Source organism: Plutella xylostella, chromosome 5, assembly GCF_932276165.1.
Source record: "Plutella xylostella chromosome 5, ilPluXylo3.1, whole genome shotgun sequence".
Classification (NCBI taxonomy): Eukaryota; Metazoa; Arthropoda; class Insecta; order Lepidoptera; family Plutellidae; genus Plutella; species Plutella xylostella.
The window spans coordinates 1,772,177-1,875,936 of record NC_063985.1 but is presented as its reverse complement, the minus strand read 5'-3'; the positions used below and the strand labels follow the sequence as shown (position 1 = coordinate 1,875,936).

At 37.5% G+C, this 103,760-nt stretch overlaps 3 protein-coding genes and 1 long non-coding RNA gene across 7 annotated transcripts; 1 reads left to right on the top strand and 3 right to left on the bottom strand.

The window, feature by feature from the left end:
- Positions 1-2,612: 2,612 nt before the first annotated feature.
- On the bottom strand, positions 2,613-4,534 carry LOC105383842 (acireductone dioxygenase). The gene is made up of 4 exons (XM_048633356.1): positions 4,121-4,534; positions 3,654-3,808; positions 3,276-3,408; positions 2,613-2,761 (listed from the first exon to the last, which is right to left on the bottom strand). The coding sequence occupies exons 1-4, from the start codon at positions 4,241-4,243 to the stop codon at positions 2,627-2,629; spliced, it is 546 nt and encodes a 181-aa protein (XP_048489313.1). The 5' UTR covers positions 4,244-4,534; the 3' UTR covers positions 2,613-2,626.
- On the bottom strand, positions 3,051-86,287 carry LOC105390213. Of its 4 annotated transcripts, XM_048633351.1 has the most exons (6): positions 86,200-86,287; positions 67,572-67,637; positions 38,414-38,497; positions 14,594-15,318; positions 14,109-14,228; positions 3,051-3,061 (listed from the first exon to the last, which is right to left on the bottom strand). In XM_048633351.1, exons 3-5 carry the CDS (start codon positions 38,466-38,468, stop codon positions 14,118-14,120), a joined length of 891 nt encoding a protein of 296 aa, XP_048489308.1. In that variant the 5' UTR covers positions 38,469-38,497; positions 67,572-67,637; positions 86,200-86,287; the 3' UTR covers positions 3,051-3,061; positions 14,109-14,117. The 4 variants fall into 4 exon arrangements, with proteins under 4 accessions (XP_048489308.1, XP_048489306.1, XP_048489307.1 ...); XM_048633349.1 differs by lacking the exon at positions 3,051-3,061 and having other exon boundaries at positions 13,927-14,228; positions 86,200-86,286; XM_048633350.1 differs by lacking the exons at positions 3,051-3,061; positions 86,200-86,287 and adding an exon at positions 78,618-78,812 and having other exon boundaries at positions 13,927-14,228.
- A 4,071-nt stretch (positions 86,288-90,358) lies between these two features.
- Positions 90,359-90,651, bottom strand: LOC125491417. Its single transcript, XR_007268285.1, has 2 exons — positions 90,515-90,651; positions 90,359-90,455 (listed from the first exon to the last, which is right to left on the bottom strand). It is a non-coding gene; the product is annotated as an uncharacterized LOC125491417 (long non-coding RNA).
- On the top strand, positions 90,440-91,582 carry LOC105386028. The gene is made up of 2 exons (XM_011556511.3): positions 90,440-91,100; positions 91,207-91,582. The coding sequence occupies exons 1-2, from the start codon at positions 90,440-90,442 to the stop codon at positions 91,407-91,409; spliced, it is 864 nt and encodes a 287-aa protein (XP_011554813.3). The 3' UTR covers positions 91,410-91,582.
- The last annotated feature ends 12,178 nt before the right edge of the window (positions 91,583-103,760 follow it).

The window sequence follows — 103,760 nt, the reverse complement described above, 5'->3', positions numbered from 1 at the left end:
AGGCAACTAAATAATGTAAGTATCCCTAAGATACAGGCTCTTGCCTAGTTTAGGAGATACTCATGCTATTTTAAGTGTTCCTAATGATATTAAACGCCTTTACCTATGAAAATTGGGTTCCGCTCATCTCGCATAATCTTTATTGACCAAAACTCATTTCGCATAACTCGTATGGTCTAAACTTTTTTGGCCGAACCATCACTTTGCCAAGACTTATGTGGCATAAGGCTCGTTTCGTCTAAAACTCTTTAGGCACAATCTTTAAACACCTAAGTTTCGTTTGCTCAAATTTATGTTCGTCTATACCTATGTATAATCTTGTTTCTCGTAATGTTATCTTAATAAATAATATATGAAGTATGTAGTAAATGTACAAATTGTGGTATTTTTCTCCTACATCCCGAAAATCACGATATTGTATGATCAAAAAATCGAAAGTTAACGACCAATATAATTATTACAAACCCCATGAGATCGAAACCTAAAAATAGGTGCGACGACGAGCAAAGCGAGGAGGAGCGTGTTAGGTGCACATGTTCATCAAAACCAAAGCGGAGCGCAGCGAAGCGGAGCGGAGCGTTTTCCAAACAGCGGAAACAATACAATGCACCAGTTTGCGCTATGTAGGGAGACGCTCCGTCAAAGTTAAAGCCAAACGAATATTATTACTTTGTATAAACCTAATAAACCTATGCCATAGCATTATTAGGCTATTCAAGATTTGGCCATACTATTATTAGGCAAAACAATGTTATGCGAAACAACTTTTTACTAAACGAGATTTATGCCATACGATATTCGGCGAAACGAGACTTTGACCAAACGTTACTATGCAATACGAGATTAGGCAAATAAATCTTATGCCAAAAAAGGTAGAACCATGAAAATTACCTATGTAAGTGCGCTAATGTACCTACTTATTATTATTAATTTCAATTTTTTTTAAAAATCATATTTCAAATTAAATTAAAAGATTATTGTTATTAATGAATTTTATAGTTAAATGTATTTTAATTTTATAAGTTTTTATAGCCTTTATATTTTTGCTTAAATATAAAATGTATCTTTATAATAAGTTTTTATATGAATAAATTATTATTATGTTGTGTCGTTACCGTCTCGGGACCATGGGGTCCCGGGCATTTGGAAGGCGTGCATGGGGCCGAAGCCAACATGTAGAGGCCCGTTTGACAACATTAATCTATATGAAATGTGACATCAACCGGCGATTTTCCCTGTGTAAACTATAGAGTAAACCCAAGGAAAATCCCCGGTTAGTGCAGGACTATTGTAGGATATGGAGAAAACTAATACAGGGTTATGGAAGGGGGTGCTAAATGGACTGGGTAACTGGGACTATGGAAGGACTATGGCCCCTGCCTGACCTATATGTTTCACACACGGATAAAAAGGCAGGGGGTGACTCGCACACACATTAAATGGGCCCCCCAAAACAGTCGCTAGCACATTACAGTGACGTAGCAACAAGGGGGCAACATGGCATGAGGTGCTGAGGGTGGAGAGGTATACCAAGGCTCTCAGAGCAATCGCGGATGCCGGTCAAGACCCCTACAAGCACTTACTGGATATACATCCTTCCTCCGAGCATTACTGCTCTAGCGGTACACCACTCAAGCCAGACAATGAAGGCAAGCAAGAGGTGGGAGATCCTGTTCCTCGTCAGTGTTCACTCTGGACAACCAATAAAGGCAAGCCGGAGATGAGGTTATTATTATTATTATTATGTTGTGTCGTTACCATCTCGGGACCATGGGGTCCCGGGCATTTGGAAGGCGTGCATGGGGCCGAAGCCAACATGTAGAGGCCCTTTTGACAACATTAATCTATATGAAATGTGACACTAACCGACGATTTTCCCTGTGAAAACTATAGAAGTGAACCCAAGGAAAATCCCCGGTTAGTGCAGGACTATTGTAGGATATGGAGAAAACTAATACAGGGTTATGGAATGGGGTGCTAAATGGACTGGGTATCTGGGACTATGGAAGGACTATGGCCCCTGCCTGGACCTATATGTTTCACATACGGATAAAAAGGCAGGGGGTGACTCGCACACACATTAAATGGGCCCCCCAAAACAGTCGCTAGCACATTACAGTGACGTAGCAACAAGGGGGCAACATGGCATGAGGTGCTAAGGGTGGAGAGGTATACCAAGGCTCTCAGAGCAATCGCGGATGCCGGTCAAGACCCCTACAAGCACTTACTGGATATACTTCCTTCCTCCGAGCATTTCTGCTCTAGCGGTACACCACTCAAGCCAGACAATGAAGGCAAGCAAGAGGTGGGAGATCCTGTTCCTCGTCAGTGTTCACTCTGGACAACCAATAAAGGCAAGCCAGAGATGAGGAACAGGGGTTCTCCCCGGCATCGGGTGGGTGGGGTCGCTAATGCCCAACAGCTCGCCACAAGCTGCCCTGCCGCTTTATTATTATTATTATTAAATAAGTACTTAGCTAAGTACTTTTATTTTCATTTAAACGTTATTCAAAGTACTTAGCTACAAATAACTACCTACGTAGGTACTAAGGATATGTAAGTCGGTCTACTATAGTAGTTAACTTAAATTAAATTACTTAAATAGGTAGTAATGTTAAATAGTTGTCTAATTAGCTGCCTGCAAGAGCTCTTGTTGGACCGGGGTAGCGTGGGTCGGTCGGGAGTCGCCCTCGCCTGCAGACCTCAGGGTCGCCTTCCACACTGGGTCGTTCAGGAAGAACCGTTTCAGGTGGATGTATTCCTGAAAAATGTGCGGTTAGCTACAGTTTAGTTTCAGTACAGTAAGTCCCTAAATATTGAAACCTACTGGGTAGGCAGGTGATATAGTTACTATGTTAGTTTCTAAAGTAAAAGTTAGAGACTCAGAGCGGAGTGAACGATCATTTAAAGGTTGCCTGGAAGAGATCGCTTTTAGCGATAAGGCCGCCTATTGCGTTCTATCCACTTTATTATAAATTGTTATCTGTGTCCTGTTTAGTCAATAAAGTAGTAACTATTCTATTCTATTATTAAAGATAGCACTGGAAGTTTCACTGAAAGACTCCAGGCACTGCTTGTGTACTTACAGTAGACTGCAAAGAAACCTGATATCTCCCAGAGACGACCGTGCTTCAAGGTGCCAGCAGGTTACTTTGCAGTCCACCGTACATTCATGTCGACTCTCATTGGACTAGGCCATACACCCTTCCTTCATTGGAAGGAGACCCGTGCCCCAGCAGTAGGGACGTGATGGGTCGTGAATCGTGATGACTTACATTGTAATCGTGCGTGAAGCGATGGTAGCAGCCGCTGGGTATGACTACCATGTCTCCTGCAGTCACGAAGATACGGATCCATCGCTCCTGCTGGTCCCTCACGTCGAAGTACCCGCTACCAGCGTACACTAGTCTGTAAGGGCGTTACAAATGGCTTATCAGTTATGGACTGAGCTTTTGTGAAATGGTGGTAGACTCATAATCATAACAGTCAATAAAATAATAAATTATTTAAATTAACATGTCAACGACTTATTAAAAAAGGTTCTCCGTGCTGCCTAACATCAGAGCGTGTCGGTGATAGATAGATAGATAACTAGATGGTTAAGACCAAAAACGCAGGTAGGTAGATGGAATAGCAGGCACTTAGGTACTTACCTCATTTCTTCTTCAGCATGTTTATGCTCCTTGTAATAGGATTTAATGTTGTTAAAATTTTCCTTAGTGCATATTAGTTGGTCTTCATATTTGTAGCCTCTCTTTTTCTTTATTTCGGCGAGGATACAATCATTGTCGTATGTGCTAACATCTATCTGTAACACATAGAATTATGTGGTTACTTACAGGCCATGATAAATATATTTTGCCCTAGTTAACTACCTAATTACCAGGGGAATTAACTTGACACCGCCTACAATAATCATGTCATGCTAACTACCTCGGCGGCACCCGGCTCTGTCCCAACTGCACGGTACATTTATCGACGTAAATAAAAGACACTAGAATGGTCCTGGTCATTCGCCAGACTAGACTTATTCCCCCCATTACCTACCTATACCATTTTGTTATATGTAAATAGAATATATGAAATATGTAACATTGGACTAGTTAGCAGAGATACATACCCTGTAACATTCAACCCCAACGTTCGTAAACAATTCCTCCACAGACACATACTCGGGTGGGTCCTTCCGATGTTTTGAACGCCGGTCGCTGCCATCGTCATTGAAATACCACGCTCGCACCATTTTAACTTAGATTTTAATCGAACGAGAAAACCTAACCACGGGAAAAACTACTATAAATTACCCAAACTCTTAACGAAAATGATATGAGAAAACTGGTTTAGGAGACATTGTTAAATAGGTACCAAAGGCAATGAAGCGTGATGCGTATCTTATTATTTTTGCATTTTAAAGGCTCGGAAATAGACTGTAAGGATACGCTTCGCGTTATTACGATTGTTCATATTGTACAAATATTATTACTGACGCCTCCACCAAGAACTCCCAAAATAACAAAAACTGGTCAAGTACCAGTCGGACTCGCGCACGATGTGTTCCGTACAATAAGGTATCTAAATCTAAACTTAACCCTTAATCAAATGGATGATTTTTTTTGAGAAAAATGTAAACCATGTATGGTTTTTAGGTAAGTTGGGTCCGTAGATTACGAAAAAAATTATTTTAATTTTTTTTAGTGGGGGGAAAGGGGGGTTTTGCGATGGGAAATAATTTCCCACTATTCGTAATTGCAAAGCAAAATAATATCAAATGGGAAACTATTTCCCACTAACCGGTACAGATCACAAATTTTGATTAATATTTACTACAGTTTCTATACAAGCTAGTTGCCGCTACTTTGCTTGTTTTTTTATAAATTATTTTTTGTGTTAGAAAAAAAGCTATAAAATGATACAGAACAATATTTTAATAAGGAAATATGCAGTCGTCAAGTTGATTAAGGTAACTATCGGAAGGAGAATTAATACTGTTGGCATAGCATGAGTCGTCTTCCGAATCTGTGCCTGATAAATCAGAAATGTCAGCTATGTTTTCGACAGTTTCTTCTAAATTCTTCGTAGTAAGCGATCTTTTACGTTTCTTTTTGTCCATTTTTTCAAAATGCTGCAAATAAATAAGAAGAATCAGGAGTCATAAACCGCTTATGTAGGTACTTATCAAAACCCATATATATTATTTCGTTCAATAAAGTAACATTATTATTTTATGTATAGATAAATTTTGTATATTTTTACTGCAGAAACAAACAGTGGGAAAATATTTCCCACTTATTTGAACCTACGAAAAAGCAAGAAACACCAGTTTTACCGTGCCAATCACCATAAAATCCTAACTAATATTATGTAGTCTGAGCCTATCTGAAACCTAGTTAAACATTGTGAGATATGGCGTTTCGACTTTCTCCGTGTTCGGCATCATAAGGGTCACAGTGACAGTTAAATAAAGTCCATTTTTCTCTCCACCTTTAATTTGCAAGGTGCGGGTGCCTATATAAATAGAGTGAGTCGCCCGCGCGCCTCAGTTGGTTTTTGATTTTTGAAGTGAACACTTCGGCAAAATGGCTCAATGTAGCCACGGTTCTCGTCGGCTTCGCTCCGACGGGGAAAAATATAATATTGAATTTGCGGAGTCCTCGCTGCCGGGAGCTGTAGCGTGATGCGGACCAGGCGGCGCGGGGCCTGCCGGCTGCTGCGCACGCAGCCATTGCTGAGGATTTCGCAACGAAGGTTTGAGTTGATAAGCCGTGAGTAAAATGCTATTATTTACTGCTTTTAAAAGCTCGGCCACTGGTCATAATGCTCCGGCGCTTGGGGTTTTTATCCCACGCAGTAGGGTCCGATTCAATAGTCGTGGTGATGATTGATCACATATTCCGGTCCTACTAGTGGAGCTAGATACTTACATTAATGACCGCTTTAAGTAAAGCATATGTTAATTTTATACAGGAAAAAAAATAATAAAAAGATATTTTTCTACCCTCAATTTCTAATATTTTTAGAAAACAGTTGATAAAAACTTTGCTATTACAATAATGCACTTGATTATAGCTTAGTAAGGCTTTACAAACAGGAGCTTTCCAGGACCGTCATAGGATTTTTTACAGGAAGCACGTGGCTCCGAGTTTCAGTATGTTGGGACATTGTGGCATGTGCGGCGAGTAATGTGATCCGCCGGTACCTACCCGCTGAGGGTAGGCAGGCCGATTCGGTGAAATTGAAGTTTCGTGTAACCTGCACCCGGCCCTGTGCTCCTGCGCTGGCCGCCGTCTCGTGGCACCTGCATCGCAGCGTACACCCGGCCCTGCGCTCCTGCCCTGGCCACCGGTTCGTGCCACCTGCATCGCAGCATACACCCGGCCCTGTGCTCCTGCGCTGGCCGCCGTCTCGTGCCACCTGCATCGCAGCGTACACCTGGTCCTGGCCCTGGCCACCGGTTTGTGGTACCTGCATCGCTGCATAGACCCAGCCATGCACTCCTGCCCTGGCGGCTGTACACCCGGTCCTGGCCCTGGCCACCGTTTTGTGCCACCTGCATCGCAGCGTACACCCGGTCCTGGCCCTGGCCACCGGTTTGTGCTACCTGCATCGCTGCATAGACCCAGCCACTCCTGCCCTGGCGGCTGTGTTGTCCCACGTACATCGCTGCGCCCAACTGGCACTCCTGTTCTGGTTGCCAGATCCAAACGCCCCCTGTCTGGGAAGAGATTTTATGCTCAGCGGAACCGCCTGCACTATTGCTAGCACGGTCATCATCATCATCAGCCATCATTATGAGTGACTTATTTAGAAGGTATCGAGGAACGTGCGCTATTCATCAGTGATTTTGGCATATGCAGACGAACGTTTACTGCCAAGGTTGGTCATGTTAGCCATACAAGGGCACACCAACGAAGCCTGAGTAACCACCTGCAGTCGCCGTAGCCGCATGGGCATGGATGACAACAAATCGGGTAACGTGCACCGCTTCTAAAAGTGTTATAGCACTTCAATTTGATGCCTCCGCTGAGGTAAGGTATTCTATTAAAGCAGCTTTCTTCTGAACTGCCCAAAGTGACCTGTAGACTGCTCCTGGGGATAGTTGTGCAATCAATTTTTTATTTCGATGTCTCTGCTGAAGAAACTGTCTAATGCAGCTTTTGTTCTAAACTGGCTAAAGATCATTGGACTGCTCATGGGAATGGTGACGCACGGTAAGTACAGGAGCGTTACTCTATACTGATGAGAAACGAACGAACGAGAGCTGTCGTGCAATCGGCACGTTTAATACATACAAACAGATAGAGCGGCTCGCGCCGCAGTGCACTGAAAGTTCGTTTTTCGTCAAATAAAGTGACCCCCCCCAGACACTATCTTACGTGTCATGACACATCGGCAGATTCCAGCTTTGAGTCTTTTCTTTTCTCGGCTATGAGCAAAGTGAATCCCACCGGCGAGTGTTCAACCTAAAAGCACTGAGCTAATTCCTGATTTCGTGAAAGTCGCTGTTGCTATACCATACCGCTTCACAAGTTACCGAATTTATTATGATCCTACTGTCGGGTGATCATGATCGGAGTGTCATCGCGGTTTCTGACTGGCACCATATTAGCTGTCTTCCTTATGTCCCAGTGGATTGTGAGTGTGTATCCGAGCTCTTTGTTGAAAAATGCGTGAACCTCCTACGCAGCAGCTGTCTACTAGTTGTGTATCGAATAAATCGAGTAACGGTGCTCTTGCACGAGACGACTACCTTTTGGTAAAATTATAACTTCCACTATTCTGGGAACATGCATATACCTACTGTGTACTGTGTATCACATCACGTGTAGCCGTAGCCCTACTCAATGTACGGGGCTAGATAATAAACAATGGCAGTCGTCATTAAATTTCTATGAATTTTGAAGGTCATCATTTGGAGCACAATCCAAAGTGTGAAAGTACCTATTCATGCCTAAACGGCTTCTCTAATGAAAATGTATTTTTAATTCGATTCTGGCGCAAACGTTTCATAACTATTTTTCAACACTGTATCTGCTGAAACTACTTAGACTGACTGGTTAAGATGCAGACGTGCCGTTTTCACAATTCCATTTTGAGTAATCCTCAACTGTTTTATGGATCTTTCAGTGAGTTACGTAACTAGTTAACATTTCTTGGGTATAGCTAACTACCTAAGTTTACCTATAGATAGCCGCAAGCTATCTGCTGTTGGCGAACTGTCAGTTCTGATTGATAAGTCAGGCTCGAGGTGGCTCGTCCAACTGTCCATGTTCCCGCCACCATGATTGTTGCTTCCACAGATTAGAGAGTCTATGTTGGCTGTCGTTGCATCAGGTCTGATCAGGTACAACTAACATCTTTAGGTACCATCTTTATTTAATCGAGCTATTTTATTTTGTTTTATCTAGGTTGACTTAATGGTTTCAAAATCGAACCTACAACAATGTAAGTAGGTACCTACCTACGTACCTTTGAAGTTGCAACAAGGCGAAGCCTTAAGGTTTTGGCCGAGACCTGCCCTTAGTGTTGACGAACATACCTAAAGGTGACCTTGTTAATGTTTTTCATATGAAGTACTGAACATTTTACTTATCCTGGTGGCATGACTGATCATTTAGCCGGGTTTCATTTATCAACTATTATAATTGTTATTGTTGTGTTAATCAATCTTTATTAATTGATGTCATCTACCAAGGAATGCTGCCAGAGCTCATAATATTCACACATGATGATACAGAATGATAGTAGCCCACAAAATCAGTGCAAAGGCTTATAAAATAACTTTCCTTCCTAGTAGGACTGCACAGGAACTCGTTAACCGCCGAGTTAGTTAGAATACAAAATTAGACTGTGTGTTACTTGTCAATCTAGAATATGAATATAGTGACCTGCATCATGTTTTAAAAAACTGAATACTTAGTTATCCGCCAGTGTCACAGCCTTCATCTAATCTTTTCCAGTAGCTGATGAGGCTGAGATATTTAGTAAAATTATCTTCGTTTCAAGCACCACTCCTCGTTCCAAGGACTAGATGCCGCGCCAGGTGTTGCAGGCCGTGTCGTCGTACAGGGCTGACTGAGCAGGTCCTCGAGGCTCCATGGTCGGCTGCTGCATTTCTGAGGTCAGTCCAGAATTACATACCCTAGTCAGCATGTGCTGGCCTGAGCCCCAGCGGCCTGGATCGATATTCTATCTACATTTTACAGCTTTTAAATATTGTTGCAAAGTATTTCACTGGTTCCATCCATTGGCTAGTGTATGTTAAAAATATTGCCTTGACAATAACAAGATTTTGATCAATAATTACTTATAAGTATTGCTTTCGAAGAGGCACTGTGTGTATCCATATGTATAAATACCTACCTATATGTATAGGTACATACCTTCCATAACTTTCTGACAAGTGAGGAATAATAAGGAAGTACTTAAGTCTTATGTATACTTATACCTTTCTTTTTAGTATATCTATTACCTAGAAATCTATGCATTATAAATTTATAGATTCAAATATTTATCTACTGATATACTCATCAGTAGCTTATGGGTCACAGTTGGTTTTCTCTCCACCATGCGATAATAAACACATCTCACAATGTTTAACTAGGTTTCAGATAGGCTCAGACTACATAATAGACGCATTTTTCCTGAAATAAAAATGACATATTATGTATCTAGCCTATCTGAAACCTAGTCATTTCTGCATGGTGATATTACAACTGAGGCGCGCGGGCGACTCACTCTATTTATATAGGCACCCGCACCTTGCAAATTAAAGGTGGAGAGAAAAATGGACTTTATTTAACTGTCACTGTGACCCTTATGATGCCGAACACGGAGAAAGTCGAAACGCCATATCTCACAATGTTTAACTAGGTTTCAGATAGGCTAGATACATAATATGTCATTTTTATTTCAGGAAAAATGCGTCTATTATAAATGCGAAAGTAACTGTGTCTGTCTGTCTGTTACTCTTTCACGCCAAAACTACTGAACGGATTTGAATGAAATTTGGTATACATACGGTCTAGACCCTGGGAAAGAACATAGGCTACTTTTTATCCCGGAATTCCCACGGGAAAACTTTTTAAGGCGAAGCAAAGCGCGCGGGAACAGCTAGTCCATTTATAAAACAAGTTTAGTTTACAATAATATTGTAGTTAGGTACTTAGCAGATTTTTTTCTCCAAAAATTTTGAAATTACGTCACGAGAACCGGTTTTTGACACAGAAAAATTGAAATCGTGATTTTGACATTGACGTACGATGACAGCTTGCGGTTTTTTTTAAAGTGATGCAATTAATAAAATTTAAAACTTAATCAAGATTATTTTGTTTCTAATGTTGGTATTGATCAGAATTACCAGTAAAAAAATAAAAATATTTTTTTCGATTTAGACAAAGTGGGAAATAATTTCCCTATATTTGATTAAGGGTTAAATACTTAACAATTTTAGACCACCAAACACTAGGAGGGTTACTTAACTCTATACTGGCGAAATACGAACGAACAAGAGTTGTCGTGCATTCGGCGTTTAATACAAAGTGGTAGAGTCGTGGCTCGCACAGCAGCGTTCTGAAACATAGTTTTTTGAGATATAGAGTGACCCCACGCATTTGTTTCTTTACACGTCAGCATAAGAAAGCTAAAGATCGCATCCAGTGGCGTGCTTTGGGAGAGGCCTACGTCCAGCAGTGGACTGCTATAGGCTGATGATGACGTCAGCATAGAAGTTTTATTTTATCACAGCATCAAGAAACCATAAACTTGATGGGTATGGATATGGGTGTTCCTTCCAACTCGATATCTCAACGCGTTGCCGATTTTAAGGGCCTTGACAGAAGGACAACAAAATGATTCTGTACAGGTTCCGTTTTTATTATTAGAGGTAAAACCCCTAAACATTGAAACAGTATTTAGATACGCCTAGAGTAGGTATTTGGTTCCATTCCAACATTACATAAGGAACAATAATCGGGCAAAAATCCGCAACTTCTAATTTGCGTAAAATGTATTCTTACTGGCGCTATTGTGGATATATCGGTAGATTAAGCTATTGAAACTGGCATGAGAAGTAAACACGTTTATATAAAAAAAACAAAATGCAGTTGACAAGTAAAAATAGATTTAATTCCGTCAAATTAGCAATTAGGTATGTTTCACAAAGTATACTTACAAATTGCACTAGGCAATGGGGTTCCATATTAGTTACTCTTTCTACATAAAATATAATATTTCTCTAGCACCTGGCTCATTAAAAAACAACATTTAGTTATAATTTGATTCCTATGGCATACAGAATGAAAACTCTACAGTTGTCCAGAAGTATACTTTCACACAGGTGCTCTATCATCATCAAAATATATTTACATAAATTGGATTCTGTTTCACAAGAGTGTCGTTATAATTTTAAATGACCTAGCAGTAATTTCACAATATAAATTTTTAGGGACCCTATAATAGTGACCCTCTATAATGATTCGATAGTGTAATTTTACTTTCTTGAGTTCTTTTGAAATTTGCGAAACAGACTCCTAATGGTTTTGGTTACATAAATGTATCTATGTATTTGCACATAAGTAATATTAATTTACTAAAGTTTATCAGTAGAGATGGGCCGAAAGTTCGATAGAAACGACAAAAAAAATTAAAATAATTAAAATGATCATAAAGCGGTTTTTAATTGTACTTATAAGTTTACCCAGTGAAATACTATCTCACTGTCTATTTGTTCAGAATCAAAGAAATATAAACATATAAATAAATCCTTAATGCTGCCGAATAAGAGGTCAATAAATGTAATTTTTAACAAATGCCGTCCCATCCCTAGTCATAATTTTATTTTACATTTCGAATATGTAACTACCTTAATTAAAATCACATTTTAATACCTAGACACAGTAGTAGAAACATGCAATACTACGACACATTTATACTTTGATATGAACATTTGAGAAAATGTCAAAAGCTACTTACACACATATAATAATTATGATTCTATACTTACAAAGTTATTTAAATAGGCTTTAGTGTTGCAATCATGACTATCTGTCGTCACATATTCTCACTACCAAATTCTAGATGAAATATAATTAAGTATTATATTTCCATCTGATAATTAAGTATCCATATTTATATCATCTCTGCGTAGCAATATATATATTCAGTTAAGTATGCTTAATCAACGTTAAGTTTACGATAGTGTTATATTTTAATTATTATGTTTTTGTGAAAAGGTTTAAACTGTGTAAAGAAGGTGAAATAAGTAAGTCGTGTCAAGTAAATAGATGCGCCACACCGATTAGGTATTGTAGTTATACGTAGTAAAGTACCTATAAACTACAACTTTATAACCAAAATATTTATTAATTCAATTATATTTAAAATATTTTATTTATGTAGACAGACGAGACACGTGGCACCCTCTGGGCAATTTAGCATTTCGTGAGAATATCTAGATTAAAACAAGTTAAATTAAAAACAAAATAATAAGTAAATAAAATACATTAAATGCAACAAATTCAAATGAAACAACAAATGGACGGATATGTGAATTAGAATCACAGCTACAAATTAAAATAACACAATTTTAAATAACCAAAACATATTGGTAGAATGTCCGAAATTGATCTAAGATCAAATTGCAGAATTCGTTAGTAAGAGTTGGTATACATGAGGGTAAAGATTGTCGTGCACTAGGTATATATGTATGTATACTTATCTACCTATTATACTCCATAGGTACTTGAAGCAAATTGCAATATGCAAAACGGGTTATCGTGCTAAATTTAAAGTTTATAAATTTTACAATTACAAACATTTAAATTAATGATTGTGAGATCACTTCTATCAAAACTAAACTATGTATTTACACTAGTTGGTAGCAATATTTGAATAAATGTAGATAACTGGGGAACGGCGGAAGGTATATGTAAAACTAAAATTATTAATATCACAACGTGGAGACATTAATTAATAATGAAATTTATGAATACAGGTACAAATAATAGATTTTTAACTAATTAATAAAACATTCATCATTTTAAAATGTAGTTCAAATTAAATAAATCGTATGATTAATAAAAAATGTAGATACAGATGTAGCTCATTTTATAGTTAATGTATTTAAATAAGTTTCTGTATGGCCATTATTTATTGTAGTAATTATGAGGGCAGCTGGAAACAAGTATCACACTTTTAAAATATGAATGACTTTTTTATCATTGAACCCATTTTAAAAGTATATTTTTGTCTCCATATCTTATAATTACATTTTACTATCGGATATTATGGTGGTATAGATTTATTATCATGTAATACATACCAATTTTAAATCATATGGATCACGCGTTAATGATGAGAAGTTTACCATTAAAAAACCATGACATAATAATAAAAAAATCTTAAAATAAACGAAATCGATTTAATCTACGATCAAATCGTTTATTTCGACAACACATAATTATATCCTACGTAATAATACTTGATTTAGGCATTAGTAATATATAAAAAAAAAACATTGTGCTGACATTTCATTTAAAACCTATGATATTTTCACAGAAATACCATATACTTTCACGTGAAACGATTAGCAAGTTTAAGCTGGTTTTTTTTCGTCAATCCCAATAAAGTCATACTTAACAATCACAATACAACTGTATCTTAAGCTTTAGTTACAACACTCTTACATTGATAAAGAAGCCAATAGTTTTAATTTGCTGTTCATTTTGTGAACACCATTTTATTTTGTCAGTTCAAACTTAACACACAATCATTACATTTTCCTCTTCATTCCGTCACTGCAAGAAGTGACTGTTCCAGTTCACAGTTTGGTGTGTTTTAAAGTAAATAGTCATCCAATTTTCAACTTCACTCCGTCAAAGAATAGATGTGACTTGTCCAGGCAATGTAGCACGGGGCGCTATTAATTAAGACGTGACAAAAGTTCTCCGTCGCACTCGCTCTTGAGGCTGCAAGGTGTAAGTGAGCGTGATGCAAACGTCTTGTCGCGTCTTAAATGCGCCCTGTACTAGCCCTTCAGTTCACAGCTTGGTGTGTTTGATAGTGTCCTTCCAGTAAATTTTTCACTTCACTCGGTCACAGATAGATGCGACTTGTCCAGCTCACAGCTTGGTGTGTTTGACGGTGTCGGTCCAGTAGTTCTGGATGGTCATGGCCTCCAGCGAGTTGAGGAACGAGTCGTTGTCCAGGCTGTACATCTCCTCCGAGTTGTCCTGGAAATTCATTATACACAAATTAAAATTACAGGTTTATTCTCAAAGTATTATAATGCCTATGTTTACCTAACTTAGGTTCTGTCATCATCACTATGCCTAAAACCCTTCCTTCATTGGAAGGAGACCCGTGCCCCAGCAGTGGGGACGTAATAGGTCGTGATGATAGGTTCTGTAATGTTTATCAATTTGTTTGTGAGGCTTAATTGCATGGGTCTGGGATGACTAATGGGGCAGTCATCTATGAGACTATGGGCATGGACATTGCAGTAGGTTGTAAAAACAAAAAACAAGTTGGAATAAATCTAAATAAGTTGGAGTTTAGTGAGGTATCTAAGGATTCTAAATCTTAATATTCTACTTACTCGTATCGTGCTGTCATCCAAATACCCGCTGGAGTCGGGATTCGAGCATTTGTCATTCAAAGTCTGCGGTTTGTTCAGGTACCTCCGCCGGTACAGCACAAACGCTGTGCTGCCGGCTAAAGCAACCAATACCAGCGCCGCAAACGATATGCCGGCTATCTCCCCAGTGTCCATGCCACGCTCCGATTGGTCTATCACCCTTCTAGATGATTCCACATTCGGAGGTATTCTGGTTTGCAGAAACGCAGTTTCTAGGGACAGCGGTTTCTCAGTGACGATTCTGCTCTCAACCGCGCCTTCCAAGTTGGTTTCTATTTCCTTGACTTCTGGGTGTCGTGTTAAATTGTTCCGTTTCTTGTTTGGGGGGACGGTGGCGTTGTCTGCTACCGTATTGTTGGTTTTAGCTACTGTCATGGTCTTGGTATTATTATTAATTTGGTCCTCAGCGTCTGCGGTTTTATCCGGCACAAGGAAGGCCGGATGGACTATTTCTGTCGCGTTCGTTTCTTTTGTGTTATTAGTAGTAAGCGTAATGTTAGGTTTTTGGTCAAATGGCGGTGGTTGGTCGGTTATGTTTAAAGCTGGTGGTGGTTTGGTGGCGGGGGTCAGGGTGGTTTTCGCGAAGTACATGGCCCTGCCCTGCCGCCCCTCGTGCGGAGTCGGCGAGGCGTCTTGTATCATCTCAGGTGTCGGCTCACTTTGCGGGGCAGTCCATCCGCTGCTAACTGAAATAGAGGAAATATGCATACGGTTAGGAATTTTGTAATTATGTATTTTGAGGACGGTGGCGGTGTCTAATGAAAAACAAAAATGCGGCAGAGTAATGAGAATGTCCTTCCTGCAAGAATTACTTTTGATATTTATTTGAGAAAATGTCTTGAACATTGTTTGTTTGTTGGAGCTATGGCTGGCCTCGAGAACCCGGAATCGCAATGTAAATGTCATTGTTGTATCACAGTCACAAGCCCTTGCAAAGGGCAGACCTTTCCCTTTGTGATCAATGAAACATTAAAACAAATGACATCAATTATGCGTTGCCTGCCTATTTTTCACCATATCGATAGAAATAAAAGTGTATGGTGGCTGGCAACGCGAACGATGATGCTGATGAAGTAATAGACATTCTTATTTATAACACCTATAAAGATTGCAGAGCAGTTAAAATGTCGTTAGTTCTATATTATGTAATTTAATGAGGCCATTAATTTCTCGCAGCTAGTACCGTGGGAAGCCAAGGGTTTAATATTATAGTGCTTACTCGAACAGCCCGCACTAGCTAACAATGGTGAAGCTGTGTAACTGTGTACCTATTTATAATTTACGTCATAAGTTCATACCAAATAAATAATTAAATAAACATGAGGGGACATCTCACACACGGTCATCCGACCCCTAACTAGGCAGAGCTTGTAATATGGGTATCGGACAGACACTACACCATTCGATCGTCAAATCTAAGGCCTGGGTCTCCTATTTACGCCGTATTCCGCGTCCAGCGTCACGCCGTAGGCCGCGTCACGATGCTCACTATAGAAATGTACTGATGCGGTCTCCCTCACACGCCGACGTTGGCGCGTAGACCTAGTGCATCGTGACGCGGCCTACGGAGTGACGCTGGGCGCGACATACGTCGTAAATAGGAAACCCGGGCCTAAGCGACATGACATGTGTTGCTGACTGTAGACACCAAAAAACAACCGAACTGTACCTATAGGTATTGGAAAACATGTATGGATTATTTTCCATGTAGTGGCGACGATCGCCCGTTTATGAACTCACCTACGTGAGTATGACACGAAATGAGCCACCGCAGCTATATACGTACAGGGTGTTGCCAAAGTGGTATAGAACCTACAGTAGTACAAGGCAGAGAATTCTGACCCCTCTCAGAAGCATTGTTACTATGAGAGGAGGGTAAGGTTTCTCTGCACATGACCGTACTTATTCAAAAACGACTCGCTGAGTCACCCTCTTTCGGCTTAGTAACCAATTTAGCAAAACCCTGTCTACGTTAAAATCAGAATTATACTTCCAGACAATACTAAATCCACCCGGATCAATAATCTATTTTAAAATCATCTTTCTCCCACTCAATGATACTAATAGTCAAAGAACGACACGTTTTAGCCTTTATTTCTTCAATTTCCTAGTTCCAATTTCGACTGCTGCTCCCGTGAACTGCAAATATATTTTATTATAATGTAGAGCAAAATATTCATTTGGACCACTGAAATGTTATCCGTTTTCAGAGTATAATTTTACTGCGAGTTGCGGAGGCGAATTTCCCAATAAAACCAACGCAAGTTAACATTAAAACTATACTTGATATAAAATTCAAAAAGATCCTCAATATTCACGTGAAAAGCTCCACTGAACTTTCTTGTTTCGTGTATGTTTGTAAGGAATCACTCAAAAAGTACTGAATCGATATAAAAAAAACTTTCACTATGATAATGCTTCATTCTAGGCTCTGTATCCCCAAATTCGAGTAACCATTTTAGGACGAAAAGCAAATTATTTATACCTCCTTGGAAATAGGCCAATTATTCATGGTCATGTTAGCCTCAAAAGTTATGCGATGCTATTGTGTAAATTTCTAAGATATCGACGAGTAGCTGGAGAATTTTCGTCGGGCTGTTTAACAAAACACGCTTAAGGCTGTCACTAAAGCTGGAAGAAAATCAGAATCTGTCAAATCTAGTGAGGGGGGGTTGAAGTATGCGGGGCGTTCTACGGACAATGACATGAAATTTTAACATAGTAGGGGAGACCGGGGACAAAAGTAACAGTTTGTACTTTCTGTCTGATTTCTCGTTATTAATAACATTTACGATAAAATAAATATAGTCACATAAAACTTTCGTCTATAGTCTACAAATCTCCATTATTACTTTACTTAATGCATCTCGAATTTTAGCATTTTTGAAGCCTCAAAAAAAAAAGGGAAATCGTTACTTTCGACCCCATGGTCAGGACGAAAGTAACAAGGCATGGGTCGAAAGTAACGACCCATAAATTCTGCCCAATGTTATAAATACGATTCAAAAGAAAGAACAGAAAAAACAATCAAATTATTTAGTTTAGAAAACTTCTTAAAAAACTATCAAAACTAAAAAATTCTTATGACTTATTGACAAAACTAAAAAAACTTCTTAATATAAACTGTAAATGAGATCCATCATTTAATCTGACTAACTGATAAGAAGTTGTTTTATTTGTGCCATAATATACAATATTATGATACAAATATCTAATCAAAACAACAAAAAATAAAAATTTACAATGTGACATGGCAAACTTACGAAAGTAACACGTTACTTTTGCCCTGCCGCGAGCTGTTACTTTTGTACCCATCCCCATTTTTGAAATATCAGGCGACATAACTTTAAAACAGCCCGTGTTATTCGAAAACCATTTATGACATGCTACAGACAATCTTATAATGAATCAATGAAAAAATAGTCATATGGTTCTTGGCATCTTAATTCTACGTAAACACTTAATGAATAAACACCAAAAAACTTACTTTTGGTGTGTAAAATCACGAAATGCTCACTAAAACAACCTTGCACCGCGGCACGGGCGTGGAAAATGATATCAAGCACGGGGGGCATCGCATGCTGACAACCAGCGGTCGCTTGGGACGTTAAGGCTATTGGGGAAGTCCACAGAGTCTTTGTTACTTTCTACCCGCTGTTACTTTTGTCCCCGGTCTCCCCTACTCGAAAACATAAAAGTGAAGACATGCCACTTTGTTAAAAATATACTAAGTAAGTAATATTGTTTTGTGATACGAAAATATTTATTTTTATTTGAAAGTATTTTTAATATTTAATAATTAATTATATATAAAGTCGTACCCGTGCCGATATTTATACAGGTTGTTGCAAAAAGGGTTTAATACTATGCCGAAACCTACGTGTGCAGCATGTTATTGATGTTATTTCTAAGCCAGGAAATGAAATCAGAATGTAAAAAAATCGCGAAAATATTATCAGAGTTTAATAGTTCAGGGTGTTGTATTAAACTCTGCCCCCGTGTAATAAAAAAAGTATAGTTAGCCGAAAGGGCGTTACTCAGGCGTCACTCTGAAAAAATTTTATCCTACGTAATTTTTTATATTCATGAAAAAAACGCTTCTTCATATAATTTTTTTTTGGTCACGTGACCTTTTAGTTAGACGACCTGTTTTTTTTTTGGTGTTTCAAAAGCAGAACAGTAGTTTGCAGAACTCTGCATATACAGGGTGTCACAAAAGGTTACGTAGCTGGCAAAGGGATATGGGGAGGTCACCAGAAAAATAATAACATGTAAGTACCCCCGCAAGGGAGTACATTAGTACAAGGCGAGAGTGTGTATTTTTTTTTTAAAGTACTTATGTGTATTTGGGATATGATAGAAATAATATTTTTGTTTCTTAAAAACCAAAAAATTTACACCTTGCTGCGCTCTTTTGCTCACTGTAAGTACACCTACAAATATTGCTGTATTAAAAAAAACGGTTTTGTTATAACGATTATAAAAAAAAAGTTATTTTCATGTCAAGGAGTCATTTACCTAATTACGATTTCACTCAACAGCAGGTGAACTGAAAAAATAAGTTCTAGTTCTATCATCACTTTAGATCGCAAACATTGTAACTCCACTTTTCTCGGCGAAAAGTACTCTTTGGTGTCAATAGAAACGTTTTTTGAATTCACATGTTTTCCTCTTTATTCGAAAAAAAAAACTGTATTCCGCATTTTACCATTTGTTTTCCTCTAAACCCCAAACCGTGATTTTTAAACAAGAAAACATAGGCAGCGTTCCCACTACGCCGGACCGGCAGATCCGCCGCGCCGGTAAATCTGCCGGAAGAGCTAGTGGCTGTACAATTTATATGAAGCTATTCACATTATCCCGGGTCCGGCATTTTTGCCGAGCCCGGCATTTCTACCGAACGTTTTGTCACTACGGCAGCGTTCCCACTACGCCGGACCGGCAGATCTGCCGAAAACCGGACACCGGACAGAGTGTTCACATTACATCGGATCCCGGAAGAAATTCAGACAGTCCTCAGTTGAATTTGGACCTGCGCGCACAATGGACGACGAAATTGTTGTGTGGTGGTATCTTAATAGAAGGCAAAATAAAAGAAAACATTGGGTACACCCTATTTTACGGGAAAGATTTTCCATGCTTTTCATTTTACATCCAGGGGCGAGGGGAGCACGAGCGGGGCGAGCGGGGGACAGATACCGGCACAAACTCGTTCACATTACTCCGGGCCCGGTCGTTCTACCGGCAATTCGTAGTGACAAAACGTTCGGTAGAAATGCCGGGCTCGGCAAAAATGCCGGACCCGCGATAATGTGAATAGCTTCATATAAATTGTACAGCCACTAGCTCTTCCGGCAGATTTACCGGCGCGGCAGATCTGCCGGTCCGGCGTAGTGGGAACGCTGCCTTCGAATTGCCGGTAGAAAGACCGGGCCCGGAGTAATGTGAACGAGTTTGTGCCGGTATCTGTCCCCCGCTCGCCCCGCTCGTGCTCCCCTCACCCCGCCCGTGTTCCACTCACGTCATTCGGCTCGCATGTTCTGGTAAAAGTAGACATTTAGCATGGATATTCAAGCAGAAACTTTAATTACGCTTGTCCAAGAGAGACCTGTTCTGTGGAATAAGACCGAAGACGTCTATAAAGACAAAAACTTAAAGCATGGCGTGAAGTTTGTTTAATACTGAAAGCAAGCCACCACATATACCACCACAACACAACAATTTCGTCGTCCATTGTGCGCGCAGGTCCAAATTCAACTGAGGACTGTCTGAATTTCTTCCGGGATCCGATGTAATGTGAACACTCTGTCCGGTGTCCGGTTTTCGGCAGATCTGCCGGTCCGGCGTAGTGGGAACGCTGCCTTAGTAATTATACCCTTTATTCTCATATACAACGTGCGATGTAGGCGAACGTGAACGAAAACTATGCAATAAGCCTTTGTTTTTATTACTACTTTAGTAAATTACAATAACATATTCAACAATGTTAATTTTTTTTTGCAATGTTATGTTGTTAAATTAAGATCTAATATTTTATTAACATGAAGTTACTTTCAACTTTTTTTTGCATCTATGCGTCGAATCACAGCATGACGGCTGCTGCAGCTTCCTGCTGTCCTGTCCTCCAACCAATCCCACCAGTACTGCAGGTTGCGTCGAATACGAGCCATTCTCTTGAACTTGACAAGACAGGTGCTCCCGGAAGGATCATAGATCGCACGGAACCCGTACCGTATAGAGGCAACGGACTCCTTTGCAACAGCCCCCCAGATTCGGAAGTAGCCCATGCACTGCATGGCGAGCACAGCTGCAGCAATTTTTTCGTAATGAATCATTGGGATGTCATCCCCGAAGGAGGCTCTCAGCCTACCTCACGACCTGTGTGACATTAGAAAAATGCACTGTGCTAACGCCGTTTGCGAGCTTGATTTGCAGGACCGCGTTGTATGCCAAGTTCCACAGCAGAGGGGTCCAAGACCTACCGCTGTGGAACTCCGCAACTGAACTTCTTCAGTGAAAACAAACCCTCTCTTTTCGCATCCTTAATGTACTTGTTAGACACGTATGACCTCTGTCAATTTTCTGCAGATAAGAAGACAAGTGATGGTATACAAGAGCCGCCCTAAAGGTTCGCCCTCTAGGGGATAGAGTTGAACGCGGTTACTATTTTTAAGCAAACAGCCAGCGCAACAACTCGCCCGTGGTTCTTATCCTGCTCCGACAGTGAACGAACGCAATGTATTGTACCCACTATTCGAATCCGCATTTCGGATGCCAAACTGACTGTCCGAAAGGTCGAAACCGTACCACCACAGAGGTATGACTCGTTCGAAGAGCTTATCAGGCTCTTACAGCAATCAGATGTGTCGGTACACTGAAAGATAATCTACAGGCCTGCTTTATTTATTTAGGAGCACTAATGGCCTCCTTTCAGTCATTGAGTCACTGGCACTCAGGCTGCGGTTGAACAGGAAGATAGACTGTCTAAACAAATCATTTTTAGGCTAGTTAAAAAAAACTTTAGGTGGGTAGTATGCCAACTAGAACTACAAATAAAACAGTATTTTTGTCTCCTCTAAAATTTGGTCACGAGGAGTTACGATGATTACGATCTAAGGTGACGCTGACGATATTTTATACAAGGTATTGAAAAAAGGGTATAAAGCTTAGCCAAAAGTGGATTTAGGTGCCATTCTGATCCACTTTTCTTCTACAATTTTGAAAATTCACGTAACAAAACCTTTTACATAGAAACTTATTCCATCACGTGACTTTTTACTATAGAGACCGAATTTATTTTTCGAGAATTTCCAAAACTTGGAGAACAAAAGTTGTTCAGAATAACCCCTGAGTCAAACCCTTTCGGCACAGTATACCCTTTTTGCAACATCCTGTATAGGTAATATCAGGTTTATAAAAGACCTGGGCCTGTAGAGTGAGACTCGGCATGGGGAGTCATAATTTATAGATCTTTTAGGTTGCAGTGGCGAATGGGCACTGGTAGCCCTGCCCTTTTCTATAACTATAACTATAGGTAATTTTATGGCAATTTAAAAATGGTATAACGTTTATCTATTTGAAAAAATCATTAAAAATATACATTACCTATCACCCTAATTTAAAAAAAAAATTCAGCCCTTACTTTAAACTTATAACACCCCTCTATTTCCTTCAGGGGTTAAAAAACCTGTGTATTTAATATTTTCTTATGAGTTTTTTTTTTAAAACTAGGCTCTTACATAGTTGTACATAATATTATGCGGTATTTTATTCCACTTGTAACGCATAAAATTCATAGCTACAGTAAACATTTCATTTTTTTCATGGCGAGATACAGTCGCACTTAACCGCTTTTTTGCAAAGCTTGTTAAATAGATTTAAAAAATTATGTAAATTTTAGATCTTCATTTTTTAAAAATACTTACTTATTTTTAACAACCTGTAGTGTACAGACTACCACATCTTAAAATATATATATTTTTAATTAACTACGGTTTTTGGTTTCAAATAAAACAAATTATGAACTTACTTTTCAACACCCTGTATATTGTGTAGCTTACCTACCATACACAACCGTTAAAATAAAATAAATTACCCCTCAGAATATAAACAGGCTCGCGCTTTGGCATACTGCATTGACCGTATAGTTCTTATTCGGAGAATCTAATAAGTGTCATTATGTGCAATGTTTACCTTTATCTATGCATCTGTAACTCTATAGTAAAAAATGTAAACAAATCGAAAAGGCGAAATGTTTTCAAAGAATTTTCGGCTTTTCTGCATCTAAAATGATTAGAAAATTAACTTTCCATAGCAAATGCATATGTATTATAATACTTGTAGTCATAATTTGTTGATTTAATCAGTTTTTGTGAAATATTTGATAAAAAATAAAATGGCGTGGGTATCGCTCCTAACAGGCCGCCACCAGGGCGACGACTGAAGAAATCTGAAATCTGTCACGGTGTCATCATTTTTAAACCGGAATTTATTAGTTTTTTGCAAAAAAAGTTGACTTCTGGTCCATTAAATCCAACTCTTTAAGGGGCCGTCCATTAATCACGTGAGGTCGTTTTTCTCATTTTTTGACCCCCCCCCCCCTCCCCCCAGGTGATATTTGGTGAGGTTTGGGACCAACCCCCCCTCCCCCCCCCTGGATCACGTGTATTTTTTTGGAAGTCTATGTAAAGGCAATTTTTGACTAGAAAAAATATAGGTCATACTACAAATCGTTAAAATTTTTGCGCCGTCCAAAATATCGGTTCAGAAATACCTAATTTTTGACAAAAATTAATACACGTGATGTCTAACGAGAACCCCCCCTCCCCCTCGTGATGTTTCGTGAGGTTTTCAGTAACCCCTCCCCCCCCCCTTTGAGCCTCACGTGATTAATGGACGGCCCCTAAGGTAACTTTGTTAAGAATTTAATTACCTACACATACATATAAGATTCCATGAAAATGGGCCCTCTGATTTCGAGGGTTTTTTCATAATAAGTCAAAAAATGGCAAAAGACATGGTGTGTTTGCAATTTTTTTTAACATACTTATTATAATCCTGCACCAATTTATAAGCAACTAACATGTTCAGTATACCCTCTGCTACAAAATATATTTTTATCAATGTGATAGAAGCCACCGTATTTCCAATCTAATCAAGTATATCAAGCCGACTTTAGCATTTTAGCTTTAGGGATCCCCTTAAAAGTTCAAAATCTAGGTGTACTGCACACTCGTTATTATGTTTGGTTCGCTAGGCTAGTAATTTAGCCAAGTTGATATCAATTTAGCGACTAAACTAAATCACTTGCTATTGGCTAATTTAATAAGTAACTAAACGCTTACTGAGTAACCAATAGCAAGTGATTTAGCCTATAAATTACTTGACAAAATTACTAGAGTACACACACAAAGGCTTTAGAGACAGTCACTAATAAAATTTAACCCGAACTCTCCACGTGTGTCCCGCAAAAAGACTAAATAAATTCTCATCTAAGCTTTCGAGCGGGGACTAAGCCGTAATCTTTCATAGGTGGCGGCCGGTAATCCCGCATTAGTCGGTTCATCCCGGGATCCCGGAAAATACACTTGACTTGCCTTGGAGATATATTTATTTACTCGGCAATATATTGGGTAAGAAATAAGTCATATATAGTATATTATGTGCGTATATGTTGGCGTAGTGAACGGGTATTTATTTAGTAGGCAATAAGTACAAATGTTTGTTTCTAAAGCAATATATTGAAGATCCAATTGTCTAGCTACAGACAATCTGATCATCTGGTGTATCTGATGATCTGGTTTGCACTAGCACCAGGTTCTTCGGTTCTATTCCCGGTCAGATGAAATATTTATAAAACAGATAAGTACCTACATATCGGTTTTAAAACGCTAGTAGAGTCATACTAAATAGGATATCTGTATTCTGGTCTGTAACAAGTTATGATTCGGTAAGTTTATGATAACATAAACATTATCGTTAGTTTTCAACCACTGCCCACGCCAAACTAGAACTCTCAACACAATAAATAAAAGTTAACATTCACATTCCAAGAACCTATATTTCTGTTTGTTGTTTTACTCATAATTTCAAACTGTTGTTTCTTTTACGTAGTAAAATAGTCGTACAAATGTGTATGAAATCTTTCGGATTTTTTGAAATTGTTTGGTATTTAGACTATTTAGGCTTTACAAATAGCAATTTCAAGTATTCTTCTTACAAGTTACACAGAAATGTTAAAGCTATTGTTACTTAGGAAAGAGCGCAAAGTCACTGCTATAGCATTTTATAGGTGGTAGACGCATTATCTCTAGACAATCAACGAATTATTGGAAAAAATTTCATTGAATAAGGATGAATCTATAATTTAGGTATCTAATATTTATTTGTAGTGCTCTATCCGGTGCATGTCTACATTGTAAATCTTATTGTAATTGTATGGCTTTGGTTGGAATATCCGTTGAAAGATCAGTCATCTTCACTTTCATACAATTGCTGTCAATACCAATATTCATAAAAAAAACGTGTCGTAGTAAATTACTTTTTTAGAGACTGGGTTCGGATATTTATGCCTACAGAGTCTACAGACCCGTCGTCGCAGCAATAAAATCTGTCGGGTTCAAGAAAAACAAAAGAAAATAGACGTAAAGCCACGCTTTCAGGCCATAACCCCGCGTAATCAAATTCAGGCCATTAGGACGGTCGAGAGAACAAAACAATAGTAATCAAGTTTACTACAGAAAGTCTTTGCCCTCGACATTTTATTTATTGTTTATTTTTTATTGTTATGTGAGAAATGAGTTGTTGAGCACGGGCCAATTGGGTAGATAAATAAAATAAGTAATAAATGATTGTATAGATCATGTTCCTTAGACATTGAATAATAAACAGAATAGGTACATGGAGTTTGAATAACGTTAAAAAAAACTTAAAAGAAAATTCTATTTTCTTATCAATTTATGTGAAGGCCACCGGAAAAAGGCATTTAAATGTGAGCAACTTAAAGGTTGCAAAGGAAATAAAAAGATAAAGTATTATTAAACTGATCCTTTCGCCACGATGACAAAATGTTAGTACAATTCATGACACACTAAAAAGTGTTAAATTATAAAAAAAACGTAGAACAAATGTAGAATTTAGATTGACGAGCGGAGTCGCTAGGTTTTGGTTTATTATAGAATAGAATAGAATATATCTTTTTTGAACACCACAAATTAAAACATACAAAGATAACTTATAAACTAGGAACAATGCACAATAGGCGGCCTTAACGTTAAGAGCGATCTCTTGCAGATTATACTACTTTTGAAACGCCTTGAGTAGGTCTCGACCGGGTGGGTTGTTTTTATCTCCATACAATCACCATAGCAAGTTAGCAACCCGCCCTAAGCTATGACCTTTAAGTAATTTCACAAAGTTTCACGTTAAGTTGACCTAAGGACCTATGGTTGGATGAATAGAGAAACGTTTATTATGGGACCAACTCTGAATAAGTAAATATTGATCATAGTATGCAACAGTTGATTTTATTTCACGAAGACCTCTCTCAGGAAGCTTTTTAAATTACCAACTATTTTTTTAAACATCCTATGCCTATCCTCCGGGTTAATGTAACTTTTAACCGCCTAACCTTACGTTTATCTTCACACGTAACATTATCCGTATCGTAACATATAAATTACAACACCTAGTGACGTGGGACATTTACCAGGATTCCATCGATTAGAAGCCCTCCAAGTGACGGTGACTCAGGCCTACTGCAATACATATTTTGCGTAAACCGAGTTACAATATGGCTCAAGGTTAATGCTGCTACCCTGCGGCTTTATTCTGCTGACTAACAAATTTTCACAGAAAGGCAACTCTTTTTAACCGACTTCAAAAAAAGGAGGAGGTTCTCAATTCGACGGGATCTTTTTTTTTATGTATGTTCACCGATTACTCCGCCGTTTATGAACCGATTTTGAAAATCCTTTTTTTGTTGTATTGGGTTGAGCTCCCAGGTGGTCCCATTTTTTTTTCAGAATATTATCTCACCCCCAAGGGTGGGTAAAGGGGTAAAAACAGGGTATGAATTTCCATTTTGGGCACATATTAACCGATTCTAATGAAATTAAGAACGTAAATATAGTTCTTATAACAACAAATATGATGGTGACCTTGAGCTGATCTGATCATGGAAACGGAAGACAGAAGAAGACAGGGGAACTCCTCAACGGTATATAGCAACTACTTCGTGTTTAGGCTTGAATGATTCGTATTGATTAGTAGGACTTTTTGGTACTCGTATCATTTGCACCTTACTTTTGATTGAAAATTATTGCAAATAAACTAAAAACTATAAAATAAAATAATAATTAAAAAACCGACTTCAAAAAACCACTAAAATGTAAGAAATAATTTAAGGTTTACACAAATTCTACTCGTATATGACAGTACAAATATACCTAAGCAGGAACTGTTATTTTTTGAAGTTGGTGCCATATTTCTTCAGATTACTTTGTCACCGCACCAACATCAAAAAAGAACAGTTCCTGCTTAGGTATATTTGTACTGTCACATACGAGTAGAATTTGTGTAAACCTTAAATTATTTCTTAAATTTTAGTGGTTATTTGAAGTCGGTTTTTTAATTATTATTTTATTTTATAGTTTTTAGTTTATTTGCAATAATTTTCGGAGTACTAGTAATTTTCGAACATATTGGCGGAGTTTGCCTTAACAACATTAGCTATGCAGACGACATGGTACTGTTGAGCGCCTCAGCGGGCGGGGTGTCGGAGCTGCTTGGCATCTGCGAACAGTACGCGCTCGAACACGGCTTACTTTATAATGTAAAAAAAAGTGAATGCATGGTGTTTCAGGCCCGAGGTAACTATCTACATGACATACCAGCCATTAAACTTAACGGGTGTCCTCTAAATAGAGTGTTTAAGTTTAAATATCTTGGACATGTTGTAACCTCGGACCTGAAAGACGATGTAGACATAGAAAGGGAGCGTAGGGCGTTGTCTGTTCGTGCGAATATGATAGCCCGCAGATTTGCACGCTGTTCAAGAGACGTCAAAATCACTCTTTTCAGAGCATTTTGTACTTCGTTCTACACGAGCAGTCTGTGGGCGAGTTATACGCAGAAACAGTACAGCGCTCTACGGGTCCAATACAATAATGCGTTCAGGATGCTGTTGGGGCTGCCGCGCTTCTGCAGCGCGTCGGGCATGTTCGCGGAGGCGCGCGTGCAGTGCTTCCCCGCGACCATGCGCGCGCGCTGCACGTCACTGCTGCGCCGGGTGCGCGCCAGCCGCAACACTATCCTGAGCGCATTCGCGGAAAGGTTTGACTGCCAGTACCTAAACCACTGTAGCATGATACACAGGACTGCAGTCAAAATATTATTTTAATATCATTGATTATTTGTAGAAATTTATGTATATGTATTTTATTGTGTTTAAATTTGATTGTGAATATTAATTGTGTTATCTTATGGACTTTGAGTCTGAAATAAATGATTTGAATTTGAATTTGAATTTAGCTTAAGGTAAATTCTAGAATATACGTTTCCTAGAAGTTCTAGATGAATTTTCCAGGCTAACAGATCGGAATAACCGCACTATTGACTACCAGAATCAGTGTTTCGCTCATGTTGCGCCACACCATTGTGTTATGAAGACACACGACAGTCATGTGGATGTGTCATGAATAGGAAAAGCCGCTTTGTTTGCTTAAGGAAGTATTAATAGCTACCGTAAGTGCGTCAGACATCGAAGGAGATCACCTCTTCATGATTTTTAAAGTGTCGAAGTTTTAGGGTTTCAGTGTGAGAAAAAAGGACGTAACTTGGATTTTTTAGGATTTCTTGTAGGCACTTTACAACTCAAACGTGACTATATTCAGGCCACTGGATAGGACCTGATATAACCTTTTTTAGCACATATTTATTCGTCAATTAGAGCCATAACAGTGAAATGATTCGTCAATAGTCGAGTCTTGTCTTCTATCCATCCACGGTGCTACGGAAAAATTTAATTGTTATCCTCAAAAACAGGCACAACATTACACTCGCGGGCAATGAAAAGGTTCCACTGATAAATGCTCCAAATTACTCCTTATTAGAAAAGGCTAGCTTGACGCCTTCTGCAACATTGAAATACATTTAACAGAGCATCAGGATATTACTAACTTATAGTTTTTAGTTTATTTGCAATAATTTTCAATCAAAAGTAAGGTGCAAATGATACCAAAAAGTCCTACTAATCAATACGAATCATTCAAGCCTAAACACGAAGTAGTTGCTATATACCGTTGAGGAGTTCCTCTGACTGCCTTCCGTTTCCATCATCAGATCAGCTCAAGGTCACCATCATATTTTTGTTATAAGAACTATATTTATTATTATTATTATTATTATTTATTTATTATCAGACAAGGAGTCCATAGCAGTTAGTAATACAATGTTCTTACATCTAGTGTTAGTAGGCATATATATACAACAAGAATATGTTAATTGGTGTGTAACCGCATCCATCTCTGAGTCAATGGAGAGTCCCATCGATCAGCAAAGACACTGAGGATGCTGTTGGTACTGCAGCGGATGCGAGCCATCAGAGATGCACATCTGTTCCTAATGATGGCGGCAAAACAATTTATACTTGCTTCCATAAACATCCCCGAAGCACTACATCGCCACGGCAGCCCCAACAGAACCCTCAGTGCATTATTATACTGGACACGCAGTTACGTTCTTAATTTCATTAGAATCGGTTAATATGTGCCCAAAATGGAAATTCATACCCTGTTTTTACCCCTTTACCTACCCTTGGGGGTGAGGTAAAGTTCTGAAAAAAAATGGGACCACCTGGGAGCTCAACCCAATACAACAAAAAAAGTTTTTTTTAAATCGGTTCATAAACGGCGGAGTAATCGGTGAACATACATAAAAAATATTTATAAATATAAATATTTTATATATATATATATAAAATATTTACCCTGTATATATATATATATATACAGGGTGTCCCAAAAGTCAACGTCATCCCTTAAAGGGCTGATAGGTCAGCTCATGAGAGGCCAGAATATCACAATATGACCTTAGTAAAAACTCGATAATTTTGGAGATATTGACACTTTTATAAATTTGCTGAAAATCGACACCTTGGATCAGTTTTTTGCGTGCCGCCGGTACAAAAATCCATGTTGTTAGAATTTGTTTGGTGTTGAATCACCCTGTATAGCCCTGCTATTGATCTCAGTCAAAAAAAATATCGAATAAAGCTGTATGTTTAAAAAAAACATGGTTTTCAAAGTCATAAAAGGTAATCGTATTTTTTTATAAACAACTTTGACTCTACATACTGTAAAAAAAATATACCACGCAAACCTGGCACCTTATTTGAAAAGATTGCTCATTTAATGCAGTTTCCAAAATGGTATGAAACGTTGCTATTGTTTTAATTAACAAAAAAGTTATTGCTATTTTAGTACAAAACGACCTCGATGTAAAATTGTTTGAAGGATATTTATCTGACTGAATTTATTAAGGGTAAGTCATGTTGGAATGAGTAAAAGTAAAATAGGTGGTGGGGTCAGCCGTGACAACATAGATGACGCAAAAATAGTTAAGAAAAAACTTACCAAACTCTTATAAAAAATATTTTGCGTTTTTTACACCTTATTTAAAAAAAAACAAACATTTATTTACTTTTATTTTTATTTCTCTAAATTATAACACCACATTATTATATTAAGTACATAATCAGCAAAAAATAATACTCATTAATGGTCATAATCATAATTTTGAGAGTTTGGTTTTGTTTAACTCTCTCTCAGCCTTCCGTAGTCCACTGTTGGACATAGGCCTCTCCTAACGATCGCCACCCCAAACGGTCACCCGCCATCTGCATCCAGCGGCTTCCCGCTACCTTCCGCAGATCATCAGACCAACGGGTTGGGGGGCGACCGACACGCCGTTTGCCGACACGGGGTCTCCACTCCAGAACCTTTCTACTCCAGCGGTCGTCGGCTCTGCGGGCTACGTGGCCAGCCCATTGCCACTTCAGCGTGCTAATCCTTTTGGCTATGTCGGTAACTTTAGTTCTCCTGCGGATTTCTTCATTACGAATCCTATCTCGCAGGGACACGCCTAACATAGCCCTTTCCATAGCACGCTGAGCAACTCTGAGCTTATGGATAAGCCCTTTGGTGAAGCACCACGTCTCGGCTCCGTAAGTCATCACTGGCAACACGCACTGATTGAAAACTTTTGTTTTCAGACACTGAGGTATGTTTTCAGTGAAGATGTGTCGTAATTTCCCGAACGCTGCCCATCCGAGTTGGATTCTACGAGCTACCTCTTTATCGAAGTTGGATTTACCAATAATTTTGTTTAACAATAACTTTAAAATAAATAACAAGTAATTAGAGGTAATGTTAATGACAAACTGATCTGTCCCTTTTTTGGATACTGTGGGTGTACAATGTACATGTGTAAGCGTTTTACTTGTACAATATCACACATTAGCACTACTCAGGAATGTACGTTACCATGCGCTACATTTATGGGGAATGTGGAGTTGCTATAGTCCACTTTTTTCGAGAAAGATACTCAAAATGCGTTTTTTTTATTAACTGTGACAACGTTGTCTCTTTTCCCACTCCCAGCCACACCACCTATTTTACTTTTACTCATTCCAACATGACTTACCCTTAATAAATTCAGTCAGATAAATTTCCTTCAAACAATTTTACATCGAGGTCGTTTTGTACTAAAATAGCAATAACTTTTTTGTTAATTGAAACAATAGCAACGTTTCATACTATTTTGGAAACTGCATTAAATGAGCAATCTTTTTAAATAAGGTGCCAGGTTTGCGTGGTATATTTTTTTTACAGTATGTAGAGTCAAAGTTGTTTATAAAAAAGTACGATTACCTTTTATGACTTTGAAAACCGTGTTTTTTTTAAACATACAGCATTACTCGATATTTTTTTTGACTGCGATCAATAGCAGGGCTATACAGGTTGATACAACGCCAAACAAATTCTAACAATATGGATTTTTGTACCGGCGGCACGCAAAAAACTGATCCAAGGTGTCGATTTTCAGCAAATTTATAAAAGTGTCAATATCTCGAAAATTATCGAGTTTTTACTAAGGTCATATTTTGATATTCTGGCCTCTCATGAGCTGACCTATCAGCCTTTTAAGGGATGACGTTGACTTTTGGGACACCCTGTATATATATAAAAGATCCCGACGAATTGAGAACCTCCTGCTTTTTTTGAAGTCGGTTAAAAAATATGTTTAAATTTTAAAATAAATGTTTGAAAAAATTGGGGACGCTTGGTGTCGGCATTTTGTGAGTGGAAATTTTTTATTGCCCGTGAGTGTAGTAGCTGTCTGTGATATGTCTTTGCTGAAAATATGAACCTTGTAGACTGAATTTCCCATCTCCGGTGTCTGCAGCATGCGCTGATTTGATTTATAGCAGAATACTCTGGGGGCACGTCGGGGGCAGCTGACCGCAGCTTCCGAGTCTTTCAGCCGACGCTTTGCCGGAAAATTGCCGTCCGCTTTGAGAGTAAAATCGTATGCAGTGAAGAAAAATACTAAGAAGAGTAAAGCTGTGGTGGTTCTAGCAAAGGCTGGAGTTTGTCATACTTTTTATATGAAAATCTCCAAGGAAAATCTCTAATGAAAAAAAATATGCGCCGGTCTAATTCTATGAGGCACCAAATGTATTATTAACGCGATTGGAAGAGAATTTACACAAAAGTGCGGCATTTGTTTCCATAGCAAATTTACAAGTTATGTTAGGTAGGTATGCCTGAACAGGTTACGAGTACCAGCCGGTAATGCAACAAGTTTAGTTCCTAAACACGACGAAGTTGTAACAACATACGATTGATGCAAACCCGGACAGGCTAGGCACATTTTAGCTAGAAATTTTACCAAAGTTTTTAGTTAGCTTCCTTATAAGCGCCAAAAATACACTCACGGGCAATCAAAAGGTTCCACTGAGAAAAGCACCAAATTACTTCTAAACGGAAAGGCTATCTTAATGCCGTCTTTTGCAACATTGAAGTACATTTAACAGAGCATCAGGATATTACCAACTAAACTCGGTAATATTTTGTTCCAATTTTAAATTAAATCTTTGAAAAAATTAGGGTGGTTTGTTGTTGGTATTTTGTGAGTGGAACTTTTTCATTGCCCGGCAGTGTATTTACGGTTTTTAATACAATATTATTCTAGGCGCGAGAATTGAACTAATGGAATGAAATGGAATTGGAAACAATCTAAGTAAGTATTTATAAATTAATTTCACAAGATTAAAAAAGGTAACATTTATAAACATTTATACACCAAGCAGATATTGCCCAAAGTACAACTGTTGTCTTGCTATCTAAACAAGTAACCCAAATTGCTATCTTTAAAATTTACCATTACCTTGAGACATGTAGTGTCCAATAATCGCCTGATGATGTGGCTTCAAAAAGGTTCTTAATATGAGCCTCAAAATGCAGATAAACCGTTGTTCTTGACACCACTTTGCGTAATATAATTTGCATGCAAGTAGTAAATACTGAGTCACGAAAAGCCATGGGTTTGTTTGGAGTCTTGGACAAGGTGATAATACTAATGATTATTAGGTAGGTACATATGTGATTGACAAGTGCCAAGTCACTAAAAGGAAAAACTGTGAAGACTTACAGCAAGTATAATTATGATTCCTTGTTTGTTTGCTTATCATAACTAACCCTAGTCTTATGTCGCCCCTTTTTTTCATGGTTCAGGGGTAGAAATACACATTGAATGAGAAACGGAATTCTGTTTTTCCTTACTTTATAAAACACGGACTTATTGCAGATGACGTGTACGTTGTACTGAAAATAAAGTAAGTAAAATAAAATCTGTATTGTTTTCTCTTACATTATATTATGTAAATAACTTGGAAGTTCAATTTTCCCTCATGAATAATTTGTGTAAGTTCATTATATTTTCGAGTCGAGCACTTTCACGAAATAGAACACCAATATTTTTGTTCTACATTACATATTTTTTATCCTAATTTGCTTAGATAGATTCGTAAATCTGGGCAACTTTCGAATTCCCGCAAGATTTGTAAACACAAAATACGTAATTAAACAATAGACGTGGTTTTACCGTGGGAATACATATTTCATGTATACATGTTTCAGCAATTTACCTAATATGAGTTTTTAGAAGGAACAATTTTATTGACGCGGTCTACAGACCTACTCCTGTGCCTCTGATTTGGAAAGGCGTGGTCACACTGACGGCAGTGCTTGATAAATGTTCGTCAGCCGTTAACTGTCGCACAGTCATTTGTCTATTTGGCGTATTGTATAGCCACCGGCTTTTAGGGCTATCTAAAATATGGGTATGGCATAATGGCACTTTTATCAACAACATTGTTGTACGATTTTTTCTTAGAATAGAATAGAAATATTTATTTGCTGAATATGGGTTTACAATATTAGTTGTTTTACATTAATTCGGTTCCTACATATTCTGCCTGGTAAGGCTTGCAAATTACAATAAGTGGTATTACCAGTCTCAAAGCATGCAATACATTACATTTTATTATAAATGATTAAGATAAAATTACATTAAATTAATACATAACTTACTTTATAAATAGGTACCTAATTAAACTTTTATCAGTCACATCACATGCCACATTTAAATCGAATTATGTTAAAATTTATACTAAATAATAATTAAATGTCAAATAAATTAATGTCATGCCATCATATACTCGTCTAGAGAATAAAAACATTTATTTAAAAGCCACTTTGTTAATTCGCATTTAAATTTTTTATAAGGTAAGCTTTTGTACTCAATTGGCAGTTTATTATATATCCTAATACACATGGATCTTATCTACGTAGATAGCTATCTATAGGTTATTATCATCGATCATACCAATGATGTATATTGTGAATGACGCAATCACCATAGAGTCCATAATACAGATACATAAATACATAATATATGCACTCACGACTGTAATCTCCGAAGGGGTAGTCAGAGCTGGCTCACAAGCGATACCCACTTTTCGCAGCACATTTGTACTCACGTGATAGGTTGCGAACCATATCGCTCTCCTACAAGGTAGTAGGTAGGATCTAGTTAAGTACAATAAAACTATTTATTTCACAAAGCTGGTTCTTGAATGACAAAAGCCGCAGGTTCACACGAAGCCCGTCTCTCGAGGGATGTCGGGACAGAGTTGTGAACTAATTGCCTGGCGGGACCCAATTTAACTAGAAACGACGAATTAAAACTGCGTCAGGGATTTGGGGACTAACGCTATTACTTACTTACTTAGAAAAACCTTTTATATATTTTAGTTAAGTTAAAAATTGTTAATTTTATATAATTTTTTATTTTAAGTTGTCTTAGATAATTTACGAATGTTGTGTACACCTTTAATTGGCTTCTATAACGAAATCTTAATTTTAATATCTGTTTTAAAAATGTTAGTTGAAATAAATAAATAAATAAAAATTACGAAAACACACAAGAATACTTGCTTAGTTTAATCGGTTAGTGGATATAGGTACCTACATGAAGTTGCAAAAGTGGTAGGTTTATAGGTACTAAGCCGAAAGGGGGTGTCACAATTGGTTCAGAATGACCCCCTGAGTCACTCCCTTTCGGCGTAGTATACCACTTTTGCAACAAAGCAAAGCCTATGAATGTTTTTGTCAATACCAAAAAAGCTAAAGAGGAAAGTCTTAGGTCAGTCGTTGTATCAATCAGTGAAAAATTAAACACAAATAGAATATATTACGACAAGAACAATAGAAATAGAACAAAATGTGCGTGTTATTTCCCATCAGCATTGATTTCATAGCTACTTCACTATTAGTACTACACTCGCGAGCAACCAAATCGACTCAAGCCTTCACGGCGCACATATACATTGATTTTCCTAAAACGATAAATGGTAAATATAAAAGTGATATGTCATTCGAAAGCTGAAGAATTAGGCTTTCAATTAAGATCAATACCATAAAAAAAAACTAAGCGCAGATTTAATGACGCATTTTAATTGCCCGTCAGTGTTAATTACCTCATTAGGAATCCACGCCTTGCGCTACCTGATCCCGCTATAAAACCTTTCCACATCCGGTGTACCTTATCAGTCGCTTGTTGCAAGTTGACCGGTACACATCTCGTTGCATTGTATTCCTTGTTTTCGCAAACCCATGGATACCACACCAGAAGAAGCTGCTCAAGTTGTTGCCTTGCTGCAACAAGGGTTAAGTCAGCGAGCAGTCGCTGCCCAGCTCCACTTGAGCCAGTCTGCTGTATCCCGAGTATACAGACGGTTCCAAGAGACTGGTGCCTTCAATCGAAGACCAAGAACGGGCCGCCACCGCTGCACTTCAGAGAGAGACGACCGCTTCATTGTCTCAACCTCGCTGCGCAATCGACACCTTACGGGCGTTGATGTGCAGCAAGAACTGAGACGTGTACGACAAGTGGCTGTCAGCGAGTGGACAGTGAGAAGACGCTTGAAGGAAGCCAACTTGACACCAAAAAGACCTGCATCAGGCCCCAAATTGACTGCAGGCCACCGACAAGCGCGTCTTCAGTTTGCTCGAGAGCATCTCGATTGGAGCATTGCGCAATGGCGGTCGGTCCTGTTTACTGATGAGTGCAGAGTGTGTCTGCATGGCAGTGACAGGAGAGGCCGGGTCTACCGGCGTCCGGGGGAACGATTTGCCCAATGTTGTTTCGCTGAAACAGTAGCATATGGCGGCGGTTCCTGCATGATGTGGGCTGGTATTTCTCTAGAGGGAAAAACCGCACTTGTTTTCGTGCCTGGAGGCGGCCGAGGAGGCGGGTTAACAGCTGATCGGTACATCACCGACATTCTACTCGGTCATGTTGTGCCCTATGCAGAATTTGTCGGTGAAGACTTCGTGCTAATGCACGACAATGCCCGCTGCCACACGGCACGAGTCAGTCGGCAGTTTCTGAGAGAGAAGGAATTGCGCACGATGGACTGGCCTGCGCTCAGTCCTGACCTGAATCCCATCGAACACTTATGGGACGAGCTCAAAAGAAGAGTTCGGGCCAGGAATCCAGTCCCTGCAAGCGTGGACGAGCTGAAGACAGCTTTATTAGAGGAGTGGGACGGCATTCCTCAGGAAACTGTCAAAAAGTTGATAAGGTCTATGAGAAACAGGCTGCAGGCTGTAATTAGGGCAAGAGGGGGCAATACAAAGTATTGATTTAAATAAATAAATTTTTATCTTAACATTTTTTGTTTAATTTGTATAATACGATACCCATACCCTTTTTTCCTAAATTCCCGTTTTTCCTACAATTGCGTTCAGACATCATTTATTTCAAAAATGATGAATGGATTTCAATAATAATGATATCAAATTAAAGCTGACATCTTAAGCTTTTAAATGACATATCATTTTTATTATTTCTATTCATAATTTTACTTGTATTAATGTATGTTTGCGCCGTCAAGGCTTGAGTCGATTTGGTTGCTCGCGAGTGTATTACGTTACGTTATACAATAAAAAAATGTTTTTCTAGTTTTAGCTCGTAGTGCACGCAAGAATGTGCTATACTATTATTTTTACAATGTTTTAATGGATGTAAATTGCATTCTTTACATAATCATTGTGTTTCGTTTTTACGTGTTGCATGTTGTACAAGCTTTCCTAATGTAATTATGTATTTGCGACGACGCGACGTCAAATATACAATAACCTAACTAAATCTTCAATTTCAGATACTTACATTTTATAGCTTTTTATTAGTTTTTAATCATTGGCACCCATACTCGCTAAGCCTCACCTCCTAAGGCCAATAATGAACTTGGCTCTAAACTTCAAAAACCCTGTACCTGTACAGTGTACACTGTACTGGTAATGGTAAGGAGTAAGGGTATGTGTAAGTAACTAGAACCAAGAAGGATGCTTCGAGCAGCCATGTTAATATGATTAGAAACTCATTAGGGAACTTGTTTTCGGGAGGAAACTTTCAGAGTATTCGCAAATCTAATTAGACCTACGGTATACTTAATTACTGTTATTAGTTATTCTGGTCTAAAGTTGTACAGGTATTATGTGTGTACTTACACCGATGCGATGTAATAAGGCAATAATTTTTATTGACAATTTCGCCATAGTGGGTAGCATCATCATCATCATCATCATCATCATCATCATCATCATCATCATCATCATCATCATCAGCCAATAATCATCCACTGCTGGACATAGGCCTCTCCCAAGGAGCGCCACAACACTCGGCCCTCGGCCTTCCTCATCCAACCAATACCCGCCACCCGCCTAAGGTCGTCAGTCCAGCGGGCAGGAGGGCGTCCCACGCTGCGTTTGCCTGTTCGTGGTCTCCACTCGAGAACTTGTCTAGCCCAACGGTTATCGGTTCTTCGGCAGATATGACCAGCCCACTGCCACTTCAGCTTGCATATTTTGACAGCTATGTCGGTAACCTTAGTCCTCTGACGGATAACCTCATTTCTGATACGATCCATCAGAGAAACCCCAAGCATAGCTCTCTCCATAGCACGCTGAGCGACTTTAAATCGGTAGCATAGCCAGGGAGTATTTTTTGACAATTTAATATGGAGATGACGTATAATTGATGAACCAATCCCTGGTTACGATCTAACCGACTATGGTGAAATTGCAGATTATTGAAAGGAACATATTAACAGTAGTCAGGCGGCTGGCTAAAAGTGACGAGTGACAAGATACTCACACAGTGTGACAAGCAGCGTGACCCAGAACCAGTGCATCCACCAGTGCAGCGTCATGACGGCAGCGCGGCGCCCGCACCGCCGACCTGGGGGCAAAGGAAACGGTTATGAGCTTCAAAGTGAAATGTTTTTATTAATCGTATAAATGTAAAATTTTCTGATGAACGTCAATTTTTACAAACTACTATCCGTTCGGATAGGGGGCTCTTTCTGTCTTAGGAGAAGAACGGAGGCAAGAAACTCCTGATTGTTAACCCTTTCTTGTGTAGGTATTATTCCTGGAGGTACAGTTCAATGATTCTATAAGAGAGAGCTCATCGCAGGCTTATCACTACAAATCATATATATGTTAAAATATATGGAAAAGTCCTGTTCGGACACTAGTATTCACGACGCAGAAAATAACCATAGATAACTTACAATATGCTTGTATTTCGGCGCGGTGAAAACTACCTAGTCAATTACAACTTACAACGCTCTCAACATTAATAATACGAGTAATTTTCGTTCCATCCCATACTGCATAGTAGGTACATAATATATCAACTACACGACAAATAATATATTATCATGAACCTCCTTAAATAAATTTATTATGAATGAGGGAAAACTCATTAAAAACCTAGTAGGTAGATGCTGGCAGGACCCTGTGAGTTATGAACGCAATAACTACACCGGCTGATGTTTCCCCATTACTCTCATTAGTGCTGAAAATAAACACGGAAAATATTCACGTGAAATAATTAATGTTTGTATCTGAATTATTGCGGTGAAAAATATATTTTGGAATGAATATTATGATTTACAGTTGTATACATAGCCAACCTACGCGTTTGTTTGTTTCGTGTGGGTGGATTTTATGAAGCGAACAGCAGATATTAGGTTTTGAACGTATCGAGTTTTATAAAGGTTCGACGTATAAAAAGTCTGTCGACGTCATTGGATGGTTCGATGTGATGTGAATACAAAATACAATACGCTATAACATTATGATGTATTTAATCTGTATAAAGTTTTGGCAAAAGACTAGCAAATTGAAAAAACGGGTATAATTTTGCTATTGCACGTTTTCTTACAGTTAAATTATGGCAGGCACATTGTTCGCGACAAGAAATTCCATTCTCATAATGAAATTAAGCCTGCAGACATGTTTGAGATAAGTTTATGAATTATGAAGTTGCCAAGATCCTTTCAACTACATTATTTTTATACGTATACAAAGTACAAAAGTGTGGTTGAAAAAATAATAGAGATATAATTATAAACTGATCATACCTATATCATTTTCATTCATTTATTTCATATTTTTTATGGTTGTGATTATACCTACTTAGTTATATATTTCTTGAGAATTGAAATCAGGGCGTGTCTCTATTCTTTGTGTATTCTTGTTCATCATAAGAGCATGAAAGTGATGTGCGACTGATTGTTTTAGGTCTAGTTCGAGCGTAAACGATGTGATTTCACTTGACAATGTACTTTCATAAAGCATAATATTATGGGCAAATGGAGCTTATCATACTTAACGTGACCATAATTTTTTTTTGTCAAAGCGGGACACCTGCGGAATTTCATATCCCTTAAAAATACATATATTATCTTTCTTTCTTATCTTCTTATCTTTTTGCTCAGTTTGCTCAGTGCATCGATTGAAAGTTTAATCCCTACGATGAAAGAGTGAAATGTGAAAGAGATGCATGAATGGTGAATGACCATTTTTTATATTTATCTAATAATCTTGTAAAGTTGGAATATTTAGGATACCTAAGTACTTAATATGTTTTTATAAATGTACCAGACGGGTACACTACATACGAATTATTTTTTCACGAATATGAAAATAAAGATTTTTTTAATTATGAATTTCGTTTTTCTAGTAAATTTTAAATTTCCAGATAACGAAAAATACAAAAAGTTGATAAACGAAATTTTAAACAACAGATTTATTAAATTACCAAAGAAAAAATTTCGAATGTTATAATTTCGATGTTTTAAATGTACGATTTTTTATATCGAATGGTAATAAAATAACGAATCCCGAAGTTTTAATATTCCGAAAACACAAATCCCCGAATGTAACTTAGTTAACAATTTATTTTTTTTTGCTTCCCTCCGCTTCTCTGCGCTCCGCTTTGTTTATCGACATCTATGTGCACCTAAACGCTCCTCCTCGCTTTGCGTATCGTCGCACCTATCTTTAGGTTTAGGCCCTAAGGTTAAACACCGTTAAAATCCGAGCAATTGTTTTGCTTTGTTGTGTAACTTAACAACAAATACTACAAATAGTTTACTATTTAACAATATTTTTACTATATATTTGAAACGCTCCGCTTTGTTTTTCGATATCTATGTGCACTTAACACGCTCCTCCTTGCTTTGATCGTCGTCGCAACTATCTTTAGGTTTTAGTTCTAAAGTTTTGAGACGTTCATTTTATTTTTGACAAAATCACGAATTATCATATTTTCGGTCCGGGTTTGATATTTTCGATATTATAATAAATTTGTATTTAATTTTTCGTATACTAAAGTAATCGTATTTTTGAACGTTCGTGTATTTAACAATCGTAATAACAAACCTTCGTGATTAATACCTATTCGATTTTTATAAATCGATATTTAAAAATCGTTATTGCAATATTTTGTAAATTAGGTACATATTCGGTGTTTCAAATTCGGAAAAAAGTTTTTCGGAATTTTTGGGTGTTCTCATACTAGACGCTACAAAATTCTTAAACATCATACTTTGATTTTTAAATCATTTGAGTAGTTTAATTTAAAGTTCTTATCAATAGTGCATCTTATGTTATTTTCACATTCATAAAAGTTAATACAGATTACTTTTTTGAAAACATGTACTCCCACGAATTTCTTCTTTGTTAGGAGTCGGTAGGTGAGCGAGATAAATTTATATACACGATAGAGCAAGAGCGAGTCAATGATCGTCACTGAACAAAGTTACTCGCGGAGTCTCGGTGAAACTCGGACTCATATTACTCCCTATAGTCTATGTGAGTAAGTGATAAGAAGGTAAATATTTGTCTCAAGTGAAGAAAGAAAGGAAATATGGGATGAAGTTACAAAATGTAGGTAATTTAAATTATCGTTTGGCCTGTTTATGAAAGCGGGACATTTTTGCCCTCGCGGGGGACAGCGGGACGCACAGCTTGAAAGCGGGACTGTCCCGCCCAAAGCGGGACGTATGGTCACGTTAATCATACTGCCTCTATTTTGAAGTATGAGTGTCTGCAGCCTGGCTCTTATTTAAAATTAATGATTAGGTTTTAGCTCTCTAGACTATATAAGTAATGTACAGCCAACAAAGTTTTATAAAATTGTTTGTGTTGGGGTCGCATACATTACTTTTTTGCTGACTGATGTTTCAAATTTATTGCAGATCTATCTGAGTTATGTACCCACTTTTGTAAAGATATCATAATAATACAGCGGAACCTCGAGTGAAAGCTTTCATATCTTTCGCAAATAAATAAATAAATAAATGATCTTATTTTTAAACAACTTCGAAAAAAGGTAGGTTCACAATTTTTCTGTATTTTCTTTTGTACTTATGTCCAATTGTCCACCGATTATTTTTTGTTTTCAGCCGCACCAATTTCAAAATAGAATAGTAGGCACCCGCCTAGATATTTGGTATATGTTAGTAGTCAAAATTCGGCCTCTCTTAGTATAATATGCCTACATATAGTATACGGTGTAGCAAGGTCATATTGTTCGGTGCTTCAAGGGTTTATAGCTCCATTCAGCCCGGCGTAGGCGTCTACATCGGACAGAATATTACACACAGTTTTCAGGTTCGCAAAATTACATTTTCAACATTCTCGCTCAAGTAATAAAGGTGTTAACGACTTCCTAAGTCACCCAGAGGTTTTAAGTACATTATAAGCGTATAATCTGGAGGTTCTATAAGATTACAAGAGTTGTCTTTTCTCCTTTATCACACGCTAATTGAAAACTGTGTTTTCGTTTACCCAACTATAAAAGCTATGAATATATTACCTAAGCATCAATTATTGATTACAATATGAATACAAACATAATGTTTATCGTAACAATACGTTTACGGATGAGTAAGAACAAATAGTTGTGCATTGAGTAATGATGAAGTAAAATTGATAATTATCAATTGTTACGTACGGAATTCTTCAGCTGAAATTGCTGAGCGTCTTTGAGGCACTGTAGTACTAGACTAGTATCTCCGTAATCTTACTGACTGTACCTAAGAGGTATATTAGGTACATTCAGCAAAAGAGATATATGTGCCACATAAATATGGAGCAGAATTCTAAACACTACAATAACCTACAGAGCGGTTCATAGCGAGTTCGTGACGTGAACATTTCTATTCACAGGTTTTGCCTATCTCTGCGTCAGAGAGTTCATCTGCGGCTGTCTTAGATTAATGATAAACGAACAAGATGGTGCGTCACATACAAAAAGAAAGCAAAAAACTGTCCGCATTTTGTTAACTGTCAAATCTTTTAAGTTCAACCATTGTACCAATGAATAAAGTGACAAATCTTCTAAACTAACTAATTAAAAATAAAAGCTCAGTGTAGAAGCGGGTGTTATTTGTCACTTCGTTTCTTTTGCACTGACACTCCATCTATTCCGTATTAAAATATCGTTGGAGGCTTTCAAGGCGGCGGCCGCTGAGGCTTGCGAGCAAACAGGAGTGCGGCGCGCTAACAATGAGCAACTCCATCCCGAGATGACGGTAGGGCGACCACGGCTTTTGGTTTATTGAAAAAATCGTAAGCATTCTTTTAGGCTTTATTCTTTCGTTGGTAGGAAAATATTAGTTATACAGCAGGTTTTTTTTCTAATCTATAATTTTTTTTTTTTATATCCATCGTGTTATTATCGAAAGAAAGAATCATACAAGGACATACATAAGGTATAGTAATGGTTCCAAATATAACAAAAATATTATGTAAGTAAACTTATTACATTTTGGGAGATTAAAAAAGGCCGTTAATATTCTGCTATAATATAAATGTTTGAAACCTAGATGGTGACCCTACATTTCTCAAAGGAAAACGTAGTGTCTCCGACCCAACCCTGTCTTGAGTGAAGAGTGTGTTTTAAAAGAAGCCGAGCTATTTCTGGAGTCACTTTAACACTTTCAAGGATAACATACATAATTCATGTATGGAAAATCACTGTAAGCCACTCTCACATTAAATATTACGGCAACTTTTCTTTTTCTGAGTGCCTTTTGCATCTTTTTACGTTAAAATTTTATCCATTTGATTTTGTAGTAGAGACAGCTCAAGCCAGATTATATGTATAAGAGATCATTGACAATGATAATGTAAATCCATGTTCTATTTCTACAGGGTGATAAGTACTACAATTTCCAAAACTTGTAGATCAAAAGTTGTACAGAATGACCCCTTGAGTCACCCCCTTTCGGCTTAGTATACCCTTTTTGCAACACCCTCTAAATTTTTTTATATAACAGACTAGACTTTTATTCTACCAATTCTTCAATTTTAAATGAGAAACAGTCACCCTACTTCAGTTTTGTGGTCCTAGAGTCAACGTCGTCGGTACTGTTTGTATGAGATGAAAGAAGCCTAGGTATTTCTAGACCTTTTCAAGGATCACTGGTTCAATCTCGAGTCCAACGTCAAAGGCGGAACTAGCTGAAGGTTTCAAAACTCACTTCAAACGAGACATTAGGTACATACACACACGACGAAGAGGAAAACTACATACCTACTGTTTCCCCTCTATAGGTATACTAACATTCGCGAGCAATGAAGAATTTCAAGTAACTTAGAACCAAATACTCCTAGACAGAATATTAAAACTAAAAACGTAAAATTTTTGTTCAGATTTTAAATTAATGTTTGAAAAAAAATGGGGTCGTTTGCTGTCGGAATTTTGGAACTCTTTCATTGCTCGTGAGTGTATATTATACTGTGCACTTAATTATCTACATCCAGTGGGGGCAGTGGGGCAGTCAAATGAATTTACCCTTCATGTTCTGTACTAGTATTAGCGTTAGTACATACATTAGCAGTGTTGCAACCTTGTCACAGTTGCAAAATCCCGCTGGCATCCGCGCCTCTCTCATTAAATAGGTTAATGTGACAAAGTTCTCAGTAAATAGCAGAGCAACTCTACGATTTAGGGTGATTTGCACCAAATATTTAAACGTTTTTAAAGATATTGCTGTCTAGCACTGCCACTATATACTTTGAAAGCAAACGAGCAATATAATTAAATACGTTTAAATGTTTGGTGCAAGTCAAATTTACTATGTTAATATTTAGCTTAAAAAAACGCAGTTTAAGGCCGGACATAGGTATATATAGGCTTCAGAAGTCATCATTCACATAATAGAATCATCAGGGAATGAAACCCGAGACTCAGGCCAAGATAAATAGTCGTTGCTTAGCACTAGCTCAAACTAATGCTTAGCCAAGTACGACTTCACCTGAACTAAGTCGAGTTGCAATGAGTCTCTAAAATAGACACTACTTAGCGTTTGCTCGGCTAAGTCACTGGCTTAGAACCTGTTATGTCAAATCTGCGTCAAATGTATATTTATTTATCTGTGGTCATAGTTTCATTCCGTAGTTTTTTAGCAAATTTGGTATAAATGTGGTCTGTGGACAGCCTGAGAGCATAGAATAATAATTTCCTGAGAGTGTGGCAGATGTGACAACTTGGGTATGCTAAGCAAGGGCCAAGTCTTGACAAATGTGAACTCGAACTCGGCTAAGTCAGAGTGCGAACTTACTGGCATAGTCTGTGCTCAAGTAGTGTCTATTTTAGTGAATTCGTGTTCTTAGCATGTGCTTAAGCTAAGACTCCGTCTTAGTTTCGTCTATTTATCTTGGCCTCAGGCTTTGAGGCTCTACCATAACACCACACATGGTATATTGTTGCATAAAAATGTGTGGATACACCCACGCTCCTGTACATAATTGTATATGAAATGAAAGTTAATCCGTTCCGGGTAATGAAATATGGATAAGTATGCAAATATTATTCAGGGTGCGTATAGAAACACTCCAGAGCGTAGAAGTACTGAGCACCACACCCGAATATAAAGAGCTGGGTAAGGCCACGATATGATATTATACTTTATTGTGGAAATCCAGGGATAGAGACCGAATATGCTAAGTCCGACCTAAAGTAAGTATTCTATAGGGTGTTGCAAAATGGTACAATTCTTATGTTTTTAAATCCATTTTTTTTTCTAACGATTTCCTGAATCTCTTATTTTTGGCTCCCTACCAGTTTTCCAACAGCGTTTATAATGAAAAGCGCCTCAGAATCCTTCTTAATGATTCGGTGACAAACAGGAGGCACTGAGGGTTTGTCAGCGTGGTGAAAGGATTAGTCATTCAGAAGAGCGTCTGTCGCTTACTGCCCAGGGTAGGTAGTAGGTATATAAAGTACCTGTATACATGGACAGCATGTAATCAGTGGACAGATTATCTTAATTACATAGATCTACTTGATTGAGTACGGAATACGCGGGAAATTGGGTTTATGATAATAGGATCGCCCATCAAATGCTATATAGATTGCTTCCAGTAAGTAGAACAGACATAATAATCAGATTCTCAGAATAATCAGATAACTGCCAACATGGTTGCTTCATAGTTCGCTGACCAGAATCAAATTGAATAATCCTGAACCGTTTGACCTCTGCTGATATCCGAATGTCCACACTTTATAAGAGAAAAGAAGATCTTTGCAAATACTCGTTTTTCCTCTACTTTCAATAATACACTCACGATCAATTAAAAAGTTGCAGTGTCAATAGCACCTTATTGATCCTATCTAAACGGAAAAGGCTAGCTGAAGCTTAATGACGCCTTCCGTAATACTGAAGTTCATTTAACAGCGCCTCAGAATATTGCAACAAACAAAAACCGTAAATAGTTTGTTCTAATTTTAAATTAAATTGTTTAAAAAAATTGGGGTCATTCACTGCCGGCATTTTGTGAAAAGAAATATTTTCACTGCTCGTGAGTTTCCTACACTTCGTACACAACAAAAATGTTGTTAAAAATAAACGTTTCAAAATTTCTTGCGACAGATAAACTAGCACTAAGCTTTTATCATGTTTCAACACGTAAAGCAATTCCAGCTGAAAGTGATGATCTCGACGCGATGTTCGCATGTTTCAGGGAGGTTACTCTATACTGACGAAATACGAGAGCTGTCGTGCAATTGGCACGTTTAATACAACGATATAGAGTCATGGCTCGCGCGGCACCGCTCCGAAACTTTGTTTTTAGTCTTATAAAGTGATCCCACATAGAGGTGATAAATCTTATACATCTAGCGGCTTGGCCGACGGCCAGCGAGGAAGCAACGAACTAATACTACATTGCTATTGACCTACACATTTATTCTACTTACTATAATGAATTTTTATAAGATTTTGTAAGAACGCTTTATAGGTTCATGAAAAGGCGTTTTTGAAGCTAGTTTATACCGGTGTTAGGTAAATACATTAATAATAAAATGTATTAATATTAACCCAGTCCCTTTATAAATTAGCGATTATTTTGTTCATGGAGAAAAGGACAACTGTACGTAGGCTATGTGGCTAGTACCTAGTGTGAGCTGCACCTGACACACATTAAATGTGGCGGAATATCAGTGTTCCTTATTCTGAAACTCGGTGTTCACAAGTGCATTACATGGTGGTGAAGGCGCCGCGTATGTTTCAACGATCTTGGCCCGGCTCCAGGGGGGTTAACTCTATATGAAGAAAAACGAAGGTTCGGAGAGCCTGCTGAGCGACCCACCATCTCTATATCGTTGTATTAAACGTGCCCATTGTATGACAGCTCTGGCTTGTTCGTTTTTCGTCAGTATAGAGTGACGTCGAACCTCCGTTAACGTTGCGTATCGTCAACTGTCACTGTCAAAATATAAGGCAAAGTTAGTTCCAAAAGTGACATTTGTTTTTTCCATATGTTAGGTGGGATTTCACCAAACGCTAAACGTATTTAGTAGCCTGTCATACGTCTGTCAGTTAGTACAAAATGTATTTAAAATTTGATTTAAATACGTTTAGCGTTTGGTAAAAGTGACCCTTCGTGTAGATTCGAAAATAGTATCGAATCCTATGCTCGCGACACTGGAGAATGAAGAGAAGCAATGAACTATCAGTTATCAAGAAACTGTACCTACCTGCGAAGGCTTTTTCTTAGCGTGTCAAACTCCTATTCATCTTTTGATAGTCGAAGACAGGAGAAAACATAAACATTTTTCGATTTCGTAAAATGCGAAAAATATTACTCGAGGCTCAGAGCTGGACTAGTATTTTTATTAGCCAAGTAATATGATTAAAGAGAAGAACTGTGATTTAAGTGGGTTTACGAATCACCAAGTAAGATTACTCCTAAAAATGGAAATCATGGTTGAACAGTTAAATAAGATTTCTGGAGGTAGTTACGACACTGTAGTGTAGTGACTACTGGTTTCACATAAAAGGTATCATATGCAGTACTCTGAATATCATAATTTTCGTAGAATAGATCTATTCTGACCATTGACGCTTGGGGCTTCGACTAAGAAAGTAGTAAGCGACAAAAGATTCGTGAAGATGAAGACCGTGACGGTCTTATTCATAAAAAGTTACGGGAGACCTATAGGCCTGCTATAAGCAAATGTCCAAAAAACTTTATTCATAAACGATCAATAGCGCTAAAGAACTCTCCAACTGATTCGTAAAACCTTGATATGCTAAAGTTGGCTGGACCCTACTATACACCTTCCGTAAACCTCCTATTGTACAAAAACATGGCGGCCGGTCAACAGCTGTTCTGCTTTATTGACGATTTGACATTTGTTGTGAGTAAATATTTGCTGAAAATAAGTTGCCAAGGTAACGTAAAAATTTAATTATTTTTTTTGTGGGTTTTGGCTTGGCCACTGCGCCTTTAAGCCAACGTAAACTTTTTTAAGTGCCACGCCGTGGCTAACATAGATAATAGAGATTGATAAATGAATGAAAGTTTTCGCTATTTTTGTTTATGGTTTCGTCAGACCGGCAACTTAATAGGGTAAATGTCAAAATGTTTGGTCTGTGAAATCTATTAGCATCACTATAGTTATTGAAGGTTTACGGAACGATTATGAATAGAGATTTTTATGAAACCTCAAATAGGCTTAAAGTGTTCCGTAACTATTGAGCTCAGTAAACCTACTTTAAGGTTCTTTTATGAATAAGACCGTCAGACTGCAAGCTTTCCCAACCAGCACTTATATCGCATTTACAGAACTACCCGCACACACAACCAACGCACGAGAGTCCGTGAAAAATCCATCACAACAACACAAGTGCATTAGAAAGCCGTATGTTGTGAACTTGGAACTTGGCAGAGCCCCAGCGGGAGGCAATGAACTATCAGTTACGAGGAGGTTACTCTAGCTTCACAAAAATGGACGGATAAGTTCTGGCATGCAATAGGTTTGTTTATTGCAATGAAATAGAGTCGTGGTTAGCGCAGCGGCGATCCGAAAGTAAGTTTTTCGTATAATAGAGTGAACCCTTGCTGCGGATGGCAGGCTGGTGAAGATAAAAAGATTACCCGGCTAAGGACTTACAGTATAGTTAAAAGTTTAAAACACTGGGTACCTACGGTATGTTTCTTGAAACTAAATACGATATTTTAAATTGTTTTTTTCTAGTTTGATCATGGAGGAGAGTGTGACTCGTCTATTCTTCGAAGATACAATCCAGCTATGTTTCATGAAACATTCGAGCAATAATAGATGGTGAAATATTTTTACAAATCGGTTAAGCTGTGTTTTTTACAGTTAATCAGTTACAAATACGCAATCTTTCAACCGCACTTACCAGACCTCCACGCAATGTGGCGCCGCCCTAATACCGGTCTAAGCTACCACTATACCTAAGTGAATTATACATAATAATACAGTACTATAGACTGTAGTCTGTACTGTACCAACTACCAAGGACACGCGGCAGACAGCGATGTGTCTCGAGATTGTTTTGTCCGCCTCCAGCCAAGCTGAAAGCTTCATTTCATGAACTTACTTGAAGATTTATCCTTTAGAAAACTTGCTGAAAAATGCGTGTTTACGTGACTAGAGTTTTAAAATAGAGCTTTTCGAATTTGTGAGCATGAGACACTAGGTACATGAAATGTATGGTTACAAATGGTTTTAGTGTGTATAGTAGTGTGAGATGACAACAGCATAAGAATTTCCTTCGACTGTCCCTCGATTTACCGATCCATAATATTGTAAGTGAGTAAAGAAAATCACGAACAAGATCTAGCATTCTGGTTGGTCTGGAGTAAATATTTTCATTTACAGATGATGATTACCCCAGGGCTTACAGGATACTAGTATCAAAAAGACAATAGCCAGTCACGCTGAGTTGCATTGTATTGTATAGTTCATCGCCCCCGTACCAAGATGTGACGCGGGTGACGATATCTGTACACCTTGGTACAGGGGGGTCACTATACATTCTCTATTATGACGAAAAACTATGTTTCGGAGCGCTGCGCGAGCCACGACTCTATCTCGTTTTAGGGCTGATTTTTCAATGATCAGATAAGTGTTATCTGAAGAATAAAAATGTTGCTGTCGCATCTGAATGTTTGTATTAGACAGTGACAGAAACAAATGTATTCCTCAGATAACGTTAATCTGACCATTGAAAAATCAGCCCTTAATCATAAAGATTGCACGACAGCTCTCGTTCGATCGTTTTACGTCAGTATAGAGTAACCCCACAGGAACCATGCTCCGATGGACGGAGACATTGAGATGCGATGTGATATACTTGTGTCTTGTACACAGACTAATTTGCTATGTCTTGTAGCAAGCAGTTTAGGTTACTTTATCCTTATAGTCGGCTAGTACTGGTATTGCCATTGCCAATTTGAAACTTTTTCTTTTGTTTTAGTAATAGACTAGAGTTCTAAACATGAGATATACATTACGTATAGTTACAGCTACTGGTATCATACGATACGATGCCATATCTCACAGACATTTGGCGACGGTGCCCGCCAGCCCGAGACCCTGCGCTATATCATACTTACGTACTATGTATGCACATAATGTACGAGTACATAATCTAATTTATGGAAAAGGGAAATCGATGTATACATATATGTAGATTTTAATGTAGTTAAGTTATTTTTGTATGAAGAACAATAATAAAATACCTAATATATGAAAGGGCATCTAATTTAAATTATTGCTCCTCCAAACTTTCTAATTATTTATAAATAAACATGATGTCGGTACTAATGCGTAAACTGTACCTAAATAGTATAATAATTGTTGTTTAGCCTCTTTGATATACTTCGCGAAGTAAGTGTGTCGGGTCCCTGCCTACACGCATTACGCATGTGTACTTACTACTTTATGTACTATGTACATGTCAGTAATGTATTTACCTACATGAGTCACGTAGAACCTAGGTAGGTACGTTATGATTACATTAGGTAAAAAATATGAGTAAGGTATCAGACATCCTCATATTTTTTTTGACCACGTTAGCCCATTGACTCTAAGGGGTTTATTTGAAATACATATTTCAAAAGAAATCCACACAACAATTTACTCTTCAAAACTTTACATTGACGACTGGATTATGCTACTAAAAAAAACCGTGACCTATAAATTTTGTACGAGGAAACCCCTCTTTCGCAACTAAGTAACTTATATTATTTCCGTAAAGAATAAAAGGCTTTAATATTACAAAACACAGTAAAACTTACCGAAAACGATCGGCTGCCTAGTTTATCGATCCACCATTAGAAAAAAGTATCTTGATCACGGATAATCTGAAAATAAAAATATATATGCTATAGTTATTGGGAAACAAATTCATCAACAAGAACCATACGGTCATATCTTAATTAAAGACATAAAGTACCTACCTACTTGAAGCAGGGCTTATATGAAACTCATTAATTTTAATAGTGCTCTTAATTACAAAAAGAAGCGAACGATGGCTTTTAAAATTTCATGTTCTCTTTCGCAAAAAATCTTTCATTCATTATATTTGTGAAAGAAACCGCTTTTTTTTCTATTTATTGGTTGCGTCTTTGTAGCGTTAATTAAATAGCTTTTAAAATGTAATTAAAAGAGCAAATCTCATGATTTTCCGTCAGTTTCAAGTTTCACTTCAATGCTTTTTATAAGGTACACACGGCAACTCCAAATGGTTGGCAGGGCACACAAACGTAGTGTATGTGTGCACACTAACGTGGTCTATGTGTGCAATAAAGCAGAAATCGGTAAATACACCAGTAACAAACCACACACACACAACAGCACAAACGAGTTTGCGCGTAGGCAAACGCCCTTACACCAGCTGTGACATAAACATATCAACCGGTCGAGTAAGTGAAATAGTTATAAAATTGACTTGAAGCAAAATTTCACAGCTTGTAGCTATACTCTTCGTAGCTCATTGGTAGTATGTTAGACTTATGAAACATAGGTCGTGAGTTCGAGTCCACTGATGGGGTATATTTATTTTACTTTATTTAAATTTAGCGTTAATTTAAACGCTGTTGAGTATAAAATAAATTTATATGAAATTGACAAATGACTACAAGCTGCATAGCTGTCGACTATTTCTCTTCGCAAAAAATATATGATTCGTTCTTCATTTGAGAAGTAAAACCATTCTACCCTCATACAATATGAATAAACGAAATTAGTTTTTAGTTTTAGTGACAATTCACCTCTGCGTCTGCATAGTGATTCACTTTGTGATTTGTCAATTTATAATTAATTTATCTTCGCAGTCACTATGGAAAGTCATTTAACCATGTTCAAAAAGGCGGAGATAATTGTATTATATGAACAAAATATTACAATTAGTGAAATCGCAAGACGTTTAATGATATCGGTAAGTAACATAGAACTGCAAATATAATTTTATTTGACCGTTAGAATATTTGTATTTGTATATGCTAAGTATTTGTATTTTTTGTTTGCAGAGGAGAACTGTTCAATTATGGGTTCACCGATACGCAGATTTGGGACATGTAGACAGTAGTCGTCTATACGGATGCATCACCACGCCATCGAGAAATCGTAGCTGCACATAGCGCTGATCCGTTCTGCAGCACCTGTTCTACGGCCACAACACATAATCTATCCCTACGAACCGTACGGGTTCACTTGCGTGCTGCTGGGTTGCGGTGTCGGAGGCCGACGAAGAAAATTGCTCTAACCGATCAGCATCGTCGAAACAGAGTGCGTTTTGCGACTGACTATTTTAAACTTTGATTGGTGCAACAATGTGGTGATATTTAGTGATGAAAAGTCCTTTAAATCAGACAAGGATGGACGTAAGATATTATGGCGAAAAAGTGGTGAAAATTATAGTTATTGGGGTTAGCTCAGTAATTTTTATTTTTCCATTTGTATAAGACTTTAGTTATTTGGTTAAATACCTACTTATTATTATTTACAATTATCGGTAAGCCAATGTGTTAATGATGTTATTGTTACTGAGGTTGGAATAAGTTATCTTATTTCTAGCTAATTAACATGTTGTTTCATATAACTAATGACTTGCCTATTTACTTTAGTAAAACAGCCAGTCCATCCTTTTCTGATGTTTATTATTATTTAAAACTGCTAATTGAAAATTTTCCTTATTAATATAAACTACAACTATGTTTTAAAACGAAAAACAACAAAAACGTAACATCCTTAATGTTTATGTTACGGCAAGAATAAATTTGGTTATTTTAACACTTAATAACTTGTTTCATTTACTTTCTGTGTTGCTTTTATTCGTATATACTACAATACTATTATTAACCATCTTAAAAAATTAATTAAATCTATAAAAAAAACAAAAAAGGAATATTGTAAGTTCAGTGGGATTTGAACCACCATACCGATAATTGTAAGTCTTGTATCATACCAACTAAGCCATTTAATCTATAACAATGCCTTGCAAAATTTTGCTTCATATCATAAAAACAATGAATCATTGTCACTGGCACAACTACATGCTTACAATATCCATGTGTGGGTTGCCCAGAACTAAATAATTACGTCGACGTCGCCGACACACACATACACTACCTACGTTAGTGTGCCCTGCCAACCATTTAACGTTGCCGTGTGTACGTTTAGATTTTTTAGATATCTTCAGTACAAGATACCTTACTTTGAAAAAATCTGAATGCACCAAAGTACAAGAAACCCCGAAAAATTTCACAAGAAACCTTTGGTTACAAAAAAGTTTACTCAAAAAATGTCATCAGAATGTAATTAATTCACAATAGTGTTGTGCAAGTGTTGCTCTAGTGCTGCGCCGGGCCACCGCTGATTGGGCATCCGTGCCGCGCCCTTCAATCAGAAACAAGGGTCCTGCTTCCACTATACAGGTATAAAATGGGGCGGAATTATTAGTTAGGTATCTACATATTATTCATAATTGTTTTTTTATAATTTAATTACTTATGCGTTATTAGCTATGACAGTAATAGGCTAGGTGGGGTTACGACTTGCAAAAGGGATCTGGTGAATATTATATGCAGATGGCTGTGATAACGTAACGGTACGTTTAAATCAATTCAGCAAAAGTCCTTAGCCTTCCTCATGCGGTCACTACCGTCTACCTACCAAAAGCCTCCCAGAGTTCGTTCCAAGCTCAATTTTACCAGAACATGACCGTACATACAGTGTAGGGTCGTGTCGTAATTAATTGGGTTTCCACATCACTTGGCCATCAAGAGAGAAATATTCACATGGTGGGTAGAAGCTTTGTCTAAATATAGAGTTTTACGTAAACGAGCTTCCATTTTTCTATGCATAAATTTAGGTCATTAGTTGCCGCGTGACGCCAAGAAAAACACACATAATGCGAAAAAAACAAACCTCAAATCAAACAGTTGGGTATGTTGATACAAGCTATTATGTATCCTACAATAAACTACCTCTACAGAACTGGGATAGTAACATACCACCATCATTACAAGTAGCAAAATATGATGATGCATTCTGCGTTTTACTGGGCCACTGGGAAATTATGATTTATTGTATCAAGCTGGATATTGCTTAAGTATTTCATACTTATATCCTAACCTAAGGTGAACCCCACATTGATGTGAGACAATAAGCGTACTATCTTTTAAACCGCGATAAAGATAGAATAAAAAAAACTATATATACCTAACTTATAAATCATATTCAAGTTTCGTAGGTCCGTCATCGCCCACTGTTGGACACTGCTGTCAACACACTGTCTTCGGCCGTCCTCGTCAAAGGTCCAGCGGGCCTGAGGGCGTCCCACGATACTCTTGCCTGACACAAACACAAACATCAAAAATCCTCGACATAACCAACAGTATAACTGGCACGTTAAGCAGAATGTCGGACGGCGGTCACCCAGCTCATCTGCAATGTTAATTCGTCGTGGAGTCGAACGGCCAATAATCACAACTCATCAAGCCATTGAGACATTAGCAGGCTGATCACACCTGAACAGAGAATAATTACAATTACAACGATTACCTCGTTAGCTTCTGTGCAATGCTTGTAATTGTACTCAAATACTGTAACCTACCTATATACATACGTATTGGAAAAGTCGTATTGTCTAATGGCTAGCAGTTTATAACTTGTTGTATTTTATCTAGCTACGTTATACGAGGTATCACCGTTATTAATTTATCTTATACTCAAAATTTACTCTTCATCCTGGTAGTACATACAGTAATAACATAACGTACTCGATTACTAAATGATAAAAAGGCAACAAGACACTTGACTCAAAGTATAAATACCCAAGTGTTAGTATTTGCTAATACAGGTGGCAAAAAAGCAAACATTACGTCGTGACCGTTTGTAGTGTCACCCATTTAGGCAATACCTATTCGTTACTAATATAAGGCGGATCGTCATATTTTGTGCCGTTACTTTCAGCGTGTCTGGTTTATTTACCATTCCTATAGCTGCAAAAAAGTTGTGCGCGTGTATCGATTTATGCATCCGATGAATATTATCTTTCTTACGGTAATAATTCTCTTCGTGTACAATATTGTAGCTTCAGCAAAAAAACATTGCCTAAGAGCATCCTATGCTTTTACTTACTTACTTACTTATGCTGTGAGGCTCATGAAAAAAACTCACTCACTTTCATGCCTCTACCTCACTTTCCTTTCCATGTAATGTGTAAGTGTAATATTTGGAAATGGGTTCACTAATTACGATTATAAAAGGCGATGCGTTGGGCTTTTGTTTAAATATATTTTGCCCATATTGGAAGCGGAATCAGCGGACAGATCATCGACACAGGTAGCGGGCATGTGTTCAGGCAACTTACTGACTAATTTTGCTGCTATCGCTTTCAAACTGACAGCTAGTCTATGCTGCCTGGATTACCTACATTAGGATTTTTCAGGATTGTAGGAGGAATTACGAGTTATTTACTTCTTTGTTTCAGCACCGGGAAGCATTACACTTGCTCATTTTATTATTTAACTTTTTTAAATCTTTTATTTACTATTTTTTTGGGGTGTTTCTGTGTGCGTGAAATAAATGTACTTATTTTCTTTCTTTCTTCTATCTACTGTATCTATGGGGAACAAAAATGCACAAAAATTATCACTGCCAGATTCAAAGCCATAGAGATAGCAGGAAAAGCAGACAATAAGCCTCTGCATCCGTATAAGCAAGAGGCTGACTCAGAGTGTGTTGTCCGCAATGTGACTCATCTACATTGTCGAGAGGTTATAGGTATAGAGGTACGTATTGAACAATGTATCTTGGAGGTAGAAGGACACAGTTTTTGCCTTTTTACAATATACGTGACCGTGAAAAAACGCGGAAAACTTGGTTACAATCACGATCGATCGTAAATCCTTGATTCTAACAACAAACTGAGAAAGGGCCAGAACATACAAACAAACTATTACTTACAAAACTAAGTATTCAGCCCCTGCGTAGGTAAAACAGGCACAAGGCCTAGATCTAATCAGCCATTCCATTCTAATACCCTAACACATTAGCACATGGTAGATAGCGACAATGACTAACATTCTTATCTAAAACTTTTGAAGGCTCTATCCGACTAATGGCTGCACCACTTACACACATCGTTTTGGTGATGGTGACATGACATGTGCGTAAAACCACATGTAATATTAATCATCATCTTCCCAAAATGCTGACTCATATTATGTTGCGCACTGTCGTCGGTAGTTGGTCGCTCTAGCTTACGAAAAACTAAATTTCGAAACACCGGCACCGATTGGCTGAAAACGGCTCTATATCGTTGTAGTAGGCGTACCGATTGGATAAGAGTTGTTGTTGTTGTTGTTAGTTTTTTGTCATGATAGAGTAACCTTCCAGTAAGGAATGTTACCATTTCGTATTTTTTCATAAATTATTTAGTTTTCAAATGTCGAAAAAAAATTACGCCTCTAAATGTAGGTAAAACACATAAGTACTCTTAATATTTCTTACTATTACGGTGTTCAGAGGTACTGTATAAACTTGTGTCGATAATCCAGAGACCACAAGATCATTTCCACACTGACAACGTTCGATTTAGTATCGTGAGAGCAAAAACCGTAATCGGATACATTACAAGGCCCTACGCGGCGCCCTTGATATTTATTTAATTCGAATACTGAGTAACGAAAATTTCCAACAGAGCGGCACTTTTCCTGGCCTTAGGTAAAGGCTTGCGAAACGGCCGTGCGTGAAGGACCTATTTGATAACATTTACTTGGATGATCAAAGGAGTCATATAGGAGATCTCTCTCTAGTAGACCGAGACACAGAAAATTACATGTAACAGGCAGTAGATTCTCGACCTAATAACTGTAATTTACTTTTGATTTACTTTAAGGAATACATAGAAAGACACATATTATTTAAAGATTGAAAGAAAAAGAGATTTCGTATCCCGAAGCTACGTAAGTTAATAGCCTCAACATGGACGATTTAACCGTATCATCGGTCAACTAACCAAACACCGAACATCGAAATTTTAACACAATTATTCAGAAATCCGTATTAAGTTTTAGAAAACGACAATGTACCTGTGAGCCAATCTCCGGCCAAGGTCGACACTCTCTGAATGACGGAAGGTCGCTTGCTTGCGACACCCGCTGACCGACTGCTGTCGATTGTCCCATGGGTTAATATCATCATCATCATCATCATCTGGGCAATATTACTGTGATTACATCTAGCGAGTAGAGTGGAGATACAGCCGAGGATACTGCCCAGAAACTCTACCAATAATGTATTGCGGTGACAAAACTGAATCCTGCTCTTGTATAAATTTGTCACTGACGGCAACTGATGCTAATCTGACTGTGAAATTCATTCGCCACAGTGATAAAACTTAATCCAGGTCTTGTGTTGTCATTTATGTTCGTGACGGTAGGGCGACCACGGCTTTTGGTTTATTGAAAAAAATCGTAAGCATTCTTTTTCGGCTTTATTCTTTTGTTGGTAGGAAAATATTTAGTTAAACAGCAGGTGTTTTCTAATCTATAAATCACTTGGCTTACATTTTTTATATCTGTCGTGTTATCCTCGAAGAAAAAATCATACAAGGACATATCCCAGGTAGCACAAAATTGCTGCTTAAGCGCTGAACAAGTGCTGTATAAGAATACCAATGCTGCAATATAGTATTTAAATTGGCTGTATTATAGCTGTAGTGGCTCTGTTTCAGCCAAAAAGGGCCCCAAATTAACCAGCCTTTGGTATTATAATGGCTGAAAATTGGCTGTGGTTTACGTTAAAAAAGGCTTAATTAAAGCTGCAATAAACTCTTCCTAAACGTTTCATTCTGCTTAAGATTATTATATCCAGCCCTTGTGCAGCTTTTGACGTACGCGGTATCCAATTACAACTTTTTTTGCAGCTTTCCATATGAAAATATTTATTATTTTTAAAATATTTCCAAAGACGTCACGTCATAACAAGAAAAAGAAAGAAGTTGATATTATTTAACAGTGCATCCATTTTGAATAAAATATTGTGTTTGGAGTTACGGTAAGTTGAACCAGTGAATATAATAATAAGTTCAGATTCTGATTGCGAGTGCAACTTTATCGTGTAGTTTATACTAATTTATAACAAATAATTGATGCGCCCTTAGAAGTATTTAAATATATTGAAAGAAATGTGTAAATAAATTTCGAGTGAAAAAGCGTTTTGTAAAATTTTACTTGTAATCATATGAAATAACCTTTTACGACCGTATTTTAAGTTGATAAATAGGTAATATTTGAAATAAATGTGTAGTTTTGCAGAATATTCGATTTAAAATTTGATTCAAAATTATTTTTAAAGGTTAGTTATGGCGTCCATAAAGTTTTCAGCTTAAGTCGTTGAAAAAATATACTGTGATTCTATTTGCTGTAAATAATTCTAATAATCAGCCACAAGCTGCTTATGTTCTGCATAGAATACTTTCATTTACACTTTTAGTTTTTACAAGGTTTTGGGGTACGCAGTTCTAATTATTATTGAGGTATATCGTATTTCAGCAACTACTTTATGCAGCATATCGGGGTTCATAATGGGGTTCCTCTGACAAATAATAAAAACCGTTTCCATTGATTAAATAGGTACTAATGGCGTGTGTAATTATTATGAATATTAAAATAATAATCGATAATGATGTACTCGTAAAAATAATATGTAGCGTGACAACCAATACGTGATAGGCTATTTATTTCTAAACGCTATCAGTAATGTCATTGTCAACTTAGTATAAATTCACATTTTCATTCACAGTGTCAGACATGCAGCAGCATGGCAGCAGCAGCAGCAGCAGCGATCTGCTGACAATATTACCCAAATTCTGCAAGCCAATCAAACATTGCTTCTCAATGTGCTACAAGTCTGTACTTCATCTCATAATAAAAGTATTTATCTTGGTATAATATTGTTTTATTTTAAAATAATTTAATCCAAATAGGTATGTAGAAGAGGTATTAAAAACAATTCACATCCATGTTGAATGGAAACAAATTTAAAGTGCACATCCTTAGGGGCTTAGTATATTCCGATTATAAACGGTTCGTTCAATTTATTGTCATGGATATTACAGAGTATAGGCCAAAATTCCTTTTTTGAACTTTTGAATATTGGCAGCCCATCAATATTTATGTTTAAATTGATAGTACTTGGCACTAATTCCATACTATTCAATATAGTGTGTAGACTGTGAATCAGACTTTGCCAATAATCACCTTCTCCATTTTTTTTTTAATTTATGTGCCTGGCGGTTTTAAGCAATGTCCTTGGATCACTGGGTAAAGCGTTGGGTATCTTTTCATTTATTATCTTTGCTAATTCTTTTAAAGCTACTTGAGTAATATTGTGTTCGACGGCCCACTTTTTAATTTTTTTCTTTAAAATGTAATGTTTTTTCTAACTGCTTCAATTCTCCTTGATTTTCATCATCTGTACTACTAGATGTATACAATTCTTGTGGAGACTGGGTCACAAAAGAACTGGAAGTACTAGGATTTGCAGGAATTATTTGTACGGAATCGTTATTAATATTGTCTCTTCGACCTTGATCAAATGACGATTCTTGTGTTTCTTCTGTGTATCTCCTTGATAATTTTCTTTTTATTGCACCATTTCGTTTTCTTTTTGACCAGGGAATGTCAATAGTTTCTTCTATTTTATTTAACTGTAAGTATCTGTATTAAACAATGAATAATGATTATAACTGCAAGCTACGGACCCCAACATAAATTGATTTACTGATGTTGGGAAGAAAAGCTGCAAAATGGAATCATCAAGAGCAACAAGTTCCATAAGGGTTTACCGGGATGCGATAATCTTTATAATAGTACGCATAAATGACACTATGTTTCTATAAGAATCATAAACCACTTGTAAAATTACACAAATCAGCTTTGCAACCAAGCTGTTATAATATACGACTCGATACGCTTCTACAGCTTCAGGAGTAATAAGATTAAACTTTGAAGTATTTTAAGCAGCTGCGGGCTGTTTAAAGTATTTCTTTTACAGTTTTAACCAGACATCTGGTTATTGGTTTCAAAATAGACCACAAGTAGTGTAATGGCTTGATAAAAGATGCCTTCAAGATGATACATCAGTTTTAGCGTTAGAAAACCACTGGGGCGTACTGTTAACCAGTTGTCTGTATAAAAGAATATGTTTCAGCCATTCAACAGCAAAAAACGTTATAAAACACTAACTATGAACTCGTATGCAGCCCACAGCTTAATAACGTATTTTAGATGAACCTTTTACCAACCATTAAGTTATTAACTTATTTCAAAGCTTTATAACAGCTTATTGAAGGTACGAACACCATTAAACATCTTATATAACACTTTTACACTTAAATAAGAGGCAGGTTCGACATCTAATCAGCCAGTGTGCTACCTGGGATGTACATATAGTAATGGTTCCAAATACAACAAAAATATTATGTAAGTAAACTTATTACATTTTGGGAGACCGTTAATATTCTGATATAATATTAATGTTTGAAACCTAGATGGTGACCCTACATTTCTTAAAGGAAAACGTAGTGTCTCCGACACAACCCTGTCTTGAGTGAAGAGTGTGTTTTAAAAGAAGCCGAGCTATTTCTGGAGTCACTTTAACACTTTCAAGGATTACATACATAATTCATGTATGGAAAATCACTGTAAGCCACTCTCACATTAAATATTACGGAAACTTTTTCTTTTTCTGAGTGCCTTTTGCATCTTTTTACGTTAAAATTTTATCCATTTGATTTTGTAGTAGAGACAGCTCAAGCCAGATTATATAAGAGATTATTGAAAATGTAAATCTATGTTCTATTTCTATATATATTTGTGTCATACAATAAGATTATCGCGCAAATGTATTACCTCATTTTTTTTATATAATAGACTAGAGTCTTATCCTACCAATTCTTCAATTTTAAAATAAAAACCACACACAAACAGTCACCCTACTTTACTTTTGTGGTCCTAGAGTCAACGTCGTCGGTACTGTTTGTATGAGATGAAAGAAGCCTAGGTATTTCTAGACCTTTTCAAGGATCACTGGTTCAATCTCGAGTCCAACGTCAAAGGCGGAACTAGCTGAAGGTTTCAAAACTCTCACTTCAAACGAGACATTAGGTACATACACACACGACGACGGGGAAAACTACATACCTACTGTTTCCCCTCTATAGGTATGCTAAAACTCGCGAGCAATGAAGAATTTCCAGTGACTTAGCACCAAATTACTCCTAGACAAAAGACTAGCTTAATGACTGAAATATTGAAGTACATTTAACAGCTCCTCAGAATATTACCAACTGAAAACGTAAAATTTTTGTTCAGATTTTAAATTAAATGTTTGAAAAAAAATGGGGTCGTTTGCTGTCGGCATTTTGGAACTCTTTCATTGCTCGTAAGTGTATATTACTATATTATACTGTGCACTTAATTATCTACATCCAGTGGGAGCAGTGGGGCAGTCAAATGAATTTACCCTTCATGTTCTGTACTAGTATTAGTGTTAGTATTAGTACATACATTAGCAGAGTTGCAACCTTGTCACAGTTGCAAAATCCCGCTGGCATCCGCGCCTCTCTCATTAAATAGGTTAATGTGACAAAGTTCTCAGTAAATAGCAGAGCAACTCTACGATTTAGGGTGATTTGCACCAAATATTTAAACGTTTTTAAAGATATTGCTGTCTAGCACTGCTACTATATACTGTGAAAGTAAACGAGCAATATAATTAAATACGTTTAAATGTTTGGTGCAAGTCAACTTTACTATGTTAATATTTAGCTTAAAAAAACGCAGTGTAAGGCCGGACATAGGTAATAGGTACCTATAGGCTTCAGAAGTAGTCATTCACATAATAGTATCATCAGGGAATGAAACCCGAGACTCAGGCTTTGAGGCTCTACCATAACACCACACATGGTATATTGTTGCATAAATGTGTGGATACACCGACGCTCCTGTACAAAATTTCATATGAAATGGAAGTTACCGATATACGGGCAAAGCCTAGTTCGGGGGCCCCTGTTCATTTTGTGATTTTAAATATAAGATGTGCGCAAGAATACTTTTTGTTTTGTAAAATAAGATTTAAATTTTACTTAGGTATTATGTGTTTTATGTGCAAATAAACAATTTTTTTTTACTTTTACTTTACTTTAGTTAATCCGTTCCGGGTAATGAAATATGGATAAGTATGCAAATATTATTCAGGGTGCGTATAGAAACACTCCAGAGCGTAGAAGTACTGAGCACCACACCCGAATATAAAGAGCTGGGTAAGGCCACGATACCATATTATGGTTTATTGTGGAAATCCAGGGATAGAGACCAAATATGCTAAGTCCGACCTATAGTAAGTATTCTATAGGGTGTTACGAAATTATACAATTTTTATGTTTTTAAATTTAAAAACATTTTTTTAGAATGATTTCCTGAATCTCTTATTTTTGGCTGCCTACCAGTTTTCCAACAGCGTCTATAATGAAAAGTGGCTCAGAATTCTTCTTAATGATTCGGTGACAAACACGAGGCACTTGAGAGATTATCAAGGGTTTGTCAGCGGTGTGGTGAAAGGATTAGTCATTCAGAAGAGCGTCAGTCGCTTACTGCCCAGGGTAGGTAGTAGGTATTTAAAGTACCTGTATAGAAATATAAAGTTCCACTCACAAAATACCGACACCAAACGAAACGAATTTTTTCAAAGATTTCATTCAAAATTTAAACGAAATATTATTGTTTTTAGTTGGTAACATCCTGATGCTCTGTTAAACGTACTTCAATGTTGCAGAAGGCTTCATTAAGCTAGCCTTTTCTGTTTAGGAGTAATTTGGTGCTTTTCTCAGTGGAACCTTTTCATTGCCCGTGACTGTACAATCTGTACATGGACAGATTATATTAATTACATAGATCTACTTGATTGAGTACGGAATACGCGGGAAATTGGGTTTATGATAATAGCATCGCCCATCAAATGCTAGATTGATTGCTTCCAGTAAGTAGAACAGACATAATAATCAGATTCTCAGAATAATAATAACTACCATCATGGTTGCTTCATAGTTCGCTGACCAGAATCAAATTGAATAATCCTGAACCGTTTGACCTCCGCTGATACCCGAATGTCCACACTTTATAAGAGAAAAATCTTCGCTAATACTCGTTACTCCTCTACTTTTAATCATATCATCATATCATATCATCATATCATATCACTCACGAGAAATTAAAAAGTTCCAGTGACAATAGCATCAAATTGCTCCTTAGCTAAGCTTAATGACGCCTTCCGCAATATTGAAGTACATTTAACAGCGCATCAGAATATTACCAAACAATAATAAAAATAGTTTGTTCATATTTTAAATTAAATTGTTTCAAAAAATTGGGGTTATTCGCTGCCGGCATTTTGTGAAGTTCCCTTTTCATTTTCACTGTTCGTGAGTGTCCTACACTTCGTACACAAAAAAAATGTTGTTAAAAATAAACGTTTCAAAATTTCTTGCGACAGATAAACCAGCACTAAGCTTTTATCATGTTTCAACACGTAAAGTAATTCCAGCTGAAAGTGATGATCTCGACGCGATGTTCGCATGTTTCAGGGTTACTCTATACAGACGAAAAACGAACAAACGACAGCGGTCGTACAATCGGCACGTTTAATACAACGAGATAGAGTCGTGACTCGCGCAGCGCTCCGAAACTTCGTTTTTCGTTATTGAGTGTGGACCCAGGGAGGTGATAAATCTTACACATCTAGCGGCTTGGCCGACGGCCAGCGAGGAAGCAACGAACTATCCTCTACATTGCTATTGACCTACACATTTATTCTACTTACTATAATGAACTTTTATAAGATTTTGTAAGAACGCTTTCTAGGTTCATGAAAAGGCGTTTTTGAAGCTAGTTTATACCGGTGTTAGGTAAATGCATTAATAATAAAATGTATAGATATTAATATGAACCCAACCCCTTTATAAATTAGCGTGTAGCAGCGTGAGTATGCGACTGGCTAGATTACTGTACCATTGCGAAATATACATTATTATTTTGTTCAAGGAAAAAAGAACATCTGTATGTAGGCTATATATGTGGCTAGTACCTAGTGTGAGCTGCACCTGACACACATTAAATCTGGCGGAATATCAGTGTTTCTTATTCCTGAAACTCGGTGTTCACAAGTGCATTACATGGTGGTGAAGGCGCCGCGTGTGTTCCAACGATCTTGGCGCGACTCCAGCACGCGGGAAACGGAGGAAGCAATGAACTATCAGTTATTAGGAAACTATACCTATCTAAGGATTAGCGACGGCTTTTTCTAAGCATGTCAGTGACTAGAGCTGGTCTAGTAGCGAAGTAGCTTTCATTAGCGAAATAGTGTGATTAATGAGTAAAATATAGTATAACAGACTACTTTTTACCCTGGGATTCTCACAATCGAAGCTTTAAAGTTTGTCATAAGAAAGCAGCACTGCAAACGACCAACAATTCAGAATGCACGATTTTCAGACCGACACAGCAATATCTAATTTCCAGAACTACCCGCACAACCCACGGACGAGAGTCCGTGAAAAATCCATCATAACAACACAAGTGCATTAGAAAGCCGTGTGTTGTGAACTTGGCACTTGGCAGAGCCCCAGCGGGAGGCAATGAACTATCAGTTACGAGGAGGTTACTCTAGCGTGAGAAAAATGGACGGATAAGTTCTGGCATGCGATAGGTTTGTTTATTGCAATGAAATAGAGTCGTGGTTAGCGCAGCAGCGATCCGAAAGTAAGTTTTTCGTATAATAGTGTGAACCCTTGCTGCGGATGGCAGGCTGGTGAAGATAAAAAGATTACCCGGCTAAGGACTTACAGTATAGTTAAAATTTTAAAACACGGGGTAACTACGGTATGTTTTACGTTAAAGACGATCTTTTAAATTGTTTTTTCTAGTTTGATCATGGAGGAGAGTGTGACTCGTCTATTCTTCGAAGATACAATCCAGCTATATTTCATGAAACACTTCATTCGAGCAATAATAGATAGTGAAATATTTTTACAAATCGGTTAAGCTGTGTTTTTTACAGTTAATCAGTTACAAATACGCAATCTTTCAACCGCACTTACCAGACCTCCACGCAATGTGGCGCCGCCCTAATACCGGTCTAAGCTACTACTATACCTAAGTGAATTATACATAATAATACAGTACTATAGACTGTAGTCTGTACTGTACCAACTACCAAGGACACGCGGCAGACAGCGATGTGTCTCGAGATTGTTTTGTCCGCCTCCAGCCAAGCTGAAAGCTTCATTTCATGAACTTACTTGAAGATTTATCCTTTAGAAACTTGCTAAAAAAATGCGTGTTTACGTGACTAGAGTTTTAAAATAAAGCTTTTCGAATTTGTGAGCATGAGACACTAGGTACATGAAATGTATGGTTACAAATGGTTTTAGTGTGTATAGTAGTGTGAGATGACAACAGCATAAGATATCAGAAGGTATTAAAAGATCAATTTCCTGCGACTGTCCCTCGATTTACCGATCCATAATATTGTAAGTGAGTAAAGAAAATCACGAACAAGATCTAGCATTCTGGTTGGTCTGGAGTAAATATTTTCATTTACATATGATGATTACCCCAGGGCTTACAGGATACTAGTATCAAAAAGACAATAGCCAGTCACGCTGAGTTGCATTGTATTGTATAGTTCATCGCCCCCGTACCAAGATGTGACGCGGGTGACGATATCTGTACACCTTGGTACAGGGGGGTCACTATACATTCTCTATTATGACGAAAAACTATGTTTCGGAGCGCTGTGCGAGCCACGACTCTATCTCGTTTTAATCATAAAGATTGCACGACAGCTCTCGTTCGATCGTTTTTCGTCAGTATAGAGTAACCCTCCAGGAACCATGCTCCGATGGACGGAGACATTGAGATGCGATGTGATATACCTACTTGTGTCTTGTACACAGACTAATTTGCTATGTCTTGTAGCAAGCAGTTTAGGTTACTTTATACTTATAGTCGGCTAGTACTGGTAATGCCATTGCCAATTTGATATTTTTTTTGTTTTAGTAATAGACTAGAGTTCTAAACATGAGATATATATTATGTATATGTATAGCCACTGGTATCATACGATACGATGCCATATCTCACAGACATTTGGCGACGGTGCCCGCCAGCCCGAGACCCTGCGCTATATCATACTTACGTACTATGTATGCACATAATGTACGAGTACATAATCTAATTTATGCAAAAGGGAAATCGATGTATATGTAGATTTTAATGTAGTTAAGATATTTTTGTATGAAGAACAATAATAAAATACCTAATTTATGAAAGGGCATCTAATTTAAACCTTTCTAATTATTTATAAATAAACATGATGTCGGTACTAATGCGTAAACTGTACCTAAATAGTATAATAATTGTTGTTTAGCCTCTTTGATATACTTCGCGAAGTAAGTGTGTCGGGTCCCTGCCTACACGCATTACGCATGTGTACTTACTTACTACTTTATGTACTATGTACATGTCAGTAATGTATTTACCTACATGAGTCACGTAGAACGTAGGTACGTTATGATTACATTAGGTAAAAACTATGAGTAAGGTATCAGACATCCTCATATTTTTTTTGACCACGTTAGCCCATTGACTCTAAGGGGTTTATTTGAAATACATATTTCAAAAGAAATCCATACAACTTTTTACTCTTCAAAACTTTACATTGACGACTGGATTAGCTACTAAAAAACCGTGACCTATAAAGTTTGTACGAGGAAACCCCTCTTTTGCAACTAAGTAACTTATACAGGGTGTTGCAAAAAGGGTATACTAAGCCGAAACCTACATGTGCAGCATGGTATATCTAAGCCTGAAACTAAAATCAGAATTTGAAAATTCGCGATTTTTTTTTTCTTTTTCCATAGAAACTTTGTTGGTCACGTTACTTTTTACTATGGGAAAATAATTTTTTCTTTCGCGAATTTCCAAATCTTGATTTCAGATTCGGGCTTAGATATACCATGCTGCGCATGTAGGTTTCGGCTTAGTATACCAATTTTGCAACACCCTGTATTATTTCCGACTAAAGAATAAAAGGCTTTAATATTACAAAACACAGTAAAACTTACCGAAAACGATCGGCTGCCTAGTTTACCGATCCACCATTAGAAAACTGTCTCTTGATCACGGATAATCTGAAAATAAAAATATATATGCTATAATTATTGGGAAACAAATTCTTCATCAACAAGAACCATACGGTCATATCTTAATTAAAAACATAAAGTACCTACTTGAAGCAGGGCTTATATGAAACTCATTAATTTTAATAGTGCTCTTAATTACAAAAAGAAGCGAACGATGGCTTTTAAAATTTCATGTTCTCTTTCGCAAAAAATCTTTCATTCATTATATTTGTGAAAGAAACCGTTTTTTTTCTATTTATTGGTTGCGTCTTTGTAGCGTTAATTAAATAGCTTTAAAAATGTAATTAAAAGAGAAAATCTCATGATTTTCCGTCAGTTTCAAGTTTCAGTTCAATGCTTTTTATAAGGTACGTTTAGATTTTTTTGATATCTTCAGTACAAGATACCTTACTTTGAAAAAATCTTAATGCACCAAAGTACAAGAAAACCCGAAAAATTTCACCAGAAACCTTTGGTTACAAAAAAGTTTACTCAAAAAATGTCATCAGAATGTAATTAATTCACAATAGTGTTGTGCAAGTGTTGCGCCGGGTCACCGCTGATTGGGCATCCGTGCCTCGCCCTTCAATCATCAGAAACAAGGGGCCTGCTTCCACTATACATTTATAAAGTGGGGTAAAATTATTAGTTAAAATTAGTAGTTTATTCTACATATTATTTATAAGCCTCCGCAATTTTAGGCCTAATAATAGGCGATAGTTGGACCAAACATAATGAGGCCTTTACCCAGCAGTGGGACACAAACTATAGGCTGATTAAAAAATAATAATACATATAAATTAGTGTTTAAAATAATTTACTTGTCAGTTATTATGACACTCAAGGAGTCTACACACCAAACCCGCCGACCCGCCGACACAGCCCGGCGGCTTGGTGTCGGCGACTTTGTTTCAAGAATCATGTCAGCGACTCGTACCCGCGCGTGCAAGTCGGCGGCATGGCCGGCGACTTGCGTACGCGCACGCTCAGTTGCCCGCCGACACTCCACGTTCGTACACACTGCAATCACTAACTAAAAAAGTTGTACTGATTTCTTGCCGCCGACTAACTCACCGACACAGCCCCATGACACATGTTGGCGGGTTGGCGGGTTTGGGTCGCCGACACCAAGCCGCCGGGCTGTGTCGGCGGGTCGGCGGGTTTGGTGTGTAGACTCCTTAATATAGGCTCAGTGGGGATACGACTTCCAAAAGGGATTTGGTTAATATTAGATGCAGATCGCATGGCAGTGACAACGGTACGTTTAGATCAATTCAGCAAAAGTCCTTAGCCTTCCTCATGCGGTCACTACCGTCTACCTATTACCTACCAAAAGCCTCCCAAAGTTCGTTCCAAGCTCAATTTAAACAAAGTTTACCAGAACATGACCGTACATACACTGTAGGGTCGTGTCGTAATTAATTGGGTTTCCACATCACTTCGCCATCAAGAGAGAAATATTCACATGGTGGGTAGAAGCTTTGTCTATATATAGAGTTTTACGTAAACGAGCTTCCATTTTTCTATGCATAAATTTAGGTCATTAGTTGCCGCGTGACGCCAAGAAAAACACACATAATGCGAAAAAAACAAACCTCAAATCAAACAGTTGGGTATGTTGATACAAGCTATTATGTATCCTACAATAAACTACCTCTACAGAACTGGGATAGTAACATACCACCATCATTACAAGTAGCAAAATATGATGATGCATTTCTGCGTATCACTGGGCCACTGGGAAATTATGATTTATTGTATCGAGCTGGATATTGCTTAAGTATTTCATACTTATATCCTAACCTAAGGTGAACCCCACATTGATGTGAGACAATAAGCGTACTATCTTTTAAACCGCGATAAAAACTATATATACCTAACTTATAAATCATATTCAAGTTTCGTAGGTCCGTCATCGCCCACTGTTGGACACTGCTGTCAACACACTGTCTTCGGCCTTCCTCATCAAAGGTCCAGCGGGCCTGAGGGCGTCCCACGATACTCTTGCCTGACACAAACACAAACATCAAAAATCCTCGACATAACCAACAGTATAACTGGCACGTTAGGGGCCGTCCATTAATCACGTGAGGTCGTTTTTCCCATTTTTTGACCCCCCCCCCCCTCCCCCCTGGTGATATTTGGTGAGGTTTCGCATCAAACCCCCCCCCCCCCCCCCTGGATCACGTGTATTTTTTTGGAAGCCTATGTAAAGGCTATTTTTATTATTTGACTACAAAAAATATAACGAAAATTGCGTTTTGAATTGAAAAACATTTCTGTATTTGCAATAAATCCTATCTACCGTTCAAATTTTTGCGCCATTCAAAATTTCGGTTCAGAAATACCTAGCCATTTTTGACAAAAAATTAATACACGTGATGTCTAACGAGGCCCCTTAAGCAGAATGTCGGACGGCGGTCACTCAGCTCATCTGCAATGTTAATTCGTCGTCGAGAACGTCCAATAATCACAACTCATCAAGCCATTGAGACATTAGCAGGCTGTTCCCGCCTGAACAGAGAATAATTACAACGATTACCTCGTTAGCTTCTGTGCAATGCTTGTAATTGTACTCAAATACTTTATAACTACCTACATACGGAAAAGTCGTGTTGTCTAATGGCAAGTTTTTATAACTTATATTACCGTTCGTTATTTTTATCTTATACTCACAATTTACTCTTTACTCTGAGGGTCGTACATACACTAATTAAATGACTAACTCGATTACTAAATTATAAAAAGGCAACAAGACACTTGACTCAAGGTATAAATACCCGAGTGTTAGTATTACTATTTGCTAATACAGGTGGCACAAAAGCAAATATTACGTCGTGACCGTTTGTAGTGTCACCCATTTAGGCAATACCTATTCGTTACTAAGATACAAGGTGGATTGCCATATTTTGTTCCATTACGTTCAGCGAGTCTTGTTCATTTACCATCCCTATAGCTGCAAAAAAGTTGTGCGCGTGTATCGATTTATGCATCCGATAAATATTATCTTCCTTACGGTAATAATTCTCTTCGTGTACAATATTGTAGCTTCATAATACTTATGAGTGGGCACTGGACAGCGAAAAACATCGCCTAAGAGCATCATATGCTGTCAGGCTCATGAAAAAAACTCACTCTTTTATGTCTCTTACTTTCCTATCTATGTAATGTGTAAATGTAACATTTGGAAACGGGTTCAATTATTCACTAATTACGATTATAAAAGGCGTGCGTTGGGCTTTTGTTTAAATATATTTTGCCCATATTGGAAGCGGAATCAGCGGACAGATCATCGACGCAGGTAGCGGGCATGTGTTCAGGCAACTTATTGACAAATTTTGCTGCTATCGCTTTCAAACTAACAGCTATATAGCCTACATTAGGATTATACTGGATTGTAGGAGGAATTACGAGTTATTTACTTCTTTGTTTCAGCACCGAGAAGCATTACACTTGCTCATTTTATTATTTTAATTTTTTAAATCTTTTATTTACTATTTTTTGTGGTGTTTCTGTGTGCGTGAAATAAATGTACTTATTTTCTTTCTTTCTTCTATCTACTGTATCTATGGGGAACAAAAATGCACAAAAATTATCACTGCCAGATTCAAAGCCATAGAGATAGCAGGAAAAGCAGACAATGAGCCTCTGCATCCGTATAAGCAAGAGGCTGACTCAGAGTGTGTTGTCCGCAATGTGACTCATCTACATTGTCGAGAGGTTATAGGTATAGAGGTACGTATTGAACAATGTATCTTGGAGGTAGAAGGACACAGTTTTTGCCTTTTTACAATATACGTGACCGTGAAAAACGCGGAAAACTTGGTTACAATCACGATCGATCGTAAATCCTTGATTCTAACAGCAAACTGAGAAAGGGCCAGAACATACATACAAACTATTACTTACTCGTACAAAACAAGTATTCAGCCCCTGCGTAGGTAAAACAGGCACAAGGCCTAGATCTAATCAGCCATTCCATTCTAATACCCTAACACATTAGCACATGGTAGATAGCGACAATGACTAACATTCTTATCTAAAACTTTTGAAGGCTCTATCCGACTAATGGCTGCACCACTTACACACATCGTTTTGGTGATGGTGACATGACATGTGCGTAAAACCATATGTAATATTAATCATCATCTTCCCAAAATGCTGACTCATATTAAGTTGCGCACTGTCGTCGGTAGTTGGTCGCTCTAGCTTACGAAAAACTAAATTTCGAAACACCGGCACCTTGGTTGATTGGCTGAAAACGGCTCTATATCGTTGTAGTAGGCGTACCGATTGGATAAGAGCTGTTGTTGTTGTCGTTAGTTTTTTGTCATGATAGAGTAACCTTCCAGTAAGGAATGTTACCATTTCGTATTTTTTCATAAATTATTTAGTTTTCAAATATCGAAAAAAAATTACGCCTCTAAATGTAGGTAAAACACATAAGTACTCTTAATATTTCTTACTATTACGGTGTTCAGAGGTACTGTATAAACTTGTGTCGAAAATCCAGAGACCACAAGATCATTTCCACATTGACAACGTTCGATTTAGTATCGTGAGAGCGAAAACTGTAATCGGATACATTACAAGGCCCTACGCGGCGCCCTTGATATTTATTTAATTCGAATACCGAGAAAAGAAAATTTCCAACAGAGCGGCACTTTTCCTGGCCTTAGGTAAAGGCATTTGCTTGCGAAACGACCATGCGTGAAGGACCTATTTGATAACATTTACTTGGATGATCAAAGGAGTCATATAGGATATCTCTCTCTAGCTAGACCGAGACACACAAAATTACATGTAACAGGCAGTACATTTTCGACCTAATAACTGTAATTTACTTTTGATTTACTTTAAGGAATACATAGAAAGACACATATTATTTAAAGATTGAAAGAAAAAGAGTTTTCGTACCCCGAAGCTACGTAAGTTAATAGCCTGAACATGGACGATTTAACCGTATCATCGGTCAACTAACCAAACACCCAACATCAAAATTTTAACACAATCATTCAGAAGTCCGTATTAAGTTTTAGAAAACGACAATGTACCTGCGAGCCACAATCTCCGGCCAAGGTCGACACTCTCTGAATGACGGAAGGTCGCTTGCTTGCGACACCCGCTGACCGACCGCTGTCGATTGTCCCATGGGTTAATACCATCATCATCATCTGGGCATTATTACCCTGATTACACCTACCGAGCAGAGTGGAGATACAGTATCATCGGCCAATGCACGGCTAGAAATTGAACGGGTGCTCGGCCGAGGATACCGACCCGCCACTCTACTCGGTAGGTGTAATCAGGGTATTAGCGACTAACACTAATTTCACTAGCCAATAATGTATTGCGGTGACAAAAGTCAAAACTGAATCCAGGTCTTATGTTTGTCACCGATACGGTTAGAAGATCACCATTTAAGTATCGTCCACTGCTGGACACAGGTAAATTCAAAGGAGCAGCGCAACAGTTAGACCATGACCTTCCTTATTCAATTAATACTGGGTTCCTGCGTAAGGTCGTCGGTCCAGCGGGCTGGAAGCAGGCTTTAGGCGCTCGCTGCTTAGCATTATTTGTCTTAACTTGTTATTTCGAGCCGAGTCAGTACAGTTACAAACAAAACTTCACTTGTCGGTTGTTGGTAATCAAATCAAATGCTCCTGCGTGTTCTGGGTATGTAATGCAGTGGGTTTGGGTCATAGCATGCGCACGCATTCTGGGTACGTGCGTGACTGTTCCGGGTTTCGAGACCTTCCAGGCGTTTTTTTTAAATGTATTAACAACAGTTGTCGCTACATGGTTTTGTTATCGACGTAGATAAAGGTCACTATATCGAGATTCGCCATAAATACGTTGTAACATACATTAAACTGTACATCTGTACTTAATTCTATTTTGCTCAAAATTAGAATATTATGGTCCCTTAAACCCATTAGGCTTTACATTGCGTGTGCAACGCAAACTTAGATAGTTTCAAAAATGTGCGTGAACAGCAAAACAAAAGGTGACCTTGTTCCAACTCTTCCAACATGGTTATACACGTATAATAACATAATAATCCATTGTCATTGTTCGCGTCTAATCCGACGATTGTCATGAGAGCACTGATAGTAAAATTAGGTCAACGAGAAAATTGCCAGTCGGAAACTCAATTATGGGCGTCTCATTGTTGCATCAAACAATGGCAGAGATGCTTCTGCGAATCTGCACAAACCTCTGATGTCACACAGAGTGAGGAGCATTGTTTACGTATTGTCATAGGCTTGAGTTGAGGTTGATACGATTAGCTGCACACCCACCAGTTGCTAGCCTCGGCGAGGAATAAGTTTCCTAGAACGCGATCCAATGCTCGGTCTGTATGGACGTGCCTTCGAGGACGACCATACATACTGAGCATTGGTTAACGAAATAGCCCGAGTAAATTTTGCTACTTATAAGTACTTTTACAATAGGAAATTTCCCTTTTAACCCCCGACGCAAACAGAAAGGTGTTATAATTTAACAAACCTACTCATTGTCACCGATGGTTGAGAATGTACGCTATGCTGGCGGTTCCTAGGCAATCGTGTCCTCATACTAACTGCCAATGATGAAGCTATGACGCAGACAATTTAATATTTACTACAAAAAACAATAGACTATCATAACACTCGTAAAGCGAGAGAGAAAAGGCGGAAAAAATTATAAGCAAGAAGAATTCTAGCCATCACAAACACTTCCTTCATCTCAGAAGTAAAGTGTACTACAATCATATCTTGTTGCAATTTTGTCTTCTCGTTTCTCGAACTAGTGCCGTTAGAAAGTAGTACACATGACAAGCTTCGAGATTATACTTCTAAAACGGAACATTGTCAATCAATGATGATTCAATCAAGACCAATCCGATGGCCGCCTCGAGGTTAGGCTAAAGCTTTTGTGACAATTTCATGAACAGGTATGTAAATCAAACGTGGATAGTAAAAATATGATGAAACAGGCAATTTCTTTCTATTACCCGAAGCGACGAAGTAGAAGTAGGGTAATTTAATAAAATGAAAATACGCACAAAGTAAACAAGTGTATCATAATCATAAATACAATAAACTATACAATGCATCTGCTTTTATCCAAGAATCGATACATTAATTCGATTATTTATCAGCGAGGAAACATATCTCAGAGTAAGTAAATAGCTGCTCGAGAAATCTTACAGAATCGGCCGAGATTGAAAGAGGAGGTTCGATTGAAAACCAGCGCGTATCGTTTTGTTTATGTGAATTATGTGCTATTGGATCCTGCCCGGTTTATTTATTGCGCAGTGCGCGATCCACGAAGGAGCCTTTTAGATTTATATGCGGTAAACTCATATAACTATATAGGTACTTACTTAATCTAATGGAGCCAAAAAGTTAATCCTAAAATATTATTAAGATTGATGTGCTACTTCCTACAAAAAGTGACTGAAGTGATGGTGTATTGACAACATGAACAACTGCTGACTTCAGATTATATTGACTCCCCAAATTATAAGAGTGAAAATCAAAGCTTTGGAATCATGGCATTCAGAATAGTCCGCTGCGCCTACGCCTCGCCGGCAGTCGCCGCCGCACCCAAATATGGAGTTACTTTAGCTTCACAAAAAACGAACGCACGAGAGTAGTCATGCCATCGGGACGTTTAATGCAACGAGATATTAGTCATGGTTAGCGCAGCAGCGCTCCTTATCTAATTTTTTTGTAAGATAGAGTGACCCCCGTAGAGAGTGATGTGCCATATGACACTGCGCAGGCGCAACGCATGACGTAACAAGCAGTGGACCATGAGGAAAAAGGACAAAATTACACTGTACCTATTCGAGGTGAGCTCTCCAGTCCTCTTTGTCTATGGGTAAATATCAACTCTACCTATGAAAGGCCTACGTACTATGGGTATCTGAAAATTACGGGTATCCGTCCTGCATTTACTTAATTATGTACTGTATGTTACATTTTCTGTTTGAGACTGATACTGTAGGTACTTCTACCTACATATAAACTATGCTAATAGTGTTCAAGGAAATCAATACATTACGCTCCTAGTGCAATATGAATTACAAGACATAATAAGGTCAGAATGATAAATAATTATTGGGATAACATGATCATGATCAGAAACATTATTTCAGAGTTGCATGAAGTTTTGAATCTATCTTTATATTTCAAATTAAAAACAAGTAGGTACCTAGGTATAGGTTTTTTGTAAGAAGGACTATATATTCAGCAGTGGACGATTCGGGGATGATGATAATGATGATGATCTAGAAATAATTAGTTTTGTAGGATCTGGACCTGGATCAAGGACCGATGCATGACGCATGATAGGTGGAAGATAAAGATACAAGTTGCCTTGAAGTCAGACATAAATATATTGTTAAAAATCCAGTAGACAACACCGTAATAAAAATACAGATATTTTCATTAAGTACCTAAGTACTTATTTATTTATTTAACTCTTTATTGTACAAATATCACAAATAAAAGTACAAAGGGTGGACTTAATGCTAAAAGCATTTTCTACCAGTCAATCCGCAGGATGTGCAGGAAAAAATAGGTATGTACTTAGGTACTTCAAGTATAAAACATTGTTTGGGTTTCCACTCAAAATTGCCCTCTACGGTGTAAGTACCTACGAGTACCTATACTACATTATAATATTATCATTATCATAAAGTAGCCAGATAAAGTAGGCCGTTATTTTTTGTTTCGTAACATACATTATAGATGTCAGAGTGAAATAAGTAGAGCAGTCATTTACTTCTGGCATCAGTTCAATGTCCTGTCTTTTACATTGAAGAGGCAATGACTCTTAGCCAATATTATGTATGGTTTATATACAAAAAAAACAGTTTACGACTATACTTATTTTACCTTGAGTGAATACGACGCAAAGTAACAGGCATATCAATGACATGTGTTATGTGTTGTGTGAAAAATGCAATTTCAGCAAGTGGTAAAATAAGTATGTTAATTCAATATGTTGAACCGTATAATATATTTTAAAGATTTTCTTTCGTGCTGGACAACACACACTATTTTACCCATAAGTCTTACACCTATTGAATTTTAATTAAACGTTGTTATTTTATATTCAGGAATAGTCCACCACGCTGGCCTAGTGCGGGTTGGTGGACCCCAACACAAGCAAGTTTGCGCTTAGAGAGTTGTCGGGTAAGTGGGCAACCATACCTATATAAACCCTTCCTTTAATGGAAGGAGACCCGTGCCCCAGCAGTGGGAAGTGATGGGTCGGATGATGATGATATTTTATATTATTGTTTGTTATTGACATCGAATCAAAGATTTTCATCCTTTTTTTTAGACAGTATATTTACCATTTTTTTTACCACAGAACAATAGTTTACTTGTGAGAAATGTAGAGATAGGGAACTCCAATAACTAACGTTATTATAAAAGAAAGCTTCTTATAGAGTTGTAGTTGCACATAAAACATCACCGCAGAGGAAGCAATTATGTTACTGGGTGAACTGGTACACGCCTAATAACGTAGGTACTACTAGGTTCACATTGGAAAATCTATTATTACTATGCGTAAGTATTATTACTGCCATATATGTACAGGGTGTTTTTGTGACTGCAACTGAAAGAAGTTACAAAGGGAGAAAAGGCGTCTTACAAAAAGTGAAAATCTAAAATTGAGGTACATTTCTGCACTGAAAGTCACTGAAGTCTCTTGTTTATTGTTTTAATCGGAGACTAACCTTGAATAACCTTTAGGGAACTGGGCGTTAGAGTACAAAGAATATTACTCGCACAAATGTAGCAACAAGGAAACTCATTAAACATAAATGAACAGGTAATTCCAGCAAATGATTAAAACTACAAATTTATTTTACATCGCCACGCCACGATTAATTAAATTGTACAAAATATGATTATCATTCAATTACGTTTCATCGTAAAAATAAAACTGTAAAGCAACTTTCTAAAGGCAGGTGGATATTGAAAAGATAATAATACTATTAGGTATATATACTAAAAAATTGGCCCATTGGTATTTTTACATGAGTATTATACATAAATATCCATTTATACTTAAAAACTTTCGCATTTATGTCTAAATATTATGATTATTTATGATTTACATCATCAAGATTTCAACAAAATAAACCGAAAGTACACGTCCCCAATATAAAAGAAAAGTTGAGAAATATGAAGTTCCTATGCTACTTACCTAAGCTTTTTTGAACAACTAACTTTTTCTGCTCAAGTCCTGGACAAAGTTAAAGTGAAATTTTCTTCTTCAGTTAAAAAGTTTTCCTTTTTATGATCTAAAATCAGCAAATGTATTCTGGCCAAAGTGACGTTTATTGGAAATAATAATAAAAAGTATAAACGCATTATCATACGTTAACAAACTCATGATTGAAACCAAAATTGCCAATGTAATGGATTATTTGAGTAAGTATATGGTGATGGTAATTCTAAGCAGTCTTATCATTATCATGTAAACAACGAAATCATAATAATACAAATAATTAAAATGTACTATCTACTTAAAATCGTAACTTTCATCCGAAGCACTCAACAATATTTTCTTGCTACACCGAAACTTTTCATACAAAACGAAATCCCGGTGCGCAATTTACATAAATTTTCACTTTCCTCGAATACAATTTGAGCAGTATAAATTAAATATGATTTAATTTAATGCCTTTTCATAATATAACGAGGAAAATGAGCAACTTTGGGATTTGTAAATCCGCTGAAGATAATATAATAAGTAATACCATTTGCGACAAATAGAATTACAAATCAAGATCTAAAGAATAATTTACTGTTGTAGAGGTGGAAAGGTAGTTAGACTAGTTGAATGGATGCCTGTCGTGGTGCGATTTATTTCCGAAACCACAAATAAAGGACCGCCAATACCGACGAAATTCAAATAGAAACAGCTTTATGTAGTGTAGCGATACCTTTAACCCTTTCCCAAATAACAATAAAAACTAACCTCGGTTTTCACATCCAAATTCAATCCTTATCACTTTTAGAATTATCAAAGTAATCACAAACACACACAAAAAACAGTTTTTCTTTTCAATCCATTCACAACTGTTAGCAGTTATTTGACGCCGGGTACCAGGCGCGCAGAGACGTGCAGCGGTGTGGCTCCACCGCGCGTCGGATCAACACTGGAGCCGGCCGGCCTAGCCAACTGAATGCTCCTGTGAAGCCATGGGCTACCGAGCCAAAACCGTCTCTATAGGATTGCCATAAGAGTGTGAAGGAAACAAAGGCTTAGCCGGAGGGTGAGGTGGATGCTGCGTGGGTTGAGTGCCTATCTATGTACTGTACTGAGGTAATAGAATACACAGCTTATTTAGCGGTATGGCTAAGCGATTTGAGTATCAAGTATCTAGATAATCCGAGCCGAGTCATAATATGGAAAGGTAAACGCAGCTATATTTAGTAAGAATACAAATGAAAGCGTCCTTATAATCTAGAATCTAGAAATATGGATATTTCGATTTAGAATTATAGCAAAGCTAAAATGGGGCTAGCTTCCAGATTTTTTTTTATTACTTATCGTATTATTTTCAATGACCTGATTTTTAACCGACTTCAAAAAAAGGAGGAGGTTCTCAATTCGTCGGGATCTTTTTTTTTTTTTTATATTTTTTTTTATGTATGTTCACCGATTACTCCGCCGTTTATGAACCGATTTTGAAAATTCTTTTTTTGTTGTATTGGGTTGAGCTCCCAGGTGGTCCCATTTTTTTTTCAGAATTTTATCTCACCCCCAAGGGTGGGTAAAGGGGTAAAAACAGGGTATGAATTTCCATTTTGGGCACATATTAACCGATTCTAATGAAATTAAGAACGTAAATATAGTTCTTATAACAAAAAAATATGATGGTGACCTTGAGCTGATCTGATGATGGAAACGGAAGGCAGTCAGGGGAACTCCTCAACGGTATATAGCAACTACTTCGTGTTTAGGCTTGAATGATTCGTATTGATTAGTAGGACTTTTTGGTATCATTTGCACCTTACTTTTGATTGAAAATTATTACAAATAAACTAAAAACTATTAAATAAAATAATAATTAAAAAAATAAAAAAACCGACTTCAAAAAACCACTAAAATGTAAGAAATAATTTAAGGTTTACACAAATTCTACTCGTATGAGACAGTACAAATATACCTAAGCAGGAACTGTTCTTTTTTGAAGTTGGTGCCATATTTCTTCAGATTACTTTGTCACCGCACCAACATCAAAAAAGAACAGTTCCTGCTTAGGTATATTTGTACTGTCTCATACGAGTAGAATTTGTGTAAACCTTAAATTATTTCTTACATTTTAGTGGTTTTTTGAAGTCGGTTTTTTCACATTTTGAATACTTACTAATTTCAAAGAATAATCATGCATTAATTTGATTTTTCTAAGAAATATGTCCAACTTATTCGCATATTATTTTTGTGAATTAAATATATGTCAAGAATCTTAAAATGAGGCCAACTTCTAAAATGACAACTCTACAAAGACATAAAAACTTGATTGAACAAAGAAGCGACAATGCTAGTTGGATCGGTAGGTACCAAATAAAGTTTCTAAGTAGATACTTGAATAGTAATTAAAGTAATTATATTGCGAGTGCTAAGTCACTAAGTGGTCAGTGGAAAGATAACATAGCAATTATAATCATTATCACTCACGCCACTTTGTTAAACCTAGTACCTACCTCAGTACTTAACCGATATTGATATACTGAATCTAAACAAAATAGACGTAGTTAGGCATTTTCCCAATTTGTAACAAGATGTACTCCATGCAAAAGAAAATTATAATGCCTATTTTTAATCATGTTTATTTGAGAAGATTTACATAGTGTTGCAAAAAAGTCTTTGATATGTTTCTCATCAAAACAGGACGGCCTTAGAACTGCATAAAATCCGCGAATTATACAAACACATGTAAAATGTATTAATAGCTGTCGCTAAAACTTAGTATTTACATACTTCCTACAACGCTCTCCGCTCCTGGTACTCCAGGCATTGTAGCCGCGGCGTGACCTAACCGAAGTCTAGACCGGACGGGTTAGGCTAGACTGAGCTCTGCGCTGTGATTGGTCGGCGGCGAGTCTAGCTCGCAGCTAGGTTCATCGACTTCTGCGGCTGCTCTGTGCTCCTGGTACAAATGTCTGTGTCGCCGGCGCGTGGAAAGGTCAGTTCGACCAGTTTTTTTTAATAGCACATGCATTTTAGTTATAAAAAGATTAGCTGTTTGATTACGGCTTTCAATGTTATTCGGTATTATTAAATTTATGATTTGTGCGAGTACGGCGTGTAGAGTTATTATTACAATTATTTGTATTCGATATGGTATCGCATTTATCTGGATAATAATGTGTTTGGTGAATGAGTACAGCGAATAATATGTGAATGTTAAATGTTTAATATGTATTGCGATAATTAATATACTGAAAGTCTTTATTGGTGATCTATGACACCACCGATTATTTATCTAAATAAAAGCTGAAATTGATGCTTTCGGGAGAGTGTTGATAGAATGATCCAACCGATATACTATACCTATCGTATTCACATTTTATTTAGGATTAGTTAAACGTATTTAATAATATTGAATTTGCGATAAAACTGATTGGTTTAATGATTTCTTAATTACTATTTTTACTTTTACACAATTCCGTCAAATGAACATCGATCCAATTGTATTAATTACGAAGCGGTTTCGCTCCACTGACTGGTTTGCACAAACTGTTGCAACTGATAAATGGTTTCGTTCCGTGGAGCGATACTTCCATACCAGGTTCATATATAAACAAATCATTTACAAACATACTTAAACCTTAACATTTACCTAATAAACATAATATTATAGGTAGGTACTATACTTTTCGATGAGGGATGATGAATTCATCATCACAATGTCAACATTATTTTTCAAGTAAAAAGTCTTCTTCTTATCGTGTCGTGGCAAAAGCTAGAGGCGGTCTAAGGTTTTCCGTTTTATGTTCAACCTAATGTGTGGTACATTTTTGGTAATTCAAAATAAGAGCTCAATGGTAGAAAAAATCAAAATCAAAATTTTGCTGATTTTCAAATTTCAATCTTTATTATACAAATATTACAATATAAAAGTACATACAAAGGGTAAAATTCAGGCACGAAATAAACTTTTTTTTTCTACATACAGTATATTTTTTCGAGTGTAACTTGTTCGTAAAAGCGCTCTATGCCTTCTTTTTTATTTATTTACGGAAGTATCAAAACGAAGCTTTTCCAGACTCAAGACGGTATGTATTTCATACAACATTTTAAATTATTGTTAGCGATATAATCTTATGATCGAAGGCGATAATCGTATACATAAGCGATTATGTAAGATAAATAAAATGAAGATGATTAAAGTTTACAGTATAAGAGTACTCGCAACTCGTACCGCACGGCCTCAGAAATAAATCGATTTTTGTGCAGGCACGTGTTTGAATCGATTCAGCATCGATTATTTCGAAACACTTCAAGAGACACACGTAGCGAGGGCATCAAAGGTCACCACCACTTTTATAGTGTTGACAGTCTGGATTCGCTTATGACGGTGGATAGTTAAGGGAAAGGGACTTTCACTTACGAAAAACAAAGTTTTGGAGAGCTTTTGCCTAATCACGTCTCTATCTCGGTGTATTAAACGTATCGACAAGTCTTATTTGTTCGTTTTTGTCAAGATAGAGTAGCCCACAAGGAAATTAGAACCTTGCATTCTAGTTGGGTAGGAGTTCAGTCGCCTTTGATGTTGAGTCCCAAGAAGTGAAGGGGATGTGGGAGATAACTCGATACGTAGCGTAGGTACACCTTTGAACGAATATGGACTTGAGTTCAAAATGAAGTTCTTGAACTTCTTGATATTTTGGGCAATCAATTCTATCAATCAGTAAGCAAAATTCGAGAATAGTTATAAAATCCAAATTTGCTAGCACTTATTTTGATTTATTCACATACAAAATTATGAATAAAGCTTTCATGACTTTTCATGTATTTATTAGGTAAGTATTTGTAATACATCACTGTCTATACTTTAGAGCACAGATTAGGGTTAATTGCCAAGTATCCCATCACATCACACGCGATAATTTATCACAGTCTCAGCAAAATATAACGAATATATAGCAGCCATCACAGATATATATGACGGCAATACGCCCGTGAGAGTAACCCAGTCTCTCACAGAGCTTATTTAAACAGGCGCGTGTGACAAAATATATAATCCTTACGTGAACCGTATGCTGATCAACTTGATCAAGTTATTGGCGAAAGGAGAGCGCATGGAAAAACTTGTATAGCAAACATACTGCCGGTTTCACACGCGAGAACGTCAAGATACACAGAACTTTATTTATTTATTATTTATTTATTTATCTTTACATACACCACCATTACAGTTGAGGCACCAATGCGACAGTGTAGTAGCTATTAGCTTTTTTTTTCTATCGGCCTCCGTCGAGAACAGACGTACATGGCAAATAAATCATAATTAAATAATCGCTTGCAAAATAGTGACCTAGATTTGTTAAATGTGTTTAAAATATTGATAGTTAAAAAAATGTATCTGACATAAGTGCACTATAGACAGTAAAATGAGTGCATCGACGCCTCGCAGCCCGCCAGCGGCGCCTGCAGCAGCGCCCCCCGCGCCCCCCGCGCCGCCCGCGACGAGCCCACGCAGGGAATGTGCCCAGATACTGTCCACTCCGGAGATCCAGGACTACATGAACAGGATTGACTGTTGTTTAAACGCTATCTGTACTATTGCTACCGAGGGAAAACTAAATACCGACCAAAAAATTAGAATCCACAATTTATGCCGGAAAGTAGGAAGTGAGACCTCACATATAGCGGTTCTGTACCAGGCTTTGGGGCAGAACACTAGACAAGCCTATACCGCTCTGGATGCAGTTCAAGATAAAAATAACCTGTCCCAAAAACTTGAAGATCTTAAGTGCATTATAAGTGAAGCCCCAAAATCTCATCCCGGAACCTCCACCTTCGCCGATATCCTGAAAAAAGGACCATTGCCCCATATCCAGCCCAACCACTCAAGTTCGGTAGCTATCTACCCTAGTGACAGAAATAAATCAAGTGAAGACACTAAGTCACTAGTCCAGAAAATTATTAGCCCCAATGACATGAAGCTGCATGTCACGGGGTTACGAAAGACGAGAAATGGAGGTGTCATCATCAGTACCGACACTAAGGAGGATATCGAGAAATTGAAACAGTCGAAGCAGTTGACGACCTCTGGTCTTACCATCGATGAGCCCCATAAACGCAACCCCAGAGTTGCTATCATCGGAGTTCCTGTGAAGATGCAGGACTCAGAAGTCTTCAACTACCTCTACCACCAAAACCTCGCCGACAAACTCCAGGATACTACTCAAGCGTCCTTTATGAACAGCATTAAATTAAGTCATAAATCTGGTATGAGAGATGCTAAGACCTGCAATTTTATCGTCGAAGTTCCAGCACTGATACGCAGCGCCCTCATAGCCCAAGGAAGAGTATTTCTTAACTGGTCATCCTGCCCTGTGAAAGATTTCACAATTGTGACCAGGTGCTACAAGTGCCAGCAGTATGGCCACGCGGCCAAGTCGTGCCGGGAGACGGTCGCTACGTGCGGCCACTGCGGGGAGAGAGACCACGTGCAGAGCGATTGCACCAAAAAAGCTGAGCCGCCAAAATGTGCTACCTGCCTCCACTTCAACAAGCCCTGCAATCACAAGACGGGAGATGCCGAATGCCCAGCTAAGCTTATAGCCCAGAAACGGTACATTGCGTCAATTAATTATGAAGACGTCTAAAGGCGCCTCTTACTAAGTAGTCTAATTTGAACTTATTCATGTATAATATTATGTATGTACTTATCTTAATTAAATGAACTAGATTAATTCTACATAAGTAATAGAACACACGGAACTGTCCTACTAACCATAATAATAAACTCGTACCTAAGCTAATTTACACGTAAACAATGTATCAAACTAAATAGACTTGAGAAAGAATTTTAGTATGTACTTAATACCTATCGATCTTGACCCAGTTTACTAATAAATGATGATGCGGTCACCTCTGCACGTTGTACATATTATACAATTATTCAGCAATTTTACTTCTACTTTGCACATTCCTGTTACATAATTTTGCCTTGTTTAAACTTATTCATAATATTAAGATGTTTAGTTACTAAGATTATTTAATTAGATGCTTAAGTTTCTCTATGTAACTTTTTAATCTGAAACACAGGAAAAACTCTGTTATTTCCTAGTTCAGAGCAGTATTTCACCTACCTTTAGATTTAAGAGTTGACCTATTTTTAAAATATGTATTACCTATAGTTATCTGAATAAATTTATTCTTATTCTTATTCTTATTCTTATTTAAATACAAGTAACAATCCAATATAAAGATACTTACTAAAATTATATCTACAGATACAACTTAAACAACTTATTTACTATTTACAAAGGACTATAACTAATTAGATACAAGGCCACCCTTGAAAATTCATTCAGTGAACATGCGAACACATCAATCGTGTCATTAACTTATGGAATGCAGCGCTGCGATTGGCTAAATTACCTTTGAATAGGACTTTAAGTTTATGGTAAGTAGATGTATACATACAAGTGAGAAACTGGGCTATTATAGCAGTCAGTCACAGTAGAGCATTCAATTCACTTTTTATTTTAATATGGAATCATTTAATTGCATATGTTACGTAAGATGAGATACATTAAGTGATGTTGAAAGTGATTGTTTATCTTTAATGACATGTATGCAATAATGCACTGTAGGTAGAGGTGTATTGCCATAATCTCTATCCTTGACAGGCGAGTTGGAGATCAAATTATCGATAGTTAAAAGTTTTAACTATCGATAATTTGATAAATGAAATAGTATAGTTTTAACTTAAAACTATACTATTGGTAAATTAAGGAATTAAATTCAAATGCACATTCGTACAATTAGACAAGAGGGGTAAAGATATAGATAACATAAATACCGTGTACAAAGTTAAAATAACGCTAGAACAGGGTCAACCTAACTGCTCTAATAGTTATGAAATTGTAAATCGAATTCATCATTAGGGAACCACTATAAACAACGGAGTTAACCGCAATGTAGTTAATTACATTTCGCAACTATTTATTTGTAATTAAAAACTAAATAGTATAATTACTTAATTTGAATGTTTTAATGAAGATAACTGTTTTTTTCGGATAGGGGCATACGATTTTGGAATTGCCATAAAATTACCAAACTTTTTAAGTATATTTATTTATTTATTTATTTATAGACACTTTATTGTATACACAAAACAAAGACAAAAACATGAAGACAGAAAAAGTAAGAAGTACACAAAGGCGGGCTTATTGCCAAGAAGCAATTTCTTCCAGCCAACCCTTGGTTGGTGGAATGTATATTACTTTTTTCAGTTCATTTGGAGCAAGCTGAAGATCACCTCATCAGTCATCAGACTGTGATCAGTTTATGACAACAATAAATATACACTTACCTCTTTACGAGTTAGCTACGTTGCGATGTTCCTTTCCTTCCCTTTCGAAGCCCTCAACTGATGTACCTACTTGATCTGAAACCAATGAAACCATTTTTTAGGCCCTGTTTCACAATGCCTGGTTAGTGGCTACCTGTGAGATAACATACATGCTGTCACTCTCTGTTATTATTATTTTGACAATGACAGCATGTATTTTATCTCACAGGTAGCCACTAACCAGACATTGTGGAACAGAGCTTAAATTTACTTTACCATGGCTAAACAGTAAAACCTCGCGTGAAGCGTTTTTGGCAAACGCGCATTTCGTGAAAGTTTGTCACGAGTCCGCTGTGAAGCATCACAGACTCACAGCACAATGGCGCATCACGATCGCACGACAGACATGACCGGCCATCTCTAGTCGGGGGGTTACTTTAGCTCCCTGGTACTCAGCCTTTTTTTTAAGGGTTACAAAAACTTTAAAGTAGTGTCGCTGGGCAAAAGCAAAAAAAATATGTTTTTATAACTATTATAAAGCGATGTAAACTATCGAATAAAATGTAAAAAAAACACATGCATATTCCCTATTATCTCTCATGGCACGCGGGCCACTGATAAAGGCGCGGCGGGCCGCAGGATGAGTATAGCTGCTCTAGCTTGAAATAAAAACTAACGAACGAGACCAGTCATGAAATCGGTGAGGTTAACGAGATACAATCGTGGTTAGCGCAGCAGCTATCGATAACTTCGTACTTTGAATACTCGACGAAAAAGAGGGGTGTTATAAGTTTAAGGTGTCTCTATATCTATGTGAGTGTATCTGTCTGCAGTAGCGTAGCGACAAAACGGCTGAACCGATTCTTGATTTGTATTTTTGCGGTCATGGTTAATCTTATCCCGAGTGTTCTCAGCCATATTTTATCAAAATCGGATTAGCCGTTCAAAAGTTATGCGACGTTGATGTTGAATGTCGGGGGTTTTCACGTTGTTTAAGTTATGTAAGCTAGAGTGTAGTTTTTCGTAGCCCCTCTATCGCGGACACAATTATCCTAAAACTTTGGACCCGGCACTGTCCTTAACTCCTGTATAGTTTCTTTCTTGAATAGTTTCTCTCCTCCGAGGTAGTCTGGAAGAAATTACTCTTAGTAATAAGGCCGCCATTTGTACCGTCTATATTGTACATTTCCTTGTGTAATTTATGTTTGTGTGTGCAATAAAGAATTATCTATCTATCTATCTCCTGCGCCAGAAGACTCAAATTTAAACCACAATATTCAGTGCTTAAATGGGCTTCTCTTGTACCTCAAAGCTTAACTGTTACGAGCGATTACATCTGAATAGACTATTCATAAGTCTAAGAATACCTTCGTGACGAGATCGTCTGTCTGTAAATGACTTACGTTATCCAAAATAAACACTGCTATTTAACCTACGTTGATACTAAAGGCAACTGGTATATTACTAAATGCAAGCTGAAGTGACAGTGGGCTGGTCATATCTGCCGAAGAACCAATAACCGTTGGGGTAGACGAGTTCTCGAGTGGAGACCACGAACAGGCAAACGCAGCGTGGGACGCCCTCCTGCCCGCTGGACTGATGACCTTAGGCGGGTGACAGGTAGTGGTTGGATGAGGAAGGCCGAGGACCGAGTGTTGTGGCGCTCCTTGGGAGAGGCCTATGTCCAGCAGTGGATGATTATTGGCTGATGATGATGAATACTAAAGGGATGCTATTATAATAATTTTATCAAATTGTACTTACCTATCGAGAAACGGATGGCTTCTTATGCGGTTTTATCAGAGTCATACATTTAGCTACTTAAACTTGGTGAGCTCATGTTTATCATGGACTGTAAGGGGTTTATTTAAATATCGGTTATTTAGTTATTTAGACGACCGAATGGCGTAATGGTTAGTGACCCTGATTACTGAGCCGAAGGTCCCGGGTTCGATTGCCGGCTGGGGCAGATATTTGTTTAAAACACAGATATTTGTTCTCGGGTCTTGGATGTGCCCGTAAATTGGCAATAGGCCCGCCCCCTATTACATTGGGACTAACATAACACTGGCGAAAAGTGGGTGCAGAAATGCACCTCTGCCTACCCCGCAAGGGAGTACATTAGTTACCTACTAATGGTGTGAGTGTTAAAAAAAAATCGGTTAGTTACAATTCTATGAAATAACTTTTTAGAAAGATCGCGGTGGCGTCATTATGACAAAACAAACTTTTTCGATAGATGCTAAAAAATTTTGAACACAAAGTTTACTAAACAATACTTTTACGTTTTTTTTATCGCACAAAGAGGTTTACGATAGTCGTTTACAATGTCAAGGCGAAACCTTTCATATTGTTAGATTGTTATGTATATCAAGTTGCAGATACGGTGTTAAAGATAAGTATGGATTACCCGCCTCCATACGGCTTCTCATGAACGGATCAGGGGAGAAATCGATTGATTTGACGTAGATGTGCCTGTACCAGTCCAATTTTAGAGTTTTTGAATGATAAAAACATTTATCAACAAAAAAAAACAACTGGTTGCTGTCTATACAAATGCAAAGTTCCGCAACAATTGGGTTAGCCGCTTTTCTATGAAAAAGTAACTAAGATGTGCTAACATTCAGGATCCTTATTTCAAAGCTTTCGCGTTTATAATACCTATTAGCAGGATTAAGAAACGAATAGATTGTATCAGCATCTATCCACATAAAGATGAACCCAACGGCCGAGACGACATCGTATGTCGTTATGTCGTGTACAATGAAGTTTTTTTATTAGTCAGAACAAATAATTACATGATTAGTTTGATGAGCTACAAACAAGTTGAGTGATTCACGCGGCAACACGCGAAGCAACAAAAACTGATTATGAGGAAACGCGTGCGTAGCTATTATATAGAGGGTAAATTGTTACGGTCTTATTCATAAAAAAACCTTAAAGTAGGTTTACTGAGCTCAATAGTTACGGAACACATTAAGCCTATTTGAGGTTTCGTAAAAATCTCTATTCATAATAGTTCCGTAAACCTTCAATAACTATAGTGATGCTAATAGATTTCACAGACCAAACATTTTGACATTTACCCTATTAAGTTGCCGGTCCGACGAAACCATAAACAAAAATAGCGAAAACTTTCATTCATTTATCAATCTCTATTATCTATGTTAGCCACGGCGCGGCACTTAAAAAAGTTTACGTTGGCTTAAAGGCGCAGTTGGCCAAGCCAAAACCCACAAAAAAAAAAAAATTTTTTATTTAAATTATTTACGTTACCATGGCAACTTATTTTCAGCAAATATTAACCTTCAACAAATGTCAAATCGTCAATAAAGCAGAACAGCTGTTGACCGGCCGCCATGTTTTTGTACAAGAGGAGGTTTACGGAAGGTGTATAGTAGGGTCCAGCCAACTTTAGCATATCAAGGTTTTACGAATCAGTTGGAGAGTTCTTTAGCGCTATTGATCGTTTATGAATAAAGTTTTTTTGACATTTGCTTATAGCAGGCCTATAGGTCTCCCGTAACTTTTTATGAATAAGACCGTTAAGCTATTGTAAATCACACAATCAATTAAGTGTTAATAGTAATAAAACCAAACTTGACCATCATAAAAAACTCCCGACATTTTACCCTAAAACTTAAACAGATAGGACAGATACACATGTTAAACTGATATCATCCTTCTTATTCCGGTCGAGCGTTTAAAAATCCGTGGAATGCCGTGAAGATGGAAGCTTAAAATCTATATGGTTGGCTGAAAGTAATAAGGTTTTTGGTAAAAAGAAATTAAGCGTTCTTCATTTCTTTTTACCATAAAAGTAGAGCTCTTTCTCTCTTATCGTTCTCTATTAGAGAGGGAGATTGCAATTTATTTAAGTAGTTATTTAGAATTATGTACAATGTACTTACACAGTGTTAGTTTTACACCTAACGCTGTAAGACCGTGCATTTACATAATGTAATGTCCCGAGTCTGCGTTGTTCTATGTGTAATGTAGATTACTATACCCTATTCGGGGAAACGACGTAGTACTGAGTATGCACGAAAGCATATGATTGGTCATAGATAAGACGCTAAGGCCGCGTTTACACTGTAGGTCATAATTAGTCTGTCGTTGCACTCTGTACCGTTCGGACGTCTCCTGTGTACCCTCTCGCTATCACCCTCGCTCTGTTTCTTGAAATTAATTGACCCGGCTTGTTTATTGGACTGTGTGTGTGTTTTGTGAATTGGACTTTGTTTTGAGTGAATTACCGAATATGGCAGAAGAAGAATCTGTTAACAAAAGGCCTAGACGGGCCTTTTCGTCAACTGAGAAGTTAATGATGTTGAACATGTTCAATTCTTTCAAGACTGCTTCGCCGTCTGCATCACACAATGAAATATGCAAAACTGTCGCAAGTTCAATGGGAGTAAGTTGGACTTCGATTTATAGAGTAATCTCGGAAAAAAAAACCAATGCGAATCTAAGGTCCCCAAAGAAGAAAAAAACACGCCTCACTGTTTGTGACAAAATTGATGATTTCACCAAATGTGCGATTCGACGAATAATCCACAGTTTCTTTTTAAGAAACGAAATTCCAACCCTCGACAAAGTTCTATCAAAAATTGAAGAAGATGGATCATTGGGGAGTTTTAAAAGAACTTCTTTGCACCTAATTATTCGAGAAATTGGATTCAAATTTAGTAAAAGATGTCGAAACAGTATGTTGACTGACAGGGATGATATCTTTTTTTGGCGAAGAAATTATTTGAGAGATATTGTAAAGGCAAGAGAAGTTGGAAAAAATATTTATTATTTGGATGAAACCTGGATAAATGAAGGCCATACAATGCCCAAAGTTTGGTCTGATACAACAATAACCAGCGCACGTGCAGCATTTATGTCTGGATTGTCAACCGGCTTAAAAAATCCCTCAGGTAATATTTTGTTATCAATCAATTGTTTAATTTGTTTGACAATGAGTTGCCGCCAACACACCTGCACTACCTGACTATAATTAACTAATTATATCTATTGTTACAGGAAAGGGCAAACGACTTATCATAACACATGTTGGGAGTGAAGACGGTTTCGTGGAAGGAGCATTGCTTGTATTCGAGTCAAAGAAAGACGGTGACTACCATAAGGAAATGAATTCCGATACATTTGAAAATTGGTTCAAAGGAATGATAGAAAAACTGCCAGAAAATTCAGTTATTGTCATGGATAATGCTTCATACCACTAACGGAAAATAGAAAAAATCCCCACGGCGAATACTAAAAAGGAAGACATTATAGGATGGTTGAAAGGTAAAAATATTTTACACGAAGAAAATCTCTTAAAAAGGGAACTACTAAAAATAGTAAAAGCGCATCGAAAACTATTTGATGGATATGTTATTGACGAATACGCAAAATCTAAAAATATATCTGTTCTTCGCCTCCCGCCATACCACTGCGAATTAAACCCTATCGAATTAATATGGGCTCAAGTTAAAGGGGATGTAGCCGCCAACAATACAACGTTTAAAATGAGGGAACTGAAAGAGCTGTTTGCCGCAGCAGTGCAGAAAGTGACTCCAGAAAAATGGAAGAAATGTTGCAAACACGTGATTGACGTTGTGGAACCACAAATGAATCAAATGGACCACAACTTTGAAAATTTGTCCGAATCTTTTATTATTAATGTAAATGATAGTAGTGATAAGTCGTCTGAAAGTGATGAATAAAAAATATTATTATGAACATACACTATTTTATTTCATACCTATTTCCTACTCCTACTTACTTACTTTAATTCAGTAGTGTAGACACGGCTTTACAATTTTAGCTAATCAGGTGGCCAAATGGGCGTGGCTAACTCATTTGTCGTCCTTGTCTTTTGTAGGGAAATGTGCGACAAAGAGGGCGCTTTGCTACGTCTTCTCCCCGAATAGGGTATAGTGTGAAACATTTCCGTTCCCACGATTGTGCGAATTTGTCTCAACTGTACGTGGAACTCCTACGTCACTGTTGTTTACTTTACTTACTACAAACATAAATCTGAATTTTCAATATATTTGTTGTACCTATTTATCTGTTAGAAAAACCAAAATGGGTCGTCTGGATGGCACCGCACCGATAGGACTTTTTCGGAATCACAGCCCGTGTTATGATTAATACTATTCAGTCTAGGCTATACCTTCCACTAAATAGAGACACGCAGTGTAAATTATATCTAAAATACCACTGAAAAAAGTAGGTAAGTAACATAAGCACTGGTTAGAATCCGGTTAGTGAAATAATGCAATTGTATTATCCCACAAAGTATTGGTTTCCAACAAGACAACAATGGGAAGCTGAGAAGCGTTGCATCATGTTACTCCATGGGCCAACTGGGTGATGCAACTTCCTCAAAATTGTGTTGAAACTCAAAACGTGAAAGAAAAGACATCCGCTTAATACGTTAGGTTTTTTTTATCATTCATCAAATCATAAATTTCGGAAGCCAAAAAACATTCGTATCATTCCCTAAATATATTTTTTCCTTTGTAAAAATGGCATTAGAAACCTTCGTAGCGCCACAATATGTGAATAGGTCCTATGCTATAAAATAAACTAATATTAATAACTATAATTAGGTATTTATTACAATGGTAAAACTCAAAAAGGCACACTTTCGGGTGAGTTACTAACAAGCATAGACTGCATAAAGTGCATTATTTGCAATTTGCTAGGAGGAAAATAGTGGTTTGTGGTAGTGATGTAACGAATATGTGTTTTTGGACATTCGCGAATGCGAATGCGAATGCGAATATCTGATATCGATATTCGCGAATGCGAATGCGAATATTCAGTTTGTGTTCAAATTTGGCGCCATTTGTATGGTTTGGTGACAGTCTCGTACTGAAACGAGGTACGTTCCGTTCGAGGCGCATTCCAAATCAGACTAGCCAATACTAGTCGCAGTTTTTTTTTAAGTAGCTCAATAAACTTAACACTTTATTAAGTTCCGTAACTGTTACGACACATTGCGACTGTGTGCGGTTTCTGAGGGCGACTTACACGAAACATCTATGGATGTCTTGCTCTAAAGTGTCTTACACTATACTGTCAAAATACGCTTTTTGTTTGTTTAAAGAGTTTATTTATATTTATACAATTTTTCAGAGCTTATGATATGTGGGACATGTGTGGGACGTTTTGAGTTTGACAGTTCTAGAGATGTCCGAGAGTGAAATCCTATCGACTTGAACCTATCGATTTGCATATACTACATAGATTAATATAAAAATGAATTTATTGGTATTATCGGAAAATACATTATAACTAATTGCCGCTTTCAGTATATGCTACTACTGCTATTGCTCTCAGAATCTGATATATCATTGTCAACACCGACATTGATGATGATGAGTTCATCTTGCAAACAATCTATCTATGCTTGGCTAGTGATTTGGCCATTCTCTTTTATAAAAGTGTCAGTATCTCGAAAACTATCGAACTTTTACTAAGGTCATATTATGATATCCTGTCACTCCTGAGCTGGCCTATCAGCCCTTTAAGGGATAACGTTGTCTTTTCGGACAACCTGTATGATACCTACAATGTTTTAAAAAATCTAATATTGTATTTATAAATTTTAATCGATTTCAGAATGTCGACTTTGATGTGTCGCATCTCTAGTACGTTCCATTTTACCAAAGTGCGTACTGTAGAAATATATATTATCTGTGGTCATCGTCAATAAAATGACAGATTTTCCAATAGTATTCATGCGTTAAATGAAAAATTTTAAAGTGTCACCCATGTCTTTGCCCCTGGAAAATGGTGTAGGTCCTAAGTAGTGTTGCCCAAATGCAAGAACAAGACGAGACTTAGCCAGTCTTGGTCTTGGTCTTGCGCCAATACACCTGGTCTTGGTCTTGGTCTTGGTCTTGCGCCAATACACCTGGTCTTGGTCTTGGTCTTGGTCTTGCGCTCCCAGTCTTGGTCTTGGTCTTGGTCTTGCAGCAAGAGTCTTGCAAGTCTTGCAATTACCTATTAGTCTATTACTATTTATTAAAGTTTACTTTTTGATTTTAATAGATATTTTTTTATTCGCTATGTTTATGGTATAAGTCGTAATGCGCATAGGTCCAGTTTTTCATTTTCTTTGATACAGTTTTTTGCATCTCATAGAATGCCTAAGCGTACTTACCTATACACCGAACTGTTACACCTAACTACTCAGTGAAATAGCGCTCTGCAAGACGCAAGAGTCTTGCAGGCTATGTCTTGTTCTTGCTCAAGTCTTGCACGGTCAGTCTTGGTCTTGGTCTTGCTAAAAATACGCGGTCTTGTTCTTGGTCTTGGTCTTGCAAAAACGCAAGAACAAGACCAAGACTGAATTTGGGCAACACTAGTCCTAAGAAAACTGTTTGAAGTCGGCTAATGCCGAATATCGGGTAATTCCGATTATAGGCGATTTATTCCAAACCATACTTTGAACTGTGGAACCATTCACCTTGATGGCAACTTAAATACCTCGCTTGGGTTGACTCAGGACGCAAGGACCGAGCGCGCGTGATAAAACGTAAAATTAGTAAAAAAGTGCATATTTCGCCGACCGATAGACGACCGAATGGCGTAGTGGTTAGTGACCTGACTACTGAGCCGATGGTCCCGGGTTCGATTCCCGGCTGGGGCAGATATTTGTTTAAATACAGATATTTGTTCTCGGGTCTTGGATGTGCCCGTAAAATGGCAATAGGCCCGCCCCCTATTACATTGGGACTAACATAACACTCTGGCGAAAAGTGGGTGCAGCAATGCACCTCTGCCTACCCCGCAAGGGAGTACATTAGTACAAGGCGTGAGTGCGTGTTTTTTTTTTTTTTTTTTTTTTGCATATTTCGGCATTTTAGAATTTTCGGAATTACCCGCACATTGGTAGGTATTTAAGAAATCAGTTAAATTATTTAAATGATTGTTTTTTCATCCAAAAGATTTTTTTTTTTTCACTAAGTTGTGAGTTTAAAAACCCTTAATCATATTTTTTTTGTTTTTTCCGACTAGGGTAATTCCAAATGTTGAAACATTTTAATGTGAAATTCTATGGATCGGCTAATTTTGAATGATAAATATCACATAAATGTGTAGTTCTTCTGGACAGTTCTAGGCAATATTACTAAATATGTTTTTGCGAGATAAAGTTGATCGAAAAATACTTATGTAGGTACTTTAGCTTAAACTCATTTTTCGATGTAATCGAAATTACCCGCATACGTTTGGTTGGAAGTACCCTCGAGGAATAAAAAAAAATATCAAATTTTGAAACTTAAATATTTACGAATTCCGAGGGTATTTACAGAATCTTATGAAACAGAGTTTAAGGTTGTATATTCAAGTATACAAAGCGACCTTACATGAATAACAATAACCCAACCAGTTCTGATAATGTGACAAAATTCGAACATGTAGCGGACTCGACCAAAAACCTTTCGGAATAACCCACCTTCGGGAACACCCAAATATTCCGAAAAACATTTTTCCGAATTTGATAACCCCGAATATGTAATTTACGAAATATTGCAATACCGATTTTTTTAAATACCGAATTATAATAATCACGAAAATTATAATTTCGAATATTATAATCACGAATATTGTTATTACGATTGTTAAATATACGAATGTAAAAAAATACGATTACTTTAATATACGAAAAATAAAATACCGATTTATTATAATCACGAAAAAGTCAAATCCCGATCGGAAATATGATAATTCGTGATTTTGACAAAAAAACATAAACGTCTTTAAAACTTTAGAACCAAAACCAAAAGATAGGTGCGACGACGAGCAAAGCGAGGAGGAGCGTGTTAGGTGCACATAGATATCGAAAAACAAAGCGGAGCGCAGCGAAGCGGAGCGGAGCGTTTCAAATTTAGAGCAAAACAATTGCTAGGATTTTTATGGTGTTTAAACTTAAAAACCTTAGGACCTAAACCTAAAGATAGGTGCGACGACGAGCAAAGCGAGGAGGAGCGTGTTAGGTGCACATAGATATCGAAAAACAAAGCGGAGCGCAGCGAAGCGGAGCGGAGCGTTTCACATAATATAGCTTAAAAAATATTGATTTAAATACGCATTATGCTGCATTATTCATATAACCATTTCTTGATTCGGGAATTTGTATTTTCTGAATGTTAAAACTTCGGGATTCGTAATTTTAACAATTCGATATAATAAAAAATCGTACTTTTGAATCATCGAAATAATAATATTCGGAAAATTGACTTTCGTCGTTTTAATAAAGGTGTTGTTTGAAATTTCGTTTTATAAACTATTCGTGATTTTCGTTATTCGGAAACTTAAAATTCGGGATTGTGAATTATTCGGAACTATGAAATTCGAAATTTTAAAAATCGTTATTTTCATATTCGTAAAAAAGTAATTCGGAATTATGTAGTGTACCCCCCACCTTCACTATATCTTAAGTTTCGTTTCCCAAAGTAAATAAATAATACCAAGTGAAAAACCGGTAATGTGATTAAGAGGGTAACTTGTAATAAGTAAAATTACCATTATTTTCAAATAGTGTTTTCTAATAAGTACTGATATTCGCAAAACATTCGCACAAAATTTTGCGAATGCGAATATCCAAAAAAACTTTCCACGTTACAGCCTGAAAAATAGGTCATGGACACCCTGTAGGTACTTTAAAAAGCTTTGGATTATTTTTTTAATGAAGTAGAACACGCTGACAGCTACTAGTATTGCAGTTCAGGTTCAGCTAAGCGTTAAAATATATTTTCACTTCACAACAAAAGTAAGATTGTGTTTAACCATTCCATTCGATCTGTTATTCCATTCAAAGCACCTGTCCAAAGTAGTTTAAACTTTTTTGTAGTAATACAGTACATTTCTTAACATGAACGTAATGTAAAATTGATTATAATCGAGGAGTCATTCGTCAAGTCGCGCGCCTTAGACTCGCGCGCCACGCGCGAGTTGCCCCTCCCGTATTTACCTACTTTTTTTGTCGTCAACTCGCTCGACAGTGAAAATATGTAGAGTCAGCCACAAAAGTAATAATTTATTATGCTTAAGGTAACTACTTAAAATGTATAGGGTATTTTATAGGTGATTAAGAGTTTATGTTTCTTATGGTTGTTGAATGATAATGCAAGAACTTTTGAATATATACAGTCTTTTAATCACGTAACTTTACAATATTTGGTAATTCTGAGAAAATGCGTGCGCTTCGCTGTACAGTCGGTTAGCGTCTGCTGGCCGGCGCGCGGAGCGGCGGTGGGGCGGCGGGGCCGCGGTGCGGGAGGAGGCGGCGTCTGGGCATCGTGACGTAATTTGACCATGCGAGCAAAGTTGTGGCGTTAACAATCTGGGGGCCCTTGAAAACCACCGTTTTCAAGCTTCTCATAGACTGGCAGTGGAACCACCTTGTTAACAGCACGACGTTCGACTCCTCTTGTCGTTAAGAAGTCTGCCACTCTGCACACTCCGTCTGTGCCAGGATAGGTTTTATGAACTCGACCCAGTTTCCACAACATGGGTGGTAAGTTATTATCTTGAAGCACAACCATTGCTCCTTCACGAAGATTGCTTTCGGGAGTTCGCCATTTCGTACGGTTTTGAAGTTCAGCCAGGTATTCCTTTCGCCACCGGTCCCAGAAGTGCTGCCGTAGCTTCTCGATGTGCTCGTATCTGGTGATGTTCTTCCGTGTGATCTGAGGTGACGGCAGCGCCGTGAGGGGACGCCCGATGAGGAAGTGCCCTGGAGTGAGAGGAGAAAGGTCGCGTGGGTCAGGTGATAATGGTGTTAGGGGTCGGGAGTTGAGGACGGCTTCTATTTGAGTAAACAGCGTACTCAACTCCTCGAATGTTAAGCTAGCATTACCCATAATGCGTTTGAGGTGATGTTTAGCACTTTTAATGCCTGATTCCCAAATTCCTCCAAACGTTGGTGAGTAGGGGGGGGTAAATATAAATTTAATTTCAGAGAATTCATGAGTACTTTTAAGACTGGAACGGAGAACCTTATTTAATTCATTTTTACTGCCTACAAAAGTTGTGGAATTGTCGCAGTACAATTTTTCCATTTTTCCTCTTCTTGAAATAAACCTTCGCAGAGCAAGAATGAAGGCTGCAGAGCTGAGGTCACTAACAAGTTCTAGGTGTAGGGCCTTAGTAGTGAAGCACACAAATAAGCATAAATAGCACTTACTTATTGAGTTACCACGACCCTTTTTACTAGATATGTAGAAAGGACCACCATAATCAACACCACAAATTTGAAATGGTAGTGCAGCATTAACCCTGTCTGAAGGAAGATTGCCCATCAACGGTTCCGCAGCTTTACCGCGTAGGCGGGCACACAATGTGCAGTTTCTTACAATATTTCTGGCTAAATTTCTACCACCTAGTGGCCAGTATTGTTCTCTAAAGGAGCTGAGGAGCAGTTGAGGACCGGCGTGTAAAAGACGTAGGTGCTCGGCTTCCATTAAGAGTTTGGTGAAAACATGTTTACCATCTAATAATGCTGGATTCTTTTTATGCATGTCACAGTCAACGTTATGAAGCCGACCACCTACTCTCAACACTCCATTATTGTCGATGAATGGTGACAACTGTAATATTTTAGATTTAGGTTTCAAGGATTGTTTTTTATGTAAAGTATCTAACTCGGAGGAAAATACTGATTGCTGAGAAAGTTTTACAAGGTAAGTAAGTGAATTTTCTATTTCATTAGGTTGTAAAATTTCTGTTTGTATATTATTTATGTTTTTGCAATTATTTATGAATCTTAATACGTATGCAATTATTCTTATTAATTTGTTAGAATTAGAGTAATCAGAAAAATTTATCAGATCATCTGTTTTTAACTCTGTACTAACGTTTGTTTTTATTTCAGGTAAATCGAGTTTTGTTCTTGGATCTTTAGGCCATTCAGTTTCATCTTTTTTAAGATAGTCGGGACCATGCCACCACAACGTTGAAGATTGAAGTTCAATTGGGTCTATACCGCGGGAAGCTAGGTCACTAGGATTCATGGAGGTAGGAACCCATCTCCAGGTATCCTCAGAGGTTAATTCATGTATCTCTTGGATGCGATTACAAACGAAAGTTTTAAGTACTTTTGGTTGTGTTTTGATCCAACCAAGGACTATTGTTGAATCTGTCCAAAATGTTTTCTTTGTAACCGTACCTCGGAGAGCAGTGGTCACTCTGTCGGCGAGCCTCGCGCCCAACAGCGCACCGCATAGCTCCAGACGCGGAATGGTCGCTGTTTTAAGTGGAGCTACCCGGGACTTTGAACATAATAAACGTACGTTCACATCTCCCGCGTCATTTGTGGACCGCAGATATACACAAGCTGCATATGCGGCTTGACTTGCGTCCACAAATACTTCAAGACTGACGTTTGATGGTGAAGTACAAATGGCATGTCTGGGAACTGAAATTGAACCTAAAATATGAATATTTTGAAATAATGAATTCCATAATTTAGTAATATCCCTAGGTACGGGATCATCCCATTCTAGCTTTAAGAGCCACAAGTTTTGTAACATAATTTTAAGTGTTATTACGCAAGCACTAAGTAACCCAAGAGGATCGAATATCTTACATGAGTTAGACAATATCAGCCTTTTAGTGAGAGTTTCAAAACCAGTATCAGTTTTAACTGAAAATTTAAGGTGATCAGGATTAGGAGACCACAGTAATCCTAACACATTTGATTCATTGTCTAGATTAAGAGATAGTGACTCTGTTTCGTGTGAAAAAATCTGAGGACAGTTTGTTCTGAATTTATGAATGGGGAAACAAGCTGAATCTAGGACATTTGTTACGGATTGATAAATATGACGTAATCCATCTTCTGAGTCACTTCCCGTAAGCAGGTCATCCATATAAAAATCATGCTCTATAACTTCACCAATGAATTCATCAGAGCACTCCCTAGCAAGCTGCAGTAAACACCTAGTGCTTAAATAAGGAGCACTAGCTGTTCCGTAGGAAACTGTTTTGAGCTGTAAGATACGTAACGGTTCCTGTTTAGATTCATCGTCACCATCTCTCCAAAGAATCATTTGAAGATGTCTTTGAGATGGATTAATTTCGACTTGACGGTACATTTTTTGGATATCGCCTGTAAGTACCCAATTATGCTGACGAAATCTAATGAGTATATCAAAGAGCTCATCTTGTACTACAGGCCCTACATGTTGAATGTCATTTAATGATTTTCCACTCGAAGTTTTGGCAGAACCGTCAAAAACTACACGTAGCTTTGTAGTTTCACTGCTTTCTCGCACAACTGCGTGATGAGGGAGATAATAGCCAAAGGGAGGTTTTTCAACTTCGGTTAAATGACCTAATGTTTCATATTCTTTTATGAAGTCAGAATATTGTTGTTTTAAGTTTATATTTTTATTAAGTTTTTTCTCTAAACTGAAGAATCGTCGTTTGGCCATCGTATAGGAATCGCCAAGTGCAGATTCACTTTCACAAAGTGGCATACTTACTGAAAACCGACCATTATCTAGTCGCCTTGTGTTTTCAGTGAAGTGCCTTTCACAAAATTCGTTGTCTAATGATGTTAATAATTTAGGATTAGAGATTGGGACTTCTTCAAGCTCCCAAAATTTTGTTAATTTCTCTGATATTTCTTTAGTGAAATTACAATGATGCACCTTCGTCTTTTGTGAATTATTATGCATATTAAGAGGCCCAGCTACAATGAACCCTAATTGTGAACTCTGAAGTATGGGTTTATCGAACCCTAACTTGATTTGTTTTGGGAGCAATATGTCATAAAATACTTCAGCGCCTAGGAGCATATCGATCTCTGAAGGACGATAAAACTCAGGGTCAGCTAACTGAATGACCGAAGGCATGTTTAAGTCGGAGAGATTAATCTCATTATTAGGTAAGTATCCCGTAATATTAGGTAGGACTAAGCAATTTAATGTTTTGCTATACGAGTTAACCAATGATTGTACTGAAATTTCACACATGTCTGCAATGTGACTCTTAGCACCGTTTACTCCAGCAATGCAGACTGATGAATCGATGTTTTTACTAACTAGACCCATTTTATTTTTTAGGTTTTCAGTTATAAATGAAGATTGTGATCCAGCATCTACAAGGCAACGAGCTTGGTAAGTTTTATTATTTTTAAGATTTTTTACTTTTACTAAAGCAGTACCCAGAAGTACCTGACCAGATGATAAAGCTGGGGGAATGGGCACGGAATGTAAACAAGTACTGTTATTTTGTCCTAATGAGTTATCATTTTTCTCATCAATGTAAAGTAAAGTGTTATGCTTCTTTTGGCAGATGCGGCAAGAACCTTGTAGCCAACATTGAGATGCTTCATGACCTCGGCGAAGACAATTCGAGCAGAGGTTCAACTTCAAGGCCTCACTCGACTTGTCCTCCGGTGACAACTTACTAAAGTTAGAACATTCAAGTATGCGATGACCTTTATTACAGAAAGGACATTTAAATTGTTTTTTGTCAACTGATGAAATAAATGCCTTTGTAATTTTAAGTGGTTCTTTTTGGGGTAAACTGTGTTTACGATTATCATATTTACTATCGCTTCTATTAAGTTGCATCATTTCAAGGACGTCTGCGCGACTACGTAAATACTTAATAAAGTCAGATAAAGTTGGTAAGTTGGGGAAGCTATTTTTATGTTCCTCCCATTTCCTACCCGTGATGGGATCAAGTTTATTTGAAAACAAATAAATGATTAAGACATCCCAGTGGTCTGTGTGTTGGCCTAATGATTCAAGGGCCCTAAGGTTTTTTTGTATGTGATCGATGAGATAACGAAGAGATTTATGTGACTCTTTATTAAGGGAATCAAAATTAAATAACGCCTTTAAGTGGTTATTAATTAAGATCTTTTCATTATCATATCGTTCACGTAATAAATTCCAAGCTACATTATAATTAATGGATGTAAACTCGATCGATTTTATTACGACTGCGGCACTACCTTCTAAAGAGGAACGCAAATAGTGGTATTTATTTATGTCAGGAATAGCCTCATTCGAATGTATTAAGGATACGAATGTGTCTCTGAATTCTAGCCATTTAATGTAATTCCCGTCCCGTTTGGTCATCATGTTGTCTGAACTTAATGAGGCAGACCTGACCGATTTTGAATTATGCTCCTTCTCATTGTTAGGTGAAGAATCAATAATTTCCTGAGCTAAAGAAATTACCGAATAAAAAATACTTTCAACAGCATCTCGCTCGGATAATAAAGTTTGTTGATCGGTATTTATGGATTTAACTTCTATTGTAGTTTGAATTGAATCAAAATCAGCAAATAATGATTGCATTTTTTGTAACCGAAGAGTTAAATCATTTATCTCGGATTTACTTATTTTATCAAAAGGTATTTTAGATAACGTGTCAACTCGATCCTTAAACATGGTTAAACGACCCTTAATAGAACCCCTTTGCCTTACTAAGTTAATTAAAATCTTTTGATCTGCATCAGATACAGCCTCCATTTCCTCACTCATTATTAGGCATAATAAGAAAAAATACTACTCAGGCTCAAATCAATAAAAGGAAAAATAATTTAAAGGGCAAACCAAATCCAATGAACGGGGTAAGGTTCTTCGTTCCGAAGTCTCGAAGCAGAAAGAACGAAGAGGGTAGGCAGGCACCGCGCGCCGCGCCGGCGCAACGGTCACTTGGGGAGGTCACGCAGCGGTCACAGCGGGCGGGCCAACCTGAAATATTTTCGGCAAATCTATCTAAAATATATGCGTAGATAGTTGCAACGGCAGGGCAAGGCTGACTATGGCTTAAAGCAAGTGCAAAATAATGAAAATAATGCTAAACATTCACTATGTTTTTTATACTAATGGAAAGTAAAATAGCTTGGACACTAATTGCGTAACGGCTAATGATTATGATTAATATAGCAAGAGGGAACTATTTAAATAGTATTTAAGTATTTTTATGCTATTATGTATGTATTATGCTAAGCAAACTATTTTATCTTTGCAACGTAATAATATAATGTAATTTATAATGTAACAGCTGAGCGCACAATGAAGTTATGTGGATAGCAATAGCTAATAAAGTACGAGTACGGCTTACTAAATAGAAGCTGGAAAAGGAATATAGGTAAAGGAAAAGGAAACGAGCACTCCCCTCTGATGGTCCACGTAGCCGGCGGCAGCACGGCAGCGGTCCCGGATCACACCTCCAGGTGATAATGTCTCCAGGCGGCAGGCTGTCTCGGCTTGGGCTCCCGGCAGCAGGCAGGCAGGCGGCAGGCAGGCAGGCGGCAGGCAGGCAGGCGGCCGGCTTGCAGGCAGCGACTTGTAGGCAGCAGGAGGACTCCGGCTCGCGATTTATAACGGCTTTTTCTTCCCAGGAATTTAACGGTTTTCCAATGTACCGCACAAGTTCGTGTCGTTTTATGTACTGTTAACGGTCGCCACTTGATTAAGAGTTTATGTTTCTTATGGTTGTTGAATGATAATGCAAGAACTTTTGAATATATACAGTCTTTTAATCACGTAACTTTACAATATTTGGTAATTCTGAGAAAATGCGTGCGCTTCGCTGTACAGTCGGTTAGC

What these genes read in the sequence shown, in the direction of transcription:
- LOC105383842 (XM_048633356.1), bottom strand. Translation starts at nt 4,243, where the DNA reads ATGGTGCGAGCGTGGTATTTCAATGACGATGGCAGCGACCGGCGTTCA. An exon ending in TTGGGGTTGAATGTTACAGG is followed by an intron (nt 3,809 to 4,120) that starts GTATGTATCTCT and finishes TATGTGTTACAG; the next exon opens with ATAGATGTTAGCACATACGA. An exon ending in GCTTCACGCACGATTACAAT is followed by an intron (nt 2,762 to 3,275) that starts GTAAGTCATCAC and finishes CACATTTTTCAG; the next exon opens with GAATACATCCACCTGAAACG.
- LOC105390213 (XM_048633351.1), bottom strand. Translation starts at nt 38,468, where the DNA reads ATGACGCTGCACTGGTGGATGCACTGGTTCTGGGTCACGCTGCTTGTC. An exon ending in CACGCTGCTTGTCACACTGT is followed by an intron (nt 15,319 to 38,413) that starts GTGAGTATCTTG and finishes CCTCTATTTCAG; the next exon opens with TTAGCAGCGGATGGACTGCC. An exon ending in TGGATGACAGCACGATACGA is followed by an intron (nt 14,229 to 14,593) that starts GTAAGTAGAATA and finishes ATGAATTTCCAG; the next exon opens with GACAACTCGGAGGAGATGTA.
- LOC105386028 (XM_011556511.3), top strand. Translation starts at nt 90,440, where the DNA reads ATGGCAGAAGAAGAATCTGTTAACAAAAGGCCTAGACGGGCCTTTTCG. An exon ending in CGGCTTAAAAAATCCCTCAG is followed by an intron (nt 91,101 to 91,206) that starts GTAATATTTTGT and finishes CTATTGTTACAG; the next exon opens with GAAAGGGCAAACGACTTATC.